This window comes from Gossypium hirsutum, chromosome D05 (genome assembly GCF_007990345.1).
Source record: "Gossypium hirsutum isolate 1008001.06 chromosome D05, Gossypium_hirsutum_v2.1, whole genome shotgun sequence".
Taxonomy (NCBI): domain Eukaryota; kingdom Viridiplantae; phylum Streptophyta; class Magnoliopsida; order Malvales; family Malvaceae; genus Gossypium; species Gossypium hirsutum.
In genome coordinates this window covers 20,729,858-20,854,031 of record NC_053441.1, presented here as the reverse complement: position 1 = coordinate 20,854,031, position 124,174 = coordinate 20,729,858, and the positions used below count along the sequence as shown (strand labels likewise).

The 124,174-nt window shown below is 32.9% G+C and overlaps 10 protein-coding genes across 11 annotated transcripts; 8 read left to right on the top strand and 2 right to left on the bottom strand.

The window, feature by feature from the left end:
* The first annotated feature begins 14,934 nt into the window (after positions 1–14,934).
* Positions 14,935–18,053, top strand: LOC107905117 (uncharacterized). Its single transcript, XM_016831691.2, has 2 exons — positions 14,935–17,152; positions 17,285–18,053. Exons 1-2 carry the CDS (start codon positions 16,925–16,927, stop codon positions 17,720–17,722), a joined length of 666 nt encoding a protein of 221 aa, XP_016687180.1. The 5' UTR covers positions 14,935–16,924; the 3' UTR covers positions 17,723–18,053.
* Positions 18,054–21,330: 3,277 nt separating this feature from the next.
* Positions 21,331–32,931, top strand: LOC121217111 (serine/threonine-protein phosphatase 7 long form homolog). The gene is made up of 5 exons (XM_041092671.1): positions 21,331–21,433; positions 21,896–21,984; positions 31,752–32,428; positions 32,530–32,611; positions 32,695–32,931. The coding sequence occupies exons 1-5, from the start codon at positions 21,331–21,333 to the stop codon at positions 32,929–32,931; spliced, it is 1,188 nt and encodes a 395-aa protein (XP_040948605.1).
* A 2,876-nt stretch (positions 32,932–35,807) lies between these two features.
* On the top strand, positions 35,808–36,592 carry LOC107903136 (uncharacterized). The gene is made up of 2 exons (XM_016829181.2): positions 35,808–36,146; positions 36,224–36,592. The coding sequence occupies exons 1-2, from the start codon at positions 35,823–35,825 to the stop codon at positions 36,437–36,439; spliced, it is 540 nt and encodes a 179-aa protein (XP_016684670.2). The 5' UTR covers positions 35,808–35,822; the 3' UTR covers positions 36,440–36,592.
* Positions 36,593–37,184: 592 nt separating this feature from the next.
* Positions 37,185–49,426, bottom strand: LOC107902590 (synaptonemal complex protein 1). The gene is made up of 19 exons (XM_041094276.1): positions 49,087–49,426; positions 48,945–48,994; positions 48,513–48,720; positions 48,296–48,421; positions 48,056–48,154; positions 41,683–42,359; positions 41,346–41,594; positions 41,132–41,260; positions 40,983–41,051; positions 40,807–40,917; positions 40,493–40,600; positions 40,290–40,400; positions 40,133–40,219; positions 39,366–39,455; positions 39,128–39,235; positions 38,923–39,009; positions 38,708–38,770; positions 38,172–38,272; positions 37,185–37,716 (listed from the first exon to the last, which is right to left on the bottom strand). Exons 1-18 carry the CDS (start codon positions 49,241–49,243, stop codon positions 38,174–38,176), a joined length of 2,628 nt encoding a protein of 875 aa, XP_040950210.1. The 5' UTR covers positions 49,244–49,426; the 3' UTR covers positions 37,185–37,716; positions 38,172–38,173.
* A 4,002-nt stretch (positions 49,427–53,428) lies between these two features.
* On the top strand, positions 53,429–56,381 carry LOC107905116 (probable mitochondrial adenine nucleotide transporter BTL3). The gene is made up of 4 exons (XM_016831690.2): positions 53,429–54,218; positions 54,314–54,617; positions 55,293–55,760; positions 56,105–56,381. The coding sequence occupies exons 1-4, from the start codon at positions 53,797–53,799 to the stop codon at positions 56,171–56,173; spliced, it is 1,263 nt and encodes a 420-aa protein (XP_016687179.2). The 5' UTR covers positions 53,429–53,796; the 3' UTR covers positions 56,174–56,381.
* Positions 56,382–59,454: 3,073 nt separating this feature from the next.
* On the top strand, positions 59,455–69,006 carry LOC107905115 (transmembrane protein 135 homolog). The gene is made up of 8 exons (XM_016831689.2): positions 59,455–59,913; positions 59,995–60,135; positions 60,231–60,458; positions 60,702–60,909; positions 61,967–62,103; positions 62,417–62,497; positions 68,224–68,290; positions 68,496–69,006. The coding sequence occupies exons 1-8, from the start codon at positions 59,597–59,599 to the stop codon at positions 68,808–68,810; spliced, it is 1,494 nt and encodes a 497-aa protein (XP_016687178.2). The 5' UTR covers positions 59,455–59,596; the 3' UTR covers positions 68,811–69,006.
* A 3,852-nt stretch (positions 69,007–72,858) lies between these two features.
* LOC107905113 (transcription factor MYB93) lies at positions 72,859–74,352 on the top strand. Its single transcript, XM_016831688.2, has 3 exons — positions 72,859–73,085; positions 73,168–73,297; positions 73,394–74,352. The coding sequence occupies exons 1-3, from the start codon at positions 72,953–72,955 to the stop codon at positions 74,151–74,153; spliced, it is 1,023 nt and encodes a 340-aa protein (XP_016687177.1). The 5' UTR covers positions 72,859–72,952; the 3' UTR covers positions 74,154–74,352.
* A 23,125-nt stretch (positions 74,353–97,477) lies between these two features.
* LOC107905111 (cryptochrome-1) lies at positions 97,478–102,184 on the top strand. Of its 2 annotated transcripts, XM_016831685.2 has the most exons (5): positions 97,478–98,543; positions 99,146–99,364; positions 99,579–100,285; positions 100,685–101,490; positions 101,817–102,184. In XM_016831685.2, exons 1-5 carry the CDS (start codon positions 98,231–98,233, stop codon positions 101,818–101,820), a joined length of 2,049 nt encoding a protein of 682 aa, XP_016687174.1. In that variant the 5' UTR covers positions 97,478–98,230; the 3' UTR covers positions 101,821–102,184. The 2 variants fall into 2 exon arrangements, with proteins under 2 accessions (XP_016687174.1, XP_016687175.1); XM_016831686.2 differs by lacking the exon at positions 101,817–102,184 and having other exon boundaries at positions 97,604–98,543; positions 100,685–101,494.
* Positions 101,881–104,449, bottom strand: LOC107905112 (nodulin-26). Its single transcript, XM_016831687.2, has 5 exons — positions 103,555–104,449; positions 103,228–103,446; positions 102,919–103,122; positions 102,749–102,810; positions 101,881–102,641 (listed from the first exon to the last, which is right to left on the bottom strand). The coding sequence occupies exons 1-5, from the start codon at positions 103,738–103,740 to the stop codon at positions 102,434–102,436; spliced, it is 879 nt and encodes a 292-aa protein (XP_016687176.1). The 5' UTR covers positions 103,741–104,449; the 3' UTR covers positions 101,881–102,433.
* Positions 104,450–119,067: 14,618 nt separating this feature from the next.
* LOC107902589 (probable protein phosphatase 2C 9) lies at positions 119,068–122,657 on the top strand. Its single transcript, XM_041094275.1, has 6 exons — positions 119,068–119,460; positions 119,567–119,663; positions 120,407–120,646; positions 120,741–121,017; positions 121,853–122,007; positions 122,146–122,657. Exons 2-6 carry the CDS (start codon positions 119,631–119,633, stop codon positions 122,284–122,286), a joined length of 846 nt encoding a protein of 281 aa, XP_040950209.1. The 5' UTR covers positions 119,068–119,460; positions 119,567–119,630; the 3' UTR covers positions 122,287–122,657.
* The last annotated feature ends 1,517 nt before the right edge of the window (positions 122,658–124,174 follow it).

The following is a 124,174-nucleotide window of genomic DNA, read 5'->3' as shown; positions in this document are numbered from 1 at the left end:
TGATCTGCCTTCTCTAAAGCCCTCTATATTGCGTAAAGATCGAGTCCCCAATGAGACTCTTGGTCGGCTTCAAGAAATGTTCTGTGGTAGTCATCAAAACCTTTGCTTTTCAGTATAGGGCTGTCACTAGGTGAGGGAAGAATATCTCTGCCTTCGGAGCACTAATGCATTTGATCATGGAAAAATAAATCCATTTCCCTACACAAATATTCTTTCTCTGCAAGATAACAAATAACAAGATTGCTCGAAAAGCATTCACATTATAGACGCGCAGATGAGATCCAAGTACATATAAATTGAATCCACATTTTCGCAATTGAAAAAATAATTTTTTGATTAAACGAAAGTGAGTTATTAGTATTTGGTTAGCGTTTCCATTCGCCTCTTCCTTCTATAAAATAGTTGATTACATGTTTTATATCAATATTTTCATAAAATTTAGTATCAACCATTTCAACAAAATCGTCCCTATAATACAAAGCATTGTAATATTCACAAATTTGACGAGGGGTTACTATAACGTTTTCCTCTCTAACACGAACCTCGTTGCTTCAAAGAAGCACAGAAATCTTGTACTACATAGATCATCGTGGGTTCTTTAAGGTTTACACAAAAACTATACCACCCGTGATGATTAACCAATTCCCATACTTCCTCACACAATGTCGAGGATGGATTGAAACCCCTTTTGAATAAATGTTTTACCTTGCAATTCCAAAAGGTATTTTTCAACATCTTTGTGTTGAAAAAAAAAGGTATCAAAATCCATTTCCATTCTTGGGTTTGAGAGTTCTAAATTTCTTGGGTGCCATCTATAATATTCAATAAAATGTTCAACTAAAACTAGAATTTACCAATAACACAACCAAACAACTATTTCTCTAAATCTAACAATCCAAAAATATTTTCCATAAATATGAGTTTAGAACCCTTAACCTTGTTGTTGACACCATTGAGATTGAAGAAGACACCTTGTTGTTATGTGTGATTCCTTGAAGACCTGCAAAAAAAAAAAGGAAACAAGAAAAAGTGTAGAAAATTTTTGGGAGAGATTGAATGAAGGAAAGAGTTTTAAGAGTTTGAAAGAGTTTTAGTGGAACTAATAAAGTGGTTAGGAGTTAATAGGGTTTAAATAGTATTTATATTTAGGTTTTTAAGCATCGAATCGAGTATTTTTTTGCTGTAGAACCCGACTCAATGTCATGACACTCATTTCCAATGTCGAGACATTTTGCTCAAAATGCCCGTGTCGTGACACCAAGGTGCAATGTCGCAACAATCCCCTTAAAGGTTTAAAAATTCAATTTTGTTGCCAATGTGGCGACATTGTTGGGCCAATGTCGCAACATCAACTCTATTTTTGTAAAAACCGTATCTTTAAGGGTGCTGTGACATCATCATCTCAATTTTAAAGTTCCCATATCAGTCTAAGTGACCTAAATATTCATCATACCTTAACTTCTACTTTAATATCTCCTAGTCCTACATAAAATTAATAAGATGTTCAAAAATCAAAATTATACAAATTATACACAATATGAAGTTTAATGGCTAAATCTTAAGTTTTACAATCGGAGTCATCCGACAGGCCCTTTAACTTCTCCATTGACTTCCAATGTCAAGCTCGATTGTTGTGATCAGTCCAATTGCATCCTTTCCAGCCCGGGTCTTTCCATTTGTCCTTTTCTTGAGCACCTCTCTGCCTTCCTGCATACACTAAGCATTGAAAGTACCTTTGATCAAGGTTGCTAGTGGTACGATAAGATAAAGCATTACAATTTTTCACTAAATACCCAACATGTTCCTCATTTGTTGAGGGAGTGCCACACTTAAACACTTTCACTTCTCCATCGATTTTCATAATTAATTCATTTTTTCCACATCGATGGTAATAGTTTTAGTGTTTGATAGCTTAAGGTAAGTGATGAGTAATTGTTTTGGTTGAGAAGATGTGATGTGATAGACATTGATAAAAATGAATTAAAGTATAATGTATGACTTGTGAGGGAAAACAAAAATGAATATTAATTTTAATTAAAAAGTTTTAATAGTTATTAAAAAATTTAGAAAATTATATAAAATTATTAAATATATTGTAAGACATTTAAAATTATTACTCCTTTTATAAATTTATATATATTAATATTTTTTTAGAATTTATCTCTAAAACTAAGTTAATCACTCCTAAAATAATTGAAAATTAATTAAGCTCTCCACCTCATCATGTCAACAAAATTTTCATGTCAAATGCCATAACAGTCACCACATCATCTACCACGTCAGTACTTGCCATTAGATTCGGTAGAAAACCATATTACAGGCTCAATTGATTGTTAACTTTTAATTAAGAGCTATTTTATTTAAAATTTGTATACTTTTTAAATTTAAAAGTAATTTTATTTTTGAAATTATATCCTCACTGAGCATTTCAATTAGGGTTAACAAAAACAATTGATCCAAATACTTCCAATCGACAAGAGAGGTGATGTATAAAAAGAAGATAGTTTAGAAACTAAAGTATATAAATACAATATATTTACATACATGAAATAAGTAAACCTCAAATAATTCCTTTGTTAGAAGCTATATATATAGATATATATCCTTCTTAGAAACTATATATTTTCCAGGAAAGTGAAATACCAATGTCAGATTAAAGCCTCGTTTAACACGATTTTTATATCAAGGTCCTGCAAAGTGTGGAAAAGAAAAAGAAAAGACCTTATATGTCTCCTTGCTAGCAGGCTAACTTAATTAAAATGCACCCACCAACCACTGTGATTGAAAACACGCGGCGATGCCTGATGCATGCCTAGATACCCTATGTATGTATGAATATCAAATGCATAGATTATCTTATGCATGTATATGGTATAGGGATCCCAATCTAACATATAACTATATATAGATCGAAAAATAAATGCACCATTATATCTGCAGTAGTTAATCCATATTCATGAATATCCAATATGCATTAATATTTCACCAGTTTTCTTTTTCTTTCTATAAGGGTGGTCCCCCTTTGGGTATTCACCCACTGATAAAAGCTATACTTCTTCCTGCGGTCTTGACGGCCTCCATCAGTTTAGATGACCATCAGGTTCCCTAACTTCTTTTACTTCCCTAATTATAAATGCTGTGCATGCATTTATAATAGGTTTAATGATATTTCAAAGTTTAAAAAATAAACTCTGAAAAACATGTGGAATTTGTTTTAAAAACTAGCTTCTTTATTAATGAGTTATTTAAATTACATATGCTAATTAGTTAGGGGATGAATGAGTACTTTTTTTTTTAAATGGAAGAAAGGGTTCGAATTTTACTTTCTTTTTCTTTCTTTCTTTTTTAAAATTATATATTCAAGAAAGAATTTAAGTTTTAGTTATTGGTTCATTTTTGTCCTCCAAATTTTCTTGGTCAAATATTTCTGTTGCGTTGTATTGACCGACGATACTCTCATATTTCAAAGTTGTTGTGATGTAGTTATTAAGGGGAGGAGGACATACAATTACAAATACAATATATGCATGATAATTAAAACGACATAAAATATGATATAGAGAATATGACTTAAATATAAATATGTTTATGTTTAAAATATTATAAAGATGAATTATTAATATATTAAATATAAAATACATTAAATGACATAATATATATACACTTATTACTGGATTTAAACAAAAACACAAGTAACCAATTAATGAATACAATTAAGCAGTTAGTTCGTCTAACTTCTCACACATAGCGGTCTAATCGAGCCCAATTAAGTTTGAATATTGTTAAGTTTAAGCTTTTCTCGAAATTTAAAATTTGATATTTAACTCTAGCTCAATTGAACATTTATTTTTAAGTTCGAGCTTAGCTTGAAATATAATTAAGCTACTCGAGCTCGATTAAGTTCATTTACTAATTTTTGTACTCGAGCTTGAACTCGACTCTATAATTAAGTTTAGGATTAATAATATATATTAAGGGCAATAATATAATTTAATAATATAAAAATATGAAAGCTTGATAAAGCTTGTGAGTCATTCGAGCTAAATATTACTAAACTCAAATTTGACTCGATTGGTAACTCGAGCTCGAGCTCGACTCGATAATTACCGAATCGAGTTCGAATTTTTTTTCAAATCAAACTCGAATAATTTACAAATAACCAATTTATCATTTACACCCTTATATTAACACATACGAAATATCCTTGAAAGAGGCCTTTTTACGGCTTTAATTTCCTAATTTCTTTTGACTTAAAGAAAATTCATCATCAATTTCGACCCACAATTTCCGTGGCAGCCTTGAAAGTTGAATATCAAATCTTATATATAATCGTCCATCTTTCTTTCTTCAGTCTTGTTTTATTTTTTTTTCTTGAAAATGTTTTAATGTTATATATACAAGATTTCTCAGAAGTAAAAAACATTAAAGCAAAATAACAAACTTTTATAGGCAATTTGAGCTAAATTGATATCTTAGATTTGATAAAAACTTGATTTGATTTGAAAAAATTGAAAAAAAATTTAAATTTTGAGTTAATCAAATCAAGTTATTCGAATTATTTGAGTCAAATCAAATAACTCGAGTCAAGTTTTGAGTTCGAGTCGAGTTGAATTTTACAATTCGAATAACTCGAATAATTCAAATAACAGATTAGTGTAAATACACTTTTGGTCCCTGTCAACTTTAAAAATAAGCAAATTGGTCTCTCTCTCAATAGAAATTACAAAAAAAATTTAAAAATTAAAATATTTATAAAAATTTCAAAATTTATATTCTTAAATTTTTTTAAAAATTCTAAAAAATATATAAAAAAAGGTTAAGATTTTAAAATTTTTCTAAAATAATAATTTTGGAGACCCAATTAATGATTCAAATTTATCATACTCAAGTATCTTTTTTTTATTATTTTTTTAATTTGAATTTTTTTCAAATATATATGGTTTCAAATTTATGTGCTCTAACATGGAATTAGTTATACTGTAACAATATTTATATTTGACCTGTTTAATTTTTTTAAATTTAACTCATACAATTTCACTCGATTCGGCTTGACTCGAATTCCATTTCACTCAACTCAATTCGAAAAAATTTCAAATTGAGTTATGATGATAAAATAAGACTCATGAACTCGAAATTTTTTCACTCAGTTCGATCGAACGCTCACTTCTAATCCTAATATCACTCATTTGCATGTAAGATTTCCTTCATTTATACTCTTTTAACTTATTTAAACTCGTAAATAATAATACCAATTGAATTACTATTCATTCGATTTGTCGAACAAAATATTAAAATGCTCTTTAAAATTAATTAATATGTTATTTATAATAATAATATTGTATTGAATATAGTAATTCATGATAGGTCTAAATAACATAAACTGGTTCATTAGTCTCCAAAAAAATCATCAATAAACTTGGCATCACTATCACTTGAATTGTTTGAGTTAGTTGCAACTAATATAATTTGGGATGTAAAGGACACGTAGTTGCTAAGATGCTCCTTTTCATTATCTATTTTGCTTGAGAAGTCATCATCACTCGAAGCAATACATAGAGACTTTATTAGCGCGTTCAACTTAAATATAACCAAAATCTTAGTACTCGTGACACGATATTCTCTTCTTTTTTTCCTTTGGGCGTATCTTCATTAATTATTACTTCTTTGCCGTTGCCCTTTGCTAGTGTTTTGATTCCTTTCAAACTTCTTTCTTTTCCTGGTGAACCTTTTAAACCCTCTGATGAAGTTTTGAGTAACTACTATTGTAGATATTCAATAATAATTTCACTCTTAGTTGTAAGGGAGGATGAAAATTGCAACGTTATGTTCTTCTTCGATTTTCCCTTGCTTTTCTTTGTCTTTTCAAAGTTCATCGTGAAGGTTTGCAATGAATAAATCAATTCATCAATCCTTATTGCATCAATTTTCTCTGCTTCCTTTATTGCAATCACCTTAATCGCAAATGTAACAACCCAAATTTCAGCAGTGTCGAAAAATGCAATTTCGAGATCCTATTTCCGTAAATTGAGTCTGTAAATATTAAATAAAAATATTTACGGAGTTATTATGATAATATATTGAATTTCATATAAGTAATTTAGTCGAAAAAGTGGTTAATTAAAGATAAGAGACTAAATTGAATAAAATGTAAAGCATGTTTGACTTTATGTTTGGATGTGAATTGATAATTGTTTATTTGTTATATGATTTTATGTAGCTAAACACAATGCTTAGCCATCAATGGGGAAAGCAAAAGCGAGAGTCGTCGACAAGTGATGCAGGATTTTCGATTTGTACTTTTATGATTCAAGATATATTTAATTGTTCGCATATACATGTTAATTGTATGATTGAACATCGAGGTGAGCATATCATTTTCGTATGAATTGATTTGTTGTGATTGTTGTTGAATTTCGTGATAATAGACTAAATTGAATAAAATGAAAAGTAAGAATGATTTTATGAAACATGGTTTGTAATATCTAAATGGATTAAATCATGTTATATGGTATGAGTTAATTGTAGATCGATGATGGTTTGAGATGTGATTCTGAAATTGAATGTAAAATTATATATATATGAATTGGATTAACTTGAAATGAAATCAAATGAGATAAATGATTGTCATGCGATAGAACAGTGTACAGGGTGTGGAACTGCAAATGTGATCGAACACTGGGTATGACAGGTGAATAAGAATGATTATAGGTATGATAATGCATATATGTATAAATGTTATCCATGTGAACTTAGTAAAAAGCTAGGATACGATTGACATGCCAATAGAGTCATATGCGTGCTTGATCGAAGATTATTAAAGATTATAACGAGATCTAGAATCTATTATAGATTCTAGGGTAATATAATGAGATCTAGCATTTATTGCCGATTCTCGAGCAATATAACAAAATCTAGCCTTGTTGCAAATTCTAGGGGTAATATAACGAGATCTAGCCTTATTGCAGATTCTAGGGTAATATGACGAGATCCAGCCCTTGTCATGGATTCTCAAGTAATATATGACATAGGTTTATCCCAAACAGGTAACCTGATGTAATTTCAGCTCCGACGAGAAACTTAATTCACCTGTATATCTGAGTCCGTTTTACTAAGGTTCCATCAAACGAAACATTATAAATGATATTGGAAACTTGGAAACGTAATGAAATAAATTGATAATAGAATATGGTAATGAAATGAACTGTATGAAATCATTATGAGTTTGTGAGTTGATAAATGTATATTGGTAGGTTGTCGAGACCACCAAGAAATAATAAATCTTACTTGAAAAGAAAGAAAAAACAAAGTTTTGTAGAGTGGTGAGCAAGGTCGAATCCACAGGAAGTGGGATTAGAGTAATTCTTAGAAAATAAATGAGAAATTAAAATCGAAGGGGGTTTTATAGTTCAAACTGAAATAAAAACTAATGACAAAGAATGTAGACAAAATAATAAAATTTTGGAGATTTCAAGGATTGATAAATATCCAGTCAAGGGAAATCGTAGTTTTTTATTCACAGATTGATCATTGATTTTGCAAATAATTTTCTGAATTTCTTGAATAAATTGGTTATAACTACTTGAGAATAATAGCCTAATCTCTCATTAATTTCTCGATAATCAAAGAGACGCTCGAATGATTACTTCTCTTGCTGATAAATAGTCTTGTAGAGACGCTCCTAGGATTTAATCTACCAACAATCTTATGATTTAGTGGGACCCAATTCTAGCCAATCATCTCACACCAGAGCGGATAATTTAAACTAGATTTTACACCTTCATAACCTAAGTTATTCACCATACGGATTAAAACCTACCCACAATTACGGATGATAAGATCCTAATTGGTTGTATATTAACTTGACAAATTGAAGAGTGGTCAATTCATGCAATTCTCAAATCAATAATATTATGAAAAACAGAAAATGTAAAAATATTTAAGGATCTAAAAGCATGAAGAACAATAATCTCACAATTCAATTAATAAAAAAACCTTGATAAAATCCTTGACTAGAATGAAGAGGTTAACAATCCATGAAGAGAAAAAGAATAGCAAAAGAAAACGTGAAAGTCTTGTACATTTTTTTCATGCCCAAAGTCTTTTTAAATATCCTTCAAGATCTTCTAGGAAATAGTTCAAAATAAAGATTTAATTTAAAACATCTCATAAAATCCTAATCAATCCCTTAAAATCTCATAAAATATCCCATAAAATCCTATAGAATATCCTAATCAATCCTTGAAAATAGAGCTTTGAAGAATCCCATCTTATCTCCAAGAAGATAGAGATTTGTTGAAAACTCTAGAAAATTCACGTATCTTTGTTTCTTTGAGCATAAGTCGTGGGCACGCCATATTCTCCAACTTTTTCTGCCCATCTTCTTAGTCCACGAAATAACCAAACTTCATTTTGTCCATAAAAACCTCCATATGACTTGTAATACCTTAAAAATTACTACAGTAAGAAAGTAAGATAGTATCCTCGATATAGTAAAAATAAGGAAATAAAGTGACAAAAAGGGAAAACTTTGAGTTATGTCAACATTGAGAAGTATATTATGGTATATTATATATTAATTCAAGAAAGGACTAAATTGTAAAAGTGAGAAAAGTTTTATTGTCTAAGAGTAAATACTCAAGATTTGAGGGGTTAAAGTGTAAATATGAAAAAGTTGAAGGACCAATAGTGAAAATATTTTAAGGGTGCAATAATCTAGAAACTAAGGAAAATGAATGAATTAGGACCAAATTGAAAAGGTGAAGAATTTTGAGGGACTAAATTGTAATTTTACCAAATTAAGTGATGACTCAAGGATGAAATTTTAAAGATTATAAAGGGGAAAATGGTCCATTAGAAGAGAGAGAAATCTAGAAGGCAATGATGATGTTGGTGATATTTTAGATTAATTAATTAATTAATTATTAGTTTATTAATATTTTAATTTAATTTTTAAATGATATTTTATTATTTTATTAGTATTTTATTTAGTATATATAAGAAAAGGAAGATGAAGAATCATCCATTCCACCATTTTTCCATTAATTTCACGTTAGAAGAGAAGAGAAGAAAGAAAGTTTTGCTTTCTTTACAATTTGGTCCTCCCACCCAAAATTCACCATTTTCACTTAGAAATCAAAGAAATTTCCATAGCCACCAAGAGAGAAAATTGATAAGGAGAATATGGGGAGCTAGAATATCAAGTTAGATTCAAGAAGTAGAAGCTGGAGGAGAGAGAAATTCAAGATTGAAATCAATAGCACAAGGTAAGAACAGCAAGATTTCAATATATTTTTAAGTTTGATATTATTGAAAAAGCATGGAAATGATATTATAGTAAAGTTTTCTTAAATAAAGTCTTATTTTATTGATATATTAGTGAAGGAAAATAAGAGAAAGTGATGGGAAATATTATAGAGAAAGGGAATAAGGGAGTTATAAATTTAGTAATCAACATTTTGCACTAAAACAGTTTTGGACAGCAGCAGTAGGTTAACTTTGAAAAATCACCATAAATTTTGGAAATCTAATTAGAGTATGAAAAAAATATGGAATTAAATATTATTGAGTCTAGTTTCTCATAAAAGAAACAATGTAAGTAATGGAATTCTAAATCATGAGATATAATAAATTTTGTGAGACAAGGTCAGAATGAATTCGGGTTCCCCTGTTTTAACTTGGAAAAATCATTAAAAATTTTAAAAAAATAATTATGGGTTATAATTTATATGTTTAAAATACTTAATGAGTCTATTTTCAGGAGAAACAAATGGGGACATCATAAAAATTCTGTACAAAGAGATAATTAATTTTTAGTGAAGAGGGGTCGGAACTGTCAAACAGTGAAATATGGGAAACTTTAAAGAATAATATGTACTTATTGGCTTAACCAAAAATTCTGAAATTTTTATAGTAAGATGATATGTGAGTCTAGTTTCATAGAAAATTAACTTATATCAATTCAGAGTTACGTAGATCAAGATATAAATAATTTAGTGACTATGACTCAAGTGGACAACTTTGAATGAACAAATAAGTAAATAGTGAAATTATAAATAATGTTACAAATAAGCATGTTATATACATTAAGGATGTGGAATGGAGAGGAGGAGGAGGAAAATATATGATTATTCAAATAGCATGAATTTTCATTAAAAATGGCTAATTTGCATGTTGTAGGTTCAGGGACTAAATTGAATAAAAGTAATATTTTAAGGGCAAATTTGTTAAAATATCAAAAAGTAACCAAATTGCATGAAATGAATTGTTTTATCATTAAAATTAATAAATTGAATGAAATATTAATTTAGATCAATATTGGATGGAAATTCGAGGAAAATAGAAAATTACCAAATATCCCTGAATTTTGATATTTCTGCAATTTAGCCTGGTAAGTTCGTGGAACTTGAATTATATTCTTAAATGCTTGAATGTTTGTTATTTATGTGAACATGATTTGAATGTTCATTGTATGAAAATTGATGAAACATTGATATATTTGATAAAAAGGGGAAGAAATCCCGATTGAATGGAAGGAAAATTTGATGAATCTCTGAAAAGGAATTGACAGTAAAAAGGATCTAGCCCGATGGTTGATCCTATCCTAATATAGCCCTCTCAAAGAATATGTGGAAAATAGATTTAGCCCGGACGGGTAATCCAAATTAGGGTTTGAATTTAGCCTGGACTGGTAATTCAGATCCAAGCTCATTAAAGTAATTGTCATTGCAGGGGATTTTGCCTGGACTGGTAATCCCAACAATACTCTATGAGTTTATATTACAGGGGATTTAGCCTGGACTGGTAATCCCACTGTAAGGATGAGATTCGCGGGAGTGTGCTCTCTGAAATGGAAATGTGCGCAAATGAATATGAATTGACGGACCCGAATTTGTACACAAAAGTGTACCTTTGAAAATCCATCGAAATTCTGAGAAATTCAACGGGATAAATATGGAAAAATAACAAGGGAATGGAAATCATGGTATTGATGAGCTCATCAATCATGATATATATATTATTGATACATGGAAATTATTGAAATAACTTGAATGTTGAGTTTGTGCATTTTCGGGGAATAATGCATTGAATGACATGTATAAGTTAAATTGGCCAACGTTTGCTCATTAATGTTTTAATTTTGATTGGTTTCAAATATGAATGCTACATAAAATGAAATGTCTGATAATTAACTTGTGAACTCTAGTAATGCTCCGTAACCTTGTTCCGGCAACAGATTTGGGTTAGGGGTTTTACATGACTTCCAAATGATTGTAACTCTCTTTTTATCTTACAAAATACACAATTCAACCAAAAGATGAGTTTACAAGCATATTAGGTCATCAAAACACATGAGAAACTTTTCAAAATATATGCAAAATCACACTCTAACATATATGGAACAATATATGTGTTTTTATATGACTTGTGATATATGTGATTCATGTTAAAAAGACTAAACAAAAGAGATTATGAAAATGGTTAAAAATGAGCCTTGGAGGCCGAAATGAGTACAAATAAATTGGTAAATTCCAGAAAGGGATTAAATGGTAAGTTAAAAGGTAAATGGTGTGGATTAATCATGAGATTTGGATGACTTAATGTCAATAACATGTGCATATGGATGTTGAATTCATGTTCAAATATGAAAGCTACATGTTTAAATAATGTTAATTGATCATGGAATTGGATGACTTAATGTTAAAGGTATATATATATATGTTTGTTTCATAAACGGTATGGAATGTTTAAATGATATAGACTTTGATATTTGGAAACTAGGATGAATTGGTCAATTCTATTGCAATGATGAATAGATTAATTTGCTAATTGCCATATGTATACTCCTATATGTAATTGATAATGGAATTGCTTGGCATGATAGAATATAAATTGTATAGGCAATGTATTTATACTTTGTGATCAATTACTAATGTTTAAGATATGTTATCTTGAATCATGAAAGTATCATTCAGCTTTATCACTCAGTGTATGGTTTATTTATTTTGTCCGCGGGTACATGTGTATCTTGAGGTTACGAAAAGTGATTCCAACATCCAGGTAGTCACTCTCAACTTAACAATGTTTGTATAGTCTCGTTTTGGTTAAATATATGGAATGTACCTAGGTTGAGTCAGTTTTTACATATTACATTATCATGTCCATCTTTGAACTTAGATTGATGAATTAGAAATGGTCAAATGGTTGGATTGTGTAAATGAATTTGACACTTAAATGGCTTATATGAATTGATGAATTACTTGAGATAATATATGAATGAATGTATCTATTTTGTAAAATTTTGATGATGCCATAAGTGTTTAATATGAAATGTAAGGTCATGTAATATAAATGTATATGTAAACGATGAGATATGTTAGAATTGCACATTTGAGAATTGCATTTTGGTTGAATTAGTAGCTTTAATTGATGAAAATTGATTTTAGGTGATGCAAGTTGATGCCATTTTAGACCTTTTGCGAAACAAACAGTCACATCGCAATGTCGAGCCCTTATCGTCGCGACAATACCTAGTCAGTGAGTTGCGTCACAATAAGGAACCTTTGAAGCCGCAACGTCAACCCGATATTTTACAATCTTTACAACTTGGTCCAAATTCAACCTTGGGTTTGCAAAAGGGCTTTCGTAAGCTCATATAAAATCCAAAAATGATTATATATCGTATCATACACTTGTATTACTTGTATTTAAATGTTTAATTGTTGAAATTGAATATAATTGACCGTACTTGCTCCGACAACGAATGTGACATCCCGTAGCTTAGATTTGGCGGTCGGGTCAAGTATGGGGTGTTACAACAAATCATTTAAGCAAAGACCTAAACACTTTTTTAACTAGCTTGTCATTGGTACGCTTCTCCAAGAGAAAAGTTTGATTTGTGATGCCATAAAATTTTGCATGAAACTCAGACAAGGTTTCTTTTTCTTGCATCCTTAGAGCACCAAATATTGTTGTTGGCATTTGGAGTTTGGGCTATTTAACAGTATTAGTTCTTGGGGGGAAACTCCATTAATAATTGCATTAACGGCCTTAGAGTTCACATTGGCCAACTTTCCCTCATCACTAGTCCATGTAACCTCAGGTTTTGGAGTCTTTACACCACTCATATCAGTTGTTAGGGACTCCCAAGTAGTCAAGATCAAATACTAGGGTTTCTTATTCATGGACTTGATAAAACCCTTCGTTGCCTTCCAGCAGGCATAGTTCATTCCATCCAACATAGGAGGTCTCAAGATTGATTTTCCTTACATTTCAACAGTAAACCAATGATAGGATCTTCACTTAGTTCATCATGGCTAACTCTTATACCAATTGAGAGTTCGTTGCTTTTTATTTTCCAATTGCACATTCAATTGCAAGTAGGCTTACTAACTAATAGAATAAAAAAATGAGATAGGTATAAAAGTTGGTTATACAATTCAAAAATTTCTTACATCTACAAGGCATTGCCTAAAGAATAACCCATTTTCAATCTTTAGCACAAGACATGATTTAAATTCAACTCACTCACCAAATTGCAACTTCACTCTCCCCCATTAAGACTTTCCCCTTGAAAACTTAGTTACAAATTGCACAATTAAGATAATTTATTTACAACAATTATGCACTAGAATAAGTTCCTCGCAATGAACGAGTTAAGTGCTTTCCCTCTCTCGTACATAAATAACAAACAAACTTAAATAGACATGAAGTGACTTGTCAAAAATACAATCAATGTGAACATTTTTCTCTTTGAATTCAGCTCGATTAGGTCTTCAATATGAAATAGAATAGCAGAGATTTTCTAAGAGTAATCTTCTTTGACTTTAATTTTCACAATTCAACTCAATAAAAGTACTTGCTAAAAATCCTCAAAGTATGTACATTTAAAGATCTAAAATTTTTCACTTAAAAGATATCAACTAAATATGCCAAATTACATGATGTGTCATATATATATATATATATGTCGAGTTACAACTAGTATTGCATTTCAACAATATAGCTTACACTAACAAGATACTATATTAATATTGCTTTAAAAACCGTTTTACCTCTAATATTACTTTTTTTTTACTTTATTAAAAATGCATTAGTTATATTTTCCTCTTTTTTATCTCCTTAATCAATGTCATTAAAAAATTATAACCTCTTCGAAATATTTTTAACAATACTTGTTAGTAAAACTTCATAGTTATTAAGGGAGCAAAAAATCGACGTCACCACGTATCACTATTATAATTAATACAAGTGACGAGTGACTAGTAGCTAGCTAGTAAGGCACAACCAACAGCATTAATAACCTCTTTTATAGGAGTATAGTGAGATAATTTCGCTTCCCTAATTTAGATTAGGGTTTGCAGAGTTTTCATATGCTCTCATATACTAATTTATTGAAAGAAAAGGCAACAAATATATATTTATATTAAGTAAAAAAATAAATTTATTTTCAAATTACAACTAATTATATAACAATTTCCATTGAACTAAATAATTTAATTCAATAACGAATTAAATTCAACTCATAATTTTTCGCACAGTAAAACTCGAACTTAATCGTTAAAAGCATTAAGTCTTATATGGTGGAATAATTAAAATATCATCTCACTAATAACAAATAATTATTTAATATATACAAGTACTCTATAAGCGGATAAAAAAATATCTGAATATTTAAAAGGTAATAAAAAATAAAATATCTAAGGATAAAATTTAAAAAAATTACCACAACCAATCCGATAATAATCCTTCATATTAACTATAAACTTCAAAAAATAAATTTTGGGTCGTAAATGGTGGATGAATATAGTTATGGTGCTTAGGTGCTAATGGGTGAGCAATAGTAATATAGATATGGGATTTAGGCGGGTAAAGGCAATTAATTATTCATTAAATTGTGGGACTGGAAAGAAATTGGTGAATGGTACCCAAATTTTAACAAAGTGACAATGGGATTAAAAAGGCTGTATATTTGGGGATCTAAGTGATTCACATGTAATTTATTAGTGAGAGTGGTAGATTCTGACAGTTATTCTCATAAGTAGGAATTGTGATTTAAAACCCTTTGAAATCAACATTTAGAAAGAGAGAGAAGAACATAAATGAAGGGAAGAAGAGTTGGGTTGAGAGCATTAAAACAGAAGGTGGTGACGATGAAATCGAAAGATGTTGAAGAAAGCGAGGTGGGTTTTCAATGGGTCATCCTCCCCTTCCCTTGAATTCTGCATTTAAGTGAATTCAAGATGGGGAGTTAATGAAGGCAGGTAGACTTACTTCTCTTTCTCTCTCAATGCCTGCATGCCTTTAATGGCTTTTGTGGAATTGGATTTTGGACCCTTTTTCCTTTTGTTTTTGCTAAAGATTATTAATAATTTTCAAGATTGGAAGGGTTGATTAGGTCAGGAATACAGGCTTATTATGGGAAAAAAATTACAAGGGGAGGACGTTAAAATGGGTTGGGTATATTTATGTCATCTGCTGTCTAGTCTCTATTTAGGGTCCCTCACCAATTTATATTTGGTTGGTGAAATTCGATCGCCTTAAGGACTTCCATATCACTTAACGTCTAAACCGCCATGCACCATTATATATTTCGCACCTACATCATCATTTTCCTCTTACATTCAAACTACTTACCCTAACTTTCTTTTTGCCCCTTGCTTCCCATACTACTCTTCCTTTTTCAAGTGAAAAGTTCCCCATATCACGGGCGAGTACAGTATATTTATATGAATATACTGACATAGTTGGATACTGAAAGCTCATACTTGAACTTGAATTTATCAGCTTTGAAAGTTACAGCATGTTGTAATTTGGTCATGGCTATATAACATAGCTTTTAGAAAAGACAAGGATTATATCGTTAAAGGCGAATATTAAGTATAAATAATTGAAGTAATTAAGATTTTTTTTTTGTACGGAGAATCGAAAATTAAGAGTTTTCCTTTGCTGCTGGTCCTAGGAGATTAAAACAGTTAGTTCCCAGAGCTTAAGATACTTGATAGGTATGGAATGGTGCTTTTAGTCGATGGGAATTTATATTATTAGTTATTATTAGGATATAGCTGAGGAGGGGTGTTCAGAGCTTTGAATTGATATGGGGATTTGTTTGAAATGGCAAAAGGTGGGTGTTGAAAGCTTTAAAAGTTGTAGTTCTTTGAGTGACCCAATTGTGGAAGTTGAAGTTATTATATGTTATTAAAGATCCCATTGGCATTCAAGACTAAGTTCCTCCCCTTTCAACTGTTTACACACTCTTCTCATTTAATGTCCCTAGCTCCCCCTTCCACACCTCTCACCGCCTTTCTTAAGTACCCACAACTAGCTAACTTTTTCCCTTGCCTCACTCTCTAATATGGCTTCAAAAAGTTGAATCCCCACACCTAGGATATATCGGGATTGGATCGCTCCCGCAACATGATACTATAATCCTTGTTCTTTTACCTTGTTTTTATTCATCGCAATTAGTCACACTAGTAACAAATTCGTGAATATGATGAACCCAAAACACATTTACGGTTGTAATTTAGTTTGGAATTAATAGGGGTTTAATTAAGGAGCCATCAAGATCAGGTGAAATTTATATATAATTGACTAAAGAGAGGTTGGTTAGAACTTCACATCTAAGCTTTGAATAGCAGCAGCTTGGGTTGAAGTAGCGTAGTTAATTGAAGAGCCAACTTGGAATGCACGTCATGCATAGGTAGGCCCTTCCTTTTGGTTAATTTCTTCAATCGAAAAGCTTTGCCCTGCAGTTATACTTTGCCTTTGACACCCCAAATTTTAGCCTATATAACCACCTAAACCATTTCATCCATTTGATCTCTCTCTCTCTCTCTCTCTCTCTCTCTCTCTCTCTGAAAAGACAGAAAACTAAGATAGCTAAAAACTATATAGCTCTACCTTTGGTGTAGTTTTTAATTTCTATATGATTTCCTTTCAAGCCCCCCTCTCCCCTTCAGATATGATCGGAAAGACAATCTCAGAGTTCGACAATTCATCCAGGAAGAGAAAGTTGGAAGAAGATTCACAAGGTGATCATGAAGAAACTTCTGAGAAGCGATCTAAAGCTGAAAGCATAAAATCGGTGTTCGATATGGAGCTACACCTCGAGACTCCATTACCTTTGGAGTGGCAAAGATGTTTAGACATTCAGGTATACATACATACATACATACATACATACATACATACATAACTAGAAGAAGAATATGATTCAGCAGTAGTATTACTGTTACATAAACAATAGCTACAACCTTATAACTGCTTGGCTTTCTTCGATGTTCAGTCAGGGCAGATACACTTTTACAATACAAGGACCCATACGAGAACATCAAAGGATCCAAGGAGAAGCCCTGAACCCCCAAGCCCCGTTCACATGAGCTTAGACCTTGAGCTAAACCTACCATGCGATTCATCAGTAAGGAAAGTTAATGAAAAAGATCACCAATTATTCAACAAGCACAACTCCGTCGGCCCCACGAGGGCCGGTTCAGTTGATAAGAAGATCAACTCATCGGGAGGATTAACTCGCAACCTTTCATGGTTGGCAGTGGAGGAGAATGATCAGCAAGATCAAGAGATGGTAGCAACAGTGTGCATGAGATGCCACATGTTGGTGATGCTTTGCAAGTCATCACCTGCATGCCCTAACTGCAAATTCATGCACCCACCAGACCAAGGCCCTCCGAAACTATTCAAGCAGGGGCTTAGCCTCTTGTGCTAGTAAGGACAATCAAGTTTTTTATGTTTAGGATAACAAATCCACCCCAACGTGTGTTGATTAAATTTGTATTTCTTAATTCGTCTTGGAAAGCAAAATAGTGGTGCTCTAAAGGTTTTAGCTGATTTATATATATATACATATATTTATATTTAAGCATCTTCATCTCCAATGAAAAAAAAGCCTACTGAGGGTCATATAGAGAGAACCATCTCCAATGAAAAAAAAGCCTACTGAGGGTCATATAGAGAGAACCGAAACTAACATACATAGTACTGACTTGTATGATGTAGAAATATATTATATATGTATGATAATGGTTTATTTTCTAGTATTGTTTAAGCAATCGGATATTATGGTAAGAAAATGGCGGCTCACTGAATTTTCTACCAATTCAATTTGCAATTAAAACCAAACTGGTTCTCTTTCATACGTTTATATCTATCGTATACTCCTTGTCTCTGATCCTTAGCCTGTTTCATTGTAAAAAGCGAAATTGCAGCCCGAAACTTCAATGTCAATCTAGATGACATACCAAAACCCAGGGACTTGGGTTTTTTTTTTCTTTTGCAGTCGAGTGTCTTCAATGTTTACACAGGATAAACCTGAAAGGGTTACGGAGATTAATAAAAAATTATGGTGCAACTAATATAACATAAGACTGTTCAGCAGCATTTATTGGTTTCATTGTGAGTGAACAGTTGTAGTGGGTGTAGAATTGAATTTAAATGCAAGATCAAGCTAGACAGTGTTTTAACTCGTTTTTGTTTTTTCTCTTTTTTTTTCTCCCTATAATAACTTGATAGATGTGCAGTTGCGTATAAAATATTTATATTATTTTCCTTAGTTATAAATACCGACTACAAGGTCTGGCACTGACAATATTCAGCTGCATCAGATATGTTGTAATGCTATAGCAGAGATTTCTATGGTATAAAAATAATCCATCAAGTAAGAATTGATGAATTAAGACTGGTACATGTATAGAATATTGGCAGATATTCTAAAGCATCATGGATAAGGAAAAGAAGTTCAAATGTTATCATCAGCATTAGTTACAGGGTTATAAAATTTGGTTAGCAGAGCTACCTGAAGGTATCCGAAACGAGTCTGCTTGCAAACACTAACATTGAAACTTACAAAACATAACTTGTACAAGTAAACAAACTGATTTTTCAGCCAAATCAGTACCTAAACATAAACAAATCAGCTAACTAGTCTTTATACATCAACAAAACAAATTACAACTGAACTAGAATAGTTTGCGTGTAAAAAAAATTTCAGCTGCATGAATGTGCACCAAAAGACCTTCCTGCTGCAATGCTGGCCAATATTCAACAAAGTATCACAAAGTTGATTTTTTTTTTCTTGATGATGTTACTTAACAGCCCCATGATGATGCCATTTTAAGCTGATGAGTTAAAATTAAGAACCGTACGATTTTAAGAGAATATCAACTAACCAACTTTGAAATGCCCGGCCAATTAAGCAAAGATAATGCACATCACGTTCTAATAATAAATACGATGTTCATAGGAAAGTGAGTTACGAATGGGAAAAATATATACATTCAGTTGCTTTCCAGTAATATCTGAGAAACAAAATCTAATTTTTCCTATACCATGCTTGCAAAGAGATGGGAAAAATATCATAGATGATTACAGGAAGATAAAGACATATATGACCTTCAATTAAGTGAAGGGTATGTAGCAAGGATAGGTAGGGAAACAACATTGCCATCAGATATAATTTCGTAGCAAGAACATAGAAATCAATTCACCAACCCTAAAGCTTTTGTGGCATAATTCAAGTCAAAAGACTCAACTAACTGTTGACAAATAGTATATAGGATGACTTTTGAAGACATGCCATGTACCTACAACTACCCTGTGGGAACGAAGCATTTACATGAAATTCAGCTTCTTATACATAATAAATGTCTCTAAATGATCAGCAAAAGTCAACAAAAAACTGATAACAAAACTCAAACCTGCTGAAAGAGAGAGAAAGTGGTGGGGAGGGGTTGAAGAGTAGGAGCGTGCTTTGAATTTGAGAGGGAATCTCTGGGTTTATTTGGCGTAGCTGAAGCCAGCATCGTTGCCAGTGCCCGTACGGTTCCTTCTTTGCTTCTGAATCTTGAGAATCCATTTTGAGTTCAGGGTCCAATCAAAGCATTAATAAAATAATTATAATACTGAGACTGACAGAGTCATAAGAATCTTAATATAGAAGCAGAAGCTATTGGTGCTTTGGATTTTTGGCAAAAGGAAGATAAATTGGAATGCAGAGGGGTTTCTTTCACTTTTTATGGAATTTAATAGGTATGACTTTTGGTGATTCTAATAACGAAACACAACAATTTCTAACCATTCCCCTGCTCGATTGATATTAATCTAATCGGAATCTAACATTTTGATATTTAACAGGTTATTAACTTGTTTTATTTACTGATTAGTTTACATGCAAGCTTATAATTTCTTTTCAAAAAAACAAAAGCCTAGTTTTCAATTTAGCCCTAAAATACTTGATTAAAAGAATAAAAAAAATGATGAAAATGTAAATATGATGAAAAGATAAATTAAAAAAAAATACTTGTTAAATTTATGTTAAATTTTAAAAAAAACTTCAAATTTGAATATAATAACTAAAAAAAATATTGATTAAAAAATAAATTTTATTTATTTACTTATGCGATGGCCGAAATGATTATATAATATGACATCTAAAAATGTAAATATGATGAAAAGAAAATAAAAACATTTATAATTTTTGGATTTTACTTATTTAGAAAAATAAAATATATTATACTTATTAATTAATGAATAATAATATTGTATAGACGTAACTTTGTACGTAAGATTAACATATAAAAACATAATCTTATACAAAGTTAATTTATAAAACAATACAACCCTATGAAAGGGTATCTCGTTAAAAGATACACTATATTTTACAGCAAGATATATATATCTATTTGGTATTTATTTGGTATTTATATAAAGAATTTTTCTATTCATCATTTTCACAATTCTACTTGAGATTTGTTGCATCTTGGAGGCATGTTTCAAAGACAATCATATTTTACTAACATTATATTCATCTTTCTTATTTTAATTTCTTTTCAAATAGAAAAATGTCATATCGTCAAAGAGGTCATCAACTAAGTTACTATAGACAAAGGACTATTCATCCCAAACCTGAACCATTGCCTGCATGGGAGAAAAAATTCTGGATCAAAGTGGGTGCAATTAGAGGTGCTCATGGGCCGGGCGGCCCGGCCCGGCCCGATATAATAAATATATTTATTTTTTTAATTTTAAAATATTTTTTACATACTTTTTTTTAATTTTTTTAATTTTAAAATATTTTTAAAATACTTTTTTTAAAATTTTAAAATTTTTAAAATAAAAATGGGCCGGGCCGGGCCGGGCGGCCCGAGCTTATGATTTTTTCTCGGGCTGGGCCTGGGCAAAATCTTATGCCCATATTTCGGGCCGGGCCGGGCCCGGGCCTAGGACCCGGGCCGAAATTTTTTTATGGGCCCGGCCCGAACCTGGCCCGGCCCATGAGCACCTCTAGGTGCAATGCCTTGGAAATGATAACATGACAAAATGTTCGAGTGGGATGATTCAGCCGGTTTAACAGCTTTTCAGGACGCCAAACAGAGATTCTGGGAAATTTATCATGGTTTTCCTTGCGAGAACAAGTTGCCAAGTAATGCAAAAAATTTGTATATCGATGATATTGACTAGAACTCCGAAATTGACCCAGGACTTTTCTTGGAAATAAAGTCACTTACCGACAATGCTAAGGAGATGGATTAGTTTTCGATTCCGTTGGAGGAAATTCAAGCCACTAGATAGGATGAATATAAAGAACCTACACCTCGCTTGCCTAGCATAGTTGGATCACCATAGTTGGATCAAAGAAGAATAAGATCACAATAAAATTGGCAAACACTGGCTAAGAACTTTATTATTAATATTCGATATCGTCATCATATTCTTAAGGACTTATTGTTATTGTTATTGAATAATTCGAACACTAATGATCATTATGATGTGGTTGAATAATATTATGCATGGCAAATCAATATATATTAATTTTTTACATTTTCTAGTTTGAACACTAATGATCATTACCATGTATATGTTTTACTTGCTCTGGTTTCTATAGATAATGCTTTTCTGGTGTCGGGTGTCATAGTGGCTACTTTACTCATGCTTGGTGTTCGTCATGTTCAACGGCTCTACAATGAAAAGAAGGTATAAATTTGATTATCATATCAATTATTTAGTGCATTGCATGCTATTAATTCTTATATGTCAATGCAATGCTAGTTTCTGTCTATTATTGATATATATATATATGCATTTTGGTAGTAGGTTGAAGAAGCACGGGAGAAAGGGATTGAATTATTCCATTTATTCCATTAGAGCAAATTAAAACCGCTGGATGGGAGTATGATGAGTTTACACCACGCTTACCTACCATAGTTGGATCATAGAACAATAAATACAAACAAAGCCAAAGAACTTACATTATTAGTTTAATAGTAGTAGTTAATAGAATATTTATTTGTAAATATGATTTATCATTTTTTTGTTCATAGAAATTAATCCCTCTAGGATCCGTAGTTACTCTTTCAAATGATGTGGTCTTTAAAGTTTGAACTTGAGTTCTCCCCTTAAAAACATATTTTATCTATGTGTATTCTTGTCTTATGCTTAAATTTTAGTGCAATTTCATGGAAATCAATATACTAAATTTTAATGTTTTGGCTCATGAACACATTAGATATAATTTAATTTTTAACCTCAATTTTAAGGTTTAATGGGATTTTATACCAATTTCTCATTTAGGGTCTGTTTGATTGACGGAATTGATTTTCCGGAAAATCATTTCTAACTTTTCCGGTGTTTGATTGGCGGAAAACATTTTTTATTTGGAAAATGAACTCCAAAACAAGAGAAAATGGGTTACAATTTAGGGAAAATGTCTTACCCTTTCAATTTCAGTAAGACATTTTCCGTGCTCTCCTCTCTATCGCCTCCTTCATTCCTTCCTTCATTTCCGGTAGAAAACTTCTTCTGTTTATCGATTTTCCAGTAACTTATTTTTTTAATTATTCAATACTTGTTTTTTTAACACAATTACAAATAATTTATTTGATATTAGTTTTTTTCAATTTATAACGATTAATATTGTAGCTTAATAATTGAGTATTATTATAAATAAATCATTGCAATATATGTAAAAATAATTTAAAATATAAAAATTTATTAATATATGTAAAAACAACTTTTTCAGAAAATATTTTCAGAGAATCTGTCAAACAGCAGAAAATATTTTACACAGATTCAATCAAACACCAGAAAATATTTTCCAGTAAATCATTTTACAGAAAAGTAAAATATTTTCCAAAAATCATTTTACGGAAAATATTTTACTGGCAATCAAACATACCCTTACAATAAAAACAAAATCATACCAGCATGATCAATCAGAAATACTAATTTAAGGAGTTTTCACTTCAACACAAGAATAACATAGTTAAATAAACTTCAAATTTGAATATAATGACCAAGATAATAATTTAATTATAAAACAAATTTTATTTATTTACTTATGCATCAACCAAAAAATTTAAACTTCAAATCTGAATATAAATGTGATGACCAAAATAAGTATATCATATGACATCAAAAATGTAAATATGTCTTAATAAACAAAAAAAAAACTATAATGTGAAAAGTATATTATAATTATTGATTAATGAATAATAATATTGTAGAGATGTAATTTTGTATATAAAATTATCATATAAAGAAATAATCTTATACAAAGTTAATTTATAAAACAATAAAAGGCTATCTTGTTAAAAGATACATTATAAGGATTTTTCTAATTCGTCATTTTTACAATTCTACTTGAAATTTGTTGCATCAAAGTATTCTACATTGTACTAAAGCTTATGACAAAGAGGAAATAATAATCAACTAAGTTATTACATACAAAGGATTACTCATTCCAAACTCGAATCATTACCTGCATGGGAGAAAATTTTATGCATTAGAAGTGGGTGCAATGTAACACCCCTAACCCGTATCCGTCGCCAGATTAGGGTTACGAGACATTTTCGAACAAGACACAGTTCAACACAATTATTTATCACCTTTCATACACCAAAGAATAACGATACATTTATAACATTATCAAACTTGAATATCTTCAATTCACTTATTTAAATTCAAATATATAAATAAGTATTTCACAATTCAAATCAATCATACCTTACTGAGCATGTGTCACAAATAACACATTTCAAAATTCAAACTAATTCAATTCCAGCATACATCAAAATTCAATCGAACATGTTCTATAATTAATAAATTCGAACCAAACTTGTATACATAAGAGTCATGTTCAATTAAATAATACTTTCAATATTTGATTCCCTAAATCCATCATATTAATGACATTTTCATAATTAAATCATATTCAAGTAACTTCTGTATATGTACATATTCAATATTTGATTCCCTAAATCCATCATATTAATGACATTTTCATAATTAAATCATATTCAAGCATATAACCTCACTTTTCAAATACAGAAAATATGTTCGTACATAATTTCATTATCTAAATATCAAACATTTCATTTTATAACTTCTGTATATGTACATAATGAAACCAATATGTATACAACTTAATGTACTATCACATATGCAACATTAGCAGCATTATAATATGGTCGTACATACCTTTGATGTCATTATATTGTACACATATGACCATTTCAATAAAATCATTCAATCATAAACTATACACACTCAATTCAAATCAACTTGTCCTTTAATCAACTAATCCAATAAATTTATAGAGGCTAAATTGAAACTTGTATTACTCACTTAATTATCATTACCTGATTTCGTATACATCTTAATCAATAATTTTAAGCCCACTTTAAAGTCATTTATATATCATTTAAAAGACTAAAAACATGCATATTTATTTATTACAAGTTTGCGCATATGAATACACCACTTTAGCCATATCCAAATATTCATACAATTCGTATCATTTTACAAATACAAAATCGAATATTAAGTCCACTTGTATGAACAAATCGTACTTTTATTAAATACTCCACATTCCTAGTTTATTTCATAACAAATTAGTATCCATAAATAACCTCATAAATTGTACAAGATTTAGCCATTAAATCATAAGTCAAAATATGTCACTTCCTAATCAAACTATATCAATTCAAATAATAAAATCATACCTATCACTTTACATTTTCCAAACCTATATCCATACAAAAATTTATAGCATAAAACACACTTCCAAAACAGGTCTAGATCATGACCAAAAATACACATGTTCTTCCATTATAACCGAACATATGCACGTTACTAGTTTCTTTCAAATCAATTTATCAATATAAATATACTCTTACAAACCAAATTTAACTATCATTTCATCTATGATTTACTTAGCATTTCACGTATATGTTGTAATCGAGTTCACTTAATTACTAAATTACATAATAATACCTTAACAAAGCATATCAAACATAATTCACATAAATAAATATGACATGGCCGAAATACCAAAATCAACATATCTATCACTTGATCAAAGCATAAAAATCATGTTTAACAAAATAAATAAGCCATTTTCACATGGTTCATATTTACATACCCAAAAATCAAACATATTAACTAGACTATACATTCCATAAATTCAAATTCAAACTTAGTAAAATACCGAAAACAGCCGATAGTGTAACAGCCGATAGTGTGATAGACTTCTCTGACGATCCCCAAGCTTGTAACCAACTTCCAATTTTATAAAACGAAAAACAAACACACAGTAAGCTATCAAAGCTTAGTAAGTCATAAGCAAATAAACCGAAAACAGCCGATAGTGTAACAGCCGATAGTGTGATAGACTTCTCTGACGATCCCCAAGCTTGTAACCAACTTCCAATTTTATAAAACGGAAAACAAACACACAGTAAGCTATCAAAGCTTAGTAAGTCATAAGCAAATAAACATTTAATCATTTACATAAATTAAGCTAGACAATTAATAATAAACCATTATAATTTCACATATAATTCAACTTATCAACTTATGTATCAAAACTTATATAATTTGTAATAACTTTCCTCTTTGCCGAATAATCAATTGAACATTAATATAATTAATCATCACTTTCCTCGATACACATATACATCAAAGATCGAATACATTTATATTCAAATATGCAATCACATAATTCATATTTCACATAGTTTCATATCATTAATTCAAGTATACAACTTACCTTATTTTCACATAGGTAATCAACTATAACATACCTGGTCACTTAGCCTGATTTATACATTCGTACACAACTTATCTTTTTCCATTGAACCGTTCGGAATTAAAAAAGATACGCGGATAATCAAAAAGCTTGTACAACGCCAACGTCCTAGATGTGGTCTTACATGTAATCACATATCGATGCCACTATCCTGGACAAGGTCTTACACGTATACAAAATTTGAAGCGAACGTCCTAGACGTGGTCTCATACGAAAACACATATCAGAGATCCTATGTCATGATATATGTATCCTAACTATTCCTAGGGTTTGTACAGGGATTTCGGGCATTGGTTCTCAAGTGGATCGAGCTCAAAATATAGCTCTTTTGCCCAATATACATTCGGCCATACACAATTAAATTCACAAAAATTCCATTCATTGTGTAACATATATATTATCAAATTTAACGACATTTATATGTTTAAAGACTTACCTCGGATATCGGTGGACGAAATCGACTACTCGACTATTTTCGACTTTCCCCGGTTTAATTTCGTTTTCTTTCGTTCTTGATCTAAACATATTCAAATTAAACTTATTGAATCATAATTTACTTAATTTAGTCTAAAAACACATAAATGAGAAAATTATCATTTTTTCCCTGACATTTTACACTTTTTAGAATTTAGTCCCTATTGCATAAAATACAAAATACACAAAATTTGCATATACCATAGCTAGGCCGAATCTTCCTATAGTCCATCTAAGTCCACACATTCTATTTATTTCATATTTTAGTCCCTAAAAATATTATTTTTGTAATTTAGCCCTAAATACTCAATTTCATCAAAAATTCCAATACAAAACATATTAATCTAAAACATATATTTCATTATTCATCATTAAACATCACAAAACACAATTATTCATCAATGGCATAACTCAAAATATTCATCAAAATAAAAAATTCAAGCATGGGTCGGATAGTATTCGAAGCAACGATCTCAAAAACGTAAAAATTATCAAAAACCGAAACAAAAACTAACCTTAATCAAGCTAAATAAGTGCTGAATGTTCAAAGATTTTTCTTCATTTATTTCTTTTGTATTTTCGGTGAAGAAAAGATGAAAAATTGCATGGTTCTTTTATTTTATTAACATATATTAACATTATTATTATTTTACTAAATTAACCTTTACTTAATAATATATAAAACATATAATATAAGGTCATTCTTGACCATTTCCATCCACTAACTTATATAGTGGACTAATTGCATCATAGAACCTCCAAATTATAAAGACAATAACTATTAGGCACTTTCATATTTAACCATTAAATTTTTATTTTACGCGATTAAGCCTTTTTCTCAAATTAAGCACTCAAACAATAAAATTAATTCACGAAACTTTCACACATGTAAATTCGCACATAATAAACACAAAAATAAAATTTTAAAATATTTTTCAGACTCGAATTTGTGGTCCCGAAACTACTATTCCGATTAGGGTCAAAATTGGACTGTCACATACAATGTCATGGGAAATATTTGTTAAAGCAAAGAAGAAATTGTATGAAAATGACAAAGGGCTTGAAAGTGCTCGAGTGGGATGATTCGACCCACAACTTTTCAGAAAGCTAATGCCATGGGAAATATTTATACAAATTCTTCTTTACTAATAGGATTTTATATCAATTTCTCATTTAAAATAAAAATAAAATCATACCATCATAATGAATAGAAAATACTAATTTAAGGAGTTTTCACTTCAACACAAGAATAAATAATGAATAGAAAATACTAATTTAAGGAGTTTTCACTTCAACACAAGAATAACATAATTAAGTAAACTTCAAAATTGAATATAATGACCAAAATAATAATTTAATTAAAAAACAAATTTTACTTATTTACTTATGTGTCGGCCAAAAAGAATTAAACTTCAAATCTGAAATATAAATGCAACGGGTTTTCCAAAATCTTTGTTTAGCTTTTTGAAAACCTGTTAAACCGGTCGAATCATCCCACTCGAGCACTTTGTCATTTTCATACAAATTCAAGTTGCCAAAAGTAATGTAGCAAATTTGTATATCGATGATATTGACTGGAACTCCGAAATTGATTCAAAATTTTTCTCAAAAATAAAATCAGTTACCAATAATGAAGATGTAGAAAAAATTTAACATTGTCTTTTTCTTCATCTTCATCTTCATCTTCATTATCGGTAATTGACTTTATTTCTGAGAAAAATTAAGGAAAAATTAAGGACATGGATTGGTTTTAGTTTTTCTCGGAAATAAAGTCACTTACTGACAATGAAGATGAAGAAAAAGACGATGTTAAATTTTTTCTTCATCTTCATTATCGGTAATTGACTTTATTTCTGAGAAAAATTTTGAGTCGATTTCGGAGTTCAATTAATATCATCAATACACAAATCTGTTACTTGGAGGAAATTCAAGCCATTGAATGGGATGAATATGAAGAACCTATGCCTCGCTTGTCTAGCATAGTTGGATCACTATAGTTGGATCATAGAAGAATAAGATCACAATGAATGGGATGAATATGAAGAACCTACACCCCGCTTGCCTAGCATAGTTGGATCACTATAAATAAAATTTTGAAAGACATTCTTCTATGATCCAACTATAGTAATCCAACTCATGTCCGCATTTTAATGGGACATGAGTTGGATTACTATAGTTGGATCATAGAAGAATAAGATCACAACGAAATTGGGCAATTGTTATTTTTGAAGGAAAATATTAAGTATGGTTCATTTTTGTCAGGTAAAATTTGGAAAGACATTAAGTATTTGGAAAGACATTATGTAAGATTAAATAGAGAGAGTGTAAGATTAAGTAAATAAAGATTGGTATTGAAATTACCTTTTATATTTTAGAATCTTGATGCCAATGGAAATGTAAGATTGTCATCTCAAGGAAATGTTTTAAATGAGATTTCTTTGGATATCATATTAATCAAAAAGTTTTAAGTACAAAATAACTTTTTACTAATATTAAATATTATTGAAAAATATTAAAATTAACAAATTGTATTATATTTTGTCAAAGTAATTTTAAAAGTTACCATCAAATTCGTATTAGAATTAAAATGTTTAGTGAAATAAATATATCAAATAATCAATACCTTATAATATATATCAAATATTGTAATATTATATTTCAAATAATCATAATAGTTGTAGTTCATTTGAATGTTGACATGAGGAAATACAATATTAATAAAATTAGAAGCTAAATTATCATATTAAGCTAGATATAAACAAAAAAATTATCAATCACACTAACATATAAATACATTATAATTTAAAAAAAAACCCTTCTACTTCTCTCTATTTTTACCTTTTGACAACGTTTTGATGGCCAACCAACCCCACCCCCACCTCTTTCTAGCCCTTCAATCTCTGTTTTTTTCCCTTCCGCTTCCTTGTTTCCCTCCTCTTTACCCCAGCTTCTATTAGTGTATGGGAATAAAAAATAATTTATAAAAACTTAACGAAGGCTCAGTGCCACTTTCTTTAAAGTTTTATTCATTTTTCTTTATATTTTAGTGTACAAAAGAGTTAGTAGAAAATGAACCTCGAGAATATAGTGAAGCCTAAGCCCAATGATTATCGATGTTTTGCATTAACAGAAACAATCCATTGAGCATTGAACAAAGTATAGCAAGAGTATCAATCTCAATAAAGACTTTTTACAATAATTCTTTGTAAAACAATTAAAGAATAATAGAAGATGAAGGAGAATAAAGAGAAACAAAAGTTTTTATGTTTTGATATGTAATGCAGATGAGATCCCACCTATTTATAAGAGGTCACATATCTCTTCATAGAGATGTAACTATCTATTATAACTTTTGAATTTAAGAGATATAACTCATCACTAATAACTATTGGTTAATAATCAAATGACATCATTTTTGAATCACTTATAAATAACTATTGGAATATTATAAATATTTTAAAAATGTTCCATATCTTTTTCCTCCCTTTCCCTTTTCCCTCTCTCCTAGTCAACCATCAATGTCTTTTCGTCATATCCTACCACTCTTTCATCTTATTAAGATGCTCATCTCGGGTTTTTTACCCAATTAGGATAAAATAAAAAATTACTGAAATAGTATGTCAGAAAAAAATTACCAAAATGGGTTACTTTTTCATTGGAGCCTATTTCGTAGGCGCCAATGAATAAAATAATAATAAAATTTTTTAATAAAATATAATTTTATATTTTTTTAATATATTTTTTTAAAAAATACGGGTCAAAAATACGGGTCGGGTCGGGTGGCGCCTCTCAAGTAGGCGCCAATGAAGGAGCCTGATGGAGAGGCGCCAATGGGTGTCAGCCCCCCTGCATGCTGCTGCTGGTGCTAGTGAATTGTCCCTTCATAAGCTTTTATTTTTGCTATAAGTAATAGCAAACGGTCCCAAAATCAGTCCACACGATAGAGAAAAAAAAAAGAGAGAAAGGAGAAGAAGAAAGAAAAAAAAGGTAATGTATTTTTTTAATAAATAATTTTGTTTATAATTTAAAAGGTTTATAGTTTGTGAAATTTTTAGGATATATTTTAGAAAATATTGTGAATTTTTTTATTAATTATTAATTATAAATTATCTATATTTAGTGTTTATAGTTTAGATTAGAATTTTGTATGAATATTTTAAATTTTTGTATGAATATTATAATTTTTTTATGAATATTGTAATGTTGTATGAATATTGTAATTATTTTATAATTAAATTTGTATTTATAGTTTTGGATTAGTAATTTTTTGTATGAATATTGTAATTTTGTATGAATATTATAAATTTTTTGTATGAATATTGTAATATTGTAGTTTTGTATGAATATTGTAATTTTTTTGTATGAATATTGTAATTTTGTAATTTTGTATGAATATTATATTTTTTTGTATGAATATTGTAATATTATAATTTTTTATGAATATTGCAATTTTTTTGTATGAATATTGTAATTTTGTAATTTTGTATGAATATTATATTTTTTTGTATGAATATTGTAATATTATAATTTTGTATGAATATTGTAATTTTTTTGTATGAATATTGTAATTTTGTAATTTTGTATGAATATTGTAATGTGGCGATAGATTGTAATATTGTAATATTGTAATTTTTTGTATGAATATTGTAATTATTTTATAATTAATTTGTTAGTAATTTGGGAAAAATTCACAATATTTTGTGTTTGTAATTATTTTAAATTTAATTTATTAGTAATTTAGGATTAAGCTATAAGTTGTTGTGTTTAGTTTAGTATTTGGTGAGTTTAACATATAAAGTTTATAAAAAAATTAAAAATCATTTCATTAAAAGTTTAATTATAAATAAATTAAAATCATTTTATTAAAAGTTTAATTATAACTGACTTTTTTAATCATATAGTTGTTGTTAACTCATTTAATTTTTATATAATGTAACTTCTATATAAATAAATTTTATTTGATTTTGTATTTATTTAACAGAAATTATTGATTTTTTGAAACAAATTAACTGGATTCATTTTTTTATTGCAGATTTGCAGGAAATGGGTTCTCTAATTAATAATAATAATCACATATCAAGTACTATTAATGAGATGGTAATAAAATTTGTTTTTGATATTCATGTTATTTGTTGAATTAAATTATATTGTATTAACTATTTTGCTAATTTAATAATGTCAGGGTCCGTACCGCGCATTGAGGGGCCGTGTTAATAGTGTAAGGTTTCAGCCAGATGAACGCCTAATACCATACTTAGAGTTAGCCGGGTTCGGATCAGCGGCATTGATTCGGACTTTTGAACTGCGATACGACTTGATTTCCGCTTTAGTCGAGCGATGGCGTCCGGAGACCCACACATTTCATCTGCCGTGCGGAGAGTGTACCGTCACTCTAGAGGATGTTGCACTACAGCTCGGGCTTCCCATAGACGGGAATGCGGTCACGGGCGTAAGTTCAATCTCTAGGCCGGCTACCCTTTGCAATGAATTACTTGGACGCTCGCCAAGTCAGGGGAAATTTACCAGTTTGAGATTTTCATGGCTACATGCCAATTTTGAGCATTTGCCAAGTACTGCTAATGAATGGGAGGTGATGCAGGCTGTTCGAGCTTACATTATGCACCTTATAGGGGGTGTACTCATGCCGGATACAAACGGCAGTAAGGTCCACTTGATGTACTTACCCTTATTATCCAATTTGCATAACACTCGTTCATACAGTTGGGGGTCCGCAGTTTTAGCCATGCTGTATCGCGAACTTTGTCGGACAACAACTCCTTCTGCGGTTGACATGGGCGGAGGCCTCATACTGCTGCAGTCATGGGCACTTTACCGGATGCCATTCTTGGCATCCATTAGGCATCAATCATATATAATGTCAACTCGTTAATAGGTGATGAATTTTTACTCATTATAATAATTAGTTGACTTTTTCTATATTAACATTTTTGTTTTCGTAGGTGGAGTAGTAATCCGAGTATCGGGAAGTCACAGACGGTTCCGATGTATCGTCTAATGATTGAGAATCATGCTGGAAAGGGGGTAAATTTTTCGGATATAAACTTAATTTTATTATTTTATCTCACTCAACCCGCGTTAATATAACAACGTTATTAACTGTGCAGTTCATTTGGATGTCGTATTCTACTCCAGAAATTATGGCAGTTATCCCATCATCTGCCCACGTCCACTCAAACCTATGGTGCATTAGTGCACCCATTATCAATTTTAACATAGTGGAGTGGTATCATGGCAATCGAGTACTCCGACAATTCGGTTGCATACAGTATATCCCGACACTGACAGTACAATTGGGGGAGATCCATGGGATGAACAAGAAGGGGAGGTATGGAGATAATTGAGAAGAAGTGCACGAAGAATACATTACGATATGGAACAACCGGTTCGGGAGGGTACCTCAGATGGATCGTGCTCCGGATTTGCAGCCCTCGATAGAGTATATGCAGTGGTACTGTGAGACAGGGAAACCATTTCTGTTTGGTGGGCGGTCGATTGTAGTCCCTCCGTATACGACACGAATTATGCAACCCCTTCGAGATCTGCATCATGCACCGGAGCCAGAGCCAGACCCAGAGCCAGCGCCAGAGCCGGAGCCAGACCCAGAACCACATTCTAGGGATAGTTCTTATCATCCAGAATTAGGGGGCGATGACTATTTCGTGGCCTCGTATCCACCTCAGTACTCCGCTCCTTCCGGCCAATATCCACCGTCGTACTCCTCTCCTCTCGGATCAAGTTCATCTCCTCTCGGATCAAGTTCATCGATGGCATTTCAGACATATGATTATTCATCTATGTTTCAGACACCCCGACATACTGTCGAGGAGAATGTTGATAATCGTAGTCGCCCACAATGTGAGCGTCGAGCTCCACAAAAATATACCCCTAGAACCACAACATCAAACCATCAATTTTAGGGGTTTTTGTAATAAACAACCGCATATTTATGTAATGATAGTTCTTATCTAAATAAAATTACAATGGTTTAAAAATGTCTCCATAACTGCAAGAAATTGTAGACAATTTTGTGATTCAAACCATATTTATGTAATGAAGTACATATCAATTTCTACTCGATTGAGACGATTGTCCAACATGGTAGTTTCGAAGAGGGCATTTACTCCGATTGTCCATATCTGCGACTTCTGCATAAATGCAGCTCATACCCGCCAATTGCAGCCTTCTGCCAACCTCCAACACTCTCCAATATATAATGTTGGTTTAGACTCGATGACTTTGTAATCTACTAATATATTCATGCTATACCGCTTAATTGCAAACATACATTCTTCCTTACTTTCAAATCTCTGGCCCACGCGCAACTCATCTGGATCAGAATATACGCCCATTCGGTAACCATGTGGTATTTCAGGGTACTCCGGAAACTCAGCTGCCCGTGCCGCATCGGGGTCTATCCGAGACATGTGTGCCCCAGGATTATTGTGTATCACAATACGACGAATCTGGTTTCTGACTGAAGACGCATTAACATTTCCATCCTCATTCACCCCTTCGTCGTCAATATCATCCGGGACCTCGTCTGCGTCGGGATCACTCTCACTATCCACTTCGTAATCAACAGGATCACTACTATAGTATACATCATCACCAACCACATCAGTCTCGGCTGCAGCATTAAGATCAATATTTATCCCATGTATAGGTGATTGACTATCAACATACGATACCAGAACCACCATACACGGCGCTTCAACTCCATTTTCTTCACCTAATGGAGTGGGATCTTCAGTTGCCTCCACACTGGCTAACTCAACAAATAACTGAATCGGTGCATTTTTGTTACTCGAAGTCCCACAATAAAGAGCGACCATTGTTTCCACGTCTTCATCGTCTACAAGTTCCATTTCGGTAAATTTTATTGGATCTGTTGATACTGGAAACTTGTAGAAAACTTTTGATATCCTTCTCCCACAACGTCTATAAATTTTTTCACTAATTTTTTCCTTCATATCATCAAACAAGATATTTCTATCAAATCTCATTGCTACTTGTTTGCGACATTCAAATATACATCCCACAGTTGTTGTTAATATTTCTCCATCGAAATAAACGCATACAAAAAACTGATTCTCCATTTTCAATACTAGATCTGTAAAAAATAATTTCAAATTTCTTAAAACAGTTTCAAAATGTAAACAAAATACATAAAAATTTTAATGCAAAATTTTTCATTCAGAAACTAACAAAATTAATAACATGGCAAAATAACTTTCGAATAATAAAATTACTAACAAAACTCTACATTCTATTTTAAAAAAAACCAAAATACCTACTTTTTTCTTCTTTTCCTTCCTTCTTTTCTTTTGCTTCCTTCATTCTTCTTTCTTTCGTTTTTGTAGTCAAATTTATGTCTGTGTTGGGGGTATTTATAGAGAAAAATCACAGCATTGGCGCCTTCTAATATGGCACCACCATTGGAGCCTTCCAAATAGGCTCCAATCCTATGTATTATACGGGTTATATACTAACCCGGAAAAGTATAATTTATATTTTATTAAAAAAATTTATTATTATTTTATTCATTGGCGCCTACGAAATAGGCTCCAATGAAAAAGTAACCCATTTTGGTAATTTTTTTTCTGACATACTATTTTAGTAATTTTTTTTTCTATCCTAATTAGGTAAAAAACCCGCTCATCTCTTCACCAAGGGAGACTTGATTGATGCACTTCACAAGTGAGATTTTATCATTTTTCTATTTTTTAAAATGAAAGAGTTTGATGAATTATACTCGACCTACTAGGGTTCAAATGTCAAAGTACCAAGTTAAGATATTTCAATATTGAATTTGATATTTCGAAGAATTTGATTTTATATCAACATTTTAGCTCTATTATTATTATTTTTTTGTTAAGGACTAATTCAAAGTAGTGGGTTGTTTAGTTGAACAAGTATCTCGGTAGAATCTTTGTTAGTTCCAGATTTTCAGTTTAATTAAATAAATTGTTAGCTATTTTTGTGTTAAGGTAGTTTATTTGTAAGCCTATAAATATAAACATTTATATTTTGTTTTATCAATTCAGTGTTCATCAATAATATAATAACTTTGATGCATATTATAATTGTCTCTTTCACGTTTCGTATTCAACATTTTTTTGCAAGTATCATTTGACCTCATATCTTTATTGTATAATACTAACATCAAATTTGTTATGTGAAAAACAAATAAAATAAAATAAAATAAACGCATAATTTATTCAAAACTCTAGAAATGAGATGGGCTGAGCTAGTCTGCGGGCCTAACGGGTCACCAAGGAACTATCTAAGCTGCTGGAAAAACAAATTTCATACATTTGGATTTGGTTTGCTATCGCTTTTGAGGGACTATTTAAAGATCGGAGTTCAAATTTCAAAAGCAGCTTTCCGTTTTCTACAGATAGAACGAGAGGGAATGGAAGGAACTGAAGTGGAAGGAAGAGACAAGGATCGAAAATTGCAGATCGCAGTTCGCCGCGCCAAAGCTGCGCTTCTGCTTTCTTCACTGAAATCATCAGTGAATCGCGTCTTCGAAGCAGCAAACAACGACAAATTTAAGGTTCGTGCTTCTTGTTCGAATTTGATGTTTAACACTGTTCAAATTCCCTTCAGTTTTCCTTCCATTTTCCTCACTAGACGCAGGTAAAGGAAAAGATGAGGAGAGAGATTGAAAGCCTGAGGGTGGAGTTGGTAAAGGAGCGATTGAAGATGAAGAAAATCAAATTCTGTGGAATGGTGGATCTGATTCTTCAAGTCATCTTGGTTATGTTGATTTCCAGTTTCTTTATGAAGCTAGCACTTGATTTCTTTATCTTTGGTGATGAATCTTTCTTCTGTTACTCAGCAACCTAGCTTTCAAATATTTTTCAGTCATTTTGGAGATCAATGTTATGAACAGTAATGAGAAATTTCAGTTGTTTGCGTGAGATCAATTTGCCAAACAAATTAATCACTATTAATCTGTTGTTCAGTTTTATGCTACAATAAATTTCCAGTTTCTTCTTCAAGTTCATTGATATAATAAGGGCAACGACAACAAAGAACAATGCATAGCAATACTAGTTTCTGCTTGATTATTCCTAGGAGGAGGAAGAAATGACCAGCAAGCCGAAGTTGAAGCCACTCTCTTGCCAACACAAACAAAACAAAGAAGAAAGGCCATTTATAAAGTTCTGTTGCTTGCAGAAATTGCATAATACTAAATCAATTTACAAAGAATTCATGGGAAGTCTGAAAATTGCCTTCTTGGATATGTTTATATGTTGGACACAATTATGCTTAATTTTTTAGTTTTTTCATACACTCGAAAAATCATATCTGCTTATTTATATCCAAATGTGCATTGAACATGAGAACTTTAGAGAAAATGCTAAGTCCATATAACATGGGTTTTGCTTGCCTAACTGGGTTAGTAGATTAAGAGGCAAAATAAGCCAGATAAACGGCATGAATGCAGCAGGGGAGTTAAGACTTCATATCCATACAGAATGAGTCGAAATATAAAAATGAGAGGGGGTTGTTGAAGATGATTTTGAAAAACTTCCATTTCTTGACTTTTTTCTTTTAATTAGAGTAAATTTTAGCAATAGGTACCTCAAAGGGATCTTAAATGACAAGTAACCATGAGCCACCTATACTACCCACCAGTTTGACACTCCTAGCCTTAGGCTTTTCAATCTTGTCCCTGCTTAACTTTTTAAACCCGTACTCCCAATCAAATGAATCAGGACATTACAAATTTGTATTTCCAGGCAGAAACAACAAAAAGGGAGAATTTAATCGTTCCTTCAGAGTGAGCAAGCTCCATATATGCTAAAAACCATGTAGCTATCAGCCCATCACCTGATTTGATCACGACTTTGATCACACTGGACAAAAGTTCCAAGTATGTTCCTTTTCCAAACAGCCTAATAAGTCCTTTATCTAATGTTGTTTACATGCGGGATTGAAGCAGATAAACTGTCTCAATGGGAATTTACAAAATCAGACCATATCACATGCCTTTTGCAAGCAGAAAAGAATGGTTCAATTCATCTCCACTGCCCACCCAGTGAACCAAGTGAAAAAGCTCTTTTGAAATGGGAAAAAGACAACGCTGGTTTCAGGTATCAACATCAGATACATCTATCCTGCAAAGAAGCATCAATGGCAAGATAAATTTACAGTCATATCTTAGATAAAACCACAGTTTGGTAGAAAACTGAAAAGATGCTCTCTGCTTTAGAGTATCTTGTGATAGTTTAGAATTCATCCCTTTCGAATAATTTGACACTAAACAAGCTCAAAAGGACAAACCACCCAAACAATCAAGCCTGCTATGTCGAACTTTAAATTATTCGCTTCTGAGGCAGAATGATTGAGAACCAAAAGTCACTTCACTTGGACAACTTTGGGTGGTATGGTTGAGTGAGATCATAAATCTTATGAAAACAATTTTCAAGTCCAATATTCCACCAATTCAATTGCTTAATGGAGACCAAAGGTAGCTAGTTTCTGCTATTCCAAAGAAAATAGAGGGAAAAAAACAAAAAAACAGAAGAATCTTGTTTAGAAGTTCATTCCTAGAATAGATAAATGACAGTACCTTTAATCAAATGCATACGGGTCATCAGCGTAAGGATTTAGAGAACCTTCTGAAAACAAATCACCGATATTTGAAGCATTTGGTTGACATCCCTTGGTTCCCTGGATGATGAATATATATCAATGATGTTTCTCTAATATTGGAAAGGGAAAACACTGATTTAAACAGTCAAACATATGCTGATAAAACGGGTCATTAAACAGTTAGTCTAATCTATTTTTGTTACTATTTCTCTGAAGTCAGTCCCTTGTTCCTTGTTTTTAAGGAAGGAATTATTTCGTTAGTGCCGCTCATACTCTTTCAATAATATACTGGAATTTGTTTCCACTTTCCTCTACTATTTCTAACCACGTCCACTAGAATGTATTAAAGAATTTTAACTGTTGATCCCCTCATGGTTTAGCTAGTTTTGTATTTTCCTTTTTCTTCTGCCAAGTATAAATTGCATTTTCAAGCTGTCAAGCTTCATGATTTTGACATATGATATGAGTATAGATGTGACTATGATCTAGGAACCATCTTTAGCTTCTGAGTACCTTGACAAAACTTGCAGGGGCATTAGCTTTTGGTGTCCGGACCTTCTTATGTTTCCTTGGATCCTGATGTAACATCAGACAAGGAAGTTCAGCATGGATCATGCATGTGTGCATACGTGCAAATGTACAACACTATTGATCAACATATATCACATTTGGGTTTTCTACCAAGGATGTAAACTTTTCATGGATTCAATATGGTGTTAGTTACAAACCTCAAACAAGACTGTACTTCTTGTTTTTCTTCGTTTTGTAATTGTTCTTCCATTGGAAGTTTCAACTTCATATTCATGGTGAGTTACCTGTCATGCCATAATGTAAGATTAAGCAAATATATATCAATGATGAATGTCCATCTCATCCTTTTCTTCCCAACCTAACTGCAAATGGAAAAGGGGAAAGAAAACAAACGTATCTCACCTTCTTATGATGCTTAGGAATGCTTCTTACACTTCCTGTGTTGGTATTTTCTACTTTCTTCAACAATTTTGACACTGGTGTTTGTGTTACACCTGGGAATGGTGATTCCTGTAAACAATATAAAGACGTTTAAGGCGCCTTGTATATTATGTGATTTGAGTAGACAATATAGAAAGCAATCACAGTGACTCATATGATTAGAAGTCAAGATTCAAAATTATTTATAGCTTTTTGTTACCTTCTCTTCTTCCTCTGGCCTTACCAGAGCATGTTGAGTTCTTTTCTCAAAACCAGAATCCTTCTTCTTGACTGAAGAAATGGAATAATCCTGCAAGGATACATCAAACTGATGGCATTTTAAATAATGTGTTGAATGCCACATGTAATTACATTTTAATAATGCCTATCAAAATATTCCACATCTGATTCCTACTCCAAGGCAAATCATACAAGGTAAGATTTCTGACTCCAATTAACTTATAACAAAAAAGTAGAATATCTATGTCTGCCAACTATGAATGTTTTCCTGTGTCTTTTAGGAGGTGTTGTCTGTTAGAAGTAAAATATCTCAGCATAAACTCTAAGCTATGGTCTTCAGTGCCACAGTGGTATTTGGTGACATACATGCCCTTCTACTCTACTAGTATTCATTACTCTTCATCCACCTTTGCTTCCCTTTCCAAAAGCATAGATTCAGTCAATCATGCACAACAGCAGTTCCAATAATGCTCAATGCATAATGAATCTAAATCCAGTCAATGCCAAAACTTAGGAACTGTCTTCATAAGACAGACATTATTCACTGAAGTATTTTGGTACAAGTGATAATTGCATAGCCTAGCTATAACGCCTTGAACAATGAGGTTCCAGTACTGCACATTTGGGCAACATGAAAGTTACGGCTAATGTGACAGTTAATGGTGTGTCCTGTTCTTTGCATGCACAGGATGAGAGAGAGAGAGAGAGAGAGAGAGAATGAGCAATATGTCAAAGAAACAAACCAACCCTTCTCGAGTTCACTTCTTGTTCTTCTTTTGGTTTGTCACTCATCACTTTCCACTGCAGTTGTAATAGAGCTCTCTGCCTGTCTTCCTACAACATATTAACATAAATCAGTGCACATATAATTCCAGTTAATATAAAAGGGGAAGCAAATACATACTTTGGACTTCTGGAGATTTAACTCCTCCTGAAGCTTTTTGCACTCATCTTCAAATTGATACCTCAATGCTTTCATCTGAACTTCATGTTCATTCCTAAGAGATGTTGTTTTCTAGAAAATTCTTAAACTATTACCAAATTAAAAATAATAATAATTGATGCTAATATGAATATTTCAAACTTAAAACTTAACAGTGAAAATACCTTTCTCAGTTCATCTTCTGCCTGAAGTTGGGCACGTTTTAGCTCCTCATGATGGTCAGCTTTGAGAATTTGTTCCTTTCTATCATTCTCCTGCTGAAGACAAGTGACCTACAAGACAAGAATGACATTAGAATTTATAGCCTGCACTGTCATAGATGAGGGGCAATGTATTTTAGATTTATAATATGACATCCAAGGTTAATCAGTACATTACACCACAAAACCAGTAAGTAGAAACAGCAAAGCTCCTATATGTGCATAAAGAGAGAACAAACAACATGATCTTAAGTTTGCACTAGTTTCCAGTGCCATACTAAAGTAGCATTTTCCTCTTGAATGCACAACAGCTGCTGCCTTAATTCTTCTCTGCACTCTGCAACCTTCTGGTCACATTTCTGTTCCATTTCTCCAACAACTTTATCAACCTGAAAGATTAAGTAAGTGAGAACCACTGTTTTCTGCATATTGCAACACACAACCATAAGCTAACCTTCTCTTTTTCCAGTTTAACAATCTCCTGTTTCTCCATGTCGTACTTCCTCCGTATGTCATTAATAGCCTGAACAAACTCCTCTGAGTATTAATCCAATTGACATCTTCAAGGATTCATATCACATTGAAGGGAAAAGAAAATGATACCTGATCATTTCTCTGAGATATCTCTTTCAAATGTCTAGATAACTCTATCTGCTTACTCTCTAGCATCACATCATATTGCTTCCTGGCTTCCACGAGTTTACTTTCAGCAGTTGCCAGAATTGCCTGATTCTGCAGAAACATAAAGAATCTTATATTTATTTCAGATCCTGCATGGGAGTTCGAAATTTACATATTCTATAACTGTCTCCCAAACCTCTGAAATTTGAACTTCTAGCTTTTTTTCTCTTTCTTTATATTGCAGGATAAGCTGTTCTTTTTCCTCCACCATTACCTGCAGTTGACCAACATGTTTCTCCAAAGAATTTACCTGTGCCTCATGTTTCTCCCTCTCCTTTTCCAAAATATCAATTTCTTCTTTTTTACCCCGTATCTCTGCTTGCATTTTCTCTGTATTATCTTTATTCTCCATTTCCAGAGCTGAAATTTTCAGCAGTAGATCTTGCTGTAGGACAAGCAAATAGGCTTATGTTAGCAATAAGACTAGCTCAAATAGATAAAATTTGAATTTGAATTTGAATTTATATTCAAACCATTTTATTCTCAGATGATCTTGAACTTTCAGACAGTGTATCAATCTTCTCCTCCAGTTTTGAAACCAAATTTTCTGTTTCAATCTTCTTTGAGACCAGATTTTCTGCTTCGGACTCCAACTTCTGGATTCTCCTCTCAGCTAAATGGCATTCTTCTGAAAGCTGTGCCATAACAGACTCTTGGGCTTTCTGAAGTTCAATGATCTTACTGTTTAACTTCTGGTTAACCAATTCTAGTGCATCCCTTTCTGATGTTATGCACAAGAATTTATCATGGAGTTGCTCATACTTCTTTTGAGCATGCTCAGCAGCAAGGTCTTTCTCCTGTTGAACTAACTTAAAGCAAGTGTCGTAGAGAGAATTTAGTTCATCAAACTTGTCTGTAAAAGTCAGATTTTGTTTATCCAGCTCGACCAATTGTGCAGCCAACACAGAGACAAAACCTTCAAGATGTTTTATCTCCTGGAGCGATATTGATAGCTTTTTAGCATATTCATTATTGCCCAGCAGAAGATTACTGTTCTCTTTCTCCAAATTCTCCTGAGTGGTTAGCAAACATTTTATCTCGTCGTCTTTTGATCGTAACTCAAGCTGAACTTCTCCCATTTTAGAGTTCAAACTCTCTGCAGCCAGCTTATTTGCTGCTATGGTTGCTTCAAATTTCTTTATAAGAGCATCTGCATGAAAAAGATTCCAGAAGTGTGCTTTTATGAAGCAAACACTACGGTTTTCATGGCTAAAAATTACACTGTTACACCTCAAAATCAACCAAGCATCCTAAAGTCAATTTAACTGGCTTAAAATAGAAAAGCCTTCTTTTTTCTAAATAAGGGAATACTGAAAGCCAAGAATCCTAAAGTCAAATTGGTAAAAAACTTATTCAATGATTTTGCTATCTTGCCATGAATCTGGATCATTAGAAATACTGATATAATAAGTATTGCATCTTACCGAATGATAATTACAGCATGATTATCAATTTTAAAATAAGATAATGTTAAGAAATGGCTTAAAATTGGTAGTGGATTGTTGTTGTTGGTAGTGGGTTGTTGGTGGTAGTGGATTAGTGGATGGTTGTTGGTGTCCATTTTCAACCACAAATCTTTGCCAAAGTTTTGGACAATTATGTCCTTGAACTCTCTTATAAATAGAGAGGTTCATTAGCCATATTCATCATCCCAAACCAAGAGAGAGCAAAGCTTGTTCTTTGAAAGCTAGGATTTTAGCTTTCGGGTTTTCTATAGGGGTTGAGAGTTGTGAGGTTCTCGGGTTGTGTCTTGAGTGTAAAACACTTGTAATCTTCATCTTGTTATAGTGAAATTTCTTTTCGCCTCTGCCCGTGGACGTAGGCATTAAAGCCGAACCACGTAAATCCTTGTGTTCACTTTATTTTTCGTTCCGGTCAATTTACTTGTAGTCATATCGGAGTTCTCGAATCGATCCTTTCCGCAACAAATTGGTATCAGAGCGTAGTTGAAGGAGTGATAATATTTTCTGAATTGCCCTGTGACTGCAGCTTTGTCTGATCTTTCACATCAGGAAGAAAATATTATCATTCATTCAAAGGTTCCAAATTATGGCTACAAGTGTTTCATCGACTAAGTATGATGTCGAGAAATTTACCGGGAAAAATAGTTTCAGTTTATGGCGCATCAAGATGCGGGCAGTGCTGGTTCAACAAGGATTGCTAAAAGCATTGTCTGGTAAAGATAAATTACCAAGCACGCTTTCGGAAGAGCAAAAGGATGACATGCTAGAAAGAGCACATAGTGCTATTCTGCTATGTCTAGGAGATGAAGTGCTACGAGAAGTAGCGGATGAGAAAACCGCGTCCGGTTTGTGGCTCCGGTTAGAGAGCAAGTACATGACGAAGTCATTGACGAACCGGCTCTACCTCAAGCAAAGACTCTATGCCCTGAAGATGGAGGAAGGTACACCTGTTTCCCAGCACCTGGATAAATTCAATTCCATTATCATGGATTTGAATAATATCGATAACAAAATCGATGATGAGGACCAAGCAATAATTGTTTTGTGTTCTTTGCCTCCCTCGTATGAGAATTTTGTTGATACAATGATGTACGGTCGTGATGACCTGACTCTAGAGGAGGTGAAAAATGCCTTAAGTTCCAGTGAGTTGAGGAAGAAAATCACTGGTAAGGTGGTCGAAAACAATGAAGGCGAAGGCTTGGTTGCTCGAGGAAGATCCAAGGCAAAGGGTGGAAGTTCAAGTAAAAGCCATCCTAGATCGCAGTCCAAGAAGAGAATACAGTGCTACTACTGTAAGAAGTACGGGCACATGAAGGTAGATTGTCCGAAAAGGAAGGAGAAATCAGAATCACAGGAGCAACAAAATGATCGTGCGAATGTAGCTGATGCAGATTCTTCAAGTGATGCCGAGATCGTTCTTGCAGTATCCGACTCTTACGCTGGTGGGAGATGGATTCTTGATACGGGAGCTACATTTCATATAAGTACTTCGAAAGATGCATTCTCAACATACGAGAAGCATTCTGGTTCAGTACTAATGGGAAATGACCACGCATGTCAAGTCATGGGGATTGGCACAGTTCGTATAAAGATGTTTGACGGTATTGTTAGAACTCTAACTGATGTTCGGCACATTCCAGAAATGAAGAAAAATTTGATCTCTTTGAGTACGTTGGACAAGAAAGGCTTTCGGTACTCTGCTGAAGGTGGAGTTCTCAAGGTATTCTCGGGTGCTTTGACTGTGATACGTGGTAATTTGGAGCGGGGCCTTTACTTCCTCGATGGTTCCTCGGTTACAGGTGTTGCGGGAGTGTCATCATCAGATGATCTAGATTCTGACACCACGAAGTTATGGCATATGCGGCTCGGGCATATGAGCGAGAGAGGCTTATCGGTGCTAAGCAAACGAGGATTATTGTCTGGGCAGTGTACAGGAAAGTTGAATTTCTGTGAGCACTGCGTCTTCGGTAAGCAGACTTGGGTAAAGTTCAGCACTGGGATTCACAAGACAAAAGGCACAGTGGATTACTTCCATTCTGACCTTTGGGGGCCTTCTCCGACAATTTCTAAAGGTGGTTACAGATATCTGCTTACCTTTATCGATGATTACTCGAGAAAGGTTTGGGTGTATTTTCTGAAGAGCAAGTATGAGGTTCTCATCAACTTCAAGCAATTTAAAGCTTTGATCGAAAATCAAACAGGAAAGAAGATCAAGCGATTCCGGACGGATAATGGCTTGGAGTTTTGCTCAGGTGAATTCAATGAGTTCTGCAAAAATGAAGGAATAGTGAGACACCGCACTGTTCGTCGAACACCACAACAAAATGGAGTTGCAGAACGCATGAATAGAACTCTCTTGGAGCGAGCTCGTTGCATGCGATCAAATGCTGGGCTCGGTGAAGAATTTTGGGCTGAAGCTGTTAATACTGCTTGTTATTTGGTTAACAGATCTCCGTCAACAGCTATTGAGCTGAAGACTCCTGAGGAAGTATGGTCTGGTTCTCCTGCTGATTACTCTGGTTTAAGAGTGTTTGGCTGCCCTGCGTATGCTCATGTAAATGAGGGAAAACTCAAACCGAGGGCGAAGAAATGCATATTTCTTGGATACGGCCAAGGGGTGAAAGGATACAGGTTGTGGTGTCCTGATCCGGTTTCGTCCAAGTTCATCATCAGCAGATATGTGACTTTTGATGAGTCATCCATGCTTCGATCCACCACAAATTCCCGGGAAAAGGAGGAGTCAGATAGAATGGGAGATCACGGTGTTGATAAGCAGGTGGAGTGTCAGGTGGACGCTCCAATTCCTACGGAAGGTACTTCAGTCCAGGATGATCAAGTTGAGGTGCAAGATTCCGATGAAGATGAGTCACCTCAAGAAAAACCATATAGCATTGCCACTGGAAGAACGAAGAGACAAATCAAACCAAATCCGCGTTACGCTAATCTGGTGTCTTTCGCGCTCAGTGTGGCGGAGTCCATTGGTATAGAACCTTCCAGTTATAATGAGGCTGTCACGTGTGATGAGTCGGCACAGTGGGCAATTGCTATGAGTGAGGAGATAGAATCTCTTCACAAGAACCATACTTGGGAGTTGGTTAAGCCGCCAAGTAACCAGAAGATAGTTGGTTGCAAATGGGTCTTCAAGAAAAAGGAAGGCATCCTAGGGGTTGAAGCAACTAGATTCAAGGCACGATTGGTTGCTAAAGGCTTCACTCAGAAAGAGGGGATTGACTACAATGAAGTTTTCTCCCCAGTCGTAAAGCATTCTTCCATTCGTGTATTACTTGCCATGGTGGCCAAGTCTGATCTAGAACTTGAGCAGCTTGACGTAAAAACGGCGTTCTTGCATGGTGAGCTCGAGGAAACAATCTACATGCGTCAACCAGAGGGTTTTACAGTTCCTGGTAAAGAAGACCATGTCTGTCTATTAAAGAAGTCTTTATATGGATTGAAACAATCCCCAAGGCAGTGGTACAAGCGGTTTGATAGCTTCATGATTCAGCATGGTTACACAAGATGTGACTATGATGCTTGTGTCTATCATCGGAAGCTCTCAGATGGTTCGCACATTTATTTGTTGCTGTATGTTGATGACATGTTAATTGCTTCCAAAAACATGTCGGAAATCAACAAGTTAAAGTCGCAGTTGAGTGGTGAGTTCGAGATGAAGGATCTGGGTGCTGCCAAGAAAATTTTGGGCATGGATATTCACAGAGATCGCAAGGCGGGCAAGCTTCGTGTGTCGCAGAAGAACTACATTGAAAAGGTTCTTCAACGCTTCGGCATGGATAAAGCGAAAACTGTGAGTACTCCGTTGGCACCACATTTCAAACTCTCTGCAGAGTTGTCACCACAATCTGATGAAGAAAAGCAGCAAATGTCTCACATTCCATACTCGAGTGCAGTTGGAAGCGTGATGTATGCAATGGTTTGCACTCGTCCAGACATTTCACATGCAGTTAGTGTGGTCAGCAGATACATGAGTTGTCCTGGCAAGGAACACTGGCAGGCCGTGAAATGGATTCTCAGGTACTTGAGAGGTTCTGCAGATTTATGCTTGGTATATGATCAGAGTGACTGCACTAGCAGTGTCACGGGCTATGTGGACTCTGATTATGCTGGAGATCTGGACAAAAGAAGATCTCTGACGGGTTATGTTTTCACTTATTCTGGAGGAGCCATTAGTTGGAAAGCTGTGTTACAGTCTACCGTAGCCTTATCTACGACTGAGGCGGAATATATGGCGTTAGCAGAAGCAGTGAAAGAAGCATTGTGGATGAAAGGTCTAGTAAGCAGTTTGGGTTTACAACAGGATTTCACTGTTGTATTTTGCGATAGCCAGAGTGCCATACATCTGACTAAAAATCAGATGTTTCATGAACGGACCAAACACATTGATGTCAGATATCATTTTGTTCGGGAACATGTTACGCAAGGTGACATTGTTATCAGCAAGGTTGCTACCGAGAAGAATCCTGCAGATATGTTAACTAAGGTGATCCCTGCATATAAGTTCAAGCATTGCTTGGACTTGATAGGTATTCGGGATTGATTAGCGCCAGAGAGGCGTTTGGAAGAGGTGATCCAGTTCGAGGAATTCACTATGATGTTCAGCTTGGTAAATTTCAAGCCAAGGTGGAGATTTGTTAAGAAATGGCTTAAAATTGGTAGTGGATTGTTGTTGTTGGTAGTGGGTTGTTGGTGGTAGTGGATTAGTGGATGGTTGTTGGTGTCCATTTTCAACCACAAATCTTTGCCAAAGTTTTGGACAATTATGTCCTTGAACTCTCTTATAAATAGAGAGGTTCATTAGCCATATTCATCATCCCAAACCAAGAGAGAGCAAAGCTTGTTCTTTGAAAGCTAGGATTTTAGCTTTCGGGTTTTCTATAGGGGTTGAGAGTTGTGAGGTTCTCGGGTTGTGTCTTGAGTGTAAAACACTTGTAATCTTCATCTTGTTATAGTGAAATTTCTTTTCGCCTCTGCCCGTGGACGTAGGCATTAAAGCCGAACCACGTAAATCCTTGTGTTCACTTTATTTTTCGTTCCGGTCAATTTACTTGTAGTCATATCGGAGTTCTCGAATCGATCCTTTCCGCAACAGATAACCCCTTATTATCCTTTTCCTATCTTAATTTTTTTAGGTAAAATTTGTTCCTAGATTGACTAAAGTAGTTTATTTGTGTAATGCTGGAATGAAACCTGAGGCATGTTACGCTATATATTCATCCAGAACCTTCAAACATCTTCCAAAACATTAAGCTAGAATCACATCAGGCTATGTATTCATGAGAAATCATCTAACAACTGATGCAACCACTTAGTAGTCATTAAACGAATATGAGAAAGCCTCTGTACAAACTAAGCTAAGCAGTATGCTCACCTTTTTCCTCAATGAGGTTCGCTATTTTGCACTGTTCATCCTTGTAAAGCCTATCATTTTCCTCTTTCTCAAATTTGAGTTCTTCTATTTCCTTTCCACCTGCATTGAAAATACCAAATGTCCAGCACATTGTAGAATGATAAATGTGCGCTGCTCTTGTTCTTATTAAGAAAAAAATCTTCAACAATCATCACAACTTAAAAAGAACGATTTTGTGCGAAGAAAGTACAAGTAACTCACGGTTCCTGATAGTTTCCTCAGCAGAACTTAGCTTCAATGAAAGGCCCTCCATATGCTCATTTAGTGAATCTATCGCTTTTGAACTTTCAGACACTTTGACTTCAAAAAACTCTGTATCTTTCTCAGCTATTTAAAGGGGGGGGGGGAATAAACCATTATATATCACAAATATGAAATTTCAGAGAATATTGCATTGCATATATGTAAAAACCCTTACCATTCTGAACCTGACTGGCTAAATGATGTAAGGTTTCGGTGAGTTGATCACAAAGAGTCTTGGTTGAAGAGAATTTGGACTCCAGACCTTTCCAGAGCTTCTCATCTTCTTTTTGCTTTACTTTGAGTTTAGCATTCTCGTTGAAAGCATTTTGCAACTTTTCCTCTAATACACGGATATGCTCCATCGATTTCTTCAGCTTACAATTCTACAGTTGTTGAAACGATTTATAAAATAGCCATTAAAAAAGAAAATGAACAGATCTTCATTATCTCGTGAGACCAAACCATATGATTCATAGATTGAAGAACTAGCAAAAGCAAGAACAATAACAATCAAAAAGTAAAGCAACTCTTGAATCTGCGTGTTTTTCACAAAGCTGAATGAAGATCAAGGAGGAAGGATAAGAGTCATGAAGTTGAGAGAAAGTACCGCCAGTTCGAGATCGGTCTTCACAGAAGCTTGCTCTTTAACAAGTTTCTCTACAAGGAAAAAAAATCACGGAACGAATCATCAAAATTGTTAGAATTATTTGAGAAGTTACATAATCAGAGAAAAATCTGTCGATCAAAACCTGCAGTTAGTTTCAAACTGGCGAAACTTCCCAGAGAAACTGAATCGGAAGATGGGCGAGAAGAGAATGAGAAGGTTTTCGCGGCTCCAGAGCCGGATCGTGATAAGGATTTGAAATGATCCAAATTTTTTATGCTTGGAAACCCGAGTTTCTGCATCTTCAAAGATCGAAGATCAAATATGCCAACGAAACTCAGGAAATTTCGCTTCAATCGCTCTCACCAGCTCTCCCTCTGAAAATCCGAGTATTTACTGAGAGAAATTCGAAAATGGATAAGGCGCGAAGGATCTATGGTATTTATATGGACGCAGGGAAGTTAGTTAGCGGGAGTTCCAATTGCATGCGCTCGGTCCTATCCTAACATTTTGCAGCGTCTACTTAGAAAGTCAGAATTAGAAGCTTTTCTTCCTTTTCAAAGTTGACTTTCTTCCCAAAGAAATCTTATATTTAACAAACGTTTATCTGGGTATCTATCAAATCAGTAAGTATTTATTTAGGTATAAATATAAAACTTAAATAAATTTAAATTTAAAAAAAGACTAATACTTCATTTCATGGTTTTCTCTTTTCATAGTAGAACCTGATCGAAATATTTTGCTAAACTACAGCTAAAAAGGAAAAAGGAAACGTAAATTAGAATGTTGAATAAATTTATGTCTGCATTTCTAGATCACTACCATTTTCCTTTGATGTGGAAGCTTAAAATTACAAGTTCTTCTTTGTAAAAATGGAACAATCAGGTCTTTTAAATTTAAAGAAATACAAATTTAATATTTTTTCATGAATATTTAATTCAATTAAACTTTGAAGAAATTAGAATGCGAGAGAAATATCACCTTAGACAAATGAAAAAGTAAAAAATAAATTCACTAGGTTCAAAATTTTAAACTCAATCAGAATATCTCAAGTGATCGAAACACTAAATTCTTTCAAAGTGTAACTAAAAAAGGATGAGCATAGAATAGAATCTTGAAAATTCAATACTTGCATAATAATTGGGTAGGTGATCTTTTATATATGAGACGAATCTTTTTTATTTACTTTAAATTTATTCTGTGCAAAGTTAAAGTGAGTGAAATGTCATTTATCAAAAATTCACTTATTTTTATTATCTATTGAGACGAAAAACATCCTAAATTCTTCATTCTTTAGAAAAGAAGTAAAAGATGCAATCTTCCAAATTGATCCATTAAAGGCATAAGCATTGGTGGTAAACCAAACATCTTCTATCAAAATTTATGGATATTGTGGAGCTATGACAACCCATTTTGTACTATCTTTCTTTGATCTAGACTTCTTCCTAAAAGAATTCACTAATACTATTATCACTTTAATCCGTAGAAGTGTTCACATAATACACCTATTGACTATATGTTTATTAGCCTTTGTAATATGGCATACAAAAATCATTTCCAAAGTCCTTGTCAATAGGTTGAATTATTAAGGGCAAACATGGTTTCACAATACCAAAACACCTTAGTCCTAGGTAGATTAATATTTGACAACATGATACTTGATAAGGAAATCATTCATACCATTAGACAGAAGACTAAAGGAAAAAGCTCCCTATCACTCTTGAAAATCGATATACGTAAAGCTTTTGATAAAATTATTTGGATCTTCCATAAATTTATTATTAAGCTAATGGGGTTTAGCTAGAAATTGATTGCTATAATTTTTTAGTGTGTCCCAACAATTGCCTACCATGTTTTGGTTAATGACGACCTCTTAAATAATTTCAAGTTTAATTGTAGACTCAGACAAAAAGGCCCTTGTCTCCCTACCAAATTGTGCTTTGTTATATAATATCATTCCTCTTATGCTAATAAAAGTTGAATTTGACAATTTTTAAAGGGAGTCAAAATTGGTAGAAGTGTCCCTCCTATTAATCATCTTTTATTTGTAGATGACTATTACAAAACCATAAGTAAAAAGATGGTATTGTCGTATACTCAATGCAAAAAATATGGATAAATCGGGAAAACATTTGGGAGTTGAAATGGAAACTATCGAAAAATGAATGAATTCTTTTAAAATATCATTGATAAAATAAATAACAAACGGAAAGCAAAATGTAGTCACCAGGGGCCAAAATTACCTTTATTAAATCGACTTTTGCATCATTGCCTTGTTACATCTTCTTAGTCTTTAAAGCCCCTGTCAATGTTGGTGATAAAATTGACAAGGTCATTCGCTCATTCTGGTGTGGACACAAAGTGGGTCAGGGAAAGTTCATCTTGCAATTAGAATAAACTTTTCTATCCCATCTCTAAAAGAGGATTGGGTATTTGCTAAGCACATTACAAATGGAGCCCTCCTAAGTTAGAAAGCATGGAGGATGATGATAAAATCTAATTCTTTATTGGCCTCTATTTTGAGATCAAAGCTATTTTCAGATCAAAGCCTTGTAAATCTGACGCTTTGAGATTGTAGAAGCTCAGACTTCTAATTATTGGATGTGGAAAGGGAATTTACGTGGCAGAGACATTTGTAATGAAGGAAAATATGCTCATATTTGGAGTAGCAACAATAGTTGGGCATCCCCATACCCCGACAACTTTAATTCCAATGTTGTTAAAACTCATTCTAATTCAAAGTCAGTTCAATCATAGTGCACACCGAATAAAAAAGACTAAGATACTCCTAAAAGTTTGAAGCAATCTTACTGAAGCCGAGGCTAAAAAACTCATAACCAGGCCTTATTCCTTCATCGATGGAAAAGATAAACTGGTTTAGAAAGATGCACACAATGGTGAATTCTCAGTCAAAGGGGCTTATGGTTTTCTTTGGTATTCTATACACGGCAATATCTTGGGCCAATACGCTAGCTCAAGTTCTTGGAAAGCTCTCTGGAAACTCATGATGCCCTTCAAGCTTATTATGTTCATATGGAAAACCACCCATAATTGCTTACCAGTGAAAAAGGAGCTCTACAAGTGCAATGTAATGCTAGATATATCTTGTCCTTGATGTGGTTCTGGATTTGAAAGCATTGATCACCTGTTCATCCATTGCTCCTTTGCAAGAGCCACTTGGTTTGAAAGCCCTCTCTCAATGAGAACTGATCAACTTGGGATAAGATCCACCACGGATTGGATCTTCCAATGGTCAGGTAATGGAGATACCGAAGATGCTAGATTCTATCCAAAAAAAAAAGATGCTAAATACTTTTACACACCATTCACCAGCACCCTCTAGGTCATCTGGAAAGCCAAGAAAAAGGTCATTTTTAATAGATTCATCTCCAACCCCGGTGGGGTGATTCATTGGCTCAACAACCTACTATCCTCAATCGCAACCTCCTTTGACTCATTGACAAATTATATCCATCCATGCAGAGACTGTCCTCCTCCTAGATCATTTCTTTTGCATGATAAGTTGGTCAACTGGGAAACTTGCTTTTGTGTATGCAAAATGGTAGTCATCAAATAGGCTCGGATGTACTACGATCATTCAGAATTAATAAGGTGTCTTCTACATAATTTGTGAAAGCCTACAGGAATGTTTTAAATTGCAAGCAAAAATCTTCATCTTTTGGTCATCTCTTATTCTACTCATTGAGCACTAGATTAGTAGTTGTAAGCTCATCAACAAAGAGAAACAATGGGTTAATCTCCTATTAAGGAAGTATAATTTGGATTGGAAGCTCACTTTAACCTCTCAGTATATCCAGCTCATGCTTCGACAAGTCGGACTTGTCCAAAGTAATGGCATCAGTCTTAACGTAAGATCGGAAGCGAGACGCTGGGCTCATTGTGTTGCAAAAACTTACATATCTTTTACGTGTTCTTAACACTAATTCGATTATGAAAAGTTTAAAATTTCGAAAAAGTTTTAAAAATAATAAATTTTATTATAATGATATCAATGTTTTTAATAATTTTGTAATTTAATTTAGAATTAAATAATATATCAACAACTAAAAAATTCTCAAAATAGATGAATCATTAAATAATTTTTTTTTGGTATGATTAAGTCATCCTTTTATGATCTATAAAAGCAATGTGGTGTTGAAGTTTGAAATCTAAATTTTCTTTTTTAACACTTTTAGCATAAGGTATAATATGTTTTTAGAGTTTGGCTAATGTGGAAAAAAAGAGATCCTATGTTACGGTTAAATCCATAGTATGGTATTCGCTAAAAATCTAGCATTCACATTCGGTTTCTTGTCCTAATCTTTTTTTTTTCTTTAATTGCTTCAATGATATGATAATTGGGGGCGAAAATCTTAATATATGTTTTCATATAAAACAAAACTTGTGACTGGTCATTCCGGTAAAATAATTTATTAAAAATAAAAAAATTGAAAAATATAAAAACGTTAAAAATTTTGATATTAACTGATTTGGTTTATCTTTTCCTAAACTTCTTTTTTTTTAGCCTACAACAGAAGTACCTGTGGATAACTGTGGGTTTCGTATAGAAGTATACTATATCATGAACCAAAAGGGAAATAATTAAAAAACGAACGAAGATGAAATAATGATAAAAATATCAGGGCAACAAAACCGACTCGGGTCACTCACACAAGACGAGAGTCAAGAGGCAGAGCTTGTACTATAGCTGGTTCGGTGATGGATGCAAAGCCACAGCCGAGTTCTTCCCACCATTTCCTTCACTGCCTCCTTTGACCCCTCTCCCCTTCCTTCCTTAACATAACAAACTTACCCAAACAACCAAACCCCGCCATTTCCACCACCGTTTTTAACAATGCCCAAATTCCATCTCCAATTCAAAAACTCCCTCCCCGACTACCAACCTTACCTCCCTTTTCCCTCTAACTCTAATTTGCTCGTCCCCGGTGGTTTATTCATCGATCCTTGTTTCCCCTCTTCCCTTCTTGACTTGGTTTCCCCTTTTAAAGGTTCTCCCCCTTCCAAAAACACGGCTTGCGTTTCTCGGAGGCAAAAGCGTGAGTCGGTCGCCGTTAAGGACTTGTTTTTTCTGTCCGTTAGCTTGAGCAGCGATGGGCTTGTTTCAGAACACAAGGAATGTCACCTACAAAATGAATTAAACAAGAAAAACAAGAGGGCTGCAGCTCAAGTCAAACAGAAAGTTAGGGTAACGCGACGTGGCGCAGTCAATACTACAAAGCATTTGTGGGCTGGGGCTATCGCCGCCATGGTTTCCAGGTAATGTTGACAATTTTCGTCGTCATTTAGCTACGCGCCATTTCCAATTTGCCTAGGGCCCTCTGCGTTTCTAATTATTGTTTGAAATGGTATAGAACATTTGTTGCTCCGTTAGAGAGATTAAAGCTGGAATATATAGTTCGTGGTGAACAAAGGAATATATTTGAGCTTGTTAAGAAGATTGCTTTGACGCAAGGATTACTTGGATTTTGGAAAGGGAACTTAATTAATGTTCTTCGCACGGCTCCATTCAAAGCTGTGAATTTTTATGCTTACGATACGTATAGGAAACAGTTGCTTAGACTGTCTGGAAATGAGGAGACCACAAATTCTGAGAGGTTCATTGCTGGTGCTGCTGCCGGCATTACCGCTACCGTTCTCTGCTTACCACTTGATACTGTATGTCGAAACCTAAGATTTTGTTCCTCCTTTCATTGTTCTATCTTCAATTTGATCTTACTCTTGTAGGCATGTTCTGCGTATGGCTGTATGTACTTCTATATTGTACATCAGGGGCAACTGTCGTAAATAGCAATGGGCAGTCGTTAATTCTTTGTGTTATTAGAGGCTGAACAAAGTTATAACAGACCAATTTTAATGTTATCCTCTAGTCTTAAGTCTTAGGAGAACGGTTTCTGGACCAAAAGATCGAGATAATTTCCCAGTATTGCCATTGCAATGTCGAGTCTAACATAATATTTTTTGGCCTACCTAGGTGAAGATAGTGGATAGTGGCTCCAGGGACATCTTGTAGAATCCCACGTGGTTATTTGAGATATTTACTGAATAACAAAGTGGGATTCTAGCTTGAGAGGATTAATACTTAAAGATATATTACAAATGTTTGATACATACTCAAACTGCATTAAAATATGATAAGTTCCTCCGTGGAGGATTGGTATTTAGACCTTTCATTGCTTTTGTTAATTTCCGGGCTTACTGTAACTAGCTACACTTTGAGAGGTCCTTTTTTACTGACTATTTCATTCTGTTCCTGTCCCTGTTTTGTGTTTTGTATATTCATCTTTGTCTAGGAGGGTAGTTATTTACTACTAATTTATTATTGTTGTACAGATCCGAACTAAGCTGGTGGCTCCTGGTGGAGAAGCCTTAGGTGGTGTAATTGGTGCTTTTCGCCACATGATCCAAACTGAAGGATTCTTTTCTCTCTACAGAGGTCTAGTGCCCTCTATTGTAAGCATGGCACCTTCAGCTGCAGTATTCTACAGTGTGTATGATATGCTGAAATCAGCTTATCTGCACTCCCCGGAAGGTAGGAAAAGAATTCAGAACATGAGACAGATGGGGCAGGATCTGAATGCTTTGGATCAGCTAGAGTTGGGACCAGTGAGGACATTACTATATGGGGCTATTGCTGGTGCTTGTGCTGAAGTTGCTACTTACCCATTTGAGGTTGTGAGAAGACAGTTGCAATTGCAAGTCCAGGCAAGCAAAATGGGTGCACTGGCAACTGGTCTGAAGATTGTTGAGCAAGGAGGAATTCCTGCTCTCTATGCTGGGCTAATTCCCAGCTTGCTACAAGTAAGTGGATAAGCTTTTAATAAAATCTCTTGAATTGTTTCTGAAAAGCTTTATGCTAATTATTGCTCTATAAATGCAGACATGGGGTTAAACAATTAATATAACAACAGAGCATGACAGTTCATCTCACTATTATGTTTCTGTGCTCTTCTGAAGTTCTTTGAACTTGATTCTTTTCTAGATTATAGTATAACCATAACATTTGATCGGCTAATTGTTTAAATGGGATATTACACTTAACCCCCCTCCATTATATGTGGCTCATATGCTTCTCTCCACAATACAGTATCTTGTTTGATGCCGAGTTTTTTATTCTCTTTAATTGAAATATGTTTCATTGTCAGGTCCTTCCTTCTGCTTCAATCAGTTATTTTGTTTATGAGTTTATGAAGATTGTTTTCAAAGTGAATTGAAGAGAGACAATGGATCCACTCAGGAAAAGGATTGGTAGGATGTTGTAGATTGACTATAAAATGATCAGAGCACAAAGGTTCAGAGTGGTAAGTATTAGTCATTTAAATTTAACAGTTGTCAATTTATCATTGATGTTCTTCACATATTTTTGTACTTGACAAGAGAGAAAACCTTTATTGACATCTTAAATCCTTTTCTTGATTGATAGACCGACCATCCAATTTGATTGAACTGACTTCCATAGTTTCGATGCTTGCTTTTATTTATGCTGTTTTATGACGCTTTATGGTGCTTAAGATCCGGAGCTTAGTACTGCGTTTAAGCATTTCTATGGGACCTTGGGTGGTTGAAGAAGGGGGAGGGGATGTATGATATAAGCCTTTATGAATGACGTGCAGTTGATACTTCCAAATTATTTGGAACTTTTGATAAGAAGGATTCAACTATTTGTCACCATCTTTGGGCAAAAAGACGGAATAACCTCATGTCAATTCACTGAAATGTGCTTGTATTTCATCTAAATGAACATTCTCAGCTTAAAATGAACTCTCTAGTAGTCAATATTGGCATTTGTAAGGGGTTTTTTTGGTTAAATGAGGAAATGTTACAAATCAATAACGAAGTAGATTTTGGAAAGTAAGTGTTGTGTTAGGCGGTGATGTAAACTATAGGAGGTTGAGAAAAGTGAGAGCCATGGTGGTTGCAGAAATAATAGTAAGGGAGTTGTAAAGAGAATTTTAGAGTACTCAAGTTTGTCAAAAGATTCAAGTCCTTAAAGGTGGAAATGAATGTGATAAAATAATGGGTTATGGATGTGGTTGAAGTTACTTAAATGTGAATAATGGAAGGTAAGTTATATGAATAATAGGTATAAGAACAGTTACATGAAAGTTACACCCGTTGTGTAAATGCACTGTTTGCTCAATGAAGAGGTAAGGAAAACGTCTTGTATTCTAAAAAATTTTAAGAAGCAAACTTAAGAAAATATATATCTAAGTAATGCTCTTTCAAGATATTTCAATAATGAACACCCAAGAATCTTACTATCCTTGCAAGGTTGTTCCCCAAGGTAGTTGTTTCCAACATGTTATTCTCCAAGGTAGTTGTTTTAAAAAATAATCCTACTGATAGCAATATTTTTTATAACTAAAAACATTTAAAACATTTCACGTCTAATTCTGCCTCCACTAGAAGGCATATGCAATCCACTTATATTTTAAAAACATTAAAAAAAATAGATCTCTCACCCAAATTCATTTTTTGTATTCATTTGTCTAAATTTAGTTGTTATATTTTCAATCTCATATAATAATAGGTATTCTCATTGTTTTTACTATTTAAGGCTAATCGGGTTTAAGAAAATCTTCACAACAATGTTGACTTTAAGATTTGAACTCCTTAATTTAAAAATTAAAATTTGTTACATTATTAATTAAATTTTTCTATATTTTATGTGTGTTTTCAATTAGCATCAAACATTTGAAAATTAAAATGTTGCATATTCAAACTAGAAGTTATGGATTTCATCTTTTAAATCAAATAAATAGAAGAAGTAAATTTTAAAAGTTTAAAGTGTATAGATATCGGGGAAAGACCTTGATTTTTTTCAATATCATTTAACAAATTTGACAGTTAAATTTCGGTTAGCATAGACTAAAGAAACAGAAAATCAAAATACAAGGAGTAATGACAAGAGCATATAATATTAGATTTTGGAATTTAGAATTTGGAATTTGCAGGCAATTGTTATTGCTTAGCTCTAGGTGATTTTTGCTAACTAGTGACTGGCCCTAGTTATAAAATTCCGACCATGTATCATAATTTACCAAGAGAATTATATCAACGCTTAGTCAACCATGAATAAAACCTTTGTTTCAAGATGTTTTTTTTATTATTACGTTTATGTTATGAAATAAATATAAAAAGAGAGTAAAAAAAAAAAGCGCAAAAAGAATTATGTATTTTACTCATCAATGAAAATATTTTACAATACTTTTTTAATGTTTATATTTATAGAAGTAAGAAGTATACATGATATAAAACTCTACTTCTAACAAATATTTAAATCCTAATACATATCATACTTATTTTAATATTGATCGACACCCACATAATAATAAAATATTTATAATACCCCTAGGATGTTCGTTAGTAGATAATGTGTCTCGTTAAAATTTTACAAAGTTAAAAACAATGTGGAACAATATTCTTAATGAAGGAAAAAAAGTGCACATATTTATAATGCGCATAACATGTTATCTCGTTAAAAACCTTACCAAGAAAATTTAATGAAAAAAATTTCGGTTAAGGTAAAAAATAGTACAATGCATATTTACTCCCGTTTGTGACAACATCATATAATATCTCATATTTTATATATTCAAATTATGATCACTTAAATGAGTTTGATAGACGTTTATATCATCATTCTTCTAAAAGTCATGAGTAAGGAAGAATTTTAACAAAAATGTATTTTGATCTCTTCAGAAATTCCAACAATAATCATAACAAACTTCATGATCATTCTAAAAATATGTATATATGTCTTTTGGATCACTTTATAGTCTTTCTTCAACTACTATTTGCTAAGTTGAGTTTACTATATATGTTGAAATCATTTCAATTCATATAAATGTTTATACAAATATATTGAATAATTTCCCTGATATTTTTATATGCTTCTATCCTTCTAAATTCTTTAAGAATTTCAATATCAACTTCATCATATAGTAATTCATATAAAAGGTTTTAACAATAATCATTAGATACATATCAAATATTTCATAAACTGCCACACTAATAAGATATCTAAATGTTATTGTATTCATTACAATGAGTGATTTAAGCTAAGTGGCTCGAAATGAAAAATTAGGAATTAGGGGTTTGACTCCTCTCTCTCTCTCTCTTACCAGGGTGAATGTTTTTAAAAGAACTTGGCTATAAGAAAGAAAGTAGTAGAACTTGGCCATAAAGAAGGAAGAAGAAAATTCAAAGGAGATTCATTTAAAAAAAAATCTCGTGATTATAATATATTATGAAATAAAAATAAAAGATTAAATTCGAAAAATAATAAAATATTTATAAACATAAAAAAAATATAATTGATATAAAACACTGCTTCCGATAAAAGATTAAATTCGAAAAATAATAAAATATTTATAACAGTTTATAAATTTTGACGACTGAGAATGAAATGTTTGGACTCGGAAGCACCGGAAAAACCGCAACAAAGAAAGTTTATTGGTACACGTGTCGGTCTATCAATGGCCTATCGATAATCCCTAAAGCAGAAAAGTTTGAAACTTCGGTTCTTTAATTTCCCACCAACCTTGCTGGCTCCAAAATAATTCATCATTTCCTGATTTTTGTTTCTTCCAAAAAGAAACTCCGTTAGTTCCGCTACGCGAAACCGTAGGTTCATCATGTCGCCGTCCGGAGACGGAGCCATCAACGGTGGATGTTGCTGCTCCTGTTCTCCCGGCGAGAATGGTGGTTATGATGGAGCCACTAATTTCGGTATCTCCGCATCGCACGACGAGACATGCATGCATTGCCCGAGGTCTGAACCTTCATCATGTTCTTCCTCTGAGCTCGGTTTTGATCCAGTCCTGTTAACTGATTCCGAGAGGTTGCGGAGAATTTTCGTCGCTTCAGCTAAAGGCTTCTCAATTGGAGCTGGCCTGCAAGGTGGCTTAGCTATCTTCTCCATTCTCGCACGCTTGCGGCGCAAGAAACCAAAGTAATTTGTTTCATAAATTTTGATCACTGCTTTTTAAATTGCTTGAAAACAAAACAAAATAATAACAATTTTCTGATTTAGGAAAGTTGAGGCGTTTTCTGATAAAGAAGCAATTTCTATGGCGATTAAGGAGACACTGAGATACGGTATTTTTCTTGGTACTTTTGCTGGTACATTTGTTTACGTAGATGAAACCGTTGCTGCTTGCGGAGGAAATCACAGGCAATGCTCTTAATCTTAATTTTCTTATCTTTACTTGAAATGAAAGTTTTTATGAACTCGAGTTTCATTTAGTGGAGTGTTAAATTTTGAATAAGGACCGCGAAATGGCGGGCATTAGTAGCCGGGCTGGTTGCAGGACCTTCCATGCTTCTTACCGGATCTAACACGCGACATACGAGTTTGGCTATATACATACTCATGCAAGCTGCTGTATTGGCATCACGTTGTGGAATAAAGAGTAAACGGTTTGGGAAGTTTTGTAAACCTCTTACTTGGAAGCATGGTGACATATTCCTTATGTGTCTCTCCACTTCGGAAATATTGTATGTTACTCCTGTTAAATTCTCTTGGTTATTTGGATTTCAGCCATTAAACTTTATTGCAATTGTTGTTGTCTAATCATGGTAGTTGCTGTATGCCATTGTGTAGCTTTACAAGTTGTACATGTAATTGTATCCTTCAACATAATATGTGGAAAGTTTTACTCGTTCTCCTAAAAGGATGATAAATGTACTATTATTACCTTTTTGGGCATTGTTTTCAAGTGGGAGCATTTATACTTTCAGGTCTTCTTACATCTTGAAGCAAGATTGTTTGCCCCCATCATATAAGTCCTTTCTCAATCAACATGGTGGAAAAGACATTGTCATACTGCAAGGTGTAAAAGAGCTAGCAAGCGGCCTTCCATTCACTACTTTGGAAGCAATAGAGAAAATTTATAAGGCAACAGGGGTTGACCTTAAACTAGATCCAAACATGAAAATCCCTTGTTCGGTATGATCCTTGTTTCTCCTTCTGGTTGTTCTGCTGAGTAGTACGAACCCTTGTTCATGGCATGCATTCCTTATTTATTTGCCCTTCTTTCTTCCATTGATTCAAAAAGAATAACAACAAAGCCTTTTCCCTCTTTACAGTGTCCGATATAAATAAGACATCTCCTTTTTGTTTTAATCATTTAGGACCATATCTCGAATAACACCAACAAAGACGGGTGCATCTTTTTCCATTCAGGATCTGGACCAGGACAGATATGTATCTCAATTATTGTCTTCACGATTATTAAGTTATAGCACATTGTATATAATTATTTGCAAGAAAACCAAGTAAGGTGGTTTTGGACCTTTGGTTAAGAAATGAATTTGAAGTGACATCTAGCTTTTAGTTTCCCTCGTTCTCTTCATATCTCATAATGCTCATTCTTGGGGGATAAAAACTCTCCATCATTATAGTTTATCAGAGATTGCAAACAGAAAATTCGAAAACAGAAGTACGTGACACATGAAGCTATATGAATAGACAAAGCAACCTTGTATTTTATTGCCACGTGACTTCAGTTGGTCTGGTCATCAACCTAATGCTGCCTTGTAACTTTCAAATTTTGAACTAACTTAGTGCTTTTGGTCTTCTTGTTGGAACTTGTAAATGTAAAAAGCACGTGTTTTTGACAGCTTTAAAATTATATAGTTATCATATGGAGTTATCCGTATTAGCCAAAACTATGTAGCACACTTGATCATTCTTTGAAGTCCTCATAGGCCTTGCAAACAGATTTCATTTGCAATTTACAATTCAAGATGTTCTTCCAAAAAACTGTTCCCTTTGTGATAAGATCGTTGGAGTACTTGCATTAATCAATATTGATAGCTGAAGCAAAACTGATTTTCTTGTAGGTATCATTTTGTATGTGATTTCTGTTTAAATAACTCATAACTTTAGAAAGTTAATAATGGACTTCGAATACAAGCAGTCAAGCCACTAATGCTTGAAGCTTTGCCAGTAAAGTATATTGTTATTTCTGAGAATTAAGCTTAAATTCTCAAGCTATTTGCAGATGGTACACGGGAATAAATCATGCAGAGCACATGCAATTACTTTTCTTATTGAAGCATATAAAAGGGCATTACCAGTATACCTTCCAGTTTATTTGATTCCTGCTTTGATAGTTCATCATCAAGGTCTCTTCAAAAGGTAACGCAGTTAGACTTTTTTCTTGTTCTTGACTTTTTTTTTAAGCTGGGTGAAATTTTCACTTACTGTTTGCCTACTTATTTTTATTGGGAAAAAAGGAAGGAACTTGTTTACTTTGTATTATTCTGTTTATTCTGCGCTGCACCTCCATGATTAGCATAGTAGGTAAAGGCCATTTTACAATTTGATTGAGGTTGAGCTTGTTATGTTGGATCCTATAGTTTTTGGTAGACTTGTCAAATGTTTGATTCCTTCCCTCTCGAGCTCCATGTTAAAATTATTCTCTGACAAAGTTATTTTGAACTTAATGCAGGCCTTGCACAATATTAGGAAAAGGTATTGTTGATATTGCCAGATCAAGCTTATTTTTAGCCACCTATTGCACATCAGCTTGGTTAGTGTTATATTTTTTCTACCACGCCATGCATTATATTAAAAAAAAAAATTTCTCCATGATCAGTATTTTCTAATGTTTTTCAACTTCAATTAGACTTCTCCCTTGAGATATGATTTTTTCCGTTAAAATAACTAAAGCATGGTAAATACGCTTAGAAAGAAAACAGTGGGAGAATATCTTCCTGAAATTGTTAGTTGAAAGCGACTTAGAAATTTCTGCATCTGGTTGTAATTTTAGCAAAAAGATATAGTTGAATTTAACAAAATCAATCGCATGATAAAATGTGGTTCTTGAGATCCAAAACAAAAAGGAATGTTTATGTTTTCCTAGCAGTGAATTTTAGAAATTGGAAGAAAAGAATCATTTATATGAAAGCTACTGGCTTTACTACTACTTATTTGCGATATCTAGCTATGTCATACATCAAGTTGTGTAAGATTGCAGTGCCATGAACACCGTTGACTCTGAAAAATCCACAGACTATTAGGCTTTGAATAGGCTAATATGTTTGCCTAAAATCTTCCATGTCAAATTAAAAATGGCAATGTGTTAAGAAATGGCTTAAAATTGGTAGTGGATTGTTGTTGTTGGTAGTGGGTTGTTGGTGGTAGTGGATTAGTGGATGGTTGTTGGTGTCCATTTTCAACCACAAATCTTTGCCAAAGTTTTGGACAATTATGTCCTTGAACTCTCTTATAAATAGAGAGGTTCATTAGCCATATTCATCATCCCAAACCAAGAGAGAGCAAAGCTTGTTCTTTGAAAGCTAGGATTTTAGCTTTCGGGTTTTCTATAGGGGTTGAGAGTTGTGAGGTTCTCGGGTTGTGTCTTGAGTGTAAAACACTTGTAATCTTCATCTTGTTATAGTGAAATTTCTTTTCGCCTCTGCCCGTGGACGTAGGCATTAAAGCCGAACCACGTAAATCCTTGTGTTCACTTTATTTTTTCGTTCCGGTCAATTTACTTGTAGTCATATCGGAGTTCTCGAATCGATCCTTTCCGCAACAAATTGGTATCAGAGCGTAGTTGAAGGAGTGATAATATTTTCTGAATTGCCCTGTGACTGCAGCTTTGTCTGATCTTTCACATCAGGAAGAAAATATTATCATTCATTCAAAGGTTCCAAATTATGGCTACAAGTGTTTCATCGACTAAGTATGATGTCGAGAAATTTACCGGGAAAAATAGTTTCAGTTTATGGCGCATCAAGATGCGGGCAGTGCTGGTTCAACAAGGATTGCTAAAAGCATTGTCTGGTAAAGATAAATTACCAAGCACGCTTTCGGAAGAGCAAAAGGATGACATGTTAGAAAGAGCACATAGTGCTATTCTGCTATGTCTAGGAGATGAAGTGCTACGAGAAGTAGCGGATGAGAAAACCGCGTCCGGTTTGTGGCTCCGGTTAGAGAGCAAGTACATGACGAAGTCATTGACGAACCGGCTCTACCTCAAGCAAAGACTCTATGCCCTGAAGATGGAGGAAGGTACACCTGTTTCCCAGCACCTGGATAAATTCAATTCCATTATCATGGATTTGAATAATATCGATAACAAAATCGATGATGAGGACCAAGCAATAATTGTTTTGTGTTCTTTGCCTCCCTCGTATGAGAATTTTGTTGATACAATGATGTACGGTCGTGATGACCTGACTCTAGAGGAGGTGAAAAATGCCTTAAGTTCCAGTGAGTTGAGGAAGAAAATCACTGGTAAGGTGGTCGAAAACAATGAAGGCGAAGGCTTGGTTGCTCGAGGAAGATCCAAGGCAAAGGGTGGAAGTTCAAGTAAAAGCCATCCTAGATCGCAGTCCAAGAAGAGAATACAGTGCTACTACTGTAAGAAGTACGGGCACATGAAGGTAGATTGTCCGAAAAGGAAGGAGAAATCAGAATCACAGGAGCAACAAAATGATCGTGCGAATGTAGCTGATGCAGATTCTTCAAGTGATGCCGAGATCGTTCTTGCAGTATCCGACTCTTACGCTGGTGGGAGATGGATTCTTGATACGGGAGCTACATTTCATATAAGTACTTCGAAAGATGCATTCTCAACATACGAGAAGCATTCTGGTTCAGTACTAATGGGAAATGACCACGCATGTCAAGTCATGGGGATTGGCACAGTTCGTATAAAGATGTTTGACGGTATTGTTAGAACTCTAACTGATGTTCGGCACATTCCAGAAATGAAGAAAAATTTGATCTCTTTGAGTACGTTGGACAAGAAAGGCTTTCGGTACTCTGCTGAAGGTGGAGTTCTCAAGGTATTCTCGGGTGCTTTGACTGTGATACGTGGTAATTTGGAGCGGGGCCTTTACTTCCTCGATGGTTCCTCGGTTACAGGTGTTGCGGGAGTGTCATCATCAGATGATCTAGATTCTGACACCACGAAGTTATGGCATATGCGGCTCGGGCATATGAGCGAGAGAGGCTTATCGGTGCTAAGCAAACGAGGATTATTGTCTGGGCAGTGTACAGGAAAGTTGAATTTCTGTGAGCACTGCGTCTTCGGTAAGCAGACTCGGGTAAAGTTCAGCACTGGGATTCACAAGACAAAAGGCACAGTGGATTACTTCCATTCTGACCTTTGGGGGCCTTCTCCGACAATTTCTAAAGGTGGTTACAGATATCTGCTTACCTTTATCGATGATTACTCGAGAAAGGTTTGGGTGTATTTTCTGAAGAGCAAGTATGAGGTTCTCATCAACTTCAAGCAATTTAAAGCTTTGATCGAAAATCAAACAGGAAAGAAGATCAAGCGATTCCGGACGGATAATGGCTTGGAGTTTTGCTCAGGTGAATTCAATGAGTTCTGCAAAAATGAAGGAATAGTGAGACACCGCACTGTTCGTCGAACACCACAACAAAATGGAGTTGCAGAACGCATGAATAGAACTCTCTTGGAGCGAGCTCGTTGCATGCGATCAAATGCTGGGCTCGGTGAAGAATTTTGGGCTGAAGCTGTTAATACTGCTTGTTATTTGGTTAACAGATCTCCGTCAACAGCTATTGAGCTGAAGACTCCTGAGGAAGTATGGTCTGGTTCTCCTGCTGATTACTCTGGTTTAAGAGTGTTTGGCTGCCCTGCGTATGCTCATGTAAATGAGGGAAAACTCAAACCGAGGGCGAAGAAATGCATATTTCTTGGATACGGCCAAGGGGTGAAAGGATACAGGTTGTGGTGTCCTGATCCGGTTTCGTCCAAGTTCATCATCAGCAGAGATGTGACTTTTGATGAGTCATCCATGCTTCGATCCACCACAAATTCCCGGGAAAAGGAGGAGTCAGATAGAATGGGAGATCACGGTGTTGAGAAGCAGGTGGAGTGTCAGGTGGACGCTCCAATTCCTACGGAAGGTACTTCAGTCCAGGATGATCAAGTTGAGGTGCAAGATTCCGATGAAGATGAGTCACCTCAAGAAAAACCATATAGCATTGCCACTGGAAGAACGAAGAGACAAATCAAACCAAATCCGCGTTACGCTAATCTGGTGTCTTTCGCGCTCAGTGTGGCGGAGTCCATTGGTATAGAACCTTCCAGTTATAATGAGGCTGTCACGTGTGATGAGTCGGCACAGTGGGCAATTGCTATGAGTGAGGAGATAGAATCTCTTCACAAGAACCATACTTGGGAGTTGGTTAAGCCGCCAAGTAACCAGAAGATAGTTGGTTGCAAATGGGTCTTCAAGAAAAAGGAAGGCATCCTAGGGGTTGAAGCAACTAGATTCAAGGCACGATTGGTTGCTAAAGGCTTCACTCAGAAAGAGGGGATTGACTACAATGAAGTTTTCTCCCCAGTCGTAAAGCATTCTTCCATTCGTGTATTACTTGCCATGGTGGCCAAGTCTGATCTAGAACTTGAGCAGCTTGACGTAAAAACGGCGTTCTTGCATGGTGAGCTCGAGGAAACAATCTACATGCGTCAACCAGAGGGTTTTACAGTTCCTGGTAAAGAAGACCATGTCTGTCTATTAAAGAAGTCTTTATATGGATTGAAACAATCCCCAAGGCAGTGGTACAAGCGGTTTGATAGCTTCATGATTCAGCATGGTTACACAAGATGTGACTATGATGCTTGTGTCTATCATCGGAAGCTCTCAGATGGTTCGCACATTTATTTGTTGCTGTATGTTGATGACATGTTAATTGCTTCCAAAAACATGTCGGAAATCAACAAGTTAAAGTCGCAGTTGAGTGGTGAGTTCGAGATGAAGGATCTGGGTGCTGCCAAGAAAATTTTGGGCATGGATATTCACAGAGATCGCAAGGCGGGCAAGCTTCGTGTGTCGCAGAAGAACTACATTGAAAAGGTTCTTCAACGCTTCGGCATGGATAAAGCGAAAACTGTGAGTACTCCGTTGGCACCACATTTCAAACTCTCTGCAGAGTTGTCACCACAATCTGATGAAGAAAAGCAGCAAATGTCTCACATTCCATACTCGAGTGCAGTTGGAAGCGTGATGTATGCAATGGTTTGCACTCGTCCAGACATTTCACATGCAGTTAGTGTGGTCAGCAGATACATGAGTTGTCCTGGCAAGGAACACTGGCAGGCCGTGAAATGGATTCTCAGGTACTTGAGAGGTTCTGCAGATTTATGCTTGGTATATGATCAGAGTGACTGCACTAGCAGTGTCACGGGCTATGTGGACTCTGATTATGCTGGAGATCTGGACAAAAGAAGATCTCTGACGGGTTATGTTTTCACTTATTCTGGAGGAGCCATTAGTTGGAAAGCTGTGTTACAGTCTACCGTAGCCTTATCTACGACTGAGGCGGAATATATGGCGTTAGCAGAAGCAGTGAAAGAAGCATTGTGGATGAAAGGTCTAGTAAGCAGTTTGGGTTTACAACAGGATTTCACTGTTGTATTTTGCGATAGCCAGAGTGCCATACATCTGACTAAAAATCAGATGTTTCATGAACGGACCAAACACATTGATGTCAGATATCATTTTGTTCGGGAACATGTTACGCAAGGTGACATTGTTATCAGCAAGGTTGCTACCGAGAAGAATCCTGCAGATATGTTAACTAAGGTGATCCCTGCATATAAGTTCAAGCATTGCTTGGACTTGATAGGTATTCGGGATTGATTAGCGCCAGAGAGGCGTTTGGAAGAGGTGATCCAGTTCGAGGAATTCACTATGATGTTCAGCTTGGTAAATTTCAAGCCAAGGTGGAGATTTGTTAAGAAATGGCTTAAAATTGGTAGTGGATTGTTGTTGTTGGTAGTGGGTTGTTGGTGGTAGTGGATTAGTGGATGGTTGTTGGTGTCCATTTTCAACCACAAATCTTTGCCAAAGTTTTGGACAATTATGTCCTTGAACTCTCTTATAAATAGAGAGGTTCATTAGCCATATTCATCATCCCAAACCAAGAGAGAGCAAAGCTTGTTCTTTGAAAGCTAGGATTTTAGCTTTCGGGTTTTCTATAGGGGTTGAGAGTTGTGAGGTTCTCGGGTTGTGTCTTGAGTGTAAAACACTTGTAATCTTCATCTTGTTATAGTGAAATTTCTTTTCGCCTCTGCCCGTGGACGTAGGCATTAAAGCCGAACCACGTAAATCCTTGTGTTCACTTTATTTTTTCGTTCCGGTCAATTTACTTGTAGTCATATCGGAGTTCTCGAATCGATCCTTTCCGCAACACAATGTAACAATCTCATGCTAATTTCATTGAAAATATTGGCCTTGGTATTGAGCTAACCACTAGGTTTTTCAACAGGATGTGGACTTGCATGCTGTTTGGGTTCTTGAGAAGATGTAGCATACCATTGATAGCAATTGGATCGGTAAAGGACTCTTTCAATTTATCCTATTTGGAATACCCATGTTCTACATATACTCAAACATCCATGACTCGACAAATACATAGCAAGGCTTAAAAAAGTAACAAATATATCCATCTTGAATTCATATATCGAAACTCATGACCGTGTCCGAGTAACATAGAATTTTAACATATAAGTTGTAAGCCTAAGTCCATTTTTTGTGCAGTTTCCAGCCGGTCTGAGTGTTGCTATTGAGAAGAAAAGCAGGCGGATGGAGATATCACTCTACTGCCTTGCACGAGCCATAGAGAGCTTCTTTACATGGATGGCTGACATCGGGTATTTGCCACCGTCGAAGAATCTGACGAGACCTGACGTGATGATTTTCAGCTTGTCGACAGCTATCATAATGCATTGCTACGCACAGGAGAGGGAACTGTTTAACTCCAAGTACTTAAATGTTCTTGATTGGATCTTTGGTGTGCCTCCTCCACCATGCGAAAACCCATCATTGCAAAAACAGAAGAGCAGTTTGAGATAGGTATTTAAAATTCACATTATTATCGTGATTTTACAATTTTTAGCTCTTTCCCTCCTCAATGTTTACAATATATAATAAACATGATACAAATAGAATAAAATGGAAATAATATTAGCTAAACTTAAGTCCCAGTTCACAGGGCTTAGGATATATTTGATGAATAGAATTTGTTTACTGATGCAATTCATGTAGTAAATTATGGCCTGCTGAATTTATGTTTCGTGATATCGGCAAAAGCTTCATGGGGTTCCAAGTTTGGATGTTAATTTTCATTGCTTATAACAGTCGTTAATTGAATAAAATTCAGAACTCTACTCACTAGTGATAGAGAAAAAAATCACGTATGACAAAACATGTTAGCAAACATTCTTTTCTTCAATTAAGATGCCAACATTTATAATATGGATATATATTTCTTTTCTTTTCTTTTTTTTTATATTCCTGAGGTTTTTGTTTAAATATGATTTATGTATATGAGGTGTCGATTAATGCATCAAATATATATTTTGTTTATATTTATTTAAAATGAGATGATTATAATCGAAAATTAGTATTATAAGTATAAATAAATTAATGTACAATATTTTCAGATTTCATAACTTTTTTTTAAACTACATTTCTAATTCCATTGATGAATTTTTTACTAAATTATTACCAATTCATGTATTACAATGAAAAAATTCTCAATTTTCACTAATAGTATTTGTACTATTGGATCTCTTTCTTATACTCTAATTTGATCAATTTTAATTATTATACTTTTTTAAATTTTAAAATTTCCTTCTTCAGTTAAATAGTAATAATTAAATCCGTTAGGTCAAATTTTTCTATTAGTCTCGTCCTATGCTTAAATTGTGGATTTAGTCTCTCTTCTTTGATTTGTTCAATTTTAGTCCCTATACTTTTCAATTTTAAAATTTTAATCCTAAATCAAACGATAATTGTTAAAACCATTAACTAAAACAACATGATCTTTCTACGATTATGTAGAAATAACAAGTTGGGATGACAGTATACATGTAATAATATATTTACCACATAAGAATTTAAAATCACTTATTGAATTTAATGATTACTTTTTTTTATCAAGATTAAATTTTCAAATTTTAAAAAAGTAAAGGATCAAAAATTATCAAATTAAAATAAGACTGAATTCGTCGTTTAGGACTAATAATAATATTTTATTTTATATACCGATTTGCATTATATATTTGCTTTGAATATGTGCAACGAGAAAGAATTATATAAAACAAAGGCGTCATGTTATCCTATATCTTTTTCCAATTATTTAATGAGATTTTAGTAATTTTTCTATGTCATTTATATATAATTTTGATAATATTTTTAACATGGACCCTAAATCTTAAATCTTAAACTTCGAACCCTAAACCCCAAATATTAAACCTAAAACCTTGGACCTTGGACTCAAACTCTGAACCTTAAATCTTGAACCAAAAGGCCAAGTTTAGGGTTCATGGTTCTTGTTGGTGGCGTAGCGTAGCAGAGCCCCCAAATGGTAAGTTTTTAATGTAAGCTCTTTATAATTTATAAAATTTTAAATTAGTAATGGTAAAATTTTATTTTGACCCCCAAGACTGATAAAAATATAATTTAACCTTTTAAAAATTATAATGATAACTATTAAAATGATAAAATTATATTTTTATTATTGTAAAATATACAATTTAATTTCGCCCAAAAAAGTTTTCTAACTCCGCCACTACGTGATGGTATTTTGTGAACTAGTTATCGGCAAAAGAATTATATATATAATATATTACATATATAGTAAATTAAAATAAGCAGAAATGTTAATTTGATGGATCACTAGCAAACAACTGTGGTTTCCCTTGAATAGAAAATCCAATCATCAGCCTGGAATTTGAGTATCATTCTTGCAATTCATGATGAATGTATCAAATAATTATTGTATATATATTACAAAGTCTACTTTCACCATAACTTGAGAGATGTTGAGTGAAATTGTTTGATTATCTCTTCCACTCCCCCTCTATAACCCTAGCTCTGTTTCTGATGTCTATACCAGCAAGCTGGAGTCCAATCCAAACAGATTGTATACAATTTCAATGACTTCTCCATAACATAATTAAAATCCCTTAATAGTTTGGTGGCACTGGTTGGGCCAAAATTGACAGTATTGGTTTGTCTCATATGGACTGACAAAGACTGCAACTTATTATATGCATCTCCTCTGAAAATATAATAATTTGGAGTATGGAGACAGAGCAGTGGTGGCCATACGAATATAGTAAGATACTGAAATCTGTTTAAGAACAACAGATTGCAAGGGACAAAACAAAAGATGATGAGAAAATCGGGGGGGGGGGGTAATTACCTGTACGTAAACCCATGTCTTGCTGTTTCTTCAAGCAATATCCCACAGTCCTGAATTAGGTTATCCATTAGGGGACTTAAAATCACTTTATTTAATAAAATGGGTTTCCAATATTTTCTCAATTCATGGAGACAAGCTTCATCCATAAGCCATCCATCAATCTAGGTGTGTTTTTTAATGAAATGTCGTGGGTTACAGGGAGGCCAACAAAAAAATAAAAGAAAGTAGGATCTGCAGATCTTTTGCATGATATGTGGGATGTTCGTGGGACGTGGCTATGTTAGGGACAAGGGCCGTCAGCCGTCAGGGTTTTAGATGCATTGGTTGGAAACCTGGTGAAGCAAGCAAATCAGTTTGTTTAGCTGACACTTGAAAACTTTAACGTCGATTTATATATTAAAAGTTGAAAGAAAAACAGATGAAAGTTTTAAAGCATGGCAGCTTTATTTATTCAATTCAAAAGAATACCCGACAAGGAACCTTGGTTGAAGGACCCAATTTTGTATTATTTTATTCATTTGTTTGTGCATGAAAAGTCTCAACGTTTACTAACTAATTTGATGGAGAAATATAGAAAATGGGAGATTTGGGGTGGTTTATTTTTAAAAAATATATAACTAGGGAAAGCAAATATAGTATAGTCTTAGGGGTTTATGTTTTACCGTGTAAGATTTGTGTAGAAAGAAATGACAAAGCTATGGCCAAAAAGATAAAAAAGATGGCCTCTCTCTCACTTTTTGGCTGTCGGCAATTGACATTGACAAATTAGAAAGAGCTTATTAATGAAATTAATGGATGATCTAAATTTGTTTTCGAGTCTCAGAGCATGCCAAAAGAAAATTAGTTTCATATCGTAATAATGTTGAATCATTTAAAAATAAATGTTTCTTCTTCTTTTTCCTTCAAAAAAAGTTGATGAATGTTTTAATGGAAGGAAGGTTATTTATGTATTTAATTTTTAAACTTTTTTACACCCAAACTCGTTTACGAAGCCTAAAAAACTCCATATAGGATAATTTTGCTTGAAATTATGGTAATTATCAATTTTAATCTCTTTATTTTATGAAAATTTAAAAATTAATTTTCCTGCTTTAATTGGTTAGGATTTAATCATTTTACTTTCGAAAAATCAAGAAATTACACTGATTGGATAACAGTTCGACAATTTATATATAATAAATTAGCAAATATAAATTGTTAAATTTGGAACACCATGTGATAGTTTGATGGTTAAGTGTGTGACCTGGGTTTGAGTCGCGCTAACCGTTTTATAATCCATATTCGAGTTTGTGGTTGGTTGTTTCTCCCAACAATATCATTTTTAAGGTTTCCTTTAAAAATGTGATTTAGAATTTTCATCCAAATAAACTCTCTGGTTTTCCCCTATTATTCCTTCATCTAATATCATATTATACCAATGTTATAATCTGAATCTATTCTTTATCTTATTTGGAGTTGCAAGATATAACATAATAATCCGTACTTAGCTTTGATGGTAGAGTATTTTCAAAGTTTTTTTTCAACAAAAAGTATTTTTAAAGTTTATTAAATATACATGATCGTGAGATTTAAACAATAATAATACATCAAATACAAATTGAATAAATAATGTTATCCAAGTTCAAGGTACGGTAAAAGTAAAACCCTTCCCTCTCCTAAAAAATAAACATTTTGTTAAATACTAAGTAGCTAATTGACAAATAAGGAGGTGAGGGAAGAGTGTGTATAAATAAAAGCATGGGTGAGTAGAGTTTTGGTGGTGAGGAAGGCGAAGCAATTAACATTAATGGGGAGATCTGCATGCTGTGACGAGAATGGCCTCAAGAAAGGACCTTGGACTCCCGAAGAAGACCAAAAGCTGGTTCACTACATTAAACGACATGGCCATGGCAGTTGGAGAGCTCTCCCTAGGCTTGCAGGTTTCATTTGTTTCCAACTTTATTCCCATCTTCATCCTCCTTTTTAGTAAGTTTAAAACAACAACAATTTTCATGGTTTCAGGTCTGAACAGATGTGGCAAAAGCTGTAGGCTAAGGTGGACGAATTACTTGAGGCCTGATATCAAGAGGGGTAAATTTTCTCAAGATGAAGAACAAACAATCCTGCATTTGCATTCCGTACTTGGAAACAAGTAATTTTACTGCAAATCAATTTTTTTTGTTTATTGATTTTACTCCATAACTTAAGAATTAAAAGCCACTTCTTTTTCTTTTTCTACGTTTTTAAGGTGGTCAGCCATTGCAACACATCTACCAGGGCGCACTGATAACGAAATCAAGAACTTCTGGAATACCCATTTAAAGAAAAAGCTGATTCAAATGGGCATTGATCCAATGACCCATCAGCCCAGAACTGACATCTTTGCTAGCTTGCCTCAGCTCATAGCCCTTGCTAACCTTAAAGACCTCCTGGAAAACAGTCCTCATCTATTCGATGACCAAGCTTTAATATTACAGGCAGAAGCTGCTCACTTGGCTAAGCTTCAATACATGCAATTACTCCTCCACTCTGCTGCTTCAACGACGACCAACGACGACTCGTTATCTTCACCAAATGGCATTGCAGACATGGAAGCTCTCAACTTATTAAGTTCACCAGTTCCAGCCCATGTCAAAGAAAACCCAGTTATTCCAAATTCATCCCAATTTTCTGTGGGAAATGCTTCTTCTCAACAACTCCACCATCCCACTCTGTTACCTCACTTACTAGACCCACAAGTCCCTTTCAGTTTCCAAACATCGTTGAATAATGAAAACACTGAGATGGGGAACTATTCCAGCTTTACAATACTCAGCCAAGGAGATAACCAAATCGATAACTCATCGCCATGGCTTCTTCCATCCCCTACCATTCCTCCAACAGCCACCGAGACATCACTAAGCAATCCAGGAGATGTGAGCAGTAATTCTAGCAACAATAATGGCGCCGTCTCTCCTTACTGGCCTGAACTCTATTTCGACGACTCTATCATGCATGAGATTTCTTAGACAGTGTTGTTGGAGTTTTTATTTCCCATTGTTAATTTTCTGTTACCGTAGATAGCTATGGCATCCATCTCGTACTTTACATGCATGCATGATTACCCTGTATCACCCCCAAACATCTATGTATATTTATTTATATATACAGCTTATATGTGTATGCATAATTTTGAGATAATAATTTGGTTCAAACATTTTCATCCTACTATAAACAGCTTTTTTGTTTAATGATTGATTTCAGGTTGTGATTCTTGTCCATGAACACCAATTCATTTCTAGCTCTATGGCTCTATTGCCATAAAGTTAGCTTAGAAAATCAATATACCACACCTTTTATAGTTGCTATATATGGTTGTGTATATAATACACACACATACACCCATTATCGAAAAGGAAATAAAATCTAAAACACATGATAGGTGAGATATTAATTTGCAAATATTTCTGATAAATTTAAGTACTACGAAGATACATAGTTTCTCTTGAGGAATCATTATAAACTTTAAAGTGTTTATGTCAATACACAACACTTTCAAAGACCAGTAACTTGCATAAAATTTTGAGCCTTTTCTCATAAGTCATAACATTTTCTCAATAATCCTTAGCTGCACTATGTAAATTTTGAATGAGCAAGGAATCCCTGGTTTTAGATCTTGATTGAATATTATTTAGATTTAGCACCGGAATAGTCCGAGAGCAGTAATTGAAAGAGGGCAAGTGTAATCACTTAGTTATAAAAATCAGTCCTATACAATTAATTAGCATATACTTAGCCTAGCCTTCAGTCGACACACCTACCACTATGATGTACTAATCATATAACGCCATATGATTGCACTATTTGCAAGAAAATAAAGCATCCCTTTCTTGACGTTGCCACTCGTAGCCATCTATGGATTGTTGTCACCACCAACTATATATCTACGACCGTCTCCTTCTCGTGGACTAAACCCAGAAATAAATAATTAAATAAATCATTTCCGAATATTTCATTATATAATTAATTGCAGTGACATAAGAAACTTTGAATAGTATATTTAATGTTTGGGGTAGGATTAGGTGGTGATAATATTTTGCTCTCTTTTAAATATGGACAATATATGAAGGATGAGAAGAAAAGAAACCTAACCCAGATTGTGTTTTTATCCTCCTCCTTTTTCTGTATGGACTTTCACAAATAGTAAACTTAATCAAGAGCACATACTCTATATGTAATTGCTTTTTATGAATTCGAGATTCATGTAGTCATTTTGAGCTTTACTATCTTTAATCCATATTTTCATGAGGAGGAGCACTCCATTGGAAATGGATAGAGACATGACAAGTGTGAGATATTAGCTTTTAATTACCAAGACTTTGTGAAGTATATTGGATTGTTTTAGTTGAAGGGAGGGACACAGTCAATCCCTTGCTAGAAAAGAAATCAAACTTCTCTAACTACTCTATAGAAATGAAAACTATATCCTCCCGTCCTGCATGCAAAATGCATTTTATAATTAAATAATCCCCTTTCTTTAATCCTAAGTAGTACGGTTATATATCACTCCATCAACATACTAAAACTTTTGCTTCAGAGATTAAATGATGTATATCATCTGTTCAAAGCCATTATATATGAATATATGTATATAAGGTCATATGTAGGACTGCAATAATTATAACTAAAATATAATATTTAATTGTTCTAAAAATTATAATATATTCAACCTTAAACTATATAGTATTTATACCTTATAAGATTTAAATCTGGAATATCCATTTTAATCAAGGTTTTTTTTTGCAATTTTTTCCCTCTTTTTGTTGCAAAACATCTAAAATTTTACATTATTGATTGACTCATACACCATTCCATTTATTTTATAAAAAATCTAAATTAAAAATATATAATTTAATTCTTTTTTCATCTTTAAATGAAAAATAAAAATTAATTTTTTTTAAAGATTGCCCGTGTTTTCTTTTAACCACTGACATATTTAATCACTACCCATAACATTTTTCTTATGTATTATTAATATATATACTATTATTAGTTTAATCTTTTAAAGAAAATTATTTGCTACAACATCAATTAAATCTATCCAATTTAAGATAGAGTAAAAAAAAAGATATGTGCTAATTAAAATATTTAACGGATAATGTCAAATATTAATAATTTTTAAAATATCAATTAAGAACACTTAACCTGGCAGATGTAGCGTAGAATAAGTTGAGCTTAATTTGAGCGATTTATGATAGACTCTTTCTGGTGTGAGATACTAATTGGGCTAATATTATTGTCGAAACGGGTTGCACTCAAGCTATGAAAGCCATTTTAGATAAGTCACGTGGGTATTTGAACACGGATCTAGTCCTAAGACTACAACAGACTCATGAGAGGTTTTCCTTATAGTCTGATAGCATTCCAGAAGGTATTGACAACTATAATAGATACAAAAATTAAGCTTGTATGTGATGACGCTAAAATAATTTTGTAATTAATTCCAATCTTTTTATCTACCAAAAAAAATTATCATCAAAATATGAAAGTGCTCTACTTTAAAAATAAAGAGATTATAACAGATGAGCGCATTTAAATGTCTCTTTTCTTCTGTTTACAGGATTGAAAGACGTAATAGATAAAAATAGAAATGGAGAAATTATATAAAAAAAATTTATTGTTTTTTCTTAATGAAAGATGAAACCTTTACATCTTCAATGACGACTTTCCAATTTAGTGATAAATGCTTTCTCTCTCTCTTTTTTATAATAATAATTTCATTAATTTCTCCACTTCCGTAAGCAATAGCAATTCACTCATTATTTACAACCACACCAACAAATTAACGCCTCCTCTTTTGTGATTTAATGTGTTACCGTTTAATACTATCGAAGCTGCAAATTAGCTGCTGTCCTGCTTTACACTTTGTCATCATTCCTCATATACGGTTACATATTATTCAGTGCCGGACTTAGGAATAAATGTAATGACCCGATAGTTACGGATGTCGGAAAGTGTATTTTTGAGACTCCGTTACCGAAAATTAAACTCGTAAATATTTATTAAAAATATTTATGAAGTTAATTGTGTAGTTAATTAGGTTTTAGTTAAGTGAATTTACTTGAATTAAGAGTAATTAAATAAAAGGACTAAATTGCATAAAGGGTGAAAATCGTATTATAGATTAAAGTAAAATAAAAGGAACTAAAGAAGCAATTATACCATTGGCATTAATTCAGGCCGCATAAGATAGATATTTATAAGTTTATTATATATATTATTATATATATTCTTAATGTTTAAGTATATATATTATATATATTATAATATATAATAAGAATAAATAAAGAAACAAAAAGAAATAGAAAGAAACAGGATGGAAACGAAATAGGGAGAAAAGAAAGAAAAGAAAGGAGAAATTAGGGTTTCAACGTTCAAAGCTCAATTGGTAGTTAATTTAGTTCTTTTTCTTGTAATTTTTATGTTTTTGGAATTTCGGTATTAAATACTACCCGTCCCATGTCAAAATTTTAGAAATTATTGAGTTTTTAGATGTTGTTTATGTTGAATAAGTTTAGTATTAGGGATTAAATTGATAGATTTTTAAGTTAGAAATGAAAAAGGATTGAATTGTAGAATAAATTATAAATTTAGAGTAATAGAGACTAAATTGTGAAAAATTGAAATTTAGAGATTTAAGTGAAATTAGGGAGATAAATTTAGTTTAAAGTGAAATTTGTGTGAAAATATAGGATTGATTGTGAAGAAATAAAATTAGTCTCGGTTTAGGGACTAAATTAGAATTTAGGTAAATATTGAGTAAAATTTGAAATATAAAATATGAGATTGAATTGTGTTGTATTGATGAATTTTAATTGTTTTAATTCCATAACTAACATCGTACTAGAACCCTCGACTAAGAAGGGAAAAGATAAAGTCGACAAAGAATAGCTCGGAATTTTCGATTTGTATTTCTATAATCTAAATTTACTTGTTAACTGTTATAATTCAATTTAATGTATATGGTAAGTGTTGAGGTGAGAATTATTGTGTTTTGCAATTGAAATGGATTGATTTAGTATGTGATGAATTTATTGAATTTATATTTAGAGGTGTGCAAAATTCAGGTAAAATTGAAAAAATTCGATTAACCTACTGAATTCGATTAATCGGTCGGTTAACTGAATTTTTTCGGTCGGGGGTCGGTTAATTATTTTTTAATTTTTCGGTTAACGGTTAATTCGGTTCGAACTCAGTCGGTTAACCGAATTTTTTCGGTTTAACCGAAAAAATTAATAAATAAAATTATAATATATAAATAAGCCCACTATTCACCTAAACTCAATCCAAACCCAAGTATCCAACCCAACCCAATTACCCAACCCAACTCAATCATAAAAATTACAAATAATTTAATAAATAATTTAAAAAATAAAAATAATATATAAATAGGCACATGTTTTTTTTTGTAGGTTTAATGCAAATTGAGATCTTTTGGAGAGAAGAAATGGATACGAATGGAGAATATTAAATACTTACATTTTAATTATGTGTTAATTTCAAGACTTATGTAATGTTTTTAATTATGTAGTGATTCAATTCGGTTAATTCGGGTAATTCAGTTAATTCGGGTAACTCGGTTAATTCAGTTAATTTTTAACCAAAAATAAAAAAAACATATAATTTTCGGTTAACCGACCGAATTAACCGAAAAAATTTCGGTTCGGTTAATGGTTAAAAATTTTGAAAGGTCGGTTAATTCGGTTAATGCTATTTCAGGTCGGTTAACCGATTGAACACCCCTGTTTATATTGATTGAATTGGTATATATATTGATTATATATTGATTATTTGAATTGAATTGAATATTGGTTGTATTTGAAAAGTGAATTGAAACCCTCTTAACTGTATCGGGCTGAGTCGAATATAGATGGCATGCCATAGGATTGGAAGAGTTCAGGGATTTCTTCGACTTCGAGTCGATGAGACACTGGGTGTCAAATTATTACTTTAGATATATTCGATGAGGCACTGGGTTTCAATTTACTTCGATTTAGCCGATGAGACATTGGGTGTCAAATTATTACTTCGAATTATCTGATGAGGCACTAGGTGCCAAACTGGTATGCTTTAGTTGGATCCGTGTATCCGTCCAAGTCTGAGTCGTGTTAATAAGGGTAAATGAATAAATAAGTTTTATAATTTATATTGAAATGGAAGTGAAATAGTGAATTGAATATGGTATAGATAAAGCAATTGCATAAATGAAATGTGAGTTAAATTGTGAAAAGCTATTTTTATAGCAAGTGATGAAAACTGAGTCTTGTATGGTTTAAAATGTTTAATTGTGCTTAGCATCTTATTTTACATTTTATATTATTTTATTTTTAAATAGTCGGATTATAGAAATACCACTGAGTTTTACTCAGCGTACGGTTTTGTTCTCCGTGCACAGGTTAGGTATTAAATTTTGATCATCGAATTAGCATCCAACAACGGTCCTGAACTCAAATGTGGTAATGTTTTTTTCCTTTTGTGCCGACATGTACCTAGGGTGTCTAAATATTAATCATTTTGTGGATTGATTGTAAATAAGATTATAAGTTAATATTGGATGGTTATATACATATAAATATGTGTTTATGTTTGAGGTCATAATATGACATATTTAAGTTAATATTTAAATGAACATGAAATAGGTAAAATAAATTGAAATAGACATGTTTACAAATTGGATTTGAATGATGTTTTATTTATACGTTTTGATGATATAATTGTGGTACCTGTGAGGGTGCATTGGTTGGCACCTAGGATGATTGTTTTGACATATTTTGCATGTATTTAATTGTGTTTTGAATAAGTTAAACGAATGGTTTTTGAATTGCTTAATGTCCAAGCTTGCAGGGAATGGTAAACTTGTTATTTAAGGTACATTCTGGCCACATGGCCGTATGAACCCTGCAGCTTTAAAAATTTGTATTATTTTCGAAAAATTTTCTGAGTTTCTGAATTAGTCCCAACTTGTTTCTAATACGTAATTTGGGCCTCGAGGGCTCGAATAAAGGACAATATGTATGGGTTTGATTAGTTTTGTCTTTAATATTATATGATATGAAATGCTTGAAATTATGTTTGTTTGATCAGTAATACTCTGTAACTCTATTCTGGCGACGGATGTGGATTAGGAGTGTTACAATAAAATTTATTTTCATTGCCTTCCAATCTAACTTCAAATTTTGTGTTATTGATTAAAATATTAAAAGCATTTATATTAATTATATGTTTTTGAAATTACAATTATAATATTAATGATTCGTATATTTTATCATAATTAATCATTACAAAGTACGATCAAATCAATAATCGAAACAACATTCTTCGCCCCGACAAGTAACGTTTTTTATCAAATGGAATGGTCTTTAATAGGTTTAGTTGAGAGTTTTGAAATATGTACCAAATGATTTATTTTTTATCAAATACAAAGGCCACGTCCTAACAAGTAACATTCTTTGTCACAACAATGGCCGGCAGTGAGTCACGTTGTGATGTGGGGGGCTTGAGGTTACGACGTGACAAATTATTTGGCGACATCATGACGTGGAGGAGGTGATGTCACGACATCGATCTTGAATTTTTAAAATTTTACAATTTGGTTCTATTTCATGCTCGGGTCAACAAAAGAGCTTTTGTAAGCTCTATTAAAGCTCGAATTTAATGGTATATCATAATGTGAACGTGTTTATGATATGATTGAATGTTTGAATGGTTTATTTACAATGTATTTGACGGTAGTTGCTCCAGCAACGAATGCAGCATCCTGTAGCTCGAACCTGGCGATCGGATCAGACAAGGGGTATTACAGGTATACATATTTGGATTGTCGAGCCAATAGACATACCACCCACTAAATCACAAAGCAAAATTTATATAAGTCAACTATGAATAGTAATATCATCCGCAAACACAATATTAAAAAGGATGTGCAGTGCATGAATTTCATAGCCCCACAAGACATCGTATATTCCCGGATCATCAAGCCTATAATCGTACCCTCTGTCTCGTTATTTTATTTGCAACAACTATGACTCACGGGGCAAACTTGCAAATGGTCTCGAGAGAATGTCACTTTATAACCTACCTTTTGACTGGGGGGACACTATTGTTATACCCCTACTTCAACTTGGACCCAATTGGTCCCTTCGTTGGGCCACCTCGAGCCCATCGAGAGGAATAATTGGATATTAACTCTCACTCTCCCATAAATGCCCAAAGGTAACAACACCGTAGGGGGGCTCCTCTCCAAAAATTCTAATAAACTAAGCATTCATCTTGAGTCCCTTTACTTATTTGGCTCTTGACCCTAGAATGGGTTAACTGACCCTTCTCATCACCAACCTCTCCTTATTCACTTCTGATGATATTGTGTATCAACATTTTTTTATTTAAATAATAATTTAAATTGAATCAGATCTATTGATTCAATAACAAACATAAATTTAGATCTCAACCCCCCACCCCTAAGAAAAATCACAATCTCTCATGCAGTACGGGTAGCCCTGCTAATAATGTTTGTAGTACTTGGTTTTAAGCCCAAATAGAGAATTGGCTTTTACCCATATGCCAACTCCCATAGGTCCAACCCGTTTTAGTAGTCAGAATAGAAACAGGAAATTTTTTTTCTTTACGATACTGTTAAAATTTTACATTTACATTAAGAATATCTTAATCATTCATGCACTCGCTCCATTAAATTTGCAAATTTTTATGCAAAGATATACAACTGCAGATTTTTTTTCCCTTTTAAATACCATAGATAGAGAAAGGAGGTTAAGGTGGACCGGAGGTGGTTGAGAAAGGGGGCCATTTAGTGACCACCATGGCCGAATGGCATTGACAGCTCTCACTCCCTTATTTTGTACATATGACATTGGTGCATGCATTTTCCTATACCAAACAAGACCCATGTGCCCTATCTTTTAGTACCACCTCTGTATTTTGGTCTATCTTTGACACCTTCATTAATACACGTAAAAATCAAATACTTTTAATATTCATTTTGAATAGGTAATAACATCATTTATCGAAACTAATAAAATAAAAAAAATTATGTTAAAAAAATTCATTTGGTTGAATTCCTTTACAATAAATAATATATTAATTCGAGAACGAATTGATGTAAAAAAATTGTACGATTTAAGTTGGATGGTTTAGTGCTTTATTCTTTTAGATCTTTCTTCTCATAAAGAAAATATCTTTGATAAATTGAAAATTTGTTTGTGTTGGTCAATAAATTATAAAATGAGTTACAAATATTTTTTATTATATAAATTATAATTATAATTGAATACTTTATTTATATAAATATAAATATGCCATACATTTGATTCCTAATAAAATTTAGGCTGATGAATGCAAAAGGAGAGGGGTCCTGAAATTTTTAATTTTTTTTTTAACACGAAAACGGCCTGCAAAACGAATAAATAAGTTATTTGATGAATAGATATGTCCCTTCGAAATTAAGGCATGTGCAATATGTCCCTATGAATTAATGCATGTGCCATGTGTCCATGAAAGAGCATCGTCCTTTTTTTATTTTTTATGTGAAATAAGTGTTAGTTAAATTTTATAAAGAAAATGTTATGTTGAATAATATTTAAGTTTTAATGATGAATAAAATATAAAGATTACTTCAAGGTATTTAGTTTTTTGCTTCTTTTTTTTTTAGAAAATGAACAAGTTCCTTAGCTTATAAAGAGTAAAACCATAAAGGACCAAAAGTTAGAAAATAAAATAAAACAATGAGTATAAAGGCAATCAAGGCCCAATCTAATCCTAAAGTGAAGAAACCTTAGCCGCCGTAATTTCTAGCCTCTGTCACCACTCGCAACATTGGAGAGAGAAGAGTGATAGGAGAAAATAATATAGTCAGGGTTGTTAAACTCACGCTCAACAAATCCAATATAGGAAAAGAGTCAATCCTTAGAGCGGGTCCAGTTAAACTACAATTGCCTCTGTAAAGCTCGTTGGGGACCCCGACAACTGTAATTCCAGAGCCTTTAAAAGGGCATCGGCTTGTTGGGTATCGGAGCAAGTCCACATAGATATATGAGTGTGATTATTTGGGTTGATAAGAAATCGAAAGTTGGTGTATTAGGTATACGACTTTTGTATGATGTAGCATCATTTTACAATAGTGAAATTTATAGCCCAATAAAGGATAATGATATTCTCTCATTGGCATTTTTTGATTGATGTAAAAGGAACGTGGCTATGTGTCACTTATGACAAATTATTTAATTACTATGTGTTAGTAAAGGGTTTTTTCATATCAAAAGATATAATCAAAACCATGAGATAAAACAGGATCATATTGGGAGAACGAATTTTATCTCAAAAAGATTAATGATATCCTATGAAGGTAACACACTTATGACAATGTCATTGGATGGGTAATTAATAAAGTAACTTTTGTAATGGTATATAATAAGGGTAACATACTTATGACAATGTCATGGTACTATAGTGGAATGACTCTATAATTAAATAAGTTGTAATTAATAGGCAAAGAGCTGAAACTTAATTGAAAATTGTTTGAATCCTAATTATATATCTCATTGGTCCCTCCGCCAACTCGAGATAACCCAAAATGAATTGCATGTAAAAATGATAAGTTGTGGAATGAATGAAAGCGATAAGTAAGAGAAATAGATCGCATGTATCACTATTCGCAGTAAATACATTTTCTCGCTAAGCACAAAAGATGATTTAGAAATTAATTTAGTTTCTTCGAATTATTATTTAATTAATTTTAATTAAATAATTGAAATTTGAAGTGAAAAATAAATTAATTCAAACATCACAGGTTTGTTGAATAATGCAATTAAATTAATTTCTTCATGGATTCTAATACGGTGAAGTTTTCATGAGTTTAACGGAATTAAAATTGAGTTGAGATAATAATTTAATTGAGAAATTAATTTAGTTAAGTTAATTAATTAATTAATATTTGGGTAATAGAAAATAGTTATCGGGTTGGATAACTTATAAATATTGGATAAAAGCCCGAATAACACATATAGTTGTACACAATATATGAGACTAGCCCAAAAACCCAATCACATGTGTGAGGGGCAACAAACCCTAATCCCAATAAAGGTGTGTCGCCACCACTATAACACCCCTTGTTCGACCTGATCGTCATGTCCGAGCTACAATATGTTACATTCGTTGTCGGAGCAACTACAGTTAATTTTGCAGTATACAAACATTCACACATGCAATCGTGCTAGGGTTGACAAAAGAACTTTCATAAGCTCATATAAGCCCCGAATATGATTGTTTAACATAATTTGAGTGTGATTAACTTTTAATTACATGTGTGAATGTTTGTATACTACAAAATTGACTGTATTTGCTTCGGCAACAAATGTAGCATTCTATAGCTTGGACCCGACAACCAAGTCGCACAAGAGGTTTTACAACCCCTCTGTATTCTATTAAAATATTAAATGTTATTATTTAATTAAACCTTATTCGAACAGAACTCTTGTTCCGTTTTTCTATAAATAAGAACTATGAGTTAACCTACAAACACAACTTTTGAGCATCGATATTCTGTCGAAAAATAGTGACAATTTAATTTAAAGAATAAAATATATTTTTCAGGAAAATATTCATAGTTTCTTGTTTATAAAGAGAATTAACTTTTCTACTAAAAATTATGTAAAGTTTTCATTTTGTGTGCTAATTCAATTTGTTTGAGCCCACACTCAAAATAATTCGGGGTTCAAAGATAGTAGAAAAGATTGATCAGTTAAAGCTCAAGAAACAACCTAGACCACTTTTGTAGTAACTCGATTTAGGCAGTGTCAGAAAATGCGGTTTCAGAACTCGAATCTGTAAACTAAGTTAATGGAATGTTTACATCCATTTATCTTAATTGACTTGATTAATTAAAACTAACGTATTAACATTAAATTACTAATGATGATTAATTAAATTAATCAAGGTTTTAATCATAATATAAATACTAAGTAAGTGGAAAGAAACATGAAGTTATCTTCTTTAGTGTGTTGGTCGTCCCAATCTAAGAAAAAGAAAGAAAAACTTCTTTGTTTTATTTTCTGTTTTGATCTAAACTCAACTAAGGTAATCAAGCTATTTCCTTAAAATTTTTATAGAATTTGAATCATAGGAGCTTGATTTAGTTTACTTATGTGTTGATTTCTTCAATTATTAAATGTTTGACAAGTTGCCATTAAAGTGTAATTTATGAATTTAAGCTTGAATTTGAAAAGATTGCTAGTTAGTAAGCTTGGATTATGTTAAGGATTAAGCTAAAAATTAATTCAAGCTTAATAGTTAGTTTTGTGACATTAGAGACTAAATTGAACATTGTTAAGAAATTATGCTATAGATTAAAAGTACAAGGTCCCTAATGAAAGGATATGAAATCGAATTTTGATCCGATGCTAAATATAAAAAAATATGAGTATTCGAATATAAGGACTAAAATGAATAAAATGCAAAATATGCTTCATTATATGTTTTTATGTGAATGGGTGGAAACTAATGCCATTTTTATAATTGAATTGTTGAATGTAGCTAAATACAACGTCGGACTGTCTCAAGAGAAAGGAAAGATGAGAGTCATAAACGAGTAACAATAACAGTTTGTGCTTCCATGATTTAAATTCAATACATATACCAATATTTATATGGCTTGTTACAAACTAGCTTGTTTAAGGTAATATCTCTACTTGTATCATGAATTTGGTAAGTATTGCATGATTGGTAAATTGTGAATTATGTGATGCTATGTATGTGATGATATGAATTGATATGGACTAAATTGAATTAAGCATGATATAATTGGTATTATATGAGACTATGATATGTGATCATGAATATATATATTTTAACACCCCCTAACCCTTATCTGTCGACGGAATAGGGTTACAGAGTATTACCGGACTTTTCAGATTAAATATGAACATTATATAATCATCTAGCATACACATCATAATTTAATCATATTGTCCCTTTTATGAGCCCTCGAGGCTCAAAATATGTGTTAGAAACAAATCGGGACTAAACCGGGAACTCCAAGAATTTTCTTCGAAAACATAAAAAATTTTCAAAGAAACAGGGGACACACGCCCATATGTTAGTATTGTGTCTCACACGGTCCAGTCACACGCCCTTGTGGACTCACAATGAACCTTAAATATCAAGTTTACCCTTTCCTGCAACCTTGAACACCAAGCAATTCAAAAACCAATCGTTCAATCACTTTAAAACACAATTTAATACATTTAAAACATGTCAAAACAATCATCCTATTTTCCTAACCAATGTATCCTCATAGGTACTTCACATATATTATCAAAACAATCAAATAAAACACCATTTAAGCCAATTCTAAATTCATACCAATTTCAACCCAAATTTGCCTATATCACTCTCACTTATGTATCAACTTAAACATTCCATATTAAACCTCAAATTAACATGTAACACCCCTAACCCGAATCCGTTGCCGGAACAGGGTTACGAAACATTACCGAAATTTACAAATTAATTTTCAAACATTTCATTTCATCTAGCATTCATATTTGAAACCAACCAAAATCAAAATATTAATGAGCCAACGTTGGCTAAATTAACTTATACATGCCATTATAAATAGAATCAAATTATCCAAAATTACCAATAAAACCAATGGATAGTGTGATATATCTCCGACAAGTTTCCAACCCAATCGAGCTTCTGATAATCTATAGGGTAAATAAAAAAAACCAAATATGTAAGCAATGAATGCTTAGTAAGCTCGTGTAGTCTTTAATCATATTAGTTCTTTTAAAATATGAAATCTATACATATCAAGGATAACCCAATATTGATACCACAATACCCATGAAGTTATATTCATCAACTTACAAGGTGAATAAATCCACAGTATCACTTAAACATATTATCCCAAGCTTAGTAGGATTTTATATAACTTTAACTCTTGATAATTTCTTTATTTTCATTTTCATTTCTTTACTTTCCATGCTTGATCCATATGCATGTCACACAAGTCATAAACATATCATTCAACCATGGTCACAAGCTAGTGCATTTACCCAAAGCCTTTCCCGAACTGATCACATGATAAGTCATTTCATAAGAAAATTGCTTAATTTAAACCTTAATACTTTTTCATGAGCAGTAGCATATTTTCACTTAAATACTTACCAATTCAATGCATCATATAAATAATTATATTACCATTCAAGACAACTCCCGATATTTTACCTTTCGAATAACGACTTACGGATATGAGTACATCGTTTTCAGAAGCCCGAAAGCTGAAATTAAGCTCATGAGAGCTAAACAGATAGTAAACACGAAAGTCCGCAACAAATGCTGAACCTCGGTTTACTTGGGTAATTTGCCGTTAATTCATCCTTTACATTTGTAATGCCATAACCCAGTTATGGTCTTATCCGTCAATTCATCCTTTGGCACAGAACGATTGTACTCAATCCCGCGTTCAATCCAAACTGGGTATTAAATTCGATAATATATTTCCAATAATAATAATTCAATTCCATGTTTTCCATTACCCTTATTATTTTCCATATTTATCCCGTTGAATTTCTCAGAAATTCGATGGATTTTCAAAGGTGCACTTTTAGTGTACATATCTGGGTCCGTCAATTCATATTCATGTGCACACATTTCCATTTAAGACACACTCCTGCGAACCTTATCCTTACAGCGAGATTACTAGTCCAGCTAAATCCCTCGTAATGACAATTACTCTAATGAGCTTGGATCTGAATTACCAGTCCAGGCTAAAGTCAGACCCTAATTCGGATTACTCATCCGGGCTAAATCCATTTTCCACATATTTTTCGGGAGGGCTATATCAGGATTCGATCACCAGTCCGGGCTAGATCCTTTTTATCGTCAATTTATTTTCAGAGATTCATCGAATTGTCCTTCCATTCAACTGGGATTTCTTCCCCTTTTTATCAAATATATCAATGTTTCATCAATTTTCATACAATGAACATTCAAATCATATTCACATCATAACATACATTTCAAGCATTTAAGAATATAATTCAAGTTACACGAACTTACCAGGCTAAATTGCAGAAATACCAAAATTCAGGGATATTTTTGAAATTTTTCATTTCCTTGAAATTCCACCCAATCTTGATCTAAATTAATATTTCATTCAATTTATTAATTTAAATAATAAAACAATTCATTTCATGCAATTTGGTCATTTTGACATTTTTACAAAATTACCCTTAAAATTTTACTTTTATTCAATTTAGTCCCTGAACCTAAAACATGTAAATTAGCTATTTTAAAATAAACTCATATTAGCTTAATATTCACATGTATTTTTCCTCCTCCACTCCATTCCACATCCTTGATATATACATAATACCACTATTTACTTGTTTACTCATAACAAGCTGTTCACTTGAGTCATAGTCACTAAATTAATTATATATTAATCTATAGAACTTTGAATTGAGATCCTAAAATTTTATCTAAAACTAGACTCACATATATTATTATCATAAAATTTTCAGAATTTTTGGTTTAGCCAATAAGTACAGTTTATTCTTTACATTTCCCTCTATTTCACTATTTGACAATTCCTACCCCTCTTCGCTAAAAATTAATTATCTCTTTGTACAAAATTTGGATGATGTTCCCATTTGTTTATATTGAAAATATACTCATTCAGGATTTTAAAAATATAAATTTAAGCACTAATTATTTTTATTCAATTTTTGATGATTTTCCAAAGTCAGAATAGGGGAACCCAAATTCATTCTAACATTATCTCACAAAATTTATTATATCTCATGATTTACAATTCCATTACTTACACCGTTTCTTCTATGAGAAACTAGACTTAATAAGCTTTAATTCCATATTTTTATCCTCTAATTCGATTTCCATAATTTATGGTGATTTTTCAAAGTTAGCCTACTGTTGCTGTCAAAACTGTTTTAGTGCAAGATGTTTATTACCATGTTTATAACACCCTTATTTTCTTTCTCTACATTATTTCTCATCACTTTCTCTTATTTTCTCTTCAGTAACATATCAAGAACATAAGACCATATATATGAAAACTTTACCTTAACATCATTTCCATACTTTTTCAATAATATCATACTTAAAAATATATTAAAATCTTGATGTTCTTACCTTGTCATATTGATTTCAATCTTTAACTTGATTTTCTCTCTTCTCCAACTTCTATTTCTTGAATCTAACTTGATATTCTATCTCCCCATAGTCTGCTTGTTATCTTTCTCTCTTGATGGATATGAAAATTATTTTGATTTCTAGATGAAAATGGTGAATTTTTGGTGAAAGGACCAAATTGTAAAAAAAGCAAAACTTTCTTTCTTTCTCTCTTTTTCTCACGTTGGTGCATGGGAAAAATGGTGGGTTGGATGATTCTTTATCTTCCTTTTCTTATATATATACTAAATAAAATAATAATAAAATAATGAAATATCATTTAAAAATTAAATTAAAATATTAATAAACTAATATTTATTTAATTAATCTAAAATATCTCCAACATATCATTATCTTCTAGATTTCTCTCTCTTCTAATTGATCATTTTGCCCTTTATGATCTTTTAAAATTTCATCCTTTAGTCATCACTTAATTTGGTAAAATTATAATTTAATCCCTCAAAATTCTTCACATTTTTCAATTTGGTCCTAATCCATCCATTGTCCTTAGTTTCTAGATCATTCCACCCTTAAAATATTTACACCATTGGTCCTTCAATTTTTTCATATTTACACTTTAACCCCTCAAATTTTGAGTATTTACTCTTGGGCAACAAAACTTTTCTCACTTTTGCGATTTAATCCTTTCTTGAACTAATATGTCATAATATACTTCCCAATATTGACATAACTCCAAAATTTCTCCTTTTTGTCACTTTGTTTTCTTATTTTATTATATTAAAATAATATCTTACTGTAAAAATTTTTGAGGTATTACATAACACATATAATCATGTATATAAGTAACCAATATCATCTTATAACATCATTTACATTCACTTCCCAAAATGACAAGCATAAGACATCCTAGGTACATGTCGACACAAAAAGAAATATACATCACCACGTTTTGAGTTTGGGATCGTTGATGGATGCTGAATCGACAATCTGACTTTAACGTAACCTGTGCACGGAAAACAAACCGTACGCTGAGTATAAACTCAGTGGTATTTCTATAATCCGAATGCTTAAAAGTAAAATAATATAACATACAATAACTATAGTCATACAATTATTCAATTCATAAATAAGGTCTTAGATAGCTTTTCACAATATGAACACAAATCATTTGAACAACAATATTGTTCATTCATATTCAATTCATAAATACACAAATCATGTGTCTCTAACCATATTTCAAATCACCACTCAATATCAATCATAACACTATTTTATTCAATAACCCCTATTAACATGACACGAACTTGGATGGATACACGGATTGTAACACTCCTTACCCGTATTCAATACCTGAATAGGGTACGAGGCATTACCAAAACACATGCACTTGTAAATGTATTTAACCGAGTTATAAAATTTCATCTAAATTAAAACTTTCAAAATAATTAACATGCTCCTATAACTTTTCACAGTATATCCTCAAAATGTTATAATCATAATAATTAGGGCTTACGAGACCCGATACATACTCATGCAATTCAATGCTTCATTTCCATTTCCTTCAATTCGCAATTTCTCATGCTCACGATTTAGATCATATCACTAGCAATTTCCATTTAATTCACGTACAATTCAATGACATCAAGTTCAACACTAATACGTATTTACCATTTAACTCAATGTTTATTGATTATACCATTCAATAACACATTTATGAAATTCTCAATTTTGCAATGAAAATATCACTTTAGCTTGAATAACAACATCGTCCTGATATAAATACACTACCACTTATCCATTTACTTTAATTCTTTTGGGTCCATTTGTCACTTACCATCCTTAAACAAATTAGGGAACGGTTACAGAAAATTGAGTACTTCACTTTCACTTTGCCATAGTATAACTATAGTCTTACGTATGATCACTTATCACTTGTCCCTGATCAGATAAGTGTAGCTAGGCTACCACTTATCACTTTGTCACTTGATCAGATAAGTGTAGCTAAGGCTACCACTTATCACTTTCTCACTTGATCAGATAAGTGTAGCTAAGGCTAACACTTATCACTTTGTCACTTGATCAGATAAGTATAGCACTTATCACTTTTTCACTTGATCAGATAAGTATATCACTTATCACTTTTTCACTTGATCAGATAAGTGTAGCTAAAGCTACCACTTATCACTTTGTCTCTTGATCAGATAAGTGTAGCACTTATCACTTTTTCACTTGATCAGATAAGTGTAGCTAAAGCTACCACTTATCACTTTATCTCTTGATCAGAAGTACTCAAATCCGGCGTTCCGCTTAATTTGATCATTTATTCGATTTTTCACATTTTTATTTTATTCTCATTTCAAAAATAAATACATTTCATCATACATTGTATAATTCATGAAATTAACATTTAATCATTAAATTTCAGCCATATGAACTTATTATTTCATTATCTTTCCACACTCGTTTCTATGCACATCACACAAGATATAAGCATATCATTCAACCATAGTTGCAAGCTAGTGTATTTAAACATAACTCTTTTTGGAACTAACCACACGATAAACCATTTCAATGCATAACTTATAAATTTAACGTGGCATAATCTAGCCACTACTTGGCCAAAGTCTAAGCATATACACCAAATATGTTAGCCAAATACACGTATAGCATAAGCATTATAAGCATGGATGAGCACAACATTTATTCATGTATCAGGCTTACCAACATGTGTTAATTCATAAACCATTCATGACATTATTTCATGCCAAATCATATACCGAATATACCATACACACATACTATGAAACTTTTATTTTCACACATGAGCTTAAACCATGACCAATAATGCACAAATATAAGTATCATTTCTATTTCATCGTTTATCAATTAAAATCAAGCATATGACCAATTATACACAAATCATTCATATATTTCCCAATTTTCCTCCTCCTCCTCTCCATTCCACATCCTTAATGTGTATAACACACTTAAACAACATTAGCTATAATTTCACTATTCACTCACATGTATATTCAAAACTGTTTATCCGAGTCAGAGTCACTAAATTATTTTTATCCGGAGCTACAAAGCTTCAAATTAAGATCCGTTAATTTTCCCTAAAACTAGACTCACATATCTTCATACCATAAAATTTTTAGAATTTTTGGTTTAGCAAAATAGTACAGTTTATTCTTTAAATTTCCCCTATTTCGCTGTCTGACAGTTCCGACCACTCTTTACTAAAAATTAATTATCTCATTGTACAGAGTTTGGATGATGTTTTCGTTTGTTTCTTCTAAAAATAGACTCATCAAGGATTCTATCCATATAAATTATAACTCATAATCATTTTTTTACAATTTTTAATGATTTTCCAAAGTCAGAACAGGGGAACCCGAATTCATTCTGACCTCGTCTCACAAAATCTATTATATCTCATGATTTACAATTTCATTGCTCACACCGTTTCTTTTATAAGAAACTAGACTCAATAATATTTATTTTCATATTTTATTCATCCTCTAATTAAATCTATACAATTTTTTTGTGATTTTTCAAAGTTACACTACTGCTGCTGTCCAAAACTGCTTTTGTGCAAAATGTTGATTTCCATTTTGCCCCAAATTTCACAGTTTATACAATTCGGTCCTTTCTCAATTAACCCCTCAATTAATCTAATTTTCTCAATTAATACTTTACCTAAACATTATAAGTTGTTACACAACTATAGAAATTCAGAATTTCCACATATAACTCTATCTTCAAACTCTTTTACTATTAGGTCCCAAACATTCACTTTCTATTCAATTCTTTCAATAAAATCAGCATATGAACAATCTAAAGCTCTAATTTTATGCTAAATCATCATATAATTCCAGAACATATTCACATCAACTTTCAAATTCTTTCATAAAATCAAAAACTAATGAATTTAACAAGTGGGCCTAGTTGTAAAAGTCATAAAAATACAAAAATTTCAAGAAATAGTCAAGAATTGAACTTACTTGTAATAAAAATATGAAGAACCAGCTTGAAGAAGCCCTTCCATGGTGTTTTTAGCTGATGAGAATTCGGAAAAATAAAGAGAAATCTAGATAATTCCACTTTGGTCCTAACTTTATTAAGCAAATTTTGCAATATTCCAATTTTGCCCTTAATTCTTCTTGCTTTCTTGCTGATTTCATGTCTTTGCCGTCCAGCCCAAATAGACCTTGGGTCTATTTGCCTTTTAAGCACTCTTCCTTTTATAATTTAAGCTATTTAATCATTTCCCAAAATTTTGCATTTGTTACAATTTAGTCCTTTTTGTTCAATTAATTATCGGAACTTTAAAATTTCTTAACGAAACTTTAATACTAAATTTTTAACACTCCATAAATATTTATAAAAATATTTATGGCTCGGTTTAAAATCCTTGAGGTCTTGATACCTCATTTCGATTCTAATTATTTTAATATTTATTTCTAGTGCACTATTCACTATTTCAAAAATTTTCCTAACTTCACATTTAACTTATACTTACTAAATTAATAATATTTTCTACCCATTTGTCGAATTTAGTGATCTCGAATCACCGTTCCGACACCTCTGAAAATTTAGGCCATTACATTTTTTTCGTCGGATTTGTGGTCCCGAAACCACTGTTCCAATAGGCCTAAAATCGGGCTATTACACGAATCCAACCAAAACACACCAGTTTGGCACCCTGTGCCTCATCGTCCATGCCGAAGTAAATTGGTACCCAGTACCTCATCGGATTTATCCGAAGTAATAATTTGACACACAGTGTCTCATCGACTCGAAGTCGAAGTATCCCTGAACTCTTTCAATCCTATGACATGCCATCTATATCTAACTCAGCCTGATACAATTAATAGGGTTTCAATTCACTTTTCAAATACAACCAATATTCATTTTAATTCAAATAATCAATATATTCAATATATATATACCAATTCAATCAATATAAATTCAATAAATTCATCACATACTAAATCAATCCATTTCAATTGCAAAACACAATAATTCTCACCTCAACACTTACCATATACATTAAATTGAATTATAACAGTTAACAAGTAAATTTAGATTATAGAAATACAAATCGAAAATTCCGAGCTATTCTTTGTCGACTTTATCTTTTCCCTTCTTAGTCGAGGGTTCTAGTACGATGTTAGTTATGGAATTAAAACAATTAAAATTCATCAATACAACACAATTTCACATTCAATAATTCAATTTTTATTCAAATTTTGTCTAAATTCCAATTTAGTCCCTAAACCGAGACTAACTTTATTTCTTCAAAACTAATTCCATATTTTCATTCAATTTCCATTTTAGACTAAATTCAACTCTCTAATTTCACTCAAATCCCTAAATTTTTAAAATTTTACAATTTAGTCTGTAATACTCAAAACTTATAATTTATTTTACAATTCAATCCCTTTTTTCATTTCTAACTTAAAATTCTATCAATTTAATCCCAAATACTTAAATTATTCAATTTGAACAACATCTAAAAATTCAATATTTTCTAAAATTTCAACATAGGTTAAGTAGTATTTAATACTAAGATTCTAAAAACATAAAAATTACAAGAAAAAGGGACTAAATTGACTTACCAATTAAGCTTTGAACCCTTGAAAACCCTATTTTTTTCTCCTTTTTCTTTCTCTCTTTTTATTCTCTGTTTTGTTCTACTTTGTTCTTCTTTTTCTATTCTTTTTCTTTCATTTATTTTATGTTTTAATTATTATAACAATATAATAATATAATAATATTTACTTAAATAATAAGTGAGTAATAATTATTATAAGTGTATGTATTTAAATGTTACACATGTCATTACCAATACCACACACTTGTTAATTTGAGGTTTAATTCTTATTTAGTCCCTTCACTTTTCTCTAATTTATAATTTAACTTTCTCCCTATATGCAATCTAGTCCTTACACCTAATTACTCTTAAATTAAGCAAATTCACCTAATCAAAATCTAATTAACCACATAACTAACTTTGTAAATATTTTTATTAAATATTTACGAATTCGTTTTCCGAAAACGGTGACCCGAAAATACACTTTTTGATACCCGTGACTATCGGGTCGTTACATATATATTAAAACATTGGTTACAATATTAATTGTCTTGGACAAAGTCAGGTATAGTTGGCATGCCATAAGATTAATGTACGAGATTTTGCTTCGACCAATTGGTATTTGGTGTTTGGCAGGTTGGATTAAATGAAGTAGAAATTTGGGGAAACTGCCCTCAAGGTCGCGACACACACCTATTGGTGTCGAGACATTTAGTTTTTGTCCCTGTTCTCATGATTCTCCCTTGTTGAGGTTACGACATTGAGTTCACCCTACCTTTAAGGTTGTAAAGTTCCCCTATTATGGTCGCAATGTCGAGATTCTGTGTTTAGGGTCATGACACACTCTATATGATGTCACGACATCAAGCTTCTACTTCCGGGGTTGCAACATCATACCTTGGTTTTGCGACAATACATCCTTATTTCGATTATGTTACATTTAAGTCCCTCAATCATTATCGGATTAGTATAAAAGCTTTCATAAGCTCATTTATCACCCAGATCTAAATATATATTGTGTTTTATTAAATATTGAAACGAATTTGCTAGTAGACTCATTATTAGATATTGGAATAAATAGTAGTTGCTTTAATGACAAATGTAACATCACATGTCAGGTGATTAGGTTGGTGTGGGGTATTACAGCTTTCGTTCAAAACATAAGTATAATTTTTGTTAAAAGTTTATTACTATAAATATCACAATGCTCGATTTAAAGAAAAAAAATAAACTTCCATTGTGCCTAAAACACTATTTTCTCTAATTTTTATAACATTTCTATATAATTGGAGACTATGGGCTAAACCAAAATATACCACAATAATCGTCGCCACTTTGTCATTTTATAGTGACATTTATTTTACTAATAAGTTCCATTTTTTAAGAGAGTTCAACTATGGTTTCTAGCTCATAGAGAGAAATTGATTTTTCCCACTAGAATATCAATAAGTTTTCATTGTGTTGTCAATTCAAAAATTTAGAGTCCACACTTTAAGTAAGTTGAGGGTCCGAGAATAATGGGAAAGATCATATTGGTAGAAAGCCGAAAAATGACTAAGTTCGCTTATTCCAAAACATAAATACTAATTTAGTAGAAGATTTATTACTATAAATATAACGACGATTAAATTAAAAAAAATAATTTTTGATGTGCAATAAAAAAATTAATCGAATTTTTCCAACAAATCTATTATTAACTTGTGGTAAAACCTCAACCTGTAAAATAAAAAATTAATTAAGGTAGTGAAAGATTAATCACAAACTTGTCAAGTCTCTCTTCTAACAATATTGCTGGAGATCACCAAGTCATAATATCCACTAGACTCACCTCATCAAGTGCCTCATTAAAACAGTCCATTGGAGCCCTCACCTTAACTTAAAAATTGGAATTGATGTTGTAAAATTCATCATGCTTTATTGTTTACATGTTGTACTTGATTCTCGTTTTGCTTCATTCTACTTTTATGATGTTGAATCCAATTTGTTTATCTTATTTGATATTTATTAATTATTTTTAATAATTTTAATGTGCATTTGAAATACAAACATGGGAGAATATTTCAATTAAATATTTTAAAATTTATTGTATAATATATTATTACATTTTTATTATTTTAAAAGTTAAATATAATAATTTTATAATTTGAAGAGAAATCGAGGCAAAAGAAGCACATTACCTTTTTAAAAAAAAAACATCTTCATGCCTCACCTCCATTAAACCTCTTCATTCAGAGAAATTACTACCACTAATCCAAATTTTTGTTTCAAAATTTAAAGAAAAGAATGATTATGTGAGAAGAGAGGGAGACACAAATAATCACCATCATAAATCACTTTTTAACAGTGACACATAAATGGAATCTGTGCTTTTATGATAGAAGTCATAGAACAATTGATGGGGATGGCCCACCTGAAGAGAAAAGGCCAAATTCAAGCAGTCTTCCCCATGCTGGCTGTCCCCTTCCAACAGTTCCATTGCCATCTCAAAGATGATAAATATACCTCAGAATCAGATGCAATAAGTTTTGTATTTGTAATTCTAAATACAACCCTTTGGACAAATATATGGAAGAAGCCCATTGTTGAAATCCAGAGAAATGAACATCTTGAAATTACACAGATATAAATAACAAATGGCATAGAAGATAATTCCATCTTCCCCCCCACCTGCACCCTGTCAAAGAAAGAGGATAGAGAAGGAACTAGAGGGGTGGGTGGATTTTCGTTTTGTTGAAAAGGATGAAAGAGGAAATTAAAAATCTAGAAGGAAAAAAAGAAAAGAAGTGGCTACAAATTGTCTATCAATTTTGTGTATCCCCACTCTCCCCATTAGCCAATCCTCTGCATTCACATTCCAAATTCATCTCTTTCTCCCTCTCTCTAAAGGCCAAGCCTAGATCTTTTGATTGCAACTGGTCCGACCAGACTGGTCCTGTATGAATATTATATACAAAATTACGAATTAAACCCAAAAAACAAGGATTGAATAAATCACTTTCTTTTTATGTTGAATAAATATAATAAACTTAATAAATGAGCAACTAGAAGTAAAAGATAAGTGCCAAACCTCTCTCTCCCACTTATAGTCAATCACATGCACTTTTTTCCTCCCATTATTATTAATAATAACACTAAAAAGCTTCTCCTGTTTGAAAAAAAGCTGGAACGATAAGATTTTTAATTAGACAACAAGGATTTTCCTGGCCATGCTATATGGTAGAGGAAAAATAATAAAAGGTGGGTTTGTTTTTTGCATGTTTTTAGGTTGATGAGCTTTTGGGAGATATGTCAGGTAGTGCTTGCAGCATAGTTTGGTTCAGGAGGGATCTGAGAGTTGAAGATAATCCTGCACTTGCAGCTGGTGTTAGAGCTGGCGCTGTTGTTGCGGTTTTTGTATGGGCACCTGAAGAAGAAGGCCATTATTACCCTGGAAGGGTGTCAAGGTGGTGGCTGAAGCACAGTTTGGCTCACCTTGATTCTTCTTTGAGGAGCCTTGGTACTTGTCTCATCGCTAAGAGATCTTCTGATAGTGTTTCCTCTCTGCTTGAGGTTGTTAAATCTACTGGTGCTACTCAGCTCTTCTTCAATCACTTGTATGGTTAGTTTTCTTTTCATTTCCTATCTCCCTCTTTGTTGATTAACTGAGGGAAAAACAAAGGGGAAGATTATGTATCCTTTTTTTAATCTTATTTATTATGTTGGGTATTAATAACAAAAGCTTATTTATTTATTATGTTGGGTTGCGTGGGGATTATATGGATCAAGTTGAGGCAATATTTTATTTCCATTTATTCTTCTCTTCTAACCTTCCTTGAGGGTTTTGCTTTTTTTATTCTGTTTCTAATATAATAACCCAGTCTTATGAGATTTGCATAAATTGAGATGGATTCTTGTCATCCACTAGGCAGACCTGCATTTTTTGCTTTTCTTTTCTTATTGAGTGATTGGCCTTTTGCAATTTTAGTTTTCCCAGGCGTGTTCAGTTTTCTTTTCCTCGAGGTTGCATATTAATTGTCCTTTAATTTGTCGACACTACTAAGATTGGCCAGTTCCAGCTATAATGACCGTAGTTTCTTTCAAACAGGTGTCTAAGTTTTAGTGTCTTTAACTGATTAAACGAATTTGTATTGTCAGGTTCTTTATTTTCCCTAGAAAAGGCTCTTATGTTTAACAGTTAAGTTGAAATTTGCCACTTTTCAGATCCTATATCACTGGTTAGGGATCATCGGGCAAAGGAGGTATTAACAGCCCATGGTGTAGCAGTTCGATCGTTCAATGCAGATTTACTTTATGAACCCTGGGATGTAAATGATGCTCAAGGACGCCCTTTCACTACTTTTTCTTCTTTCTGGGAAAGATGCCTGAGCATGCCCTATGACCCTGAGGCTCCACTTCTTCCTCCTAAGAGAATCATTTCAGGTTGGTTTCCATTGAATTCTGTTCTTCACTTGTTGATCTCCATTATCAACCATTGCCCCTCTTTGAACTTCGTTGGGCTTCAACAATATAAGTGCCAGGCTTGGTTTGAAAATTGAAACCTTTTAGCCTTTTGATTTATGTTCCTGGAAATTATATTGAACTACGTATTATCCTTGTTCAAGTAGTACATACTTATTGTGTCTCCCTTTTTTAGGCGATGTGACAACTTGCCATTCGGATGAATTGGTGTTTGAAGATGAATCAGAGAAGGGAAGCAATGCGCTTTTAGCTCGAGCATGGTCACCTGGTTGGAGTAATGCTGATAAGGCTTTGACCACATTCATTAATGGACCTCTAATTGAGTACTCTAAGAATAGAAGAAAGGCTGATAGTGCCACCACCTCATTTCTCTCTCCCCACTTGCACTTTGGGGAGGTGAGCGTCAGAAAAGTCTTTCATCTTGTCCGCATCAAGCAGGTTCTATGGGCCAATGAAGGGAATAAAGCTGGTGAGGAGAGTGTTAACTTGTTTCTCAAGTCAATTGGTCTGAGGGAATTTTCAAGATACTTGAGTTTTAACCATCCTTACAGCCATGAAAGGCCTCTTCTTGGGCATCTTAAGTTTTTCCCTTGGGTAGTGGATGAGGGCTATTTTAAGGCATGGAGACAAGGTAGAACTGGTTATCCGTTGGTGGATGCTGGCATGAGAGAGTTGTGGGCCACTGGCTGGCTACATGACCGGATAAGAGTCGTAGTTTCAAGTTTCTTTGTAAAGGTTCTGCAGCTTCCATGGAGATGGGGTATGAAGTACTTTTGGGATACCCTATTAGATGCAGATTTAGAGAGTGATGCTCTTGGTTGGCAGTATATATCCGGTACTCTTCTGGATGGCCGTGAGTTTGACCTCATAGATAATCCACAGGTTTGGCTTAAGTTTTTGTTGGCTGTCTTGCCGATTCTCCTTGCTACTTGGCTTCTGATGCACTGTAAAACACACATTACATATTCAACTAATTATAATGATTAAGATTGTATTTGAGATGTTTTTAGTAATGGTATTCAACGCCTCTATCTAAACTCATTGTTTCTGGCTATTGAAGCTCCGCATGATAACCATAACTTTTTCCTAATCTCAAGTATACTTACAAGCATAAATTTGTAAATGTTGCAGAAAGGAAATTGAAACTTTGATTGCAGCCATTTTCATGTGGTATTTGTTTATAATGCTATGTTTGAAATCTAGTATAGGCCTTATTATCTATGCAATATTCTTGGATAATATATAGTGCCAGTTCTCTCATCCAGATAATGTTTCTGACAGTTTGAGGGTTACAAATTTGACCCACATGGAGAATATGTCCGAAGGTGGCTCCCTGAACTTGCAAGATTGCCAACAGATTGGATTCACCATCCATGGAATGCTCCTGAATCTGTACTCCAAGCTGCTGGAATTGAGCTCGGATCAAATTACCCTCTTCCTATTGTAGGAATAGATGCTGCAAAAGATAGGTTGCAAGAAGCACTTTCGGTGATGTGGCAACAAGAAGCTGCTTCAAGAGCTGCAATTGAGAATGGAACTGAAGAAGGCCTTGGAGACTCTAGTGAATCAGTGCCATTTGCCTTCCCTCAAGACATACAAATGGAGGAAAATGTTGAACCAGCAAGGAACGATGCTCCAGCTACAACTCGGCGATACGAAGATCAGATGGTTCCTAGCATGACTTCTTCTTTGGTGAGAGGCATACATGAAGAAGCTTCTTCGGATCTTAGAACTTCAACAGAAGATAGCAGAGCAGAAGTTCCAAGAAACGTTAATATACATCAAGAACCACAAAGAGACTCATTAAACCAGGGAATTCAGCTAACAGCTCGTAACAACAACACTTTTCGGCAATTTAATCTCCCAATGGGGTTGGGAAATGCTGAGGATTCCACAGCAGATTCATCTACTAGCAGTAGTAGGAGAGAAAGGGATGGCGGAGTTGTTCCAGTTTGGTCTCCTCCAGCTTCTAGTTATTCAGAGCAGTTCATAGGTGATGAAAACGATATTGGTACGAGCTCATCTTATTTACCAAGGCATCCACAGTCCCACCAAATAGTAAACTGGAGGCGTTTATCTCAAACTGGGTAAGAACATTTCAATCATTTTCCAGTGTTTGTCCAGTAGTTTGTCTCATTTTCTGCACATGGTTGTGGTAACAATAGCTAATACTCTGATTGGTGTCAAAGCTCCTTCTGCCTAATGACTGAGGAAGTGAAGATGCTTCATTTGAAAACATTTCTTACCAAGTTACTAGTTAGTACAGCTTCTCACATATTAAAATTCTTGCTGTCCAGGACTAGGTTTCTAAAATATTTCACATGTATCAAACTGATCAATTGTGGAACATAAGCATTATTTAGAACCACGACTGAAATATGACTCATTTTAATCCATTTTACTGGTAAAACAGATAAACACTTACGAACACCGGAATCTTGTAGTCAGAGAATGCCAGAATGGCCAATCTTGTGGGCTGATGGGGTATAACATGGCTTCAATCTACCACACTCGTTATCCCCAATCTAACTTGATCAGCAGTTGCCCTCCTATGTGTACGAAACTTAAGATTGATCCGGCTGCTGATCTTTGTACTATCTTTTTCCCATGCTGTACCATATTACATAGTCCTGCTGTATAGTATTTTGTTTCTTTTATAAGATAGTGAAGAGAGTCATGGGTAGAATTTAGAATTGTGTAGTCCTCAAATAAAACCATGTTTATGTTACTTTTAACTGATTGTAAGAAATGATTGTATTGTAATTCATATTTTTGGTGCTCTCTGTTTGTTTTTCCCGCTTTACCACATCGTATCTATAGATATGAAAAGAAAAAAAAAACTACAGTAGAATGCTTATTTTTTATTGATGAAAAAACTACGTCATAGGTAGATATTTCCTATATTTCTTTGATTCTTATTTGTACTAAAGCATCCATCAACAAGCCTAATCGAGTATGCTTCCTAGGGAAAACTATTGAACGCTGCTGTAGGACATAGATGAAATCTCCAACTACGAGATTTGGATGGGATCAGACTTCAGAGTAAAGCTCATTATGCATGCTTTTTATGCTCTCGGGCTTTTCTGGTTCAGGTGCTCGAAGAACACTGTACACAAAAGTTGCGGCCATTGCTCCAAGAACTGGAGCTACAATATAGACCCAAAGGTTTTCATAAACACCGGAGACAACAGCAGGGCCTAAACTTCTTGCAGGGTTCATCGAAGCTCCGGTAATCGGCCTGCCAAATATATGGAGATCATAAATTTTACGATATGAGGTATGATCGAAAGAATTGTTCATGAAATATAAAAAAAGAATGGAATGTTGCTGGGAAAGTTCACTTACCCAGCTACAATGACATTAAACAGCACTGTAGCACCTATTGCAGCTCCAGCGACAGCTTTGCACTGCTTTGGTCAATCGAAGATTCAGAATAACTATAATTAACATTTGTACATAAAACATAGCTTATTCCTGAGGAATTGAAAAGAACATAAAACAAGGTATCAACATACCGCTCTGTGGTCAGTGGCGATTGCACAAACATTGAACATCAATATGAAAGTCGCTATAAATTCCCATGCAAAGGCTTCAAGATCACTAGTTGAATCTTTGTATTGGGTCACTGTTACTTCAATACCTCGGTAATGAAACAAGGCCCTGAGGGTCAAGCTTGCAAGAGTTGATCCAAGCAATTGAGACACCATATACATAGGTACCTTGACCGATAAGGAAGCCGGATTTCAGTGCATGAACTTGTACTAAAGAGAAGTGAATATGTTGCAGTAAAATGGTAAAAATGTTTGTAATTAGACATTCCTTACAAGTTTCCATGAAAATTTCTGACCAGCAGCCAAGGCAAGAGTGACAGCAGGGTTGAAATGGGCACCGGAGATATGGCCAACAGCATAAATTGCTGCCATCAGAACCATGCCCCATACGATTGCTATGCCCACAATAGTTAGTGGTTCAAAATCGTTTATAAGAGCTGACCCACAACCTATAAAGATAAGAAAGTATGTGCCTAGGAGCTCTGCAACAGCCTGTTTACACAGTTTATTTAGCAGAAGAGAGCAATATTCTTTTTGTCATGTATAATGATGAAATATGTGACAGACAGACAGACAAGAAGCAAGCACATTCACTTTTACCTTCTGCATGGTTGACGGAAGAATTTCATTATTAACGCAAAATTCTGGTAAATGTTTAACTTTTGCTTCTTCCATGGTACGGCGTTTTGTAGGCGGTGGAAGTTTAGGAGAGGCCGCTTCTACAGAGTGTTTCATAGGCGAATGTTTTGAGGAGAAGTCTTCGGTAATTGAAGGCGTGTTGGCCATTGTAGCTGTTAGAAACTAGACCGAACTGCAGTTCAGAACTTTGTAAGGACACTTCATTGAATTGCTATGGATTCAATATTCTGTCTTCATATATAGCAGCAGATTCAATCTGGGATTATGTTTTTATTTAAAACTAAAGAGCAAGTGTTTGGAAGACAAATCGGGAATCATTAGATGGTATCAAAGACTTGAACTCTTCAAATAAGGTCATTTCCTGACAGACAAAGACAGCCAGCCAAACAAAGTTTTTCTTTATTTTTATAATATTTCACTAGGAACACTGAAACCGAATCATTGGTCGGCAAATCATGGTTTCAAGAACTATGAATTCTAATTACTTTGTCCCTGTCTGTCACGAAGGGCTTATTAAATCTAGACAAATGGAATGAATTAAATTTCAGACACAAAATCTAGGAAAAGGAGTAGTTATTTTCTATATTCAGGATTTTTCATCATTGCAATTATAGGATTCTTAAGCCTACCTGGTGGCTGCTGGCTAACCTTTTATTTTTTTAATATATAGCATTTTCTGTAGAATGTTTTTGGTGAATTTTATCCGGCATAGTTTAAAGCTTATTTCTTTTGTGAGTGCCGATTTCCTTGTAACTAGATAGTTTCCATTTTTGAAGTATTAGCAATTTATTAATCAGTATAGATGGATTATGCTGAGTATATAGATTATATTTAGCCCATGAGGAAACATATTTTAGAGATTGTATTGAATTAGATCATCCAAGTCAATCCCTTGAATCGTGGATATTGAATTGGATTGAAACTCTGATTGATTAGCTCCTATGAGTTCATATTTACTTATAATTATTATATTTTATACAATTTACCTTATTACTGTTTAGGTGAAATTGTGATAGATTTTCTATGTAAGCAAGTCTAAAAAATAATCTATTTAATGGAGACTAGTATAAGTGATTGTACAAAAAATTTTTTAGCACTTGACCTATTCGTGTAAGGAACTTTTCTGAGATTGCAATTTAATATTAAAACCGTTTGTGTTGTGATTTTATTTGCTGGGCTCACTGGGGTGAACTTAGTGGTGAGAGTATCGATATTCAAGGTTCAAAAGTAAAGAAAATTGTCACGGGTGTGTGATAAGTTAGATTCACTTGTTGTAATTGTTGAAGTGAGTGGATATTTCTCACTAAATTAGACTTCGTAGATGTAAGGATACCGAACTACGTAAACAATTCTTGTGTGTTTCGATTTTGTTTACTATTTCCAGTTTGGTGCCAAATAAGTGTTCATTTCCTTGTTACTCCTTCCAAACACTTTGTTAGTTTGCTAGCAACAATTTCAAAACTTCAATATAAATTTTAAAATTATACGAGAACCTTAATATAATGTCTAATGTGATACATCATAAACTTTAATTTGGAAAATTTATATACATAAATATTTTATTTTGATTCAATTGTTCATATAAAATTTTATTTTTAACCCAACTATACATATTTAAAAAACAAATAATCTAAATATTTTTATGTTAGATAAATATAATCGTTTATTATGTGGTAAATAAATGTAAATCAATATCATATTGATTGTAGTGTTATTAATTTATGAAAACTAATATAATTGTACAAAATTAAAATAATATATTATAATTTGTACATTAAAACCAAGTTTATAAGTAATTTTAAAACTTATCCTTGAAAAGTCATGAGTTATATGAAGCATGATTAAAATTTAAAGAATATCAACAGTTACTCAACTTTGGTTTCAATAACAAAATAGTCACTCAACTTTAAAAATAACAAATCAGTTCTAGTAATCATTTTTCGTCAGACATAATGGAAAGTTGACCTGTCATTTAATTGGCCATGTTGGCATCCTACCTGTCATTTAATCGGCCCAATATAAGAACCCTAGCTAGGCAGTAGGAGAAAAAGAAGAAGAAGAAGAGAAAAATTCTAAATCTCAATCTTTATGACTTGAATCTGAATCAACAAAATGAATAAAACATAAAACTGCAACCCCCAATGCCAAAACACACATTTAAGATCCGTTAGAGATATATTAGTGCCATCACAGAGGGGCGGTGAACAAATGGCGGTGGTGGGCTAGTGCCTTGGTGGACACCGGATGGGTGTTGTCGTGTAGCCTCCGATAGTGATGATGGTGCAGTGGGAGATTCATGCGAAGCAGCGAAGGCAGAGTTATTAGCATTGTGGAATCGATCGAAAGAGAAAGAGTTGGTGGAAGAGTATAGGAAGGTTGGGAGAAGGGATTGTTTGGAAGAATCTGAAAGCAAAGCCATTGCTGCAAAATTTGATAAGTGAAAGCGAAGCGTCAAATAGGGAAGTTTTAGTTTTACTGTTTCCTTACAAATTCGCCTCTCTCTTGCTGCCAAATGCTATATTAAAGTAGGAAAAGCTAGCAATGACAATGGCATTTTGTTGATTCAAATTCGCATCTCTCTTGCTTCGGCATCTCCATTTCTTCTCTTCTTCTTCTGTTTGTTTTTCATCTTCTTCTTTTACTATTTTGTTTGGTTCTTAAACTGGGTTTCCACCATGGCTAGTTAGTTGGTCACGTCAGCTAGTTAACGGACCACGTCAACTGTTCCATTAGACTTGTAACGGAAAATGTCAGTGAGTGATTGATTTGTCAGTTTTTAATAATATTAGTGACTGATTTGTTATTTTTTAAAGTTGAATGACTATTTTATTATTAGAACCAAAATTGAGTGACTGTTGATGCACTTACTTTTAAAATTTTTATCAAACATTAATTTGATATTAAAAAAAATTATCCTTAAAAAAATGTGGGAGGTAGGAAAACGTCCCTCGTGATAATTTCGGTGAAATTAAGATTACACAGCTATCAAAGGGTCAATTTGTTAATTAATGTTTTGTTGGTAGCACATGTTCTTCACTTTGGTTGATTTTTTCCATATTTATTCTGTCAAAGAAACTTTTGGTAGGCCTGTTACTTGTCAAGATTTTGTCACTTTTGCTGCAATTTTCCTTATTCTAGTAAACATTTTTTTATGGAAACTTGATTACAACATTAATGAATCCCCCCGACTTATTACACAAGGAATCCTGCCTTTGACAAACTGTGCAGCGAAAAGGGAGACGAAACCGTGTGTGCCCTGTTCCAAACTCCACCACCACACCAAACATTATCCAATTACATGTTTCTCAACTCCTTTCGTCTTACTTTTGGTACAATTTTTAAGTTCCAATTTTATGTTCCATCATATACACGAAACAATATCATAAACTTATATATATATATTTGACTTAAGGAATAAAAATCCCTCAAAATTTTCAAAAAGAAAGAATTAAACTTTTTTTTTTTTGCACTCAATTGGAAATTTGAATTCTTAAAATGCATCAAAAAAGTCCTCAATTTTTTTCAAAAAAGCAATTAAGTCATTGCCTTGCTTTTTTTACACTCAATTAAATATTAGATATTTGAACTGTCAAAATGCATCAAAAAAGCTCTTTGATCGTTAATTGGTTGACCGTTAAAGTTAATTGTCCCTAATTTTTTTCAGTTAAAACCAACTAGTGCCACAGTCACAGCGAGACATATGGAAAAAAAATTATAAAAAGTAAAAAATCAATAAAAGTTATAAAAATATTAAATTTTAATAAAAATATAAAAATATTTAAATTTTATTAAAAATTAGAAAAAAAATATATAAAATTTTATAAAAATTATTATAAAATTATAAAATGCATCAAAAAGACCCTTCAATCATTAACATTAACAGTTGATTATTAAAGTTAATGACCTCCAATTTTTTCAATTAAAGCTATCATGTTCGCAACATAGTGTGACATGTGGTAAAAGATGATAAAAAAATAAAAATCAATAAAAGTTATAGAAAAATTATAAAATTCCTTTTGGTACGATAATTTTTATAAGTTTTATGAATTTTATAGTTTTTTACGTTTTTTTATAATTTTCTTATAAAATTTTACAATTTTATATTTTATGATTTTTATAAAATGTTTACATTTTTATTTTTTTCTAATTTTTAATGATTTTTATTAAAATTTAATAATTTTTAGAGCTTTTATTGATTTTTATTTTTTATAATTTGTTTGCCAAATGTCACGTCATAGTTGTGACATGGGGTGACTTTAACTGAAAAAAAATTAGGAGTAGTAACCCTTTTAATGTTATTTTTTTCCATTCATGAGACTCGAACATAAGAAGATCTTGACAAAAAAAGACATTGAATTCCTTACCACTCGAAAAAACATGCATTGATAATTTGAGTTAAATTTTATTTTAACTAAAAGAATATAAATATATAGATAATTTAAAGTAATCCAAATCTAAAATAATTTGAATTTCAATATACCTTCTCAGCAATTATTTTCCGTAGAAATTTCTCACAAAGCTATTTTTTAAAAAGGTCTCATACTATTACTATATAATTGGATTGTAGGCCACAGTTTTTAAACTAAATTATTACATTAATTTGAGATCATCTTAAAAAAGAAGATGAACTGTTCCACTAACCTATGTTTCAGTCTCCCTTCCATACTTTGTAATAAGAATATTGAAATCGCATATTAAACTCGGGACTATTTGCTTTTTTATAACAACCTATGTCCTTTGCCATTATATCATTTCATTAATTTCCCCTATTACAACACACATTTTTTAATTCTCTCATTTTCAGAGGAATGGAAGGGTATTATTTTATAGAGGAAGAAGATGCCATGAGGCTTCCCCGTCAAGGTTTCCGGTCTTGAGCTCCGCAACCTATCAAATAAACAAATTTTCACGTTAAAAACACAAACTAAAAAGGAATCAAATCTTTTTTTTTTTATGTCAAATAGGTCTCATGTTTAATATATAGATTTATAATCGGTTTATTATAAATTTTGGGGTCTTTTTCTGATAATTACATTAAATTTTGATTAAAATTAAAATTTAGTTAAATCAAAAAAATTATATTCTCTCAATATTATTTTTTCCCTCCACAATATTTAAATCCGATACTTAAAAAACATTAAATTTAACCTTTATCTTACTAAGTTCCACAAGTTATTGGACAAAAACTCGTGTTGAGATTGATTAATTAAAATAGGTGTAAATAATCTAAAGTGTGAGACAAAGTTGGTAAGATTTTTCTCTTATTACACATTCACAAAAAGAAAAAAAGGTTGGGGTTTCAGCTTGTTAAGACCGCGGGCGCTGGTCACATCACGTGTGCTTGTTCCTAACATGTAAACAATCGGCACATTATGATTTTGGACCAATTCCTTTTTCTGGTTGATGTTTGAGACCAGTCAATAATGGTAACAAAAATAAATCTTCTTGTTTTAGAAGCTTAAAAGATGGCATAAGGTTTCAGATTATGTTTTGAGAGGCACTTCGAATTTTAAAATATTGCGTTACACCCAGGTGTTATTATAAAGCATAGGTTGCTTAACATGGCTAAAAAATAAATAGTTATCTCTATCATCTTCAAGTTGAAGACAAATAGACTGAAAGTTTCAAAACGAAAAACAAAAGACACGGCTCAATTTTCTTTTGAGCTACTTATTGATTTACATTATTAGCTTTTACCGTGTATAATATCTTTTAACTTATAACCACTAAGTTGTCAAAAGAATGGCCTCGTGTGGATACTCTTAGATTGTACTGAAATTGAGTGTCTACGACTAGACAATGAGATAATGACCAAAGATCACTCACGATCCCCTTGTTAAAACCTTTGTATTAATCATCAATAAAGCGAAATTTGGCCACATAATAATTGTTTTCCAAATCCATTAATTGGAACAGTTGATTAGTCTTCCAAAGCATAAGAGTTTTACTGCGAAGAGCGTTAAAACCAATCCGCATCCCAAGTAATTTAAGAATGATGGTTTTTGTTAGAATTGTGTGACCCAAATTCTAAGAGATTGCTTGCAAGTCAAGTTAAACAAAAATATATTTTCTTTCTAGAAGATTTAGTATTTATTAGTATAGTTTATTTGACTTACTAATTTAGCCTATAAATAGGCTCCTTTACAATCTTAGAATTAAGAGACACCCATTAGATTAGAACTCATAACACATTCAGAGAATTTTGTGTTTACGTTTGAGGGTTCTTTGTTTTTCGGGTTTTCGGGGTTTAGTTTTTATCTCCATCTTTTATACTCTTCATTCTTTTGCCATTATAGTAAAATTATCTTTGCCCGTGGTTTTTTATCCTCTTTTGAGGGGTTTTTCCACGTTAAATTTGTGTGTTCATCTTCTCAATTTCTTCTACTATTTTTACTTGTTCGTTGCTTATTCGGGACGATCCTAACAGTTTTAGACATACTCTCATTGACCAAATTATTACCACTTTCTGAAAACTTTATTGAAGGATTCTCATTCTCCACGCTCATAAGAACATCACCCTCGAGAAGTTTGATATCATCTTCTTCAACATCAACCATTAATGGCATGTTACCATTCGAGTTTCCATTCCCTCCATTCATTAGTATGTCTTTAAGCAACATGTTATTTGCAGTCGGAGTAGTCATATCCTCATCCAGTCCATCTGGTAGATCATCTTCCCTCATGCAGGCTTTCTTGATGGCTCAACCACTCCCACTACCAAAGTCACATCTAGTACTACCTCGGTGATCATCTTTTTTTAGAAGTTTGAAATTTTAAACATAATGACATTTTAACCCATTTATAGAGTTAAAAGTTTTTATTACTTGTGTGTCAAATAATTACTTAATAGATAAAAGATTATCTTATATATGAAACAATTTGAGAATATGGCAAATGTCTCAAAGATTTAATTAAAAAAAATAAAAAAGAGAGATAAATTGGACACTTTGTCACATTTTCAATATGATTTTGGAGTTTTTAGACTTGTAAGTTGTATATGAAATAATTACTCAAATATGAATTTTATGAATTAAGGGAGCAAGTAAACGAAAATATTTGTATCTTTATTAGCCTTGTTTTCTCTTTACCAGCTGAGCGGCGGCCTTAGGAGATGATGCCTACATAGTCACGGATTTTGGCCTTCTGTTCTTAATTTCAATTTTGGTTTCCTTTTATTTGTCCCAGTTTTAGCAAGGAACGGTCACGTTACTAGGAAGTAGGTTGGTTCAAAATGCTATCTTTGCCAAGGTGAGATTGTTGAAAGAATTATTTTATAAAATTATATTTAAATAAAAATTAAAATGATATCAAGTTTAGAAAATTAAGCTTATGTCAATTAAATATTAATTTAATTAATATCGATATTATTAATATAAAAAAATTTAAATTTAAATACATTAAAACGTACTTAAAAATTAAAAAATATATATGAATCATTTTAAACTCTATATATATAATTAAATTTATTTATAGATTCAATTTTGGATCAGGGCTAATTGACACAAAATAAGAAGTAAAACTATATGACACAAATTTAGATGTCTTATTTAAACCCATTGCACCTTTATCACATGTCTTAACCTAGAGTAAATACGACCATGTATAGTTGGTGGCTGCGGCAGAGACCATCCAGCATCGGCCATCCAAGGTCCTTACCAACAAACCGCCTCAGCTATGTTGAGAAGTTAATGTAGTTAGTAGTTAGCAAAATTAGGCAGTTACAAGATTAGTTAGTTAGTTAAACAAATAGTCTATAAGTGTAAACATACTCTGTGTATTAAACAAGTAAGTGAGAATTTTCTCAACATGGTATCAGAGCATATGGTAGTCGTTTTTTCTGATAATTCGTTGTTTTTTTCTTAAGCTAGTTATTTTTCATTTGTGTCTTCGAAGTTTTTTGGATTGCTGGTTATCTTTTGTTTTCTTTTTGGGTTCTTTCAGTAACAAAGAAGATGAGTCTCTCTGATTCTGTTCTTGATTTCAATCACCCGTGTTATCTTCATCTATCAGATACTCCGGGTACATTGCTGGTCGCTCATCAGTTGACAGGTGTTGAGAACTACACTGTTTGGAGTCGGACGATGAGAATTGCGTTATTGGCAAAAAACAAGTTGGGATTTGTGGATGGCACCTGTTCTAAAACCATGGTACCGGAGGATATGGGTCATCAGTGGGAGCGCTGCAATGCGATTGTCCTTTCTTGGATTCTAAATACTGTTAGTAAAGAACTCTCGGCGGGGATTGTTTTTGCGTCCAGTGCGGCAGCAGTTTGGAACGATCTTAGTGAACGATTTCACAAAATTGACGGTTCAAGAATTTATTTCTTGCATCGTGAAATTACTACCTATTCTCAAGGTACGGTCTCAATCTTTGCCTATTTTACCAGATTGAAGTTACTTTGGGACGAATATGATGCCCTTGTACCACCGGTTTCTTGTGATTGTGGTCAGTCTCGACAGATTGATGTTTATGTTGGACAGCAGCATTTATTCCAGTTTCTTATGGGATTGAATGAGTCATATAGTGCTGTGCGTAGTCAGATTTTATTGATGAGTCCTTTACCGTCTGTTAATCATGCGTACTCGATGATTATGCAAGAAGAGTCGCAAAGAAAGCATAGTTCTAGTAATGTTGGGGATGACTTGGTTCCTTTTTCTTCAGTTCAGATGGTACAGAAAAATGATTTAATGGTATTTGTGACCACTGCAAAGTTAAGGGACATAAAAGAGAGACTTGTTATAAACTCATCGGTTATCCTGCAGATTTTAAGTTTACAAAGAGGAAAATGAATGTTTCTTCTTCTTCGGCAGTGAATAATGTTTCTACCCTTGACTCTGCTTGTAGTAGTGAAGTACTGGACTCTAGTGGGTCATGTCCGCCAGCACCTATGTTTACACAAGATCAGTATAACCAGATCATGCGTTTGTTGAATAAAGACCCTGTTGTCGTTGAAGCTGCTACCAGTATAGCAGGTATGGTGGATCTTGGTAACAAATGGATCATTGACACTGGGGCCACTGACCATATACTGTCGGATCTCCATTTCTTGGAATCTCCTGTTGCATGTCCATTAGGGTCACCAAGTGTTAGGCTTCCAAATGGGTCTTCAGTCTCCGTTACTCATACTGGCACTTGCACAATTTTACCTAACCTTTCATTGACAAAAGTTCTTTATGTTCCGAATTTTCGTTACAATTTACTTTCTGTTTCCAAACTTACCACCGATCTTCATTGTATGGTTTCTTTTTATCCTCATTTTTGCCTTATACAGGATCTCTCCAGTGGAAGGATGAGGGGGATTGGTAAAGCACGAGGTAGTCTTTATATCCTGGATCCGTCTCAACAGACTATGGTTTTACCTCCTTCTTTTGTTGCAATGGCTTCTACAGATTCATCCATTCTTTGGCACCATAGACTTGGTCATGCGTCGGTTTCGAGACTGAACAAAGTTCCTATTTTTTCTTGTACAAAATCTGCTGTTGATAGTATTCATAAGTGTCCTGTTTGTCCACTAGCTAAACAAACCAGACTTCCATTTCCTATTCATAAGTCTCGTGCTAATACTGCTTTTTCTCTTGTGCACATTGATTTGTGGGGACCTTATCGAGTTTCTACTCATAGTGGTCATAGTTTTTTTTAACGATTGTTGATGATTACACACGAATGACTTGGGTTTATTTGTTGCGCTCTAAGAGTGATGCTCTTATATGTCTCAAACAATTTTTTGTGTTGGTTAAAAATCAATTTTCTACTGTAATCAAAACTGTTCGTAGTGATAATGGGTATGAATTTTTTTAAAATGAATGTACTGAATTTTTTAATATGTCTGGAATTGTTCATCAAAGTTCATGTGTTTATACTCCTCAACAAAATGGAGTTGTTGAACGAAAGCACAGACATTTACTAGAAGTCGCCTGATCCTTAAAATTTCAGTCTCACGTGCCTAGCAAATTTTGGGGTGAGTGCGTTTTAACTGCCTGTTTTTTGATTAATCGTCTTCCTACGCCTATTTTAAGCTGCAAATGTCATTTTGAGCTATTGTATCATAAGTCACCTGATTTTTCTCGATTAAAGGTCTTTGGTTGTCTAGCTTATGCTACTAATCCTAGCTACCATGATAAATTTTCTCATAAGGCTATTCCATCTGTATTCATGGGTTACTCTCTTGTACAAAAAGGATACTTGCTGTTTAGTCTTGAAACCAAAACCTTTTTTGTTAACCGAGATGTTGTTTTTCATGAAACCATATTTCCTTTTAAGATTCCCACCAAACCGGTTTTGCCTTTTCCTGATGTTGATCCTTCTATTTTTCTACAACTTGAACCTTCCTCTTCCTTGTTTATTCCATCTTCTTCATCTTGTGTACCCGAGCCATCTTTTAACCCTTCTATGCCTACTGCTGTTCCTTTACAACGTACTACGAGGTCTGTTAAGCAGCCTCCTTGGATGAAGGACTACGTCTACTCTAACCAATCGTCCACTTCTTGTGCCACAGGTTTGTTTCCTATAGTTGCTGTTTATTCTTCTTCTCATTTGCCTATTCATACTCAATTGTTTGCTGCTCATGTTTCTTCTTTACTTGAACCCCGTACTTATGATGAGGCCCTTTTGGATCCTCGGTGGGTTGATGCCATGCAAAAAGAGATTCAAGCTTTGGAGGCTAATGGTACATGGGAGATTGTTCCTTTACCGCCTGGCGTTGTTCCCATTGGCTGCAAGTGGGTTTACAAAATTAAATATGCTTCTGATGGTTCGGTGGAACGCTTTAAAGCACGGCTTGTTGGTAAGGGTTATAATCAAAAGGCTGGTATTGACTTTCATGACACTTTTTCTCCGGTCGTTAAACAAGTCACGGTTCGGACGGTGATAAGCATGGCAGCCATTCATAACTGGCCTCTTTTTCAGATGGACGTATACAATGCGTTCCTTCAAGGAGACCTATTCGAAGAAGTTTATATGGAAATTCCAGTTGGTTTTCGCAGCCAGGGGGAGTCTCATGTATGTCGTCTGCGTAAATCGTTGTATGGTCTGAAGCAAGCGTCCAGGCAGTGGAACTCGAAGCTTACAGAGGCTTTAATACGAGGAGGATATGTACATAGTAAATACGACTATTCCTTGTTCACAAAGGGGGATGGAGGTAACATGGTTGTTCTACTCATATATGTGGATGATTTATTAATTACAGGCAGCAGTGCTAGCATGATAGATGAATTGAAGCAGTTTCTGCATTTGAATTTTAAGATGAAAGACTTGGGTGTATTGAAGTTTTTTCTTGGAATTGAAATAATGAGATCAAATAAAGGGATTATATTGAATCAAAGGAAATATGCTTTGGAGTTGATAGCTGATTTGGGATTAGGAGAAGCGAAGTCAGTATGTACACCGCTGGAACAGAATTTGAAACTCACATCAATTGAGTATGATGAGTCGGTACAAACAAAGGTGGATGGAGATGATTTAGTCACGGATGTTACAATGTATCAAAGGTTATTGGGAAGATTGATATATTTGACAAATACACGACCAGACATAACGTTTGCGGTTCAACATTTGAGTCAGTTCATGCACAGACCAAAAAAATCGCATTTAGAAGCTGCTTTTCGGGTGGTACGATACATAAGGAAAAATCCTGGTCAAGGTATTCTATTATCTGCAACAAGCAAGACACAGTTGATTGCTTTTTGTGACTCTGATTGGGCTTCATGCCCCATGTCTAGGAGATCGGTGACTGGTTTCTGTATAAAAATTGGAGAATCCCTTGTTTCGTGGAAGTCAAAGAAACAGACCACAGTTTCCCGATCATCGGCAGAAGCGGAGTATAGAAGTATGGCAATGGTTGTAGCAGAGGTTGTATGGTTGAACGGTTTATTGAAAGAAGTTAGTCCCAATCAATTTGATAAATCATTGGTTCTTTCAGATAGTAAAGCAGCGTTGCAAATTGCTGCTAATCCCGTTTTTCATGAGCGGACAAAGCATATAGAGATTGACTGCCATTTTGTAAGAGATAAAATCAAGGATGGAACGATTCAGATGCAGCACATTAGAACAACCGAGCAACTTGCTGATTTGATGACAAAGGCCTTGAGCATCAAGCAACATGAGTTTTTAGTATCCAAGTTAGGGGTTAAAGATATATATCAACCCTCAACTTGAGGGGGAGTGTTGAGAAGTTAATGTAGTTAGTAGTTAGCAAAATTAGGCAGTTACAAGATTAGTTAGTTAGTTAAACAAATAGTCTATAAGTGTAAACATACTCTGTGTATTAAACAAGTAAGTGAGAATTTTCTCAACAAGCTAAGTCTTCCCGGGATTCTACTTCGTTAGCTTCACGCTGCTATGACGTGAGTTTTGTCGTTATATATTTTGCAAAAATTTATAAAAAAGAAACAATATTATTGTATAATTGTTTGTGTTTTTTATTATATAAAATTAGAAAAAAATCACATAGGTGGAAGTAGAAATTATGACTTCAATTTTTTTTAAAATCTTAAATTTCAAAAAATATTTGTCATTCCAATTAAAATATCATTAATTATTTAAATAATTTTGTATTTACAAAAAAGAAATTTATCCGAAGTGTGTATGTCAAAATAAGTTTGCTGGACCGTGTTATTTTCGAATATAAATGCTACCAACCATTAATTATTAATGGAAATTTTCGACAATGTTTTTTGTTTTGCTTTATAAGATTCAATTAAAGAATTTCTTTTATATTTTTTTATGATTTATGAGTGTGTATTTTTATATATAAAAAATTGAAATTTTAACTACATGTGAAACAATATTTTTTCGGAACATAAAAATGCTATTGTATCAATTTAAAATTTAGATTTATCACAAATATGATTATTTATTATATTATTAAATTGATATTATAAAACAAGTTATCAAGTTGATATAAGTAAATCTTGTTTTCATATCAGATTACACTTTGACAATAATTTATTTAAATTGGTACATTAATGCCTACACAGATTATCAAAATAATAATAACTTAAATTAATATTGTAATTATATAAAAATTAAATTAAGATTTACTTCTACAATATAGGTCTTTTGGCATGCATCATCTAAGCTTTGAATTTTTTTTTTAAAGTATGTTTTGGAATCTTATTATATCTGCTGGAGAATTTGTCTTTTAATTTTATCCAAGATTTAAATCTCTAAAATTTATAAAGTTTCAGTATAAATTTTGTTTCCCAAATTTGAATATTTAAAAGAAATAAGATATAATTGAATTTCAATCAGTATTAGCATAGCAATTACTCTATAAATATTTTATTTAGATTCTAGTCATCAATGATTATTTCATTTCCAGAATAATTTTAGTTTATCATTCACTATGTAACCTTTTTCTTTTAATCTCTTTAAAAGGTAAATTTAAAGGTATATGTCGATTTTAGAAAAATAATAGAGATATAATTAAGTTAAAATTTTGATTATTTACGGAAATATGTCATATTTTTATAGATGTGACAAAAACCCGTTTTAAGAAAAAACATTTTTGGAAAAATACATTTCACAAAAAGCGTCTTCTTTCATCCTTGAGTCACAAGTTCAACTCTCCTCTACACTTGTGTTCTTTATTTCATGTTGTTTCAATTTTTTTTTATTTTTAATTAATAATTATCTTATCTGTATAAATAAAATAATAAATATGTACTTATATAACGAATATATATTATTGATATTTACCATTATGTTCAATATATTTTATTTTTAAAAAAACATCAATTAATTTCTTTTGAAATATTTTTCTTGGGGAGGGATACATTGGTGTAAAATTTAATTAGTTTTACACCCTTTCATAACTTTTTATACAATTCATATTTTAACAATCTAACCGTCATATTTCATGCTCCATTCATGTAGATCATGCATAGACCAAATCATGGGTCAGGTCATCCGCCCAGACTCGAAAGCCCGCCTGAAAAGTAAGAGGGTTTAGATAGAAAAATATGACCAAAAAATGAGTTTAGACAAAAAAATATACATGATTTTTAAATGGGTCGGGCCTCAAGTAGGATTTTTTTGGCCCGGACTCGAATAAGCCTAAACTTTTTTCCTTCTATTTTTTTGTTGTTATGCTGTTGTTTTATTGTTGTTATATTGTATAACTATGGTTTTATTGTTAATTCTGCTACTATTTTAGAGACATTTACTTACTAAGTTGTAACTATCTTAATGTTATTTAAGTATAAAATTTTTTAACATATTTTCAATTTGTTGGAAAACATATATTTTAATGTTTTTTTAGTGTATTTGATGTATCATATTTTTTAAATTAATTTTAAATAAAAAATCTAAAAAATTAATATGTGCAGGCTGTGCCAGGCTCGAGTTTAGTATTTTTAATTTAGGCCTGGCTTAGACAAAATTTTAGGCCCATTTTATTGGGTCGGGCCAGGCTCGTGCCTAGAAAATGGGCCTAAAATTTTACTTTGGCCCAACCCATTATCAAGTCTAAATTCATATTACTAGATGAAACTATAATGATATTTGAAATAATTAATTAAAATATTTCACATATAAAAATAATAATGATATTTAAAATAATTATTTAATTTTAAAATATTAGAATTTATCATAATCACGTCGAAAAAATAAATTTTTGACATATAAAAAAATTATATATAAGGAAAAATAAATGAATAAAATAGTTGATACACTTAAAAAACATTTTTTACATAATGATAGATATAAAAAATATATATTTATTATATAATTACAAATTTATTGTTTTATTGATATAAATAAAATAAGTATTAATTAAAAATAAAATAAAAAATTTGAAAACAATATATTTATTAACTAAATAAAAAAGAACATGAAAAAAAAAACACATATGCTTGATGGAGTAATGGAACTGGGAAAAGCATTATTGCCATGTATAAGAAAAATCATTCAATTTCCTTAAATAATCAAAAGTTGAACATACCCCTAATTTTGTCCGCTTTGCGGTAAGTTGTTTTTTGAAATGTTTTATTTAGTTGGGGATATTGTTTACTAATATTACCGTACACAAAATCATATTTATGTTTATTAATGAATTTTACATGAGTATAACTTCTTTGGTAATTAATTAATAATTTATATCATCTTAAAACAGACATGTTCAAGGGTTGCCCAGTTAGGAGTTGGTTATCGATTTACGTTTTAGTTAAGTATTAAGCAAGCTAACCATTTTATTTTTTAATAATTTACAAAAAAAAAATCAAATTTCAACTTATGATTTGTTACCACAAATTCTTCACCAATTAACATAATCCAAGTCTTTGAATGAAGAAATTAATTTAACTTGGTCTAATTGATGATTGATTCTTAACTTAATTAGCATACCAATATAAGATAATATTAATTTAAGTGTGTTGAAGTATATTGAAAAGAGTTATGAGTAATTATAAGTATTGTGTAACAAAAAAGATATGACCAAAATTTATGAGAAGATGGAAAACAGACTGAAACAGCAAAGTCAACATGAAGAAGTCTGCTTTGTGGCAGCTTTTTTTTCATTATATTGTTAACGATTCCTTTTTCACATAAATATTATGATATATCATATCAAATAGCAAAGGAAGACTCTTCCTAGAACGGTCACAAGTAATCATTCAGGCAAAAGCTCCATTCTTTTTCTCCAAATTCCAATCTTTTTTTTAATATTAAGCACTAGTTTTTAACCCTTTAAAAGAAAGCTTTCAAATATTATTCAATTGCTTGTGCAAATTAACAAAAGCCAACCTATAACAAGAAGAGGAAGAAAACCCCAGCTGATAAACAAAAAGGAAAGCTGTTGTAGCGGACACCTACTTCACCCAGCAGTAGCAGAAACAAGGCATATTTTGGCCTTCTAATTGATTCTTTATCTTGGTGATTCTTTCATGCTCATCCTTTTGTTTTTGTTTGTGGCTTTGAGGGTTTTCCTTTAACGATACTTTTTTTGTTGGGGTTTTGATGATATCTTTGAATTGACCAGGAACTTGATGCTGAAGAGAATTTAGTCAGGCAAATTAGAGGTTTTTGCAGAAATTTTATTTTCTATGGATTGGTTGTGCTGCTTTAATTCCTCTCAGGTAAAGCATATTTGCTGCACTCTTTTAAGGCTTTTCTTAGTACTCCTATGTTTGGGAAAATAAAACTTTCAATTAATTGTGATGAAACTTGGAATTTTTATATAGGTTAGTTGTGTGATTAATTTTGAGGTTATGTTGCCTGATTTCAGTAGGTATCTTATATGAGCTACTTAAGAGTGATGATTTTGGGTTGCAAGAATGGTCTGCATATTGAAAGGATTTGATCATTCATCTTAGATGTGTGTTGGGATTGCTATAATTTTTCATGAACGCTTCCTAATGATGATCTGTATGGCATATAGTCATAAATATATTCTTTTCTTTTATTTATTTTTTATTGTGTGATTATATTGCAGATGTTCCTAACTTGGTAAACCAATTTAGAGTTTTTCTTTTAATACAGGTTATGCAATTAAATTTTTTTTAAAAAAATCTATTTGCCCAACAGTCTTGTACAAGAAGTTCATCATATGATCCTGTATATTGATTTATTATGAACAGTCAGTACACAGCTTGTTTAGAAGGGAAATTTGGATGAACTTTCCATGCTACAAGAATTTACTCTTTGGGGTTCTTTTTCCCTTTTCGTTGTGTCATCTTTTTCATAATGTTATGTTGATGCAACATATTTGATGGTTTTTTATAGTAACCGGATTGGTATAGGTTTTCTTTTGGTTGGTGTTAAGCAACGTGGCTAAGTGAGGCTTACAAAGAGACTTATTGTTACTGTTTTATCATTTTAGTATGGAGGGGGGCGTTCATCATCTACTTCTGGCAAGGGGAAAAGCCATGAGGGTATAATGAGGTTTGGTTTCAGCCTAGTAAAAGGGAAAGCAAGTCATCCTATGGAGGATTATCATGTCGCTAAGTTCATGCAGATTCAAGGTCACGAGTTGGGGCTTTTTGCTATCTATGATGGTCATCTGGGAGATAGTGTACCTGCCTACCTACAAAAGCATCTGTTTGCCAATATCCTAAAGGAGGTGGGATGTGCCATACCATTTTTAATAGGGTAATTACATGTTTTGGCTTATTACTTTCAAATCAACTTATGCTTTCATTTCTTACTTTTTCTAGGAAGAGTTTTGGGTTGATCCCCGCAGAGCCATTTCAAAAGCTTATGACAAAACAGACCAAGCAATTCTTTCACGTGCTGCTGACTTGGGTCGTGGTGGATCCACTGCTGTAACTGCAATATTGATAAATGGAAAAAGTCTATGGGTGGCAAATGTTGGAGATTCTCGTGCTGTTCTTTCAAGTAGGGGTCAGGCTACACAGATGACTACAGATCATGAACCAAACACCGAACGAGGCAGCATTGAGAACAGAGGAGGATTTGTCTCAAATATGCCAGGTCTTCTACTGCATCCAATGTTTACAAGTTCATTCGTTTTTATGCACGTACAGTGTAATATGATAATAATTTATAACATGTTTTGGCAAAGAAGTTGAATGGTTGAATCTGCTGGTGATCTTTAAGCTGTTTGCAGCTTCTAATGCTTAGACACTTATGTAGGAAGTTCCTAAAAGAACTTATTATCCATGTAGTTTTGATCCTCATTAAGACACTGATGGTTCAGTTAGTTACTCCATCTACCAAGAACACATCAACTACATTGAAAAGAAATTTTTGTCTTTACGGTTCACTACCTTGTAATTCTCTTATTTTTCTTCTTTTTATGGGCGCATACATTTAATTAGTGGTTAAATTTACTTTTTATTGCCAAGTATTAATTACCTTGTTAAGTCAATGAAGATGATAGGCTGATTTTGTCTTGTTGCTGCCAGCCTATTGTGGGCATTTATTAGATTCAAGTTACTGATTCTTCCTTCATTCCTAATATGGAATCTGCAATAATTTTAGGTTACGATAATGACTCTGTAAGTTGGTTGCTTTACTCAAAATCCACATCATTGGCTTCCTTTGCATTTTTCTTGATGTATCCATTGAAAAGGAAACTGCAAGTTACCATGATTTTTTTATTTATTAATTTTTATTATTTTGCTTCTCGTGCCTTGGCCTGAAATACATTCAAAGATACCACAAAAGAATTGATGGCCCGAAAACATCAGTTCAGCTAATTCTAATCCATGGAAATTCTCACTATAGAGTGAAACATAAGGCTCTTGCTCTAGTAATTTTTTTCGTTTTGAAATTGTTGAATTTGCTGTTTTGTCATGCTTAACAGGAGATGTTCCTAGAGTTAACGGACAACTGGCAGTTTCACGTGCTTTTGGGGACAAGAGCCTTAAATCACATCTGCGGTCAGATCCAGACATTCAAAACGCCAAGGTAGATGGCAATACAGACATTTTAGTCCTTGCTAGTGATGGTCTTTGGAAGGTAAATTCTTTTGGTTTTGATGCCTCTGTTCATTTATATTTATTCACTTCGTGCACATGCAAGAAATTGTCTCAATGATGCATGAGCTAGTAATAGTTCAGCAGGAGTTTTATTTCCCGTTCTTTATGCTTAATCCAGGTGATGACTAATCAAGAGGCGGTTGATATTGCAAAAAGGTTCAAAGACCCACAGAAGGCCGCAAAGCAACTGACCACCGAAGCAGTTAAAAGAGACAGCAAAGATGACATATCTTGCGTCGTCGTTAGATTTAGGGGATAGAATCGTTTAAATCATATTGCTCTCGGGTGAAGTGCTGAAATAAGAGTTTGTTTACCCAGGATGGCAATTTGTGGATTAGACCAACATGAAAATGCATATGGCTGCTTGGGGTAATCCTTGAAGTTCTGCAGAATCAAGGTTTGGAATTTACGAAATTATTATTCAAAAACAAAATACAGGTTTTAACTCATGTAAATTTGTTTTATCTATTAGCCTTTGATGTTTGATTATTATTATTACTATTATTAGGAATTCATTGTATATGGTAATGGTTGTCACCAGAAATTTCTCAAGTCTTGGAGTGCAGATGAAGTTGCCTGTTTTAAATTGTGGGTGCAGGAATTTGAATTAAAAGTTTGTTTTTCAGCAAATTGGGTTACTTTGCTTCTATTCAACCTTAACCTCATTCTTCGATTCAATTGCTATAATTTTTAGTTTAACAATCAGCCAAGTGGATGAAATTAGTTGAAGTAAGGTTCAAATTGATCCTACAGTCTTTGCACTAATCCCTACATTTATAGATAACTAGACTTGCATTTGTTATCCCGTAGATTATGCTGTCCTCTCCGTGGTTTCTTCTAGGATTTGATTGATTGAATGGATAAAAAAATGAAAATTTTGGTAGTAATGGGCCTTAAATGTGGATAAGTTTACCCAAAAGTCAAGATGCAACAGTTAAAAGAAACCCAGAAAAGACGACCCAATACAGGCTCAAAGCACCCACGTTTTGTTTGGTTAATGGCATTCAACAGTGTTGAATCAAAACCAAAAGTGAACACTTTCGCGAATTATCCGACTCAGAGGCATATGCATCGTGGAATTTGTATCCAAACTTCCCACGCTTAACTGCATTCAATTTCATATACGTGACCTGATGATTCCCACATTTATTATCTTAACAAATATTTTATCCAACTTTAGCTTCCTTTTTGCTTGCTTACTTGATTGGACGTTGCAATTAACTTTAAAACATTATACATCAAAAATATTATCACACTACTTATTTATTTAAAAATATTATTTTTTTCTTAAATCGGACCCATTATGTCACATGACCGATTCATCAGGGTGGTGACACGTTGTTATGCTTATTTATTTCAAAAAAAAATATTTATGAATCTATCATGTTCATCCTATTGACTTTGTTATAAAATTAAAAAAAAAAGTAAGAAGACAAAATTTCAAATGTATGAAGACTACATAAATATAGAATATTTTAATCTTCAAATAATTACACTATAATCTAGCTTAAAAAATAATTAACTCAACACGAAGCGTGGTAGAAACCATAGTAGTATAATATAAAAATTAAGTCTATAAACTATTTTGTACATAAATTCAAGTGTTGGTATGTTTATCTAGGATTGGATTTATGTGAAATTTCATCCTTTTACCTCTTAAAATGTAACGTAAGCTATATATATATATAGTCTTTATACATAATTTTGTTATTTGAGTTTGATATTTGTTTTTTTTTTACAATATAATACTTATATTTAACAAAAAGTATACATTTTGATATCTAGAGGTAACAATGTTAAATTTTTAATGTTTAGTCTAGGTTTTTATAGTTGATTTGATGGGAATTCATAATTAACTAATAATAATAGTAATTAGTTTTCATCAAATTAACTCTAACGCTTGAATTAAAAAATTAAACGTAAAGTTGAACAAATTTAGAATTAACACTAATTTTTTATTTTTTAAAAAATAAATATTATAATATTAGCAATTAAGTTTCATCAATCAACTTTAAAATCTAACTTAAACACTAAAAACTTAACATCGTTACCTTTGAATATTAAAATGTATAATTTTTGTCAAATACAAAAAATAGATTAGATAAAAAAACAACAACATAAATATGAGTTTGAAATAATATATTAAG

Excerpts from the sequence above, each read along its gene's own strand:
- LOC107905117 (XM_016831691.2), top strand. The coding sequence starts at position 16,925 with ATGATTTCCTTTCAAGCCCCCCTCTCCCCTTCAGATATGATCGGAAAG. Across the intron at positions 17,153-17,284 it reads AAAGATGTTTAGACATTCAG|TCAGGGCAGATACACTTTTA; the intron begins GTATACATACAT and ends TTCGATGTTCAG.
- LOC121217111 (XM_041092671.1), top strand. The coding sequence starts at position 21,331 with ATGTTCGAGTGGGATGATTCAGCCGGTTTAACAGCTTTTCAGGACGCC. Across the intron at positions 21,434-21,895 it reads TTGCGAGAACAAGTTGCCAA|ATAATGCTTTTCTGGTGTCG; the intron begins GTAATGCAAAAA and ends TGGTTTCTATAG. Across the intron at positions 21,985-31,751 it reads GGCTCTACAATGAAAAGAAG|GGTCCGTACCGCGCATTGAG; the intron begins GTATAAATTTGA and ends TAATAATGTCAG.
- LOC107903136 (XM_016829181.2), top strand. The coding sequence starts at position 35,823 with ATGAGATGGGCTGAGCTAGTCTGCGGGCCTAACGGGTCACCAAGGAAC. Across the intron at positions 36,147-36,223 it reads CAAACAACGACAAATTTAAG|ACGCAGGTAAAGGAAAAGAT; the intron begins GTTCGTGCTTCT and ends TTTCCTCACTAG.
- LOC107902590 (XM_041094276.1), bottom strand. The coding sequence starts at position 49,243 with ATGCAGAAACTCGGGTTTCCAAGCATAAAAAATTTGGATCATTTCAAA. Across the intron at positions 41,261-41,345 it reads TAGAAGTTCAAATTTCAGAG|AATCAGGCAATTCTGGCAAC; the intron begins GTTTGGGAGACA and ends ATGTTTCTGCAG. Across the intron at positions 38,771-38,922 it reads GAAGTACAGTCTTGTTTGAG|GATCCAAGGAAACATAAGAA; the intron begins GTTTGTAACTAA and ends ATGTTACATCAG.
- LOC107905116 (XM_016831690.2), top strand. The coding sequence starts at position 53,797 with ATGCCCAAATTCCATCTCCAATTCAAAAACTCCCTCCCCGACTACCAA. Across the intron at positions 54,618-55,292 it reads TCTGCTTACCACTTGATACT|ATCCGAACTAAGCTGGTGGC; the intron begins GTATGTCGAAAC and ends ATTGTTGTACAG. Across the intron at positions 55,761-56,104 it reads TAATTCCCAGCTTGCTACAA|GTCCTTCCTTCTGCTTCAAT; the intron begins GTAAGTGGATAA and ends TTTCATTGTCAG.
- LOC107905115 (XM_016831689.2), top strand. The coding sequence starts at position 59,597 with ATGTCGCCGTCCGGAGACGGAGCCATCAACGGTGGATGTTGCTGCTCC. Across the intron at positions 59,914-59,994 it reads TTGCGGCGCAAGAAACCAAA|GAAAGTTGAGGCGTTTTCTG; the intron begins GTAATTTGTTTC and ends TTTCTGATTTAG. Across the intron at positions 60,459-60,701 it reads CTCTCCACTTCGGAAATATT|GTCTTCTTACATCTTGAAGC; the intron begins GTATGTTACTCC and ends TTATACTTTCAG.
- LOC107905113 (XM_016831688.2), top strand. The coding sequence starts at position 72,953 with ATGGGGAGATCTGCATGCTGTGACGAGAATGGCCTCAAGAAAGGACCT. Across the intron at positions 73,086-73,167 it reads AGCTCTCCCTAGGCTTGCAG|GTCTGAACAGATGTGGCAAA; the intron begins GTTTCATTTGTT and ends TCATGGTTTCAG. Across the intron at positions 73,298-73,393 it reads CATTCCGTACTTGGAAACAA|GTGGTCAGCCATTGCAACAC; the intron begins GTAATTTTACTG and ends TACGTTTTTAAG.
- LOC107905111 (XM_016831685.2), top strand. The coding sequence starts at position 98,231 with ATGTCAGGTAGTGCTTGCAGCATAGTTTGGTTCAGGAGGGATCTGAGA. Across the intron at positions 98,544-99,145 it reads CTTCTTCAATCACTTGTATG|ATCCTATATCACTGGTTAGG; the intron begins GTTAGTTTTCTT and ends GCCACTTTTCAG. Across the intron at positions 99,365-99,578 it reads TCCTAAGAGAATCATTTCAG|GCGATGTGACAACTTGCCAT; the intron begins GTTGGTTTCCAT and ends TCCCTTTTTTAG.
- LOC107905112 (XM_016831687.2), bottom strand. The coding sequence starts at position 103,740 with ATGGCCAACACGCCTTCAATTACCGAAGACTTCTCCTCAAAACATTCG. Across the intron at positions 103,447-103,554 it reads TTCCGTCAACCATGCAGAAG|GCTGTTGCAGAGCTCCTAGG; the intron begins GTAAAAGTGAAT and ends CTGTGTAAACAG. Across the intron at positions 102,811-102,918 it reads TCGCCACTGACCACAGAGCG|TGCAAAGCTGTCGCTGGAGC; the intron begins GTATGTTGATAC and ends TGACCAAAGCAG.
- LOC107902589 (XM_041094275.1), top strand. The coding sequence starts at position 119,631 with ATGGATTGGTTGTGCTGCTTTAATTCCTCTCAG. Across the intron at positions 120,647-120,740 it reads TTGCCAATATCCTAAAGGAG|GAAGAGTTTTGGGTTGATCC; the intron begins GTGGGATGTGCC and ends TACTTTTTCTAG. Across the intron at positions 122,008-122,145 it reads CTAGTGATGGTCTTTGGAAG|GTGATGACTAATCAAGAGGC; the intron begins GTAAATTCTTTT and ends TGCTTAATCCAG.